This window comes from Amia ocellicauda, chromosome 14, assembly GCF_036373705.1.
Source record: "Amia ocellicauda isolate fAmiCal2 chromosome 14, fAmiCal2.hap1, whole genome shotgun sequence".
NCBI lineage: Eukaryota > Metazoa > Chordata > Actinopteri > Amiiformes > Amiidae > Amia > Amia ocellicauda.
Window position 1 is genome coordinate 13,117,376 of NC_089863.1, and position 143,840 is coordinate 13,261,215.

General features: G+C 41.4%; 8 protein-coding genes across 10 annotated transcripts; 2 read left to right on the forward strand and 6 right to left on the reverse strand.

Moving 5' to 3' along the window:
• Window positions 1–840: 840 nt before the first annotated feature.
• Window positions 841–40,995, reverse strand: LOC136768759 (nectin-4). Its single transcript, XM_066723122.1, has 12 exons — window positions 40,532–40,995; window positions 18,090–18,305; window positions 17,474–17,641; window positions 15,176–15,460; window positions 13,047–13,164; window positions 11,385–11,536; window positions 7,660–7,819; window positions 7,145–7,220; window positions 6,908–6,970; window positions 5,262–5,363; window positions 4,827–5,042; window positions 841–4,422 (listed from the first exon to the last, which is right to left on the reverse strand). The coding sequence occupies exons 1-12, from the start codon at window positions 40,608–40,610 to the stop codon at window positions 4,147–4,149; spliced, it is 1,911 nt and encodes a 636-aa protein (XP_066579219.1). The 5' UTR covers window positions 40,611–40,995; the 3' UTR covers window positions 841–4,146.
• A 6,002-nt stretch (window positions 40,996–46,997) lies between these two features.
• Window positions 46,998–60,090, reverse strand: LOC136768764 (high affinity immunoglobulin epsilon receptor subunit gamma). 2 transcript variants are annotated; one of them, XM_066723127.1, is made up of 5 exons: window positions 59,614–60,090; window positions 53,499–53,590; window positions 52,395–52,439; window positions 48,391–48,414; window positions 46,998–47,823 (listed from the first exon to the last, which is right to left on the reverse strand). In XM_066723127.1, exons 1-5 carry the CDS (start codon window positions 59,678–59,680, stop codon window positions 47,758–47,760), a joined length of 294 nt encoding a protein of 97 aa, XP_066579224.1. In that variant the 5' UTR covers window positions 59,681–60,090; the 3' UTR covers window positions 46,998–47,757. The 2 variants fall into 2 exon arrangements, with proteins under 2 accessions (XP_066579224.1, XP_066579225.1); XM_066723128.1 differs by having other exon boundaries at window positions 53,499–53,587; window positions 59,614–60,063.
• A 1,389-nt stretch (window positions 60,091–61,479) lies between these two features.
• Window positions 61,480–68,287, reverse strand: ndufs2 (NADH:ubiquinone oxidoreductase core subunit S2). Its single transcript, XM_066723125.1, has 14 exons — window positions 68,140–68,287; window positions 67,118–67,221; window positions 66,820–67,010; window positions 66,435–66,555; window positions 65,798–65,910; window positions 65,266–65,340; window positions 64,723–64,800; window positions 64,484–64,569; window positions 64,028–64,147; window positions 63,324–63,453; window positions 63,085–63,180; window positions 62,632–62,715; window positions 62,148–62,205; window positions 61,480–61,689 (listed from the first exon to the last, which is right to left on the reverse strand). The coding sequence occupies exons 1-14, from the start codon at window positions 68,241–68,243 to the stop codon at window positions 61,652–61,654; spliced, it is 1,398 nt and encodes a 465-aa protein (XP_066579222.1). The 5' UTR covers window positions 68,244–68,287; the 3' UTR covers window positions 61,480–61,651.
• Window positions 68,288–68,430: 143 nt separating this feature from the next.
• Window positions 68,431–74,784, forward strand: LOC136768760 (uncharacterized). Of its 2 annotated transcripts, XM_066723124.1 has the most exons (9): window positions 68,431–68,697; window positions 69,125–69,224; window positions 70,697–70,817; window positions 71,559–71,912; window positions 72,158–72,311; window positions 72,439–72,516; window positions 73,127–73,288; window positions 73,758–74,165; window positions 74,521–74,784. In XM_066723124.1, the coding sequence occupies exons 1-9, from the start codon at window positions 68,505–68,507 to the stop codon at window positions 74,655–74,657; spliced, it is 1,707 nt and encodes a 568-aa protein (XP_066579221.1). In that variant the 5' UTR covers window positions 68,431–68,504; the 3' UTR covers window positions 74,658–74,784. The 2 variants fall into 2 exon arrangements, with proteins under 2 accessions (XP_066579221.1, XP_066579220.1); XM_066723123.1 differs by lacking the exons at window positions 68,431–68,697; window positions 69,125–69,224 and adding an exon at window positions 69,360–69,762.
• Window positions 74,785–75,471: 687 nt separating this feature from the next.
• Window positions 75,472–84,108, reverse strand: LOC136768763 (palmitoyltransferase ZDHHC3). Its single transcript, XM_066723126.1, has 9 exons — window positions 83,838–84,108; window positions 82,544–82,632; window positions 81,409–81,482; window positions 81,160–81,275; window positions 80,755–80,816; window positions 80,268–80,388; window positions 80,067–80,139; window positions 79,761–79,890; window positions 75,472–79,623 (listed from the first exon to the last, which is right to left on the reverse strand). Exons 1-9 carry the CDS (start codon window positions 83,960–83,962, stop codon window positions 79,532–79,534), a joined length of 882 nt encoding a protein of 293 aa, XP_066579223.1. The 5' UTR covers window positions 83,963–84,108; the 3' UTR covers window positions 75,472–79,531.
• Window positions 84,109–85,523: 1,415 nt separating this feature from the next.
• On the reverse strand, window positions 85,524–90,016 carry eif3f (eukaryotic translation initiation factor 3, subunit F). The gene is made up of 8 exons (XM_066723129.1): window positions 89,859–90,016; window positions 88,821–88,891; window positions 88,463–88,542; window positions 87,795–87,932; window positions 87,080–87,171; window positions 86,462–86,598; window positions 86,183–86,296; window positions 85,524–85,660 (listed from the first exon to the last, which is right to left on the reverse strand). Exons 1-8 carry the CDS (start codon window positions 89,968–89,970, stop codon window positions 85,583–85,585), a joined length of 822 nt encoding a protein of 273 aa, XP_066579226.1. The 5' UTR covers window positions 89,971–90,016; the 3' UTR covers window positions 85,524–85,582.
• Window positions 90,017–93,065: 3,049 nt separating this feature from the next.
• kcnj9 (potassium inwardly rectifying channel subfamily J member 9) lies at window positions 93,066–106,790 on the forward strand. Its single transcript, XM_066723131.1, has 7 exons — window positions 93,066–93,617; window positions 100,807–101,188; window positions 101,288–101,501; window positions 101,899–102,100; window positions 102,575–102,767; window positions 104,059–104,256; window positions 104,921–106,790. Exons 2-7 carry the CDS (start codon window positions 100,870–100,872, stop codon window positions 105,337–105,339), a joined length of 1,545 nt encoding a protein of 514 aa, XP_066579228.1. The 5' UTR covers window positions 93,066–93,617; window positions 100,807–100,869; the 3' UTR covers window positions 105,340–106,790.
• A 5,892-nt stretch (window positions 106,791–112,682) lies between these two features.
• On the reverse strand, window positions 112,683–132,217 carry LOC136768767 (ATP-sensitive inward rectifier potassium channel 10-like). Its single transcript, XM_066723132.1, has 4 exons — window positions 131,671–132,217; window positions 120,894–121,243; window positions 120,278–120,799; window positions 112,683–116,618 (listed from the first exon to the last, which is right to left on the reverse strand). The coding sequence occupies exons 2-4, from the start codon at window positions 121,240–121,242 to the stop codon at window positions 116,176–116,178; spliced, it is 1,314 nt and encodes a 437-aa protein (XP_066579229.1). The 5' UTR covers window position 121,243; window positions 131,671–132,217; the 3' UTR covers window positions 112,683–116,175.
• Window positions 132,218–143,840: the final 11,623 nt, after the last annotated feature.

Genomic DNA, 143,840 nt, shown 5'->3' on the forward strand with positions numbered 1-143,840 from the left:
AAATTGTCCTCTCTAAATCCATCTGATTTGAAGGTATGAAGGTAGTGGAGATATTACTGGGCAAGCCTGTTCCATGTGAGATGAGCTTTGCTGAGCTGGCAGCCCCAGTGTTTTCAATCTTGTGAATTACTAAGACTGGAAGCTTTTACCCCCCTTGGACTTTTTCACATTTTGCTGAACTTGAAATCTATATGCATTTGAATGTATTTTTTCCCTTTACAAACCCTACTCTACACTTTCAATGTGGAAAAGAAATGTGGGGGTGAAAAAATTAATCAATTAATAATACAAACCCGGAAAGTCTTCACCAGAGAATCATTTACCCCGCTATGATACTTTTAAATAAGCTCAGGCACAACCAATTGCCTTCAGAATTCACACAACAGTTGAATGAGCCATAAAAGTGGGTTCACAGTTGGGTAGTGCATTCAAAGCAAAGATAGCTCCAGGATAAATTTGTGTAAAATCCCGCTTGGAATTTGCAAAAAGATTCAGTTGTCCAATGAAACAGAAATGAAACAAAAATGTAACTAGTTGGCCTGTATGCAAAGCATTATGTCTGGGACTGGGAAGCTTCTCAGGGTAGAGGGTGGGAAATGGATGGAGCTCAATACAGGCAAATCCTTGAGGAAAACCTGCTTCTGTGTGCAAAAGACCTAAGACCTAAGCAGGGCAATGACCCCAAGCACACAGCCAAAACATCATTGAAGTGGCATAAAAACAAGACAGTGAATGTCCTAGAGTGGCTCAGTCAAAACCCTGACTTGAATTTTAACCCATGGCCAACCCATATGACAGCTTTGGCAAAACAATTAGAATAACACATCACCACATGAAATGTTTGTTTGTTTCTTCGTTTTTAACATTTTTATTAAAATCTTGAATACAATTTCATGTGTAGAGATAATGCAAATGTACAAAATATAAAAAGAACCCCCTCCTTTTTACTTAGTTTCCTTAAGTTAAACCCCATAACCATCCAACTTAGAGGAGAAAGTCAAAATATGAATGTGATGTTCTTAGGCCAGCGGTTCCCATCCCAGGGCCGGGGGACCCAATGTCCAGTGAGATTTTGTTGGAACCAAGATCTACAATCCTTAATTGAAGTAACAAGTGTCCAAATCAGAGCTTATTCATACATTTAAACCCTTGGAGACCTCAAAGTAAATATAAAAGTATATAAAGCAGCTGAATTCTCCAACTTTTTGTAAGATGGTCCATTTTAAAAGTCAAATGAAGCCATACTCAGCTCCATAAAGGTTTGAGTACATTGATTGAGAGTTTGGTTGCATTAAAAACCAGCAGGACAGGACAGTGTGTCCCCAGGACCAGGGTTGGACACCACTGTATTAGCTCAAATGCAAAACATCTAGAAGAAAATGTAAAAGTGCATAAGTCTCATCCTGATGTGGCTCGTCTTAACAGTGACACATGCAGAGATGCAGTCATGAAAAAACTAGTAAAGACAGACAAGAGTGAGCCATTTAGCCCTTCAGGCGTGTTGGATTGCCAGTAGTTAATTGGTCCCAGAGGGCCCTTCGTTGGAAAGCCAGTTTGTAATGACATATTGGTAACACTGTGATATATCCACTGTATGCTGTAACTAATGGTGAAGATGCTCAGAGATGCTTGAATTTGTAGTAATTGTAGCTGTACTTTCAAATTTTCCTTGTGATATACAATAATTTCCTGCCACCTTCTAGAGAGGGCAGGTCCACGACTCACAAAATATTTAGAACATAAGAAAGTTTACAAACGAGAGGAGGCAATTCAACCCATTGTGCTCGTTTGGTGTCCATAAATAACTGAGTGATCCAAGGATCCTATCCAGTCTGTATTTAAATGTTCACAAACTTTCAGCTTCTACCAAATCGCTGGGGAGTTTGATCCAGATTGTGACGACTCTCTGTGTGAAGAAGTGTCTCCTGTTTTCTATCTTGAATGCCTTGATGCCCAATTTCCATTTGTGTCCCCAGGTGCATGTGTCCCTGCAGATCTGGAAAATCTACTCTGGAGCAAGTGACAGTTCACAGTTTAATTCTTACACTTTTATAATACATCTGTAATATTGTTTAAGAAGGAGAAATACATTATATTATCCATTATGATTCATAATGCATCTTGACCACAGATCCTTTAAGAAATGTCCCCTCAAGACTTGCAAAACTCATTTTCACCAAGGGAAAAGTAGGTTGAATAAAGGAAAATTAACCTCAGTTTAGTTACTTAAATGAAACCACAAAAGCGCTAGGGTTCCATATTTTAAACTTGCACTAGATAAAGTCTCAATTAAGTGGCCTTGTCAATCCCAACCTGAAAACCTCTCATCTGTGTTGTATACTGCATTAGTATAATAAAATACACATTTTTAAAATCTTTTGGAGGTGCAGTTAAAAAAAAAACATAAGACTTTGTGCATGCTCTTTAAAGATTAACAAAAGTCCTCTTTGGACAAAAGTCCCAGTTGAGGATAATGCACATCGAGCACATTCCTGGAGTCCAAGTGGAAATACATTCAGGAGCTAAGAGGCACTTGCGTTTGCACAGATGTGGGTCAGTGTTTGGGGTAAATTCCCCGTCCTTATTTTAAATAGGTTTCACAACAAAGGGTTTTCATGAAGTCCTGAAGATGAATTGAACAGCTTCCCCTTTGCCTGTAAATTTCCTCTCTTTCACGGGTTCTCTTGTGGTCGCTGCCACACCCTATCCCTGTTCCTGATTCACATCCAAGTGTAAACATGTGCATCGCCTAGTGACAGTATTGAGACGTGGGGGGTACTTGAAGGATTTTGGAAACTGAATAGAGTCTCAGTGCAGGAAGGCCAGTTTCCACAGATCAAAGAGGAGGATAGATGCAGCGTTGGGGTTCTCTCAGTTTTGCGTGGCCACCCATGCATGCTCTCGAGTATCCCTCTGATAGATGCATTAGTTACAAAGTCCCAGAACCCAAATCTTTTAATACATCAGTGGAACAGCAGGTCAGTCGATATGGTGGTCCGTTCTGTAAGGCTTTCCAGAGAGAGGGGAGGTGGGGCAAAATTGCAGAACCACATGATTGCAAATATTATACATTCACAAGTGTGTGTGTGTATATATATATATATATATATATATATATATATATATATATATATGCACATTGTAGTTTTTCAAATAATACCGTTTCCCAGTCACAATATAAAAACATAACAAAAACACTATTAGATGTCATATAATACATGGAGAGGAAATTAAGTTAAATTAGATCAAATGTATATACATACATATAACAACAATTTCTGATTGATTCCCCTCCCGAAGCAAAGACAAAACTTCCTGTTAAAGGCCTAAGCATGACTGGTAAGCTTTTACAATACTCTCCATCTTCATAAACCTATACACCATATATTGTGTGTCAATATATACATATCTCTGCATATAAATACACATGGAACATACAATGCTTTTTCTTACATATGTATAAATACATACACACACCTATGTATTTATATATGTTCATCTACAACATGATGAGGTTGAATGAGTTGGAATGATGAGCATCTGCATTTGGACTCACTAAGCTTCATCTTGTCACATACACCTATATTCTGTACAGACATTTCAGTGCACACAATGTGCAGTTGCACCCAGAGCCTGCTAGATGGAGCTGCTGCACTTTGTACAGCTTTAGAATTTCACTCTTCCCCATTTGAACACCATTTACAGGCACTTTATAAAGAGAACCACAAAAAACTAAAATGCAATCCAATTTTGGCACAGATCATATGAAGTATTTGCATCGAAAGGCAAGTTTCACCCTTGACGATTCACATAACGTCGCATAAATACTTCACATCAGAAAAGGCTCTTTAGTAGGGAAACTGCTTTCCAGGTAAAAAAAAAAAAACAAAGTAGACAAAAATTCACATACTGTCTGTTAAACTGTGAATCCATTTCCCTCTGTACGGGACAGCGTAACTCTGCATGTCACAGTAAAGTTTCTCCATTGGCATCTATAAGTCTTTTTGCTTTTTGGATCATAGCCTTTTCCCTTTGTTTCCCATGCAAAGGTGTGCTGTATTATATACATAGTTTTCTTGTTCCCCCTTCTCCTGGAACTGCAAATCCCACTGCTGGGCCTGAACAAAAGGGCACCGTGGGAGAGACTCACACCATCTGTTCCCTGGGGTGGATGAAGATCCCGTTGCAGCTGGGTTTGGGCTTCAGAGTCCCATTGGCCACGTGGAAGTGATTGGAAAGGGACTCGGAGATCAGGGAGCTGGACGTCTGGACGTCTCCCTCGTCGCTGATGTCATCGGACGGGAGACCCTGGTCGGGGCTGCCCCTGCCCCGCGACATCAGCGTGCCGTTGATGGGTTTCACCAGGTCTCCGCGATCCGTCGCTATCTTGGAGGGATACAGAGGAGGATGGAACCGGGACTCCTGGAGCATGACAACAGAAGAGAGAGCACGGGGGTCAGTCAGCACAGTGCTGATTTGAAAGGCACATGCTTCACGAAGAGGTGACGGCCAGCTCGGCACTGTCAAATATGATGGGGAAATATAATCTCCAAAACCAGGTGGTACAGTGTTTACAACCATAGGGGCGTACTGTGACCTCTAGTGGTGGATTTGGGATATTGCAGCATTTGCTTCATGTGAAAATCTATACTATGTTGTACAGTTAAGTTCGTAAGCGAAGATGACAGACTTGCAGAATGGTAATCTACTAGTAGCATGAAGTTAATACTCTGGGCAGTTTGGTATTACTTGCATTTCCATCACTTAACACAACTGAACACAAGCCCCGCCCCCTCCTCTCCCTCGCTGGACCCAATGTGTCTCACCAGTGACAAGTTGCTGTTCCTCACAAAAGACTCCACTCTGAGGCGGGTGTTCAAAGTGTTCTCCTCCAGCTCCTTCTCCCTGTCCTCCCCCTGGTCTCCACGCGAACGGTCACTCCGCCTGGAGGAGTTCATCAGATGGGGCCGTCCCAGGAAGTCAGTGGCCCCCCGACCCAGCGACGCCGTGGAGCGGCTGTCTCGTGATCGGGCAGGGTGGTCCTAAAGACACACAGGCAGGTTTAATACAGTCTAACAGTCATCAAAGGGGATATTTTTGCCTTACGCTTTTTGTTCCAGCAGAGCTCTGGGACTTTTAACCGATCTAAATTGCTTAATTGGACATTTATAGTTGTTGTCTGCTACTGCACAGTTAAGGATTGATGTGAGTAACTGAGAGCTCAGCCGGGACGTGAGCCAGAAGAGATTGGGCAAACTTACCACTGCTGTCTCAGTCTGGCTGGGGAGAGGTGACGGCAACACACAAGTGTCCTCTGGGATTTGTGTATCGCCCAGCCACCCGCTTCTCTTGGAACTGCGGTCCTGGAACACAAACAGCCGTACCTTTAGTCTCAACTGGAGGACAGACACACAGCTCTTACGAATGACGTTCAGGACCTGACGTTCTCCAGTCACAGGGGGGCGCTGATGCACACTTGTCTAACATTTCAACCTCACACAACTCCAGTCATACACTTACTAATGTAATAATCATATGGAGGAAATGTGGATTGGGATTGAATGAGTTTAGGGTGGTATGTGGTGCTAACCTAATTTCACAATGTGAATCTATATAATCTATATAAGGTTTACATTTGCTTTGTGGTCAGGGATGATGTTAACAGTTGGTGCTATAGTCACTGTCTAATTTTGTTTGCCAATTCTTGTAATATATTTTATTACATGTAAAGGCTGTCCAACATGAATAAGGAATTTAATTTAACATCTAAGCTTTATTAATTATTACAGATAAATTTTTTTGGCATTTAGGTGTCCCTGCTGTCTCTCATTTCAATTAATTTGTATGAAACAGATAATATTATATATATATATATATATATATATATATATATATATATATATATATATATATATATATATATATATATATATATAAATATTTACATAGATGGATATAAGAGTGTATGGGAAAAAGAGGGGGGGGGGGGGGGATGCCATGTTGTAATACAATGTAGACAAGCTCAATTATATGATATTAAAGCAATAATGAGCCTAAATTTAATCCTGTACTCAGTTACACTTAAATTCTCACTCCCAGTAATCTTGTGGTAATGCAACATAATTATCTGTGTTATCAATGAGGTAAAACTGTGTTGTGGGTTACTTCAGAAATGAATCATGTTTGGCCCCGAACCCATGACTTCATTTCCTAAACATACAAATAAGGTTTAAAAAAGTAATCCCCAGATCACCGTCTAATAGGTTTTCTGCATGGACGGAGGTGAATATAACAGTAAACAGTTCAACCATTTTACATATATTTTTCTAATATCATTTTTTTTTGTGTGTGTGAAGAAAACAGACCCTCCTGGACACAATTTAGACGCAATTAGTTTAATATTTCAGAGGTGGGAAAGCTTGAAAAGTGCAGTAAACTGGAAAACACAAAATATCTCTCATGAAGCTTTTAAAAAGAAAATCTTGAAAGTCTTTCTTTATAATTCTCTTTCCTTCATTCCGAATTTATTTCTGACTTTTTCTTTGCCTCTCGTGACTCATTGCGTCTATTTTCACTTTGCTTTCTTTCATTTTCTATTGACTTCCTATCAGATCACTAAGCATACCAGCCTGTGGGATAACACTTTCAATACAACTCAAGAACTAAATTAAATCCTATCTTCTACTTTCAAATCCATTGAAGATAAAGCCCCAAACCCTGCACTTTGCAGTGTCTATACACCTTGTTCCAGAAAGACTGGTACAATAAGGAACTCCTTGTCTCACCCTGTAAATAATTGACATTTCTGAGTGCTGGTGCACCAAAAATGTTCTCCTGGAGCTTCTGTTCAATTAAAGGAATAATGTCTCTCGGTCAAGTGAGGTACAACAGGATATTGTGAACTTACCCCAAGAGAAGACATGCTGTTTCGGATGGTACCTTCCACTCTCAGAGGTATGTTTTCTTCTGTCTGAAAATGGTAAAGGTCAGGCTAGCATTAATATCAAAGATAGCAAAAGGGTGCTGCCAGTATCTAAGCATACTTTGATAGAGATGAGTAACTGAAACAAAGTGTTTGCATATTCCCATTGTCGTGAATGCACTGCATTGCATTGTGTGTTACCATACAGCGCAGATTGCTCACCTGCAGTCTGGGGTCTGTACTCACTGAGTTGAGCCTGCGAAATGACGCCTGTCTGGACAGAGTATCAATCTCTTGGCTGGGAAGGGAAGGGAAGGGGAGAGGAGGAGGAGTGTGAGAGGGAGAAAGAGAAAAATCATTAGTATGATGTTTTAATTGAGAGACAGATGCTTCCTGAGTGAAGACAACACAACTTGGCAGAACAGTAGACATTGCTTTGTACTCCAAAGATGAATTAGTAATTCATATTTGAGTTGAGCAGTGGAAAATGACATGTAATAAATGATTAATAAACAAGTCTGTTAGCGCATAGTAATACAGTTAAAAAGCGTGAACATACGCGAACAATGAAGCATTAGTTAACAACACGGAATCCTAGTGGACATCAGACAGTTTCTGGAAAATGGGATCTAAAGTGTGACCGATAAAACTCAAAGTAAGGGTAATGAGACCTCATAAAATCCCTCTTGTCCCCACCTCATGCATGGGTGAGGGTAAAAGAAGAGTTGGACACTCACGTTTTCTCTCTCAGCACTGTCTTCATGTTCTTGTGCTTGCGTTTGTGGTAGCGGTTCACCATCAGAACAGTGAACACCATGAGAACCAGCACGGCGGCCGCAACTGCCGCCAAGATGATGATCATAACGTTGCTGAAGGGAGTTGAGCGCTGTTCTGTTTCTGGGTAGAGAAACAGAAACAAGATCAAAATCACAGCTGAAAATGTACAGTGTAGGCATGTTTCCAGAAAATAAAACAAATTGTGCTGTTAAGCAACAGATGCAGGGTCCATGTAAGAGTAAGACCTCTTTATAATCAAACTGGAAGAAGAGTGACAGTCATATAAGACTATATAACTGCAGCAAAATGTCCCTCATTTTAACAATGGCAGGTGCAGCTCCTTATGGTGTAATTCAACAGCAGACCACCAGGGGTCGACCAACTCTAACTACTACTTCTCGGCAGAAAGCAACATATTGATACAACTTACAGCCCATGCTAAAAGACTTATTCAGGAGTTTTATTCACCATGTATCAAAGAGAACAGAATATTAATGATCTGTGCAATGGATAGGTCTACTTTATTTTAATCAATGACATTGTTTGGTGCAAGAGTTGCTGATTGTATCCTTTTTATATGTCTGATGTAGGTTGTTTAGTCGTTTTGTTTTTTGCACTTGATTGGCTCTATGAATAAGATTCTCATGTCTGGCAGAGTGCATGGAGAGCAGAATTGTTCTGGGTGATCTTCTTCACAGTTCCAATAAATCTGGTTGCACAAATGTGATTAGGCAAATCCAAATCAATAACCATGTGAACAGATTTATAACTGATTAGTATCTCTGGCAAACCTAATGAAAGTCAAGCTGTGCCAAACTTTGCTTCTTTACACCTGAGAAAGAAAGAGACCGAGAGAGAGAGAGTGAGAGAGAGAGAAAATTGGATTGTTCGCCCCCATCTAGTTTATTTTGATAACAGGGGGGCAATGCGATGGACTAAACTACACACACAATTTACCTGCTACATGGATAAGCTGGGATATTTTCGTGGACATGAAGAAAACAATAACACATTGTTGGCATCACTTAAGAGTTCTACACTGATAAATCATTGGCCTTGATTTTGATTGTTTGCCCGGAGAAATCTGAAGAAGCATATTGTGTGCAGAAACACTACAGGGCTGTACTTGCAACAAGAAAACACAAGCTGGTAAAGATTAAGACAGAATATCATTTTTTTTTTCAGCTACTAATAAAGAACACCCAAATCTTCCATTATCTTCCAAAAAGAGTGATCCCGAGTCATTACTCATGGAACAAGCCAGAGCTTTCATAATTACGCGAGCAAACACATTCACACAATGAAGCCCTTTTCAAGAGGCTTGACACTTCTTTCTGTTGTGTAAAATGGGAAAGAAAAAGCCTTTAAATGCCTGCAAGGCACTGCAGCAAGAAAATACTTATTTGCTACCTTGAATGCTTCCATATTCATCAGAGATCATACTGGTTTTCATCCAGTTGAAGGGTCAATTGGGATAAACAAATATTTTGAATACTGGTTCATTATTAAGCAGGGGGAAAATAGCCAAAAGAACCCCACAAACTGTTTTTTCTCATATAACTCCTCCCTTAATTAGATCTATGTTTACATCTATGTTTACAAACCAAGGGCAAATCAGAACATTTTGAATTGGCACTGAAAGTGAAGTGCCTAATGTTCACTTCTTGCACGAAAGATCTGTATAAAGCTATTTTATTTCACATATATGTGGGATCTTAGAAAAAAACATGACATGTGAATCATATCTTCCTTCACGGCTGGTTCCTACGGCGTTGCGACAGGAACAGCAGAGTCCACTAATTAACCTCAAGTTTCTGTTTTTGTTTTCTAGCAGTTGCCAAACCGAATGTTGACCATTCTTGAAGAGGAACGCACACTGAAAAAATCCAAACACAAGGATTGAATTAACCCCACTGTGAAGAAGTCAACAAAGGAGAAGGGCTATGACAGTTATTCAGTTCATGCATGGTATGAGGAAAACGTTTTTTAGCGTTCCGCGTTGTCCTGCGTTGTTGCCGTCTTAAAAAGCTTTCGAGGCGCTTTTTGCGGTTGTCAGATTTTTCACGGTGGCTGCCAATTCCTAGCAAATCTCTGTATGAAAAACCACAGGAATATCTCTTCCTTGGAGTTCTGATGCCGATCACATGCAAAAATTCGGGTTACAGGCTAAGGTTGGGAGACAGAGGCTTAGAGTATGATTCACCTCAGAAACTCCAAGGAAACACATGAACTGTTCAGGTGTAATCCCATGGTATCCATACGGGAATTCATTAGAAACTGGCAGCCGTTTTTTTAAAGTGTGACCCAAAAGTGGGTTTTGTTCTGTTCCAAGGAGCACAGTGACAAAGCATGCATCACTGAAGACCTGAATTTCGAAGATTGCATTTGCTTCGTACCGAAAGTGCGCATTAATAGGGGAATACTGTTACAACATGATACTATGTTTGGACTGCTGCTATTATAATAGTAGGCTTTATCTTCCTTTCCAGAGACTGCCTCTGAGAAGTGGTTTGGGACATCCACATGAACAGGCTCCAGACAGGTTTTAAACTAGAGCAAATTGCTGGTCTTTTCATTGTGGTAATTGCTGGAAAAGATGCAGAGATAGCATACAATACTTTTTCTTTACCGCCACACCTCGGGTAGAATAACAGTCATGAGGAGTCCGATTATATCAGTTCAACACACGCTAGAGAGATGAGATTTCTCACTGACACCCTAGCCCGACCCTTGCCGCTCTGTCTCACCCTCAGGAGATGTGAACCCTATTCTCATAGAATTGGACGCATCTGCTAAGTTGCTACATGAAGGAAAATTCATCACTTTGCCCTTGACCCCTATGAATTTTGACCCATGGTGTCCACTGTAACTAGATGAGAAGTGAAAAGAATAGAGAAAAAGATAAAATGATAAAAGACAGACATGCACACACACTGCATTCTGATTCACAGCCAAAGAATTGGAAAACACAGAGATAACCAGAAGGAAAATCACTCAAGGGAATCACAGATAACACATTGCTCTTGGGACAGGAATAGCAAGGACAGCGCCAGAGAGAGCTAAAGTACCATATGTTCTGATGCTCTGAGGGTCTTTATTTTAGGCAGTGTCCAATCTAGAATGGATTTTTGCTCTTATCTTAGCCAATCATCCCTATACTCTAATTCAACCATTTCTTAAGGACATCTGTGAGCTACAATACCTCAATTCAGCCCCTCCGGAACGATCTGTGTAAACAAGTGGCATACAGTTTGAGTCCTAATTTCTATTTTCGATACCAGACTGCTGAGCATGGTTTCTCTGCTGAACAGGGAGCAGTTTTTGACTTCAACAACGTGGTTGGCGATTTATCCCCATGTTTGTAAAACAGCTCTAGTTCAAGACTGGAGAGACTGGAACCTGCCTGCATAGGACAAACCCTTGAGATGGGGGCAACCTCCAGTCTCTGACCTCTCTCACCAGAGCTGCAATGTTCTCCTCATCCAAGGCCTTAATATATTTTTATGTATGTGTTTGTATATTTATTTATTACTTTGCCCCCGTAGTTTAGTGTCACCGTTCGAGACAAAATGGAGCCAGCTTACATAAACCGCTACATCAAAGATGCCAAGAAAGTGCCAACAGGCTGAAGGAAGGACAGAAGGCCTCAGTCCCCTTGACCCCACCTCAAGAGGCACTGTCTTACCTGTGATCGTGATGCTTTGCTCTGCTGTAACCTTCCCGACCCTGTTGCGTGCCAAGCACACGTACACCCCCATGTCTGACAACTCCAGAGGTCGTTGGAACACCAGGGAGTTGTCCTCAAAGGCTATGCCCTCTGGGAGAGCGCTGTCCCTCCTGTGCATTGTCACATTCGATGATAGCGAGAAGGAACAAGAGATTATGTGATAATGTATAATGTATGTTGAACCAACGTGTTAAAAAGTAGTATTTTCTTTCTTAAAGGAATCCCTCCCACTTCTTGATATCCCTCATGAGAACATGTGTGTCTGTGTGTGTGTGTGTCTTCAGCCTGGCTAATGTTCAACAAGTTGCAACAAGATACTAATTACTTCACCGCTTGCATTAAAGATGAAAAAAAAAGCATGTCAAGTTTCTCAAGTTGTTAACCCACTTTCAGGGAGTGGCAGTGTCTGTACAAACAACTGCCATTATTCACAAGAAATACTTTTTACAAATCAAAAAGCAAAACATCAAATGAATCACTTCTTAGGCTGATTCTGTAAACTCGTGCATGTGTAGAAGATAATGTTTGCGGGTTCAAAGAAAGACTCTCGCATTTGCAAACTCGGTGACCTAGTCATTCATTAACGTGTCGCAGTCTTGGATTAATTAACTCTGTTCTGCCTTTATACTAAACAGGAGTTTTCTCTTATATTGTATTGTTCTCTCCACTACGGTGAAGTGGCGGAGACGTGTTTTGAATAAAATGTTAAGTTTGGCATCAACAAAAGACACAACGTTTTAGTCTGCTTGAGAGAAACTGACTAATACACAGCAAACACCGACTAAATAAAATGTAAACATGGATATTACATAAGAAAATCTTTTAGATATAGATCTTTTCTATTTGATCACAATCAAAGGCCAAAGACCATCTAGATAACTAGGGAGAGACATGTGGGGGTCCCACAGGGCCTACAGGTTTTTGTTCTATCCAGATCGTTAACTGCTAATTTGAACTAATTAATAATAATTAGGCAAAATGTCCCTGTGTTCAAGGTATATAATGATTGGTGATTTAGACAAAAACTGGAAAACGTGCAGGATTGCGGCTCTCCAGGACCAGGGCTGGCCACCCCAGCCTTATGCAATCTAAAACTGAATTACCATAGAGAAGGCTTTCTGTCCACCCCTGAAAAGGCCTAGGCGTCAGTCATAGTAATGCAAAGATCAAGAATGAACTAAACTAGTGTAAGAGTAAAAAATACAATAATTGACAATAACATTCTTCACAGTCACTCCAATCCCCGTGAACCACAACAATATCCTGTCATAAATTGTAAGGTCTCTATGAAGGATTTCTTTGAATGTATGGAAACTGATTTTTCTTATGGGAGCCCTTCTAAAGAAAATGAATGTTACACAACTATAAAAAAAGATTTAGAGAGAAAGAGTGACAGAAAGACAAATAGACAGATAGGGAGACAAACACAGACACAGACAAACAGATGCTTTTTAGCAGAAACAGTCCATATAGTAATGTCCCTGAGCTATCTGCCTATAAACTACATTGTCCAGTAGAATATGCAGGAGTAGTGTGAAAATGCTGCTGTTGATTAGAAACTGGGCGATAGTTAATTAGAGCCATCACAGTGCCTCGCCTAGACAAGCAAAAGGTATTTACCGGCTCCATGTGAAATTCTGGGGAATGGGGTTGCCCCCAGCGATGCATTTCAAGGTGGCTCTTTCCAGGCCCACAAACCAGTTGTCATCGTAGCCTTTTATGGTCACATCTGGAGGGTCTGAGAAGAGATACAGGAAAACACACTCAATTATTAACATACACGGGAACTTCTGTTTATTAAAATGGGAATTAAGATTTAGGGCTTCTTTTCTGATGTGACTCGTACATGGGAGAAAGCTTAAGATTTATTCTTGTGCCTATTCTCTGGATCTTCCTTGTATTTTCACTCCTTTTTTCTCCAGTACCTTTTCAAATAATTTAGTGTCTAATGGTGGCATCTAAAGACTTCCCATCCGAACATCGAATTAAAACTTCTTTGTTCATTTCACTATCTAAAGGAGGATGCAAAAACAAAAGCTCTGCAAACATGCCAAACTGTATTTACGTCAAGCAAGGTTTACTTGCGTGTATCCAAGACCCGCATGAAGACCTTTTTCCTGAAGATTCAAATCTGATTATATCAGGACCATCTACAACCAAAAGCATTAAGTAAATATATAACTAATCTTGGCTTGCTCTCCTTGTTTACATTTGAACTTTGAATGTTGGATCTTACAGTGTCTCAAATCACGGAATTGTTTTATTTGTACTTCCTGCATTGTGCACAGTTTCATCATCCTACGAGTGTAACTGCATGCCGATAAACAATACACAGACACACAACTTCACTCCTGGAGGGAGGGGGCTACGATGTCTTCGGTGTTTCACTCCACCTGAGCTCTTAACGAGGTAATGCGACCCATTATTGGCTTAACTGGGCCAATTTAACAACTGTTCCCAGTCCTTAAGCTATTTAATGAGGCCTTCAAAATATGCTGGATTTCGGCCCTCCAGGACCAGAGATGTGCACCCATGTATTAAATCATGCATGTTGCACAACTGCTTGTGGATTATAGTGCTGTTTTTTGTTTTGTTTTGAGCCTTAAAAGTCCACGCTGAATTATTTACTTAGTGTTGCGCTTTATGCAAAATTCTAGAATGCCTCCAACCTGTCCTGTGTTGTCTTAAACTGTAAAGATACTGGGAAGCCTTCTGTAAAATTGATACCTTACAGATCAGTCTAAAAAGGTGATGATTTAAGATGTATTATTATTATTATTATTATTGAAATCCAAATCCAATCAATAACTGCCCAGTAAGCCTTTACAGACCACAAAGTACCCCCACAACAACTGCCAAGTCCCGGCAAGACAAGTGTTAATGTATCATGTTTACTTTGACTTTGACTTGTTGTCCTCTGCGCCTGTGAGCCTCTGCAATGGATTGTGTCTGTTTTTTTGCTGTAACACGATAACCAGTCATTTGTCTCACCCCACAAAAGTATCCTATCCCACACACTTTGTCTCTGAGAAAAGCAAACACTCTTCTGTCTAGCCTGTCCTGCACTGGACGTCACTCTGGTTTACTGACAGGTGACACCGTGCCAAAGAAAAAAAGATGTTCTGCAGAAATAGTCAGCATTGGAAATTAAGGTGTGACTGTAACTTTCTTTTGTTTGTCTTCGTTTCTTCCGGAAAGGTGGCCAAATGTCAGACAGCGGGCAACGAGTTGTGTGCGTCTACTTTATAGGCCTCAACAAAGGGAGTTCAGTTTTTTGTTTCGTTTTCTTTCTCTCTGACAGAAAGGGGTTATTATATTTTCACCTGAGGATATGGAAAACAAGACAACTTACACAGGAAAAACTAAAAAAGTCAAGGACCGAATGGTAATGACGGCAGTATCACGGTGTATTGTATCACCTTCAAAGGCCTTTCTAAGGACTGAGGCCTGGATCAAATCACAACATTCACCCATCCCTCTCCACTCACAAACTCCTATTCTTATTACCTGATGGTGTTGGTATATTTGACCAAGCCTTCTTCCATCTCATGCAAGCTGACCTATCGAATAGCAGTATTAGAAGTAGTAGTATTAGTTTGAATTAATCTAAAGAGCCGCATGAATCGCAGTAGTCATTTAGACATGTACAGAAGCAGTTATATAACAGCTGAGCCTTTTCAATACAGTGGAGCCAGGCTATGAGTGTGTCTAGGCTAGATGGACCATCCCTTCTCCACCCTAGTACTTACAATGGACCACCAGCTTGTATTCAAGCCTCTTGGGTTCCTTGAAACTGGCGTGAGAGATCACACAGTCTAGTTTCTTCCCATTCATGGCTCTCAGAGGGTGGAGGGAGTACTTGCTGGACACTTTGCCTTCCTTGCTGGAGCTGCTCTTGTCCGACCCTGGCAGTTCCGTTTCCCAGGTGATGATGGGGGGAGGGTAGCCCCAAGATTTGCAGGTTGCAGCCACATTGAATCCCTGCCCTTCCACCAGGGGGGGTGAAGCAGAATCCAGGCTGGAGATGGGAGATACTAAGGATGAGAAGGAGAAGATGTGTTAGTCTAAAAGAATGATGGAGAATACAAGTGGAAAACTATGCTAAGTGTGTGAAAGTCCTTCAAAGGCCAAAGGTCTGGCTTGGATCTAAAACATCCAACAAAGTATCAACTGCAATCTCCAGACACCATACTTGACCAAAACACTCCCCAGGTGAACTGACAGCTACTTTTTAAAAGTCGTACGCTTTGGAATTCATTTTTGGTTGATCTGGGCTTCAGGGCCTTCAGGAGATTCCAGTGCTTTGGACATGAAACAAAGAGAAAGCGCAGAACTCCTAGCTGGATAGGTGGCAGCATTTTGTACTGGTTGGACCAGATCACTTCGGGAAAAGTAACTCGGATATGACAACAAGGTCATAAAAGCCATGGCACCAGATGCATCGGCCTGAAAACTACTTCAAATGCAATTAGTTTTCCTTGCTAATATGACCAGTCATCGTTTTCGTAATAGTATTGTTGTGTTAATTATATAGTCAAGTCGCCTATTTGAGCCTATTTTTCCAGGATAAGGCAAATGCAGTAATGCCCTAGCTTCAGCCTCAGTCTTTTATCAGAACCATATCAACGCTAATGAAGCCAAATCAAAGAGCACTGCAGGACCTTAAAGGAAATAAATAAATAACATCAATCTGTGTACACTTTTCATACATGCCTGCTTGGCACCCCTCCCTATTGTATCACCTCCAGGCAATGTTTTCTATATTCTACATTGTGTGTGCATTGTACGGGGCACTCTCTGGACAATTTTCAGCGACTTGACATGAGTATGAGGAAATAAACAGTGCTGTATGAGAATCAAGTCTTACTACCAATGCCATGTGAGTGTGCAAAGGGGCTTTTTCCATGGGGAATCCATATTAGTAGGTTAAGCATGGCAAGCAGCAAAAAAAATTGATGCAATCTGATTAGCCTGCTTATTGGAGGAAGACTGCCAGGAACGTTTTTACCTGGCATATGACAGGAAACCGATGGACTACACAGCTGCATATTTTGTTTTATCTTAAAATTACAGGATGGCAGTGTATCGGTTTTGACTCATTTCTTGTAAATCACTCCAGTATTCTTAGCAATTCACATTTTCCAGGGAAATCGGTGAATACAATTTCGCTACATATTCGTGGAAATGAAAGGCAGAAAATCCAGAATCCCAGATCAGGTTGAAAAGAAACTGAATCGACATGTCATGCAGTTGAAGCTGAATAAAAGTTTCCAGAATTGCATTTAATACAAAAGTCACATTAGGAGGAATTCACCCTGAGACGTTCTTCCTGAAAATGGTGACCGTCTATGTGAAATCTTGAGTAGTTTCAGCAGCTAACGAAAACAATCAGAGTGATTATCAGTTGCCTTTCCTCCCCCTTGCTGAGAAGTTCCCAGGATTTTGCTATGGACCTGGCAGTCCCTGGGGGTCTGATGCAGCAACCTGTTGAGTGACGGGACCCTGACTGACTTTCCTTTGTACCTCAGTTGACTTTGCCAGATTCCCACCTGATTGAATAGCAGTGCGAGTCAGTTTTCGTGTTTTGTTTTTGTTTCTTTTCTTCTCCTTTTTCCCTAAACCGAGAAAACCACTGCTTACAATGGTGCTTTCTCACATTACACAGCCCGATGATCCCACCCCTGCTGTGTGAGAGCAGGTCTCTTCACGCTGGGAGTATGTGTGAGCTAACCACAAGGTCAGACTTGCAAGCACACCATAAATGGAGTGAGTATTGGAAACTAGCCATGTGCCTGCCTAGGGCAAGGGGGGGGGGGGGGTGGTTAGTATGTAATGGTGATATAACTGGATGAGAAATAGAGTTTGGCTAACTGTGCATTGCTTCCTGGGAACTCCCCACTGTATACGAATGTAGTGACAGAGATTCGGATTTGAGCCGATATAACGTCCAGGGTTAAAAAGGACAGGGTCGTTCTTTTATAATGTTCTATGGTGGCAGGGCAAATAGAATACAAACCCAGAAAAGGTTTATATGCATATATACTCACTCCACACCACCAGTTCCATATTGACCTCAAAGGTACCCGAGGGGAACACGGTCACATGACACACATACGTCCCTGCGTTGCTCAGCTGCGACGCCTTAATCACGAGGGATGAATCCGACGTTGGGGTCTTGTCTGCAAACTCCACTCTTCCCGTGTAGCTTCCGAACTCTGAAAGAGAGCAAGTCGTGCTTGTGTGAAAACATCCTCTGTCACATGCAAAAAATAAAAGAAAAAGATTCACAAGATCATTGCATAGAAATTCAGATGCAAATAAATAAATACTGCTTTTCAGGGTTTGTTGAATACTGGTTCAGCCCTAGAGATTACCATCAGGATTCCAGTTGAAGTAACTGAGTTGAGACAGTCAGCAGTGATCAAAACTTTGCACACCCTGAGACATTGATTCACTCAACCTTCACAATACAGAATATTTAAAATGCTTGCCTGTCTACACAATAAACCCAAGAGGGACCAACACTGGAAGAGTTGGTAGATAGCAATAAATAAGTAAGTAAATAAATAAATAAATAAAAATCAAAGGAGAAGAAGACTGAACATGATCAAGAAGAACAAGAGAAGTATAAGAAGAAGGACAAAACGTAGATTTGTACCCTACCTGTCTGTCCAAACGTGAGGTGCGCTAAAATGACCTGCTCCCGGCTTGTTTTGCCTTCTTTGTCCACGACCTGTTTGAACCATGTGACCTGCTGGATCACGTCATTATTGGAAGTGTCTGGCTGAAACTTGCAGGGCAGTATGGCCCTCTCCTCCTGCAATGCCCGGATAGTGGTGTAGGAATTTGAAGGCTCCAGGAAAATGCACCACGATGGAGCTGCAGAGAGACAAACATTGATGTGTGAAATGGAAATGCATATTAAGGTCCCCACAATAATCGTCACAAACACCTGATGAATTGATGTATGAATACCAAAAGAAGACCTCCTGCATATCTTATGAACTTCCTCTGAGTTCTGACGCTGATCACTTGTATAAACCTAACCCTAGTCCGTAACTCTAATCCCTAATTTGGACCCTGACCCTATCTTCAGCGGTTACACCTGTGATCGACACCAGAACTCAGACAGAGTGAATGAGACCTTCAAGTGGTTTTCCTGTAATGTGTGTATATTACGCACTTGGGATTTTGTTGCCTTTATGGTACAGTGTGATGGATTTATGTTTATTTATTGTATTCTGTCTGATGAAAGCAGAACCTCACAAATCAAATAAATGCCATATTCCTCTAGGCTAACATGTGTTTGCTACGTGAACAGGAAATTGACAGAAGGTGAAAATTCAGTTAATGGATGGAATTTGTGTCCTCGTGTTCTGCTTGCTAAATGTGGGGTCATTTAATTTGTCCCCAGCTAACAAAAATACTAAAACAAAATAGGCTGGGGAATCCTTTCAGTTATTTAAATTGAACAAACCTTTTCTGCCCTGTAAAAAAAAATATATATACAGTGAGGGAAAAAAGTATTTGATCCCCTGCTGATTTTGTACGTTTGCCCACTGACAAAGAAATTATCAGTCTATCATTTTAATGGTAGGTGTATTTTAACAGTGAGAGACAGAATAACAACAAAAAAATCCAGAAAAACACATTTCAAAAAAGTTATACATTGATTTGCATGTTAATGAGGGAAATAAGTATTTGACCCCTTCGATTTAGTACTTGGTGGCAAAACCCTTGTTGGCAATCACAGAGGTCAGACGTGTCTTGTAGTTGTCCACCAGGTTTGCACACATCTCAGGAGGGATTTTGTTCCACTCCTCTTTGCAGATCCTCTCCAAGTCATTAAGGTTTCGAGGCTGACGTTTGGCAACTCGAACCTTCAGCTCCCTCTACAGATTTTCTATGGGATTAAGGTCTGGAGACTGGCTAGGCCACTCCAGGACCTTAATGTGCTTCTTCTTGAGCCACTCCTTTGTTTCCTTGGCTGTGTGTTTTGGGTCATTGTCATGCTGGAATACCCATCCACGACCCATTTTCAATGCCCTGGCTGAGGGGAGGAGGTTCTCACCCAAGATTTGAGGGTACATGGCCACATCCATCGTCCCTTTGATGCGGTGCAGTTGTCCTGTCCCCTTAGCAGAAAAACACCCCCAAAGCATAAGGTTTCCACCTCCATGTTTGACGATGGGGATGGTGTTCTTGGGGTCATTCCTCCTCCTCCAAACACGGCGAGTTGAGTTGATGCCAAAGAGCTCGATTTTGGTCTCATCTGACCACAACACTTTCACCCAGTTCTCCTCTGAATCATTCAGATGTTCATTGGCAAACTTCAGACGGGCCTGTAACGTGCTTTCTTGAGCAGGGGGACCTTGTGGGTGCTGCAGGATTTCACTCCTTCACGGCGTAGTGTGTTACCTATGTTTTCTTTGTGACTATGGTCCCAGCTGCCTTGAGATCATTAACAAGATCCTCCCGTGTAGTTCTGGGCAGATTCTTCACCGTTCTCATGACCATTGAAACTCCACGAGGTGAGATCTTGCATGGAGCCCCAGACCGAGGGAGACTGACAGTTATCTTGTGTTACTTCCATTAGATATATATATATATATATATATATATATAGATAGATATATATAGATATATATAGATATAGATATATATAGATAGATATATATATATAGATATAGATATATATAGATATAATTACCATGAATCCAATAAACTGGGCATTTGTCATGGAAACTATATGTTTTTCATTTTGTATGAAATAGATAATACACCATTGTTCTATGAGCTTTTAGATCAAAGCTGAGATATATAATATAATTATTGCTGCCGATTCCATAGTTTAGGTTTTGCAATTTAATTTAGTCAAAAACGAATTATTATTTCGATAAATAATTTACATTCATTATATCAAGTAGAAGATGGAATAGAAACTCAGGAAATATTCACAACATTTTCATACTCATCACACCCTTCAGTGACCCCTCGTGTCCTGTGGATGGGGGCATTGTCATCCTGGAAGAGACCACTCCCATCAGCATAGAAATGTGTCACCATAGGATAAAGGTGATCACTCAGAGTAACTTTGTAATGATTTGCAGTGACCCTTCCCTCTAAGGGGACAAATGGACACAAACCATGCCAGGAAAATGCCCCCCACAGCATAACAGAGCCTCCGGACCCCCTTACTGTAGGGGTCCCACAGTCAGGCTTGTACCATTCTCTTGGTGTCGCCACACATGCACTTGCCCACTTGTTGAGAACACTAGCCAGTTGAGTGTCTTTGTGACTGAAGCTCCTGCCATTCGTGCCCCAGTAATGACCCCTCTTTTAAAATCACTTAGATCCTTTCCTCTTGCCACCTTGATCCAAAATCGAGGTCAACTGGGCCTGCTCAGCATTTTTATACATGCCACAGAGCATGATAGGATGTTAATTGCTTAATAACCTGTTCGGAGGCATCTGCATTCGTTATGTTCCTCCACTCATTTATTCAGGTTTTTTTCTTTAATTTGTTACCCGTCTGTACGTATATACAGACACAAAAGGCTTCTAAGCAACTGTCATAGTCTTCTTACTGGTTTCATAGTATCATGTTACACCATCAATCTTCTTATTTTTTTCCAGGTTTCCATTTTTCAATTTTGTAGTTTTGATCTCTCCATTCCTCTCTTCCAGATAATGCATAAACACCAACTGTGTACTTGTCACAGCTGCATTGCTGCATGCATCGTCACTCCCCCACCCCCTCAGGTTTCTGTTTATGTTGCTTTGTCTTCCACTCGGACAGCAACAAACATCCTGTGATCCATTTAAATCACTGCTGTTCTCTAAGGGAGGCTTTGTGCCCGTCTCTAGGTAAATATCTGAGGACCTGGGTATTTGTTAGTGCATTGTAATCAGCTTTGTTGGGACCGTTGTCACCACTACTACAATACACAATCTCATCTGTAACCCTAATCCTGACCCTACCCCCAAGTGTTAGTCCTGAAGCTAAACTTACACTTATCCTTTAATGCACCGGGGTATGATTAAGTAGTGGTTCCTCTGCCTATAAAGAAAGCAAAGCTGCACATTTACAGCCAGACCGCACAATGTTCATCCTGTCAGTTTCTTCAGTCAAGGTGTTGTGTCAACGTTCAGCTTGGTGATGTTCTCTCTCTCTTCTCTATGGAACTAGGTATTCTACTGGCAACAAAAACCCCACACCTAGTTTCACTGGATATATAAAGAGCGACTCAAACATGGTGCCCTGTTCTGACCACTTCTTTAGCAATGACAACAAACCACAGAGGTTGCCTAGCTTACACCAGTACGACACTCTCCATTTAAATAAATTTAGGGGAAAGATTTCCGGATTTGTAGCATGATGAAAATAAAGCTGTAAGAGTAACTATGTGTAAGCATTTTAAAAATATTGGATCTGACATTTACATTGTTTAATGATAAATCTACTTGATGTAAGTCAAATGGTCAGTTTCTTCTGCTTCATCTTAATATTATTATTATGATCAGTAGTAGTAATAAGTAAGGCTTCGATAATGGTTAAAAACATCAGAACCCAAGCCAGACCTTGACAAAAAAAAAAAAACTAATGACAAATGACAACATAACTCGATGACAAACAGAGTACAGGCAGGTGATTCAAAAATAAAGAGAGACAAAAGACAATAGAGAAGTTGAGGAAATGCTTGTTTGTGTCAGGAAAGGTTCACAAACAGAGTTTGTTTGTGAGGCAGAGGGAGTGGCACAAGGAGGCACAGGCAGAGAAAACGCATGGATTAGAGAGAAGAATACAATCCAAGTCACGGAAAATTAATCTAGATGGTGATACTCTCGCTGAGCGATGTGGTTTCAACCGAGAGCGGGTTGCTAATTGGAGGCTAATCTCACACATACAGGGAGTTAAAGCGGGCGTAAAATAGACCTCAAACAAAAAGCCAGGGCAGCCTTTCTCTGAGATGCTTGTGCTTGGCTATTGAGAGAACAATGGACGCCAGTGACCTGATACGCTGGGAGAAAAGGTGTGTTGTTGCACAAAACATTCAGCATGTCAAATTGTGTTGTCCACCCATCCTATTTGAATCAGCACTTTGGAATGCCCAATTCAATGCTGCTCAAGCAAGGTCAGCTCCCTTAGGTCATGGGTCATAGGTCACCTATTTGTCTCCTCAATTTGTGAAGACTTGGAAACATTACATGCTGATCAGTGAAGGTGATCACATGTTAGTCTTTAGTCATAAAGAGACAGGGTTCCCTGAATTTAAGACGGTGGACTGGGTTAATTTATCAATAACTTGTGTGTGTTCCTATGTGTAACAAATCTTTGTATAATTAGTGTGACCAATAAAACTACCTGGAGAGAGACTCTCCTAGGCCAGGATTGGACACCACTGTTCTAGTGGGGGCAGCCTTTGCAGGCTTTGAATCCAGTTGGCTACAAGGACAGATGATTATGATAACCGTATTTCACTGATTCACTTCCCTGCTTCCCACTGAGATAACAGGAAAGAGTACTTTCCCAGACCCAAGGGAAACTCGTATGTCTATGGCTTAGGGCTTCATTGTCCACTACCACCACTACCATCACCTCCCTCATAAAAACAAAAGCCAAATTCTTGTTCCAGTTAATGCCTTTTCTTACTAAACTGTTGATGTTTTATTCTTTTTGTCCTTTAGTACTTTCCTTTCTCCATGAATGTGAGAATGCAGGACAGACATTTTGCCAAAAATACAAAAGAGAGAGATAGTATACAAATGTGCCTCAAGATGGAAATAAATATGTCACTGTGAGAAAACATATAAGACTCCCAGACATCCCATCCCCCCCTCCCCAATCCTTTTGGAAAGGTGCCATCTGTGACAATAAGCAAAACTCAGATGTTCCACCTGATTTGTGTATCACATGGAAATGGCTGAGAAAGGGAGTTTCTCACTGTACTGAAGAAGGCCTTGATAAGGTAATGCGATCGTGTGGTGATAATCACTCGTGGGATTTGATAACATCTGATCAGAGCAAAAAAATAATACATGGAGAGAGATTGCCCAAGGCGTGCAAACCCTCCAGCTCCATCAGATGCAGATTCCTGTCTGACTACAGCTGCTGCAGTTGCTCCGCTTGTAGGAACCTGACTTTATGCAAATCACTACTGCCCTTACCCTGTCGTTCTTAACTGAAAGATGAACGGCGTTTTGCTCACTCTGATTTAATTCCTCACCTTGATGTCAGCTGCTCATACAAAGGGATCGTACTCAGTTAGCACATTTGTAAGGCAACCTGACTATGTTTTTGGATTTTAGGAAAACCAATTTGGGAGGAGAGGCCTATACTGTCACTACACTACATTTCAAAGATGGACTTCTGCATCTGACACTGTATCATGCATTCTCAAAAATATAATTAGAATTTTGTTAATTAGAAATTAAAATTATAAGATTTGAATTGCAAGTTGTGTTTCTTTTTGTCTAGAAGAATCAAAAACTTGATAATGAAGAGACAGACAAGACTTTGTTTAAGCTCAGAAACGTTTTCCCCAGGGGAGTTTATGCAGATGGAAACAGTTAAAAACTGGGCTTTGTGTTCGGACCTTGGACTGAGGTATAGCCATGGCTACAAGAAGATTCACTTTCATGAAGTTCACAAACAATCTTTTTTCGTTTTACATTATCCTTCTTAGAGGCCTCTATCACATCAGTCTTAAGTTTCAACCTAATATTGTCCAGTGACTTAGAATTACAAAAACAAGGACAATCGAGAAACATTAGAGAACAGGATGTTTTTAACAGGAAAGTAATGGAAATTGAACTGCCCAGACAATGTGGATTAGGTTCCCGAGTATGGGATACTATAAAGAATCACTGTTGCAACTGCCTGCCTTGTACCTGCCCTGTGAAAGGCATTAGTGAGACATAGAACAAAACTCCTTAAAATTGTCTCCCCTGGGTAGGGCGCCTGAGTGTTCACTAAGGTTACATAATAAGCCCTAGGGGGTAAACTGGTTAGTTCTGATTCTGTACCTTGCGCAAAGACCCAAAGACAGAATATATATATTTTTTGGAATAGGCCCTCCTAATCGAACACTACTCAATGCTTTATCCCCACTCATCACACTGTAGGAGATTAGGAACACACATACCCCACCACTAACACTTGCAACAAGGCACTGGTGTCAGTAGTGGGATACATAAACCTTCCTGATCATTCTTCTGACTAGACTGGTGCCCTGCCAGAATCTGGTGCAGTTGAGGAATTGGAAAGGTGGTAGCCTAATTAAACCAATCGTAATCACAAGGCTTTATCATCATGAACAATTTTAGGAGACCCCACAATGAAGAGCGCAAGTGTTGTATTGCTACTGGGCTTGATGTGCAAGGAGATAGGCTCCTTCAGGATTGCATTAGGAAAACTGTCACTGGGACAAAATACACAGCAGGGTATCATCGATATGTGAATATCTCAGTTCCAACACTGAACTCTGCTCAAACAACCAAGCAAAAACCATGTCACTGATACATTGTAGAGAGACTGTGCTTGCATGCATTAGAAAAAAAAAGAAGGGTTGCTAAGAGGCTGACAGCTTTCGCCAACTACTGAGGGGATTACTCGCCATTATTGCAGCGAAAAGAACAAATAGATTTTGGTTGTTCACACAATAGCAGCTGCAAAAAAAGCAACGGTGTGATGTTGAAAAGCCACAAATCTCCAGGGCTTTAAACTTGCAGCACATTCAATATGATCCCTTTGTTATAACCTGTGCTGCTGTAAGCTTGATTTTGGAGGGAACTAAATAAATAAATAAAATCCTCTTACGTTTCCCTTAATGGTTTAAAGGATGGTGTTTATGTGCTGATGCACTTAGGAAAAAAAACTGCTGTGCAATACACTGTTTCCCATCAGGTACTCTGGAACAGTACAACTCAATTTTTGAAATACTCTTTCCATGGCTTAGGCTCAACGTAGGCTTTTACGTAACCCAGAAATAAATACATAAACCAAGGGAAGATTACTTGAGAAACTGCTGGGTCAGCTTCTTTTTCTAATAGATCCTTAGCAATCACAGGAAGGAAGAGGAAGCCCACACACCAAACAGGAATCAGTTGTCTCTTCACACAGCCATTAAAAAGGTATTTATCAGGCAATAAAAGGAGACCAAAATAAGAAAGATGTCAAATTGCCGGTAAAATCTACTTTTTGCCAGCAGTTTTTCTATATTGAATTGAAAAAATAACTTAACTAAAACCTGCATTTGTAGTTGGTTAGCTTCAGGGTTTTTTGAGTGTTTTATTTGAACATACATTTAATACTAGTGTCAAGTCTAGTGTTTGACTTTACTTTAAGCATAACCCCTGTGTTAAGCAGATCCATGCCAGCCATGAAAACTGGTGTATTTCTTGAAAGCACTGGTTTAAAAACGCAACTGAATAACCCATCTTATAATTGTGGGTGCGTCTCTTAAGACCGATTTTCAGTCCAATGGCTTTCCGTATTGCCACACCTAACTGAAGTGTGCTCGGAAAATTTGATTAAAAGCAAGGTGTTGCTCAAGAGAACACACCAGCAAAACACTAACAGTGTACGTTTGGCTACTGACAAATAAAAAAATGGAATTAGGCAGAGAATAGCAGCAAAATAAAGAAAATAATGGGAAAGGAGGAGTCAAAGAGAAAGAGATTAAAGTCAATATGAAAATTAAATGTATGGATAAAGAAAGGTTAAACAACAACAAGCAGAAATACAGCGGGGATACCCATCTCTTCCAGTAGTTGTACAATGTCACTGCAGCCCTCAATGACCAGTTCAACCAGCCACTGTGCTGCACAAACACACTGCTAAAGGCATTCCAGCTGGCTTACTGGAATAAAAGCGCACGGAGAGAGGGGGAGGAAGAGCAGGTGTCTCCCATGAAAACAGGTGACACAGTCGAACGAGTGCAAGTAATGCAGTCCTACCCGCTTCTCCACTCCACTATTTGTTTTCTCTCACGCAATTTCTCCTCCGGGTCGGCAGTGCCAGAGCGCAAAGAAAGCAACCAAAACAACAACAACAAAATATTGAAAAGCTAAATGGTTACCAACTGCTCACCCTCCGCTCACCACCCCTCACCCCATTTTCTGTATTTCGTCTATCAGATTCAAGTGGCTATTATGAAATATATGGAATGATACAGAAGAAAAGATATGGCCAATTAAGTGTGAGCATGAACATTACTGGGATGTTTCACCAGCATTTCCTGACTGCCAATTTTTGCACCTCTTTTCAAAGAGGCTTGTGATATGTCAGGGAAAGATATAACTTTGAAAATTCATACTGTCCACAGACCACACAAAGGAACCACAGATATATATTATTCTGCCTAGAGGCGGAATATAGTTAACAGGCAAATAAACAAGAACATGTTATATCAAAAGGTACTTAGTTACTTGGTTATTAATGGACACTGAACGAGCAGATGGGTCGAATGGCCTCCTTTCGTTTGTAAACTTTCTTACGTTCTTATGTACTCTCATGGGACAATGGTAGTAATGTAATGGTGTCACCCATAAGATAATTTTTTTTAATAAACTGTGTATAAAGCAATACATATATAAATGTTTAAAATATAACATATGCATAAATACAAAATCATTAACTACAGTCCAGTGTATAAAAATATTGGTATATATTTATTTAGACAAAACATATGCTGAAATAGATTTATAGTGATATAAAATATATTTTCCAACTATTTTTAATACTGCAATATAGGCATCAAATTCAATTATACCATTTGGAGTTGTAAACTACATTTTAGGAGAAGGGTTAGACCCTAATCATGCCCATGGTATGTATTAATACAGGGCTCAACACTACATTCCCAGCATCCTTTGCTTCAGATCGTCCCATCCTCCCCAAACTCCACTTTTGTAGCAAACTTATTATTTACACTCCATCCATCCAAGTCATATTAGAGTTCAGCCAAAGCTGCCAAAATGTTACTAGATATTTATTTTCACCTTATGAGCGGTAAACAGGTGGAAAAAGGTCAACAACACTTAATGTCATTAGGTATATCCTACGTATGATATATATAAGACAATAGCCCTAATTCTTCCTATGCCGTAGATATCCACGTCACCACTCTGGCTTGAGCTGGGTGCTAATTATAGGTGCTCCTGTGTTGCTGCTCTATTTAGTCAAGTCTGGAACCACCGCTTTGTGATTTCTTTATGATGATTGCTTCTCAGTCTGTAAAAGGCATTATAAGTGCATCTCTGTTCATGTCTTGGCTTCAATTCTGAATTACTCTGCCAGGCAGCCACCAATCTTGCCAACTTCAGCTTCTGAATTAAAGCATGTGAACAGGGCACCATGCAAAGAAAGCCCCAGCACAGAAAGTGTGTGCAACACTAAAATACTCCCCTTTGATAGATCCAGTAAGTAGGTTACAGCCTTTCGTGTCTCGAATATATGGTGATATGCCAATGCAAGGTCTCTCTTAATTTCCAACAAAACATTTAAGCAATTGGAAATAGAGGAAAAAAAATGGAAAATGCAGCTTCTATATTTATATAGTGGACGTGTGAAAGAAGGTTATATTCTTCTTGTTCAATTTCTTAGGGCCTCCCTGGCAAGTGATTACCACTTTAAAAGTGTCTCATGGAATAACTTTACAATCGGGTCGTGTCTAAGTACAAACAACCGCTCACAGAGTTCAACAGTAAGAAGTCAATCATTTGCAAAGGGCAAAAATAGATAAACCCTGAGTGAAGGATATTTATATGTTCTGTGCATTTGAAATATATATACCGGAAATGTGCAAGAAGCATTTGGAAGTAAGAGTCTAGAGTTGGGGGTGCATTACATTAGAGTAAACTATTCCAACAGCAGAGTAGTAAGTGTAGATCTCCAGGTTTAATAGCTGTAGGCTCTGAAACAACTTCACACTTTAAAACTATTTAAAATTCTATTACCTTATTTGGAGTACATTTGAATAGAAAAATGCCCCGAAGTCCAGATCACATTAAATATATGTATTTGTCTGCTTCACCTGTACAATTTGTTCCACAGCCAATAGCTTTTCTTTTTTGATCTCCACTCTTGGAAAAAAGATTTTAAAAAAAAAGTGTCATTTATGAGTTCCCCCAGTCTAGCCTTACCCCATTTCCTAAATGTTTGTTTACATCCTGATCTGGACAGCTGAACTGTTCGGGGGCTCAAATATCTATTGTTCTTTGGATGTTATACAGCTGTCCAGATGGGTTGGGAACATTCGGCAACATCTTGTTTTGAGTAAGAAACAAAAGCCACCATGAATTAAATAATTGTTGTGACTGTTATTTGCTCCATCCCAGTTCCTGTGCAAGATTTGTTTTGTTGTTGTTTTATTTTGTTGGTGGTGGTTTTTGTAGACAGTGTGTCAGGATCATCCTTTTGCCGTACTGTATAAGAAAAAGGAAAATAGAAATCAAAGTGAAATAGATTTTTTGGAAAGCTACACACACACACACACACACACACACATATATATATATATATATATATATATATAATTACTACACAGGATTTTTTTACATTTCAATAAGGTTTTAAAAAAGATCATTGCGCCTATATATTCTCCACAGTCTGGGAGCCACCGCTGCGGTAGAGTAAACCGGTAAGCAAAACTAGTAAAACTAGATTCTTTACCACTCCCCCTCCTTATCCTGACCCTAACGATGTCTGCAGACCTCCTTGAAAAAAATGCTGTCATCTTTTCTCAAAGGCTTGTCTAACTCCCTCTGCCTAAACCTCACAGGCTTTAGCAGAACGAGACACACATCAATTAGTGTCAGAAACTTCAGAGGTGGGGCAAAGAAAAGAGAGAGAGGAAGGGCAGAGAAAGAAAGGGTCTTTCAAGCATCCAATTTTGGGATAAAACACCTTTTTTGGTTGTTGTTGTTCGCGATATAGAAATGGGAAAGCCGTTCTCCTGAAACCCCGCTGTAATTCTGTCATCTTTAGTGTTACCTTTCCCCGTGTGATCAGTTAAAGAGTGAGAGGGGGAAGAATTATAACAAGGCCTGGTTATTTTGAACCACAAGGTTATTCAGTTGTCTTTAACATTACCTTCCCCCCTGTGTGATCAGTTAGTTAAAAAGGGAGGAAAATGAAAACAGACAACAAGGCCTGGTTATTTTGAACCACAAGTATTTACAGTTTCAAAATGGGAGTCAAAAACAAAAGCAAACAAAGGCACTATTGTATGAGAGAAAGTACGTGTGTGGAGGAGCCAAGTCTTTCACTGTGTATCAGAGAGGTTGTCTACTTTTGAAGGCCAGGAATGTATTTTTTAGGACGATGGTTTAACAATAAATACATATATAAATTCAACAAGGCAGGATGAAATGAAAGACGTTGAGGTTAAAGGATCAGGTCTGTAAGGTGCTGTGCACTTAAAACTGGCATACACAGACTTCGTTTACCCAGAGCTTAACTTTACTTAAACAAACTGTGTTGGTGTGATATCTAAAGCAGAGTGTGAAGCATAGACGTGCGGCACACAATCATTCAGATTCGGCGTTTGATAAGGCGGAAGATTTATGCAAGTGTCCATGGCTGATGTACACAAGTAACCCTTATTGCCTGTGCCAAAGTACACCAGCCGCAGCCCTGTCAATAACCAAGAAGTGTATACATACAATTCAAAAGTCAATAATGAAAACAATTACAAAATTGCACCCAGAAGCAAAAAAAATTCACTGCATGTGGGCCCACCATATTTCTTCTGTATACAATGCACTTACCAATCAGGAAATGACAAAATGTATTTAGTGGATAGTGTTTTCTACAGATGTATAAAGACACCGCCATTCCTTACACGGCCTCTATTTAAATTGAGCCGTTTGAAGAAAAACTAAATTGTTTATTTTGAAGTCAAAGAGCTTGACACTAACCAACATTAGTGGTTTTGCACCACAAACCAGACTGGAAATGCATTAACCCTGTATCGTTTTTAAAAAGGCATTTGAAACAGTTCCTTTTAGTGCTAAAAGAGTGAAAATAAACGGGCATATTATAAACAAACCTGGCTGTACCCATACGCAAAGCAATGCTCTGAAAACCAGCCAGTACCTTTGAAACTGGACCAACACCTTGTCATGTTTAAGCTGATATATCCGTCGAAATGAACACTAACAATATTTGTTTTGCAAACATTTTTTTGTTTGTTTCTTGTTTTGTTTTTCCTGGGCCAGAAAATACAATTTATATTGGCAACTGCTGTGTATTATTTGTTCTGGCCTTCTGTTTCATTTTGGGTTTGTACTTTACTTTGCAGATATAGACACCTGCATTGTCAATCTTGGAACTGCAAACCCCCAGCAACAAAAACAAACATATACACACACAAGGAATCTGAACAACATGAATACAATAAAATGGCAGAAAACTGCAGTTTTTACTCTAGTTTTTCCTTTCAATACCCATGGTGGCTTGTAAGTGCAGGGTTACTAACCTGTTCACAAAAAGTATTATCATTCTGATGCTATGTCAGAGGAGAAAAGGTCATTAATCCATTTAAACTAACATTACAGGAAGCAGGTGACATTCCTTCGTATGCATCAGGTGTTCTGGGCTATTCTTGCAGGTCTGCAACAGCCACCATGATTCTTCTCACATTGAAACTGGTAAGACGCCATACAGTGCCTTTCTTTTGCCACGGAAACACAACAGATCAGATAAGCACAGTAAAAGTGCATGCAGCCTAAGACGATTGACAGCCACTGTCAACAGGCCATCGTGTATTGGACAAAGGGATTCATGGGTAAGAATGTGGCCCAGATACATTCCAGGAATTGGTAGTGTTAAGTAATTGTGGAATTTTTGATTAAAAAGAAGAGACATTAAGAGAAGCAGCTGCTCTGGCCGCGGATGACAGCGCTCCATGCAATCAGAGCAGAGGAACGAAGCATGACGGTGAAATCAGTACGTTCACTTCCCCATTCCTCCCCACACAATCTAGTCCACTGAATAAAAAATAAGGACAATGTGATCAGCATTTTCCTGGACCCCCCCTCCCTCACTTCCACTGTACAAAACCCATCTGAATTCAAGAGAAGGAGATAAGAAGGAGAGGGGAAAGGTGTGACTGGAACTAAATGAGCTCATCAGAAGAGATTGATCCACAATCCTTAGACCCCCCCCCCCACACACTTCCATCTACAGAGGATTTATGCCAAGGATCTCTCTCTGTGGGAGATTAAAAGCCTCTTTATTTACACCACCACAAAGTGAAACAAAGCAGGGCTCGTTTTGGGGGATTACGGACGAATCGCTTTAAAAACAGGTTCTGCAGATGGGCCCCGGGTGGAGGGGATTTGCATGATTGAAGATCTACTTAAGGGGTATGTTGCATGGTTTTGTTTATCCCATCCCACCCCCCCAAATTGCAACATGTCATCCTTCTTTTACACGTCTGAGCTTGCCTCCATAGACCCTACATTGGCTTCAGAGCTTGCAAGACACAGGTAAGGTGGTGAGAATATCATAAAAGTGACAAAAAAATATGCATATTTGATCCATTGTACTTCCTTCAGCTGATGGTAGCTACTTGAACAAAAGAGTGTAGGACAATGGACACAAAACCTCCTCTCGATACCCAGGTTCCCTGTCCTGACAGAGCTTTGCCCACTGTGCCCAGCCACCATAAGATCCCATGATCCCTGTTGTGTTGCTGAATCTTTTGTTTAATTAATAATGACCATGCAACCCACTTGGATGATCAATCTCAGTGGGTTGCATGGTCATAACATCTCTCATTTGCAGTTGTAGCCTTTTAGCGATACCTGAAAATATGAACTGAAAACCTCAAAAAACAAATAAAACAGGGTGTGTGTTCTATCCTGCACGGCAAGCAGATGTTCAAGCCCGGAAGATCTATTGCCCTTGTTCCGTTTAATTGATTCAAATAAATCAGCAATCAAAATCCTGTTGTAAACCTCAGACACCCCAAATCAAAACACCTACATCTGCCAGACCAGGTTCCTTTGAGGATTCTGAGTCATGGTGTTCAGTCAGTCGCCTCAGACGTTTAGTCAGTAGCCCTTACCACGCACCTAAACACTCTCTTCCCCTGGTCCCATGGGAATCCCAAGGGTTGATGCGCTACTCCCTGTTAGTCACCAGACAATGCCATCAGTTTTGTGAAAGGGTTTTCTTCCACACTTCTCTTTTTTGCACTCCTCCCTCCAAACAAAGTGCTGGCAGGAAGATGCCCCAGATTGCTCGCACGAAAGCCAAAAATGATAGGAAAGCCTCTGTCAAAGATATGGCACAGGACTGCAGTCAGGAAGCCAAGCCTGCTCTGTAAATTAAAACACACTACTACTACTACTAGTGAGAAGTGAATGGCAGTTCACAATAGTATCAAATGGCTCCAGTGTGCCCAGTGCCTGAATATTTAAATACACATTCAAATATTTTACAATTTTACAACTTTTTTCTGTCTGTATTCTTTTTGAATATTGTAAGATATTTGGGAAAATATGTTTCTTTGAATCCATTTTCCAAAGATCAGGTTTCGCTTTTTCGAGCCACACAATAAAAAAAATTGAAAGTAAGAACCTTTGAAATTAATCTCTTCAGCTCAGGTTCAGTCACTGACACCAAGTACTATGTGCATCACTTCAAGAGAAACTTGGGAACCCCTGTAGGCCAGTTTATACTCTTATGGTAATGTGTATGAATACACAAGACAGACGTCGAGGAGTGCACAAGCCAGCTGCGTGTCACGAGCTGTTGTGAAGATGTCTGTCAATGGCTTGGCAAGGTCTGCACTCGAAAAACAACGCCATTACATTTTCTGGTTAGTCCTGTTCTGTGTGTGTCTCTCTCTCTCTCAGAGTCCATCTACTTCACTGCATTAGACAATGCAGAGATTTCACTAGCACAAGGAAATATAAAGACAGGGAACCCCTCAGGTCTTTAGATTGAAGATTTGCATTTCCAATCTTTAAAGGGGAAAATTCGAGCTGCTCATTTTAATGATCCATTTTGCAAACAATGTATCATTGTGCAAAACTGCAGCTCCTCTCACCTGATTTTGAAATAACTGAGCGCAGGCTTTGAAATATTTCGACACTACAATTGTATGCTTTGATACGTAGGAGCTTCAGTTTGAAGGCCAACCCCTCTAATTCTTAAAGAAACGTCAGAATTGCTCTCTAGCTTTACAGTTTCAATATTTACAGTGTAAATGTCAGGGGCTTTCAGGGGATCAGTGTTGTGCCATACAACAAAAACAGCAATTCTCAACTTCTTCATCCATAACAAAACAACAACAACAATATATAGATGTCGAATCATTTTAAAATCAAGTGTCATGTTCCTTCACATTTTCCAAACAACATTCATCTAAGGTTGTCACCATATGCGGTCTATTAATATGTCAGAAAAACTATTCATGTAATCTAAGACCCCATTGTGAGGGACATATTTAATTTGTATACACATTTCATTTTTTGAAAAAGCAGAAGACTTTGTGGTTGACATCTCACCACAAAACATAATCCACTTTATAGCAGCTGCTTAAGGCTATATTCATAACATTTTTAAAGCATTTTCTTTCTTTCTTTTTTTAACTTAATAATATGACAACAACATGAAGTGGCAAAGTGTCACATCAATCTTTCAAGTTGTTCATTTAAGTGTTCCTACAGGCAGATCTGCCATTTCGGTGTTGACTTTGTTACGTTAGAGTTAGCATTTTCTCTTGTTTGACAAAGGGTTGCAAAACACCAGGGAATCACAAATTAACATTACTCTTAGAAACAGATGGTTTGGAAAATGCACAACCAGCAAACAGTGCAGCACTGGTTTAAGGTCTACGTTGAGAACGTTGTGCCAAGGCAGGTTTTTTATTTTATTTTGAATGTGTCATATGTGCTTCAGGGGTAAGTGATCTGCTGGATTTGAATCACTGCCCAGTTGCTACATCCTGATATGATGAACCCCTGTGTCCTGACCTTTTACTGTAAAAGGTGGAGTATGTTCAGTGAGTCATGGTTTGTAACTCTAGATGTATGAGATATCATGAACATTAATATATATATATATATATATATATATATGAAAAACTGCTACACATCTCCCCCTTTTATTCTCATGAAAAACACCCTCCCTTTCTTGTCTAACTCTTCTACCTAAGCGGACATATTTCAGCTCATATTTCCTTAAAAAAAAAAATGTATCCAGAACAACAGTACTTGTTTTTTGTTTGTATCGTTTGATCGCTATCAATAATCCTGGCAGCGTGTCAGCTTTCATTGTTTAGAATTCATTATTCCATGGAAAGCTTTTTTAGTAAAGGGGGGTCTATGCTTGGGCACCTGCTATCTCACTGGCTTTACTCCTCATCCCCCCTGTAACCCTCCCACCCAGAAATAAAATAGAAGAATATTTTCAACAAAAGCAAATGGATCTCAAATGCAGCACTGAGCTACTGGGACTCTCAAAACACACATTCTCTCTTTGACACACACACACACATGCATTAAAATTCATAAATTCTCCCCAAACAGCGTCTGACAGTGTCTAATACTCATCCCCTTTGTCTGAAACCCTATTCACACAAAAGACACTCTCTTTGGATTTCATGTACAGAATTCAGAAGCCACCTAATATCTGGTAAGGCTTTAATTCTTTTTGATCACCTATTATTTGGGAAATAAGAATGGTGGGTATTAATGTTTTCTTGATTGTGAACTGCCGGAGGGGAGAAGGAGGATACTTAGCACTTCAATTAAAGTACAAAGCCCGGCTTCAATACATTACAGGGTGGCCCCCCCAGGTAGTCGTTCCCAACAGGATGAGCAACAATATCGGGCTTCTCCCCTTCAATTGCAGAACATGGATTTGCAAGCCCAGAGCACTTCTGAGGAAAGTACTTCCTGTTCAGTCCAGTACATATATATACAGTGAGGGAAAAAAGTATTTGACCCCCTGCTGATTTTGTACGTTTGCCCACTGACAAAAAATGATCAGTCTATCATTTTAATGGTAGGTGTATTTTAACAGTGAGAGACAGAATAACAACAAAAAAATCCACAAAAACGCATTTCAAAAAAGTTATAAATTGATTTGCATGTTAATGAGTGAAATAAGTATTTGACCCCTTCGAATTAGTACTTGGTGGCAAAACCCTTGTTGGCAATCACAGAGGTCAGACGTCTTGTAGTTGGCCACCAGGTTTGCACACATCTCAGGAGGGATTTTGTCCCACTCCTCTTTGCAGATCCTTTGCAGTTGTCCTGTCCCCTTAGCAGAAAACAACCCCAAAGCATAATGTTTCCACCTCCATGTTTGACGGTGGGGATGGTGTTCTTGGGGTCATTCCTCCTCCTCCAAACACGGCGAGTTGAGTCGATGCCAAAGAGCTCGATTTTGGTCTCATCTGACCACAACACTTTCACCCAGTTCTCCTCTGAATCATTCAGATGTTCATTGGCAAACTTCAGACGGGCCTGTACATGTGCTTTCTTGAGCAGGGGGACCTTGCGGGCACTGCAGGATTTCAGTCCTTCACGGTGTAGTGTGTTACCAATTGTTTTCTTGGTGACTATGGTCCCAGCTGCCTTGAGATCATTAACAAGATCCTCCCGTGTAGTTCTGGGCTGATTCCTCACCGTTCTCATGATCATTGAAACTCCACGAGGTGAGATCTTGCATGGAGCCCCAGACCGAGGGAGACTGACAGTTATTTTGTGTTTCTTCCAATTGCGAATAATCGCACCAACTGTTGTCACCTTCTCACCAAGCTGCTTGGCGATGGTCTTGTAGCCCATTCCAGCCTTGTGTAGGTCTACAATCTTGTCCCTGACATCCTTGGACAGCTCTTTGGTCTTGGCCATGGTGGAGAGTTTGGAATCTGATTGATTGATTGCTTCTGTGGACAGGTGTCTTTTATACAGGTAACGAGGTGAGATTAGGAGCACTCCCTTTAAGAGAGTGTTCCTAATCTCAGCTCATTACCTGTATAAAAGTACCTGTATCATCCCATATTGATCCACAACTGGATGAAGGCCTCCCCAAGATGTTTCCACTTGCTTCGATCTACTATTCCATGTCACTCCTGCAAAGGTTATGATTTCATCTTCCCATCTTTTCTGTGATCGTCTTCTCATCTCTTGGGATCCATTCAATATCTTCCTTAGTCCAGCTATAATCTGTTCTTCTTGCAAGGTGTCCAGCCCAACGTCATTTTAACATTTGCACTCTTTCGATGATGTCACATGTTGGTTTATTCTCGGATCTATAATTTTATTGTTCTATATGTTCTTGTTATTCCAAGCATACATCTTCCCGTGTATATATTGTGTTTGCTGGTTTTGTATACAAGTAAAAGGAAATAGGAGTGCAATCCACTTAAATAAAACCCCCAGTGATTTCCAGCACCACTGGGATTACTGGGTTTGTCTGTGGCAAGAACTTTTATTTTATTTTATTTTGGGCTAATATGCATAGTTGTGTACAGCAACAAACTGTCTATAAAGATACATGTCACTTGTATTTTATTCCTCTTCTGTTTTCTTTTTCTTTCCTATGTAATTGTTTCCCATAGTTTTATGTCGTGTATTAAATCAATAATCCACACCAATGAAAAATACCCTAATGAGATACCTGCTCTAATCAAGGCACTTACAACACCGTTTGTGAGCAGGACGGATACTTCACCAGCTGAATTTATAATGAAGGAATGATAGATAAATCAGGGAAATAATTCAACTACAAACCTTGGTGGCACCTACCATTTATATCTTTATATCTAAGGAGATACAGGGTTCCCCATTGGCTGGTGCATGCTGTATAATAAAAGATTTCCCTGAGATAGCTGGCACCTGACTAAAGGTTTGCGAAGGACTGTAATCTTTTAAAGAGTTTAAATGTGATTAGTGTGGAGATGTGGGGGGGGGACTACAAAAGTTGTTGCTTCGGCTGCATCAGAAGCACGTCTCTGTTAATGTCTAGTTCAAAGTCGCACTCAGGCAGTTGCTGTTGATGGGATACATTTCTGCACAGGAGTACTGCAACTGCACATAAGCTGCCTTCTCCCTTATTAACTCCTTCCTCTCCTGCACTGGGCAACAGGAATCAGAAAGACTATTGAGTGGGCGAGCAAAATGCTCTACCACAAAACTGCCCATAGCTGCCAGTGTAGCTATGGTATAAGTGTACTGTTCATTAGAGAAAACACCATTTTGTTTGCCTTGGAAGACAACATGCTAGACTCCTCGTCTCCTAAGCTGTTCAAAACCTGAAGTATTCATTCTAATGATGTACCCTTGTGTTGATATTTCAGGGCTGTGGTTTTCTCCGTCAGTTAATTCAAGGCAAATTGTGCAATAATTGAATTTGCAGCAAAGGGGTTGGCACAAGCAAAGAGTAATTGGTTTTATAGTATACACTTGGCACTAACTTCTTTGAACACATAGTCCAAAGGTATGTGACGGCACCATCAAGGAAACTTTTTTTTTTTAAATAAAGTAATCACAGAGATGATTGACACATACAATTATTAAATAATTACCAACCGGACATTAGATAAACCTGGCTTCACTACACAAGCAAATTTACACCAATTTTAGTTTTTTTTGGGGGGGGGCAAAACAAATATAAATCCATTAACATGAAAACTGTAATTTCTCCTTTCTCAATTGGCTGCATGATTGAAGGAACTTGTGAGGGCAAATACCGTTACACATTCTCCCCATACACATACATATATATTACAGCCTAATCGACACCTTTAATTCAGACAGCTCTCCCAAAACTGTCACACAAGCCTTTAATCAACATCTGAGAGCTTAACTGCATGCGCTCATTGTTTCGAACCAAAACTGCTGAGGCCTAAACTGAACACACACCTGTTCCCTGCCATTCGTCTCCTGCTGCGCATTGTTTACTCTCCATTGCTCTTGTGCACAGGGACACAGGGTGACACACAATAAGAGCTCCGTCCTGTTCATTTCAGCCTAGGGCTGAGCTATTCCCAGTTGCTCTTTATTCTCCTGTAGGACTTTGCTGATGCGCTGGCCTATAATAAAATGACTTTCTGATGTGCTCTGGCAGATTATCTTGAGAGTAAGCAGATGAGAATGCTTGTGTAATCTGGGAAGGGCCACACTTTTTGGGTGGGGAGACCCATTGTGTCTCACATTCCCTTCCAGGGTCTGTGGCCTAAAACAGTTTAAATGAAATGGCCCGTCAGTTGTATTCCCATACCTGTTCTATGACTTGACACGACGTTTCAACATGTTTCAGCCTTCATATTATAGCCAACAACAGGCCGGTGCGCTATAGCCTCAGTTTCCCACTAATCAAAGAGTCTCCTTCAGCATAGCCATGGCGTGCTAATATTTACGGAGCCTAACGCTGGTCTACATCTCCGTGTGTGTCCCGTTGCAAACGAAACTAGGGCAATTTACCTGGCTAAAAACAATAATTAAAACCTAATGTTTCTGGCTCAACCGCAGGACTGCGTTTTAGCATAGGAAACATTTAAACGCGCGGATTAGACGCATAATCCTGCAAACATTACGTCACACGCAAGCGGTGCCAGGGAAGAATTAAAGAGAAAAAATCATAATTGCTATAGGTGCGGAACTATATGAATTGTTGGTTAATTGTTCAGGAATGCCTCCGTGTTGGGTGAAATAACCAACGCAGGGCTATCTCTGTCTGTTAGGTTTACAATGTATGAAACAGATGTTCCCTTAATGAGTTCCACACTAGAGCTGGAGGATTGCACTGTCAGGTCCTATCCATATCTAATCTAGGTTATGTTCTTGGTCGGCTGTGATGAAGGTGAGTCTGGAGGGTTATTTCGGGGCAAGTGCATCATTGATCTATCCTACATTAAATGAAAAAGCAACCAATATAGTTAATCAATCACCCAGAACACACAAGCCTATATCATAATCCGTTCATGTTTTACACCTTGTTGGATAGTTCTATGACAGCAAAGATAAAAACTGAAGTGAATACAACTGTTTGAGGAGAAGATGGTGATGATGATGATGATGAAGACTAATAAGAACAAGAAGATGAAGAATATGAAAAACAAGAAACGCTCACGAATGTTTCTCCTGTCACCAGGCCCAGAACTCCTGCTTTACTCATTAACAAACCTGCAAGAACAAGCTGACTTTTCCAGAAAGACAGGAACATGTATTGCGCAGAATCAATACCGGGGAAATGCGATTGTACTTCATTTCAATTGAAAAAGGTGGAGACGCCGGGGACAAACAGTGAGTCACCCTGATTTACTCAATCAGACACTGGGTAAATAATCAAGGCAAAGGCACAACTTCAATCTTACCAAGACCTTGTTTATTGGCACCTCTGAGAATGCCCCTACTAGAACAAGTTTGAGCGTCTCTTCTCAGCTCATACATGAAGGGCAGCTATTGTATCTTCAGGCAGAGCCAGGAAACGGGCACTGCAAAACCAAGTGTCCAAACTGACCCTGTTAAAGTAGCAGATCTCGCAATCATCAACGCTGTCAAACTCAATAAGCTGGTGGGCTGCTATTGAGACCCCCCGCCCAGCACAATGCGCCACCTGAGTGCAGCTGCATGTTTGGTAACTCCTATGTTTATGCAAGCACCCCCGTCCATGCACTATTGAGGTGCTAATTATTTTTGTATAATGTATGTAATTACCTGCATCTTCTCGGGTAGACTAGAGATATGCCAATACTCAAACTGTCACTTTTTCCTTGCTGGCTTAAAATCCTCCAGCGCGTCTATCCCCGAAGCACTAGGGTCAGTTTATGGAATAGTCACAGCAAAAATCCATATTAAGTGGAATTACAAAAGTGAGACACACTCACACAAATCACATTTATAAATACCAGAGCTTTGGTAATTGACCCGACTTTGCACTTGAAATATGTAATAGCCCAATGTATTTATTATTGTTGTTGTTATTCTTAGTAGCAATTTAAGTGCTATACTCAATGATACAGTAATGATCTCTCTCATATAAACTACATATGCAAAATTGTTATTGTAGTAATATTTGTATTAAAGAAGAACTATATTGTAGTTAACCTATTGCGTATATGTGTGAAAAACGCACTTACTTGGTATTCCTAAAGATATCCAGATTAATGTCGTCGCAATCCGGTGGCAGTATGTAAATCCATGTAGTTTAACCCCCATGGTAGATGAGTCCGTATTGCTTGGAAGAATAAAAAAACAAAGAAGGAAACAAAATCCAGCGTCTTCTCAAAAGCTTTAAACGTCTTTTTTCCAGGCACTTAATCTCCCTGCCCAACGGGAGGAAAACTTGAAATTCCTGTTACAAGAAGTTAGCACCCAGTGACTTAAGTTTACTTGGAAAATAAATATGCCAGGAAAAGCGTCCCAGTTAATAAACGATGATACAAATAAATATATCTATATGTACATATGATATTACAATCCACGGGTTTTCTGTGTAAAGTAAATATAATCCAGAACGCCTAAGAAAAAGTTTGAACTTTGCTCGTCATGTTCAGCGCTTGCGTAAAGTGCGTCTGCGTACAAATACACCTGTCAAACTGAGGCTGGAGCTCTCTCTCTCTCTCTCTCTCTCTCTCTCTCTCTCTCTCTCTCTCTCTCTCTCTCTCTCTCTCTCACACACACACACACACGATTTCATGACCGCACACTCTTGACTGGACAGGATAGATGCCTTTTTGGGTTTATGCAAATCAAAGCGCAGGTTGGCGCATTCATTCTGGTTTTGTCTTTAGTTGTCTACAACTGCGGTGCGGTGTATTTTGTTCACCCTTGTTATGTTTTTGTACAGAACTACAAAACTCTTCAAGTGAAAGAAGGAAGTTATGTCTGTAGTTGAAGAGTGATGGAGAAAAGAAGAATATATATATATAGTGTTTCCCTTGAACCTAATAAGATTGCCCAATTATTTTGGTCACCACCCAACAATGTGACAGAAAAGCCATAGGTCGTGTGACGATTCAGACAGATATTCAGCCTTATCTACATCCTCCAACATTAATTAACTAAAAACCTGATAGGACCTTCAACCAAAGCCATCGTTCTTCTGCAGAAGGTCAATACATTGCATATTTGCATTTACTAGAGCTACTTTCCCAGCAATAACTTAAAGCAGCTACATAGTGTATACTGGCACATTGCAACCATTAAGGCATGTAAAGGACATTTATCAAAAGGTTTATTGGAGCACTTTAAAGTACTTTTCAGCATTTCATTTTCAGAAACAGACAGAATTGTGAGAATGGCCTCGGTGCTGGATAACAGGTGTTGGAGCTTCAGGGAACAAAATTGGTGGGAACCTCACATGTTTGTAAATCCCATTCAAAATAACGACACCTTATGGCAAAAGAAAGGTTTCAACAACTGAAATGAGGCAGAATGTAAGACATCAGTATATATTTAATATTAAAATTGCTTGAGTGTAAACACAGACACACACTCACACTCCTAATCACGTTTCTGTTTTGCAAAAAAACAAACATTACAGCCACTCACCAACATGGCTCTCGTATTAGCTCTTATTAATGACTAATTGTTTTCTCTCTCTGTCTCTCTCTCTCGTTGTCATTGTTGTTGATGCACGAATGGGATGGCAGATGAGTTTAAACAAGAATGAAATGAATCGCACAGGGCGTTAAAAAAATCAAGCGACATGCTACCTGGCCATCACGCTTAACCTCTTAACCCATAGCTATTGTTTTGCATTAATAACATGAGCTATTGTTAGTAATATACTGCATTATCTTTACGCTGTATCCACCCTTGTTATATACTGGTATATTATATATGTGTGTAGCAAATGAGACACAATCTATATTGAACCAGAATATGAACCTGATGTTCCACACAAAGGCACACAAAACACATATATAATCAAACTAGAGTGTTTTTAGAAGACTAAAAATGATTCTGAACTGGGCAAGAGTCTACATATTATAGAGAACATGAAACATGTTGCTTATGTTGTAAGTCGCCCTGGATAAGGGCGTCTGCCAAGAAATAAAAATAATAATAATAACAACCAAAATCAAGGAAGCGTGATGGGATGTTTTCGAAGAAACAGAAAGAGAAATTTGAAATCTGCAACTGCCCATGCTTCACTGAGCTGAATGGAAATTCAACACTAACCCTCATATACAGACACACACATATATATGTATAGCCTAAATGTAACTATAAGTCAACCTCAATTAGAGAATGTAAAGTCTGCATACATTAGAAACATAACCCAAACACATGGTTTTTTGTTTCTGAATCTCTTGGCTGCAGTCTGTTAACATCAATTCTGCCAAACCAAAACAGAGTGCCTTATTGTGTTGTTATTGGAAGTGCTTTGGTTATTAACAAGTGGACTGCCCCAGCCTAAGCACCTTTCAAGGCAGATTTAGAAAATGAATGCCAGTGTTGCAATATCAGCCACACATGACATTGCTAAGCGCTTGGACATTCAGGTAGGTTTCAAGTGGGTTTAAATGCTATTAACTATCAGAAAGGTGGATTCCAAGGCAAGAAAGAGAGATTCTGGAGCACCTCTTTAAGGCCCCCAATTCAAATTCAACCCACCCAGTTGTAAATTATAACTCCATAACTTGATAGGAAAGTTAAAGGAGGCAGCTTTGTCCATTTGCAATTGACAGACAAAACTTTAACTTGTCTTTGTCTTTTGATTTGTACATGGTCTTAGTCAGAGCTGGTCACATTTGCCCCAGTATGGACCACAGGGTCTGGTTTGGGTTTTCCAAATTAGTTTTTAGTTATGGTTTATGTCTCTCAGGGCTTATTAGCAGTGTTGTCAAACCTTAGTTTTAGAGTCCCCAAATAACTTTTATCGCTCGCCATTTTCTAAAGACTGAGGGTACATGTTGGTTACCGATCTATTGATGCTATCGATGTGAGTCACTTGTCCAGTTGCGGGAACTCCGGGGAAAGGTATGCAGATGTCTCCACATAATCTTGAAAGTACCACATGGACCAAAACTCCCACTTGATGGATTAGAATGAGGTGTTTCCAGGTCTTTATAAATTCAGGATGAAAGGGTGGCATATAAAACCTGCTGGACTGGGAGCTCTCCAGGACTATGGCTGGAGACCATGGCCGTGAAGAGGGCTACAGAAACCTACAGGGCTCCGATCTTCTAAGACACTGCTTGGACACCCTGGACCTAGGGAGATTTTCTGCATATTTTCAGATGCCCTCACAACCTCTCCTCCACTCGGTCTGCAAAGTGACCTTCCCCAGGAATGAGGATTGGTTTGGGACATTGAGATTGAGACACAAGTAGGAGTGTGAGCCACCTACTGGATATTTAGCAGCATGTACAGCTCCACCCATTTACGAAGTTTGTTTTTTGTGAAACGTGCTGTTGTGTGAAGCTTCAGGAACTCTTTGAACCATGATGGAAACCATGGGAAACAATGGTTAAATGTAACCATAAGTGCAGATCAAAGCCCTGAAAGGTTTTCTGTATGAGGATCAAACTGAGCAGAGTGATTTAAGGATCAACAGAGTTTGGGTGTTGGGGACTAAATATACTGTAGTGCTATGGATGGAAAATTGTGTTGGTTTTGGAATATATAATTTTTATTGTGCATGTTGTACAAAGTGAAGGGGGAGGAGATTTTCATCTTTCATCTAAATTGCAGTAGCACACTTCATTGTAGCTTAGCAGAGGAGGGCTACTTTTCACTTGGAAATGGATCTACAGTAACCTTAACCAAGTGCTTTTGAGGAATAAAAAGGGGTCAAAAAAACATCTCCTCCTCCACACAAACACGTGCTTGTTAAGTTTAATCCCTCACCTTGGAAAGACTGTGTACTGTTAGTGGAGGCTCGGTTAATAAATAATTTGATCACTCAACAGGTGGAATACAAAACAAATATACCACAGTCCCAAAACTCCCGATTGTGGGCATCCCTACTACCAAGTCTACCAAGTCTATCAAGAGTTAAGAATTTTAAATCATAATTTCTACATGATTTTACAGTTCTATACAAAGCCAAAAACTCTAAGTGAACATCCAGTGAACAGAATACCATTTCACAACCTTATCCCTGTGTAACTGAGTCCTGGATGGCTTAGGCTACCTGGTCCAGCTATATAAATACACTAGTAGTGTAGAACCTATAAACAATAACAAGGCCCTGTCACGCCCCTGTCCTTTGTGCAACATTTCATTCGAGCTGTGAGTCTTAAAAGCGGGAGGTAAAAGAAAACGGCTGTTGTTCCCCAAACCTGGCTCAGCTGGTTTTTTCCGAGTGCAATCCACCACTCTCTTAACTAAACAACAAAAGCCCGCCCCCCCACAATTCTGCACACTCCTCCTGCACACACACCCAACCCCCCCACCCCCCAGCCCAAATCGCCCCTTCACGTTCACGGACTCCACTTTCATTCTCTCATGACCTCAGTACCGTGAAGAAACCGGGTGGGGACGCTGGATTACACCTTCTCGTTTACAGTTGTGCCCAGAGGTGGTTTCAGGTTGTTTTTTTTTGGAACGGATGTTCATAACAAACCCCAAGAGACAGGAGACAGGACCCAGGAGGGCAGGGACAGGCAGGCACCCCCACGCAGACTGTGTTGGTCTTTTCGGTGCCATTGTGATGCAGTCTCTCAAATCAAAACAAACAAACAAAAAACGCAGACTAAGCTGTTGGCATCAGGAAACAAATAGGAGGTTCAAAGAATAAGCTGTTTTTAGTCCTGCTCACTCACATTTTGCCCATTTTAAACATGAAAGAGATGGCCTTATAGGGGGGAGCAAGAGAAAATGCTTGTTAGAAAATGTAGAAATGCAGGTTTTATTTAGCTACATTTGCCTGCCACCTAGTGGGGATTTCTGATCCCTGCAACACAAAAACATTTATGTTTTATTCCGTAAAATGTAAGATTCAGGGATCTGCACCATTTTTTTGTTTTGTTTTGTGTTTTCTTTCAATCTCTTTAGTTTGGCTACAGACTGCAAGCCTCTCTTTTGTGGGTTCTTACCAATCATCAAAGCTCAGGTAGGTCAGACTCCAGTCCTGGGGGGCTGCAGTGTCTGCTGGTTTTTGTTCCACCACTATCCGGATTACTTAATTAATGTCATTATTTACTCAAGTTGGCTCATCTAAAATTTTTATATTTTATGTTCATAGCCGATACCTTACAATTTGTTGATTACTCAAAACATTAATCCCACAGAACATTTCAGAGTCTGGAGAGAAGTGTTCAGTTCATCCACTTAATTGTTTAATTAGACCAATTAAGAGTCGGGCAGGAACAAAACCCAGCAGACACTGCACCCCCCCTGGACTTGTGTCATTTTTGGAGACATGGGTCTCACTTGGCTTTTACAAAACAGAACCGTAATGTATGTTCAAATAAAGATAGTCAACACGTTATCTTGTATTTTGTTTACCTGACATTTAACCTAGCAATGTGATTCTAGGTCCGCATAGCTGGAAAGATCACTTTAAGGCTGTGGTTCCCAAACCGGTCCTGGGGGACTGTCTACCCTGCTGTTTTTTGTTCCAACCGAGCTCTCAATTACTTAATTGAACCTTAATTGAAGTAACAATCTGCTTAGATTTTACTTTTTAAATTGTGTAAGAAAATAGTTGTTTCTTCAATACGTTTTTTAATATAATTCTATACTTAAAAAACTTAAAACCCCTACTGTTTAAAATAATTAAAAGTCTCTGATTTAGGAAATTATTAGTTCAATTAAGGGTTCAATTAAGTAATTGAGAGCTCGGTTGGAACAAAAACCAGCAGGGTAGGGGGTCCCCCAGGACCCCAGTAACCACTGCTTTAAGGCTTCATAAAAGGTCAAATAGATTGCTGATCAATGTTTGATAGAGAGATTGATTCATAGATAGATTAGATAGCGTTATTATAAACAGAAATCCCCGTCATCATGTGGTAACTCAAACAGGATATGAGTCGACCAGCTAGTGGCCAGAGAGAAGTGTGGTCCCCATGGTAACAGAACAGGAACCAACCTTCCAAAACGAAACAGTATAAAAAAAAACCACAATGAATGATATCCTCGCTTCAGCATCAAAGAGATTAAAATCGGACTGCACAGCAATTTGTTTTACATTTTCAGGGGGGCCGAGTCAAAATAGAATTTGAAACCAGGACTTTTTTTATTTTTTAGAAATGTATGGAAATTGATAGACACTCTTATGACTTGAATTTAGGTCTCAGTTTCTTGAAAACCCTGGTTACCTTGTTGAAATGGGCAAAACAACAACGACATAATGTGGGTCACTTGTTCGGGTGTCAAAACAGTAAATGGGTTAAGAAAAGGTCTCGAAAAAGCATGCAATTCACAGCCTTTCCAACCGTTTGAAGAGAAGCTTTGGAGTGTACACTGAGACCAAGTGATTCTCTGCTCTTTGAAGGACAAGAGGTCTTGTTTTCATACACAATATGTTTCCCAACATTTTCCACAGCATCTATGTGGTAAGGATATTCAGAGGAAGCCACCCAGACCATTCAAATGTATTCAAGAAAGATGACAGAATTGACATAGGATAGAGAGTGTCGAACACAAAATAGCTCCCTACAAGTCATAATTTTATTTTGTAAAGTTTTACAGTAGACATCTTGGTTACACTGTTGTGAGGTAACCCAGGATGCAGACAATCACAATCAAGTGATACCCTAAAAAAGCCATTAAATATTAGGTGTGAGCTCTAAGGTAGTAAAAGCTTATTAACACATGTGCTTTACTGATTATTCACAAAGAAAATGGCCAGTGCTGCACTGATTGATTCAATTAATACAAATGAAGACAATAATAAGACATACACATAGAAAACATAGACCTACATGTCTTTATACATAACTGGGCGTCTGCAAAGAACAGTGCAACTAAATCTAAAAGGGTCAAACTGTTTTACTCAAAAGCAGAGGGGGGGAGGTCTGTTTTTCTGGGTCCTCTTAACTGAAGCAATATTTTGGTTGTAGTCAAATACAGTTGTAGTTACTTTCGAGAACTTTCTGATAAAAGCTTTTTCAAATTACATATATGTGTGTGTGTAGTTTAAATAAATTATAAATATAGAAGACAATGGGATTTTGATTATGTGTGTATACATCATAAAAACCTAAGAGATGAGGATTATTGAATTGAATTTACAAAACTCATGAATTAAGTGTGCTTAAAACCTTATTGAATCCCTCCCAGGAAAGTAATTCTGAAGTTATGTACATCGTTTTCTGGACAGAATCAGTTCTACAAATTGTCTGCGTTGTAGAAGTGGCTCGTTCCCGCTGAGAGCGGGGTTGATCGATAGTCGAGAACCTAATCCGGTTCTCTAATTGCCCGCCTTCTTCTGTGGGGAGATGGTCTCGTATGTGTCCTGAGCCCGAGGGGTTAATCCCTGAAGGAGAGCGAGAGAGAGTGAGAAAAGGAGAGAGATTGGTGTCGGACTGAAGGAGGAGTGTAACAGGATTTCAAGAGTACTGTCACTGCAATTAGTAAATGATTGTGAATGATTTACAGTGGCTACAGTGAAAGCACATTGCTAAACTGCATTACCTGTTTGTTTGTACAGACAGGATTACAGTAGATTTGTGTCGTAGCTGTAATTGAACCTGTCGTGTGTGTTAATATTTACTATGTTACTGTCATGTGTTATCAGTAAGGCATTTTGTTTGTGAAAATGTTAATGGTAAAACTGAAGCATCTGCAAAAATAAAAACTCATGAACAGGGGGTTGCTGGTTGCATAGATAATATGAGGTTCAAATAGAGAAAATGTAGATTTCCTGCGTGTCTGTATCACTGAGAATTAAATAATTAGCACTGAACAGATTAGCAGAACATCTATGAATTTCCTGTGAATTGACGTCCAGCAACAGTAAAGACAGTATCAACTAAAGTTTGGCTTTAATACCATGGAATATGTCTTGGGAGGAGGAGGAAAAGAACAATGTTACATTTCTTACCGTATAAATGCCTTCCCCTTGTTTCTGCAAGACAGGAAATTAGTTGTGAAAGTGTTAATGTTGTTAAATTGTTAATTGCTGGTCCCATTCCCAATAGGTATTTATAACACGGTAACTAATCCAGTTAAATACATTTAAGAGACAAAATGAACACTCACACAACCAAGTTTTGCTAGTTTGTTGGTTTCTTTTTCCTGTGCACTTTGTAGCCACAAAACCATTTCAGATCAGATTTGTCAAGTTATTTCTTCCTTACTTACAGACATTGTTAAATTTCAGATATTGAACAGCAGTGACCCGCAGTCTGTGATATAGGATATCGCAACCTAAAATCTCTCAGAAGTGGTCACCTATCTTAAGAACAATCACCCTTCACTGGAGGAAACTCAGGGATCTTATCCACCGTGTTAAACACATCTCTGTAAAAAAAGAAAATTTACTGCATCTCATAAAATCCTAAATGGACCCGACGGCTAAACAGAAAGGTAAAACTTTTTTTTTTTTTTTTTTTTTGCAGAAGTGGGGACAGTTGTGCTATTTTCACACTGACACCTAGCATACTAACTAAGTGGCCGAGATAGGGTTTAGCTTGAACTGTGGATTTCCTGTTTTGAAATGACCAATGCCCCCAGCTGATTACGTTTCCGCTTCTCACAACCCAAAATAAAGAGTGAAAAAAAAAATATAATGTTTCATTAGCAAACCAGAACAGAATGAACACGCCAGTTTTGAATAAGAAGGTCCGTCAACTCATTAAATGGTGGTACGTCGTCTTACGTTCTCCAAGGCACCAACATCCTTTCTAATATACTGCATGGTGTTTGAATTGTTCGTCATACTCTATTAGTGTGATTTTAATTTTAATTTTATCACACACACAAAGATGTGCACACACCCTCTTTGACATAAGTTGTTCCTCTTTCTTTGGAGCAAGCTGCTTTCAGATTTAGTCACAACAACAAAAGATAAAATAAGGAAATGCATATCAGAGCTCCTGAGTTCCTTTATCTCTGTGTGGCTTTGTTCCCATAACTCATCTCTGTTGTCTCAGACACATCAAAGGAATGCACTCGACTGTCTGCATCTCTTCCTGGATTTGCTACCATCATGTTTGTTGTCTATCCCCCCCATGCATGTGCTGTCTTTAGTGACTACATTTTGAAGGCATCCACTTAAAGAACAGTCCAACTCAGGATAGCACACAATTTGCTCATGATTTGATCACGTGTTGCTCTCTCCCTCTCGCCTGAAAAGGGGAAGGATCTACTGTTTTGACTCTACTGTTTCCATGGGGAGGGGGGTGCATAAAATCATAAAATAAACTTAAACTCTCAAGGGGACGGGCAAGGGATTGGATTCAGGCCTTGGAAAAGCCTGCATGGGTTCGACAAAGTCAAGACAAAGACAGGCTCAACAATGAAACAAGGAACAGAGGTCTATGTGCATTCAGAATCAAAAGTAGAAGATTAATTCCTTTACAACAAAAGTAGTGGGGGTCTGCAACAAGTTACCCTGCCATGTCCATGAATTTCTGCCTTACTTCAAGAAGTCAACCACTGAAAACAGGAAGTAGGTGGAAGACTTCCATATCTCTTGTATTCATCTTAAAACGACATGGACAAATTATATATTTGGATTCAAATTATATATTTGGATTCATTTGCCAACTGTGTAGATATACTACATGAGCAGTGACAAATGATGTGCTCCACCCCTGAGCTGCACTGAGCTTGTGCAATGTTTGGTTAGTCTTGCATGAGAAGTTAAACTGCTGTTATGAATAAAATCTAAGTGCCAATTCTACGACAAAGGAAAGACAGTGGTGACTAAGAGAGGAACTTCAACGAGTTAAAAAATGTAGAGGACATCCAGTTTCAACACACCTTCGAACTTACAAAGGGCTGGTGCCATCTTCCGTTTCCTGTTCCTCATCCAAGCCCCCCTTTCAACCCCAGCCACTCTCCCAAGCACCACACACACCAAACACAGCACACATATGTTCGGTTTGACTTAATATGGCAGTGTAGAAATGGTGCATTCTCCAGCTCTCTCGCTAAGCCCTGCCCAAACCCGAACCCCCACCACCCTGGACATGTCTGCTTTTTCATTGGTCACTTACAACACGCTGTCCCACCTCATTTCCCCCAAAATAAGAATGCTGCACGATTACACCCAGAAAAGGGAAGTATGCACACAGTCGCACGTAGAAGGGTGCCAACCATATTCTTACTGTTACCAAAATGAAAAGCTTCTGTGTTACCGAAATACATAGAGAGCAAACTCTGCATCTCCAAAATGCATATGGAGCCGTGGCTTTCGACCCGGGTAGCCCCCCTGTCCTGCTTCATTTTGTCCCAGCCCAGCTCTCGATTAGTGGTGTGCTGGGGGATGATTTTAAATAGTCGATTAGAATCCGGTTCATATTTGTATATATTTAATAGTGCCGTTTCCTAGAACCTGCCTTGACTTTCTTCTCATTGGCCTGGTTCCTTTTCTCCCGTTGGTCTGCCATTTTCACGACATTTCGCTACATTACCACAGAAACTTGTGAACACCAAGTTCTCATTAAGAAGTCAAAGCATAAAAGACTCGTGAAGCCATTTGTGTGACCGCAAGTCATAAATACAAGAACTGAAAAATACATTACTGAATATTAAAGAAATGGATTTGATTATTGCATTCATTTTCCCAGCTCTACTCTCAACGGAAGTAATAATCTGGCGGTTACACTTTAGAATGCTTGGCCCAAATTAATAATACATAGATATTACTTGATAGTTAAAATTCAACAGAATATTCAATTAATCTCTATCTATACCAAAAACACCAAGCTAGCAAATGGCTCCACAATCTAAAGTGGAGATATCAAAGTTTCTTGTAATTTGTTATGGGTTTATGGCTTTGATAACTCCACTTTAGATTGCAGAGCCATTTTGTAACTCTATCTACAGATAGTTAGTACAACAACATGCTATTGATCTTTATTTATCAAGTAGAGGAATGTTGATAGCTTATCAAATGAATATGTATTCAATATTAAGTTGGGGGCAGGCAATCTAAAGTGTAACTCAATTTAAAAAATAAAATTAACAAATGATTGATTCACCGAGGGTTTCAGCGTTTTCAAACAGCAAAGCAGTGTACGGATGTGCAAACATCACACGATCACTGGTGCTGGTTTGCACCAGCCCATTCTGTAGCAATCTGCCTGCTTATCTTAAACTAAGACACCGTGCACGAGGAAATAGGTTTCCACAAACATGTGTCTGTAAAACTTAATTTCTTCAAAATACATCTGCATGCATTCTCAGGAAAGAGCCTGAGGCGAAACTTAATTGAACCCTCTTGGCAATGCAAAAAATTTGTGTTGCACGGTCCTGCAGAGGATAACGCATCTGAACTCTGCAGAAGGAGATGAAAATACAGAAACCGAGCCGGAGCTGCCAGGAGTATGGTCTTGCATCTGAGATCTACTCTGCAACTGCCTGTCACTCTTGTGTTCATGTGGTTGTCAACACATGCAGTCTTGCTATGGGTATTTTTACTGCAGGCTGATTTATATATCTATAGTTACCACTAAAGGCCTGCTTGTTGTGTCTTCATAGCTGCGGTCCAAAATAAGCAATTTTCTACAGTTTCTAATTTCAGATGTTCACAAGACCGATGATGGCTGCAAAGAGTGCAACCTTAATATTGGCGCCACGTTCTGAGAATCATTTCTATATCTCTGGAATGAAATCTTCTCTTGCTGTCTAAGACATGCATGTGAACTGGACATTAGGAAATGCATTTGTCACTCAAGGTCTGCTGATTCATTGTGGGTCTCAGTACAATATGAGTCTATGAAAGGACATCAACTTGAACTCAAACACTAACCATGAGTGTATACTTCAGTGCATCTGGGACACATAGTACTAACTCACAGACTTCATTCAACTGGAAGGACTTTTTATACCACATTGTTTAATAAATAGCCTCCTTCTAAATATTATGTCATGTCTTACCTCGGAATAGGCAGCTGCCTTTTTGGCGGAGGTTCCAGGAACCAGCTGAGGAGGGGAAAGCAATTGCAAATTAATAGGAGCCGATAGACCAGAACGGAGAGAATTCATTTTAAGCCCTTTCCATCCTCCGGACAATTCTTAACATTCCTTTACAGAGAAAATAAATACATACCTGCATACATACATGCTAATCTGCAGATGTTATAGGTAACCAGTAAGATATTTTATCTGCCCTAGCCAGGTGGATTAAGTTTCCACATATGTTTTGTCAATTAACACAACTGTCTGCTTTTAGAAGAAAACTGCAACTCAAGAGTTAAGGGCTTAAACAACATACATGTATGAAAATTATAATTGTTTTCGGGACAGGTCAGTGCAGACAACAGCACTGCCCATATATAGCCATGACTAAGGTTCCCAGAAATTAATTTGCTGCAGACAGAATTTTCGATTTAACAGAGAATTTCAAATAATTGTGTTTATTTTTTTGTCTATGGTAATGCTGATAAATGCATTTTAAATAGTTAGATTACCACTTAGTGTAAATTGTGCCCTGCATACAACATCATATTCTTGTGATCAGTGCTTACATATAATTTAATACAGTTTTATTTGCTAAAAACGCAGCACTATTTCAATAGCAACCAATATGTTGATGATGACGACTGAAGGATAAACTATAATTGCATTTTCTCTTGCATTTCTGTTTGTACATAAAACATTGTGCTTATTTCTGTTTCCTATTAAGGACAATAGTGAATATGACAGAAATATTAAAATGATTTAGCCTGTTAATAAATTAATAATAATAATAATAATAATAATAATAATAATAATAATAATAATAATAATAATAGGCTAATGGTTTTCTATGGGATAACCTTGATTAAAATTATTTGAATTAGAACAAGTTTTGTTTAAATCAATATACAGTGTTTGTGTATATTCTGGTTTGGAATACTTAATTTTAACGTCATATATTATTAGCAGAAAAACAAAGTTTATTATTTTTTATCAAGAACTTTAGATTTTTGTTATCACAGAAAACTTGCAGTGTTGTTCATGAGAGTCGGAGACGCAGACACAAATGGGTGGTGGCATTACCTTGAGCCTGCAGTACAGCACGGTGAGCACGATCCCGTAGACAAACAGGATCCCGTCCAAGATGTAACAGATCTGGGGCTCTGTGGCTGCTGCTGAACACAAAGGAGATTGACAGTTAGAATTCCTGCCTGTTGTGAAAGATACATTCCCTTTGTTTAACACCATCCACACCACATTTTGTGCTGCTGTGTAGTGTGTGAACAAGAGACTTCGTAAACAGATTGCTTACAACTGCTGGAGAACGCGATGGACGTTGCCAAACACTACACAATAATGTATATTTTTTCTGATGTATAGATACTACTGTGAAAGCATACAGCATATGTGAAATGCATTAAATGTAACCGTGAAACATATTTTTTTTCATTTTCATTTTTAGAGAAAGTACTAGCTTTAAATGCTGTTGAGGGTGAGGGCTGTTGTTTGAACTAAACATAGGGAATATAATACAATGGTGTAAAATGAAAAGCCTCTAGTTCAACACTTCAGTGCGGTATAACCGTTCAGAATAAAGATAATTCCTATTTTTTAGATATTCATTTATTGCTACATCTGTATCAAGAGAACATTTGCATGTTTCATAAAAATATCCTTTAAAAGAAAGAATGGAAGATCTCAAATTCTCATCATTACTGTGCTTTTTTAAATCCTTATTTGTATTCCTGTATTATTATTATTATTATTATTATTATTATTATTATTATTATTATTATTATTATTTTATTATTTGTATTTCTTGGCAGACGCCCTTATCGACTTACAACATAAGTGCAAAACAAAGTGAAAGTATGAAGTAAAGATTTAGCTGTATATGGTAGTTTTCATGTAATATCTATTATTACTGGTAGGGGAACCATAATCTAACATGTGCATTGAAGAAAAAAATATATAACTATATATTATACACATATATATATATATATACACACACACACACACGTTTGAGATACTCATCAAGAGAGACTCATCACTATCCTGTTTAGACCTCCAGGCAGATAAACTTCACCACATCACTACACTTCTTTTTTTTTCTGATCTTGTGTAAGAACAGATACTCAGTCTGTCAATTTACTGTGGGATTTTCACTCTGAATTTACTACACCTCTCTAGTGATCTGCTCCCTCTCAGTTTTAATGCAAGTGTTATCGTTTGCCGTGCCTTCCTTTTAAATAACTACAAAAGTACACAAAACAGGTGCAAGTCCTGTAAATAAATATGTGTATGTCTGCATGTTGTAGGCTGGGACTGGTAGATACATTTATAAATTATAAAAACAATAAATTGTATGTTTTTAAAATCCATATTGCATACATTGCCTATTCCTAGCTCTCACCCTCAACCTCAACAGCAACATTTGAAGATGGCCCATACAAATGTACACCTGATGCAGTGAACTCAGCAGCTTCGACCAAAATATAACCTTAATGTGATTGTTACATTTAATTATAGTGCTAAATTACTTAAAATAACGGTCTCTCAACAAACCACAAGTAGCCCTTAGACCAACAGTTCTGAAAGCGTGGTCCCAGGACAACCTGTGACCCCCAGCAGTCCTACAGGGGGACGTAAATGCGGGTTGATCTGGAAATAATGACATTGATTATACCATTTGTTTCAGGCATGAATTTATATTTTACGTATGATATTTAATTTTGAAATGAAGTTAAGTAAACTAGCCTGATTAAATAAAAGTAACCTTTTCTGTTTAATGATTTTAACAACATTTAATTTCTTACTAGCTGGAGTGAGCCTTTCCCACTTAGCTGGATGGCAAATGGGAGAGAATGAGGTTCATCGGCAGTTTTAGGGTTACATGTAATGGTGGGATACGATCTAAATGCCACACCCCCCACAAACAAAAAATGCTGCATTTACTCATAGCTGCATTTACTGATATTTCGAGATAAGGGAATATGTTTTGTCACCAGAGGTGGGGGGCTGGGTGCCAAAATAATTTCTGAAACTCTGCATTAGACCGTTCCAATGATCCTCTGTATCCATAAACAGAACTTACCATTAACAAATTAAAAATGTTAGTTTTTTTGTTTTTTGGTTTTTTTATATAGAAAAAAATAGATATGGCAGTTAATTAGTCTAATTCCTTAAAAATATATATATATATTTGTATCAGCTGTGATACTACACCCAAGTAAATGAACTCAGTAGAAACACAAACCTAGCCGTAATAAAAGCTTACGTTTACTGGGAATTCTACCCCTAGCTCAATGTGAACATAACTCGACTACTTAATTACTTGAACGTAATAAAAATCTCAAACATATTAATCAAAAGGAGACACTTTAAAGTATACAGCATTGCATTAAATCACATCAGTAGGTTATCTGCCACTAGTTAAAACAAACCATGGTCCAATTGTTGTAATTTCAGTGGGAAAAGTCACATGAGAAAAATGTAACATTAAATTTAAACCACAATTAGACTACTCTGTGTATCAGGCCAAGCTTAGTGTTCTCACTGAAAGTCAGTCAGGCATGAAAAGTTGGGAAACAAAACAGTAGATTATAAAAATTGGGCAACACTTTGGGCAGCAAAGATCACTGCAATATTCTATTTAAAAAAACATAAACAATAGGACAGAATTATACACTAGAAATGTGTGATGTCAGTTCTGTTGTTTAACAACACTACATTAATACATTTTTTAAATATATGATGAATAATAAAGCATTTAATTTGTGTCCTTGGCCGCAGTGTGATGCTGGTGTTCGAACATGTTTGTTTTGGTCTATAGTCTCCATCATTCAGACTGCTCTTTTATTTTGTTTCCCCTGATAAATCTAGTTAAAGTGGGGTCTTAGAACATGTTCTGTGTATCTCATTTTGAAGGAGGCACCCAAGCCTGCTATGTTCAATTATCGAAGAAGAAGAAAAAAGAAAAAAGGGCACACTTTCCTTTTCTATAATAATAAATGTTGCCAAAGTGTTCGTCAAGATTCACTTCCATTTTCCAAGTTGTCTTTGTTCCACACAGGCAAGCCATAATGAATAATAATGTTGGCTATTATTTTCGTTTCCTCTTCTCCATTTTGTTTAACATTTGTCGATAGTAGACGAAAATTGTATTGTTTTTTTTCACTTGCAAAGCATCTTTGCACTTCACTCGCCAAAAGCTTACTCTGCTAACCAGTGAAATTGTATTTTGAGAACTGAAGCAGAAATGTGTTTCTTCACAAATGGTGCTAAAACCAACAAAAAAACACAATCTACTCCTACCTTCAGACTTACATTGCAGAGAAGTAATAGCATGATATAAAATGTTTGTTTGCTTGTTTTGTGGGTTAAGGCAAAAGCAAATACACAATATATCACATAGTAATGTTAATACATTAATTGATGTTAAAGAAACACTGGAAATTATACAGTTATAAACCATTAATAAGATTGTTATTAATCGGATCTGCCATTGATTCACTGCCTGCTATTGATAAATTATATTTTTCACCACATATATATATATATATATATATATATATATATATATATATATATATATATATATATATATATATATATATATATATATATATATATATACACACACACACACTTTGTATATTTCTCAGATTGGTTTATGAATCTTGAATGGAGTGACCTCTGCAACCCACAGTGTCTAATTTGTGGACTTGGCAGAAGGATGAAATTTGACAGCTCTTAGTTAGCAACTTCCTGTTGGAGAACATCCGGCAGTAATTAAGCGCAAGGTAAGGTAATTAACCTTAGCATATAAGTGGAGGGGGGGAGGACGATAAAACATGTTTCTTAGTGCAAAAGTAGCACTTGTAATCACACTAGAATAACCAGGGGAGATCAAACATTTTCTACAGGTATAATACGACCTCTTGTTGACCTCACTCAGCAGCGGGTAATTATAGTCAGGTTAAATACGTCTAAATACGCATTAGGTGTCTGAAGCATTTCATGAAAAACAGGTGACTGAATCAAAGATTGAAGATATCAAGGGAGGCGATAGAGGGTGGATGGGCGGGCAGCAGCAATTTTGACTTAGCTACAAAGATTATAATCTTTCATCTGCTAGAAATGAGTTAAGTACAGTGCAAAACTCTGTGGTAATACATTAGGTATGAGAAAATGCAAACCGTAAATTGCAATTAAATGCAAAAAAACAGTGAAATAACAGAAACATGCCTATTTATCCACGAGCTCCAGTTCACCAGTCAGAGGATGACAAACCCTGAAAACGGACAAGAATATTTCCCAACCAGTGTGCGATGGGTTGTCATAAGCCATGAACAGCCATAAACTAAACAACTAAATATAAACGAACTAAGTAACTAAATAAATAAACTATACAACCTTCCAGCTCCAATTCCTGTCAACTGAAAAAGTTCCTGAACACAGATCAGGGTGCCACAAAATATTCTAACTTCAGTAGGCGTGCCTTCATGTGTACGGTCACTGGGATCCTACCATTAAACACTGAAATCCTCACTTCATACAGGGATAAACAATAATTCACAATCGTTATTCTAAACTGTGACTCTGGGTATACTCCCAACTTTTGGAAAAGAGACATAATATAAAAGTAATAAAACCAAAACAATTACACACCTTTATAACGGGATTGTTGTGGCACACAAAACCCTGTGCTAAGTAGCCGTGACTTGGAGAGGTTGGGAAAGGCTGAGATTGAGCACACTTATCACACTTGGGACGTTATCGATTTATAAACGTTGTAGATTTCAGCAATGTGTGAAGTTTCTACATCACAGTGGAAGGAACCTTTGAATGCGGTGCGGATTTGGAATAAGTCACCCAGGCATTTCCATGGGTAACCTTAATTATTGTTCACATTACGACCTGTTAGCTAGCCTTTTAAAGAAAAGGAAAAAAGTGTATTCGCACAAACAATTTGAATTACCACACTAGCATCCTGTAACCTATGGTACACACTAACCACACCATCCAATTTAACTATTTGGAGAGTTAAACCCATGTTATAGTTCTACTGTATATAAATCTACACCTCGGCTGCAAAAACTAAAAGGCAAGCCTGTGTCACATCTCATTTTTTGTATATTAAACATTAGATAATTTTTAACATGAGAATTTGAAATGAAAATAGACCATTTCATTAAACCCAAAGCTGCGTTTAAAAATAGCAATTGTGCACTGTGTGGCAACTTTCAGAAAAGTATCTGAAGTTATGTTTGCTATAATAAACGCGACAGATGTAATTAAGGAGAGTTTGGTTGTTTCCCATTGTTATTATGAGACACGGGACTCACTGCGCAGGTGCAGGGTGTAAAACAGCAATTAATTAATTTGTAAAATCGTTGCATATCACATGACTGCAAAATCACATTTAAAAAAACAAACTTACAACATAATATAGCAGCAACATTTTAGCATGAAAATCTATGAATGGAGGTAAAATGTCAAGATGGTTAGACATATATTCTGATCATAAATGAAACCACTTCAAATCAACACCTAATTTTAAAGGGAAAACACATTCTATGGGTCTGTAGAAACCAAATAGGAAATAAACCTCTGCCCTAATAAATACTTTGTAATATTGATTATTATTGTTATTGTTATTATTATTATTATTATTATTATTAATAATAATAATAATAATAATAATAATAATAATAATAATAATAATAATAATACATAATGAAGACGGCACAAAAGTAACATCAAAATAATAATCAGATCGGTGTTAAACAAGAACTCACCGAAAAATATATTTTGAGGGTCAACTAGCCTTTTACGCACATATTACAAAATACAAATAAAAACTATCCTACTAGCACTAAACACATGATGTAAATGTACAGTATAAAGCCTTGGCTAGTACGTTATGGTTACTGCGAAACAAGTCACAGCAAAAGTATATTACCCATCCTTTCAAAGATGATGCGCATAAATTCAGTATTTCTGTGCCGGTATTTGTATTGCGTTTTATCATCCTTTTGCGGGTGTGTGTGCGCTGTAACATGCTACTTAAACACATACAAAATGCAAAACATGCCTTACAAATTAATGTACAACATGTATATAAATGAAAGCGATGTATGAGAGAGACACAACTCTATACAGAGAGCAGAGGTGGGCTGCTGGGGGGTCTTACCGTCAACGCCAACACTACAGAAGAGCCAGAAACAGGCGATTAAATGGGCTTTCCTGAAGGCTGGCATCTTCTCTGGATGTGGTGCCGATTATAGCGCCCGGTCGCTGCAGCAGAGACAAGTGTCCTAATCCGATGAACTGAACACTGTTTCGTTTCAGCCCAGTCCCCTCTGCCCAGCTGAGGGTTGACTGCTAGAGATGAAACCACTCCCCTTTCTGAGAAGATGAAAAATTAAAGGAAAGCAATTGAGAGCGAGTGGCAACTGACCCAGAGGCTGCAAAAAATGTCTACATTTTAGCTGCTGGGAACCCAAGCTTGAAAAAGGAGGTCCCCAAAAAATTAATTTCTCAGTGATGGCTGTGTCTGTTATTGCGAAACACTGAACTTGCATCTGTAACCTAGATTGATGTGTTCAATGAAATAAATAAACAGACAATACATGAAGACTTCAACTCGGCCTACAGGGTCCATCAGTAAAAGAGGGAGAGCGCGCTTCCGTTTTGAAGTCAACTGTTGTGGAAATGTGTCAGAGGCATATTGTGTACAGAGGTCAACCCCCTGTCGCAGTAATGGCCAAACTTCGAGAGGTCAAGAATGTCTGAAGTTCATCTGCCCGTCTAGGAACGGGCAACTGTCAAAGGCAGAACACTTTCAGATGCCCCGTGCTGGGTAGTGTTGTTCAGGCGAGTGAGGCTGTGCTTGCGTGTATGTGGGCAAGTGGGTGTGTGGGGGTGTGTGTGAGCCTGGTGGATGTTGTGGGGAAGGGCTCAACTCGAATGCTCATTTTCCTTTCACCCCTGCCCTGTCATACCGACTTCTACACATTATTTCCATTGCGTCGCTTTCGTCTACTGTCCAGCGTTAACAATAACAAACTGAAAAAACTGTAGGGCCGTAACCTTATTTTTCTGCCCTCGCGTGTCGATCGCAGTGGCTACAGAAAACTCAAGAGCAGCTTTGTTCCGTTACAGGAAGCTCTGGGGTTTTGGCCACAACCTTCGGGTGTTGAGACACTTCCGCTCGCTCAAGAGAACGGACTCACTGCTTCAGACAGAGAGGGATCCTTCTCAGCCTGGCAAAAAGAGGCAAAGGCAATGTCTGGCTTTTTTTTTTTAATCAAATAACTAAGTTGCAGATTAAAACCACATTCCCCAATACACTGGGTGAGGATCCACCCATTCAGTCTTCATTTAGTCTTTTTACAGAAACAGAATATCCCAGCATGCACAATTATTATTACTGAACAGACGTGATGACAAGGTTTAAAGATCAGTAACGTACAATATTCTATAAGGTCAACATATGTTTAAAAAAAAAATCTATACATTAGAGTGAAATTGTAAGGGAGGGTTATAATTGACATGAACACCCAGAACGCCTCTGCAAAAGCTGATAAATGAGTGGACAGGAGCCGTGGCAAAAAGAGGCCTGTGAAAGATCTTGATTCGGGGATTTATACTTTTCATTATGTCTAGTGCAACAGAAATACAAAAAGTTTACAATCAAAGTAAATTGTTTAAGAGAAAGCTTTCCCATTAAGACTCTTGCATCAATCCTGCCTGCCTTAGCAGTACATAACTGAAGTGAATGAAGGCTGAATATAGAATAAATATCATGGCACTATATATATATATATATATATATATATATATATATAAAAACACACACACACGTGTAGTGTTCGAACCGCATCGTCACAGACACACCTCTGAGCGCTGGGATACTACCCACTAGTGCTTATTGTGAACACAAAACAAGTGACCTCATTTAAGATATGTAACCACTCTATGTGGTGAAATGCCAGGATGAACGGGTCAGGCGTCAACCCAGAAAGAAAAGACTTGAGAAAAGAAAATCAAAAATCACTTCTTGAATTGAAAATATTTATTAGGTTTCTTCAATACATATTCAGATTCTATTTGAGTGTAGGTTGAGGTGGGGGGGAGGGAAGAGACCAGGCAAGAAAAAAAAAAAAGAAAAAAAAATTACTGGTCACTCTCATGTGAGCTGAACAGCTGTGAGTGAAGACTGGCTTCCACTAACGGTCAACCTCCCCGAATACAATATCTTGGGTTCCTGAAAAGATAAAAGGAAAAAAGAAACAAACCCAGTTGCCTAATCAGTCAAAATTGCATATCGATTGAAAGATCTGTAAATAGATTAGCGAAGTGGATTCAGTTTCAGTTTGGCAGCGATACAGACAAACCACACACGTATATGAATACACAACTACCTTAATGTATACAACAGCAGGGCGAAGGGAAAGGAAGAGTAAAATGCAGAAGGGGGGACAGGGTGAATAAAGGAAGACTTATTTTAGACAAGGGGAAGTGATCAGAATTACAGAATAAGGAAGTGCAAAGTCAGTATAAGAGACAAATAGGGAACTGTTGGGCCTTCAGCACTTCAAAATATAGATCTGTATTTATAGATCTCTGTAGTCTATTGCTTTGTGTTCTTGTTCCACGAGACACAGTGCAACACCCCTGCGCCAGTGCCGGGGCCACTAGCGGTTTTGGAAGACGGCTACTCACCGATAATAGCTACAACATCGGCAAGCATGTGGCCTTTCGCCATTTTGTCCAGCCCAGCCTGGAAGAGTGGGGAAAAAACACATTATTCATTACAGAGTAAAACAAAATACAAATTAACCACTAGGCAACTTGTTTATTTGATTAAAATACAAAATGGTGATTAGAATTCTGCATATGGATGTAGACATAAGAAATTGGGTTCAGCTAAGGAATATGGAGTAGCGACACAGTAAGATTGACTTGAAAATACTTTTTAAATGACCGATGCAGAGCAGCGTGGGCTCTTTGTGACCTTCTGACTAACCTAAAGCATTGGCGCATGTGTGCTAAAGGTCACTTCCCAGAATGCTTTGAGCACTTCCAGGAAGAGCACGTTTTCCACAGCCTGCGAAATGACAGGTGCACATCCCGAGGTGTCGAATGTTTTACTGAAGGGCTGAGGCGACCCTGTGAACCAGTGACGCTGGTCCCTGGCCGAGCTTACCAGATGGGCGAATCCGGGAGCTTTGATCTTACAGCGGTACGGTCGGCTGGAGCCATCAGACACCAGGTACACGCCAAACTCCCCCTGAGGAGAAAAAGACATTTAATTGATCCCAGAGGAAGGATGCAAAGGATATGAAGTGATTAGGCCAGTCAAGCCCCTCCTGCAGTTGGTTAGAGACGTGTGGAAGGCCAGGTGACAGTGACTGCCTGTCCACTGAACATACTGTGTTTTCTTCAGCCTATCGTTATGGGGGTCGGAGGAGTTTAAAACCATGTCGTATTATTGGTAGACTATTCTCTCCTAGGGGGTGGGTACAATTTTCCATTACAAATTATTTCCATACCCTCTGATCGCTTGATAGACTGTCCACCGCCATCCTCTTGCACCAGTCAATGCATGAATCCAGATCCCAGAGCCTTTCACAGTACATGCTCGGATTCGGTCTCTTACCTTGGGAGCTTCCACGGCAGTGTAGGTGGCCCCGGGAGGCACCTGGTAGCCCTCGGTGTACAGCTTGAAGTGGTGAATCAAAGCCTCCATTGAGGTCTGGAAAGAAATGCACGTCAGTGTCGGCCAAAACGGTGCTACACATTAACCACCACTGCATGCATGCTTAACCGGGGCACAGCGGTCAGCCGCCGGGGGAAAGCGACTGGCGTGCCAATCTGCGTCCCTATGCAGAGACTGACCTTCATCTCTGACCTCTTGGGCGGAGCCACCTTGGCGTCGTCTACTTTGATCTCTCCCTCGGGCATCTTGTTCATACACTGCAGCATGATGCGGAGGGACTGCCTCATCTCCTCCACCCGGCACAGGTACCTGTGAGCAGAGAGAGGAGAGAGTGTGGGGGGAGGACAGAAAGAAAGAGAGAGAGAGAGGGAGGTCTGATCAGAACCTGTTGATTTTAACTACTCCCCCCCTTCATCTTTGTCTGCTGTTCTGAATGTGTGAATAATCACAGGGCAACAAAATACTCCTAACTTTAGATCACACACCAATACAGACATGAAACCAAAATGAGAAATGAGATCGAACTGCTTCCAAATCTCATGTCCACCCCCCACCATCTCTCAGAAACTCAAAATGCTCCCTGGTATGAGTGTACTAGTGTTAGTCCTGACCAGGGTCACACTTCACACAGAAAACAGAGGAACTAGATAGCAGGGCCTGGTGTCGTCGAGAAAAAACAGAACAGATACTTTCATTTTTATTTATTTTACTTATTTTTTCAATTCTGGCCTTGGATGTTGTACCTTTGAGTGAAGTATACTTCCCAGAATGCTCCAGTAAACATCAAAACTGTGTACCCACGTATGTTCCTTTGGTTAACAGTGCTGGCCAAATCGATAATGATAATATGTAATTTGCTGTGATTTTAGCACTGGCAGGATACCTGTCATAGCAGTCTCCCCTGCTGCCGATGGGCACGTCGAACTCCATATGTTCGTAACCGTCGTAGGGCTGGGATTTCCGCAGATCCCACTTGATTCCAGACCCGCGGAGCATCACGCCACTGGAGGAAAGACAGGGAGAGGCAGGGACGGTCAGACAAGCCAGGAAAACAGGATGGCCCTTATGGGGTCGTAACACCTCCCCTTCCGGTTCATCTGCAAACTGTAAACATCAAGATTACCAGTACCTCCCTGACCACCTCTCTTGGATGCTGAACTGCATCACAGAGACCTCTGGTGGTTGAAACACCAGTACTGCAGGCCCCATTCGAATATAGCAGCCACCCCTTAGAGGCCGGTTAGTTGGCTGGGATGCACAAACAGCGGAGACAAACACATAATGGCTTCTGTAGGTTCCATAAAGGCAGGTTTCTCGTCCGAAAGGCAAGCGTCTTTACCTGAAGCCATAGTTCAGTGCTTCTTCTGCAGTGACAACACCGATGTCAACAGTGCGGTTCTTCCAAATCCGGTTGTTGGTCAACATCTGGAATAGAGGGGCAGTTTTCGGTCAGTGACTCGACAGGGATCTTTTACGAGTGTATGAGTGCGCAGAAACTGCCGAGGTATCTCAGCCGTGGAATAGGAAAATAAACCAGAAATAAGCGACTTGAGTGTATTCCCAAACTCTGCCACATACCTCTTCCACCTCATCAATGCGGAGGGAGAAGTTCTTGCAGAATTCGTAAATGTCATCCATCAGGCCAAGTGGCATATCCTATGAGAAAACACAAACCAACACCCATACAGATTTTAAACGCTTACAAATCTGACCAATGAATTTCCGTAATCTGCCTATAACAGCAGGGCGCAGGGTTAATAGTGTACTGTCCACGGAAGAAGACACAAAAGGTTACACTAATGGGGAGGTGTCCAATGTTAATCCTTGGAGACTGTGGTGTCTGATGGTTTCATCCTGGGAAAACCAAGCTCTTAATTACAAAGTTGAACTTACCAGTTGATCACTTGCACTCTTTAGGTGCTGGATTCAAAGAGACCTGCAGGAACTTCTACCAGGCCCAGTCCCATGCAAAGCGGACTTAAAAGCAGTGTTGTTTATTACTGCCAAATCTCAGGGCAGGCTAAGATAGGCCGGGCAAGCACTGGAAAATGTGCAGAAAGTGCCAACAATTCAAATAGCGGAAAGAATAGTTCCTGTGTTTTATTTTCAGGTTTTCTTTACCTGGTGAACTCCCCCAGGTCGGACATACGCCGCGTGCATCCGAGCCCCTGAAACACGCTCGTAGAATTCAAACATCTGCAACAGAAACAGCATTTCAGTGCTCAACCTGCGACAAGGGGGCATTGCAGAGCGTAAAAACAGTTCTGGAAATAAATATAGTGATATATAAACTGTTCTTAGAATGAACACCTCAAATACTAACTAAAAACAAGTTTCACTAAATGAGTTAGACAAACAACTAGGCTCTTTATTTCCCTTTCAACTATTGAAAGAAAACAAAAGTCCTCAGGACATATTCAGTCTCAGAAAACTCCATTGAAGGTAGCAGGAGGGAGACGGGACTCTAAGTTGCTGTATTTTGATCCTGGAATTTAAGCAAAGGTACAAATACTTCCCTCCTATCAATTAAAATTAGGTTAAATTAATCTTCTAAGGGCTCTCCGTTTCTGCAGAGCCTTCCTGATGCAAAATGAAATCGAAAATAAACAAAAGCAAAACCTTGATGACAGACTTCATGAAAGTTTCCACTCACCTTCTCTCTCTCCTCGAACATCCAGAAGAAGGGGGTCATGGCTCCAATGTCCAGCGCGTGGGTGGTGATGGCCATGATGTGATTGAGGATGCGAGTGAGCTCCCCGAACAGCACTGGGCCAGAGAAGGGAAGAAATGATAATGAGAGCCCTTCACCGCAGCGCAGGGAATCTGGGGCACTCTGAACCGCTCCCATATGTTTCTCCAGTCACACGGTTTCTAGAAATCCTGTTCTGTCCGTGTTACCTGGATCACGGGATGGCCTAGTCTCATCCCTGACTGACGCATTGGACGTCTACTCATTTCACCCTAAACCTGAAGTGCACCAGTCTACTCGACAGGGCAGAATTATTCCTTCAAACATCAACACCTTAAAACTGGTCAAAATACACCCATATATAGTCAAAATTAGACTAGACAGGTAGGCAATTTTAGTCCTGCAGGGGCTGGGATCCTGTGGGATTTTTTAGGCAGTTTAACAAGTCAACTGATTGCGACCTCAAGTAAGGAAGTCATTCGACACCTTATCCTAGTCATGAAAAAATTACATTTGGTCACCTTAAAAGTTGAACTGCACTACACCAGTACTCTCCTGGGCAAACTACCGGCTCTCTGCATTCGGGGAACAGGGAGGTTACCTCTGATGCACTGAGCGCGAGGAGGAGGTTGGATGTTGAGCAGCTTCTCCACAGCCAGAGAATAGGCCTGTTCATTACACATCATGGACACGTAGTCCAGACGGTCGAAATAGGGCAGAGCCTGGGGAGACACAAACAAACACAGTGAGTGCTTCAGTAGGTATGCTGTGCTTTGCACAGATTTGTTTGAAAAAATATTATTTTTTCAAATAATTAAAATACAATAGATAACTAAATACCCATCTCCAAATAATTACGTCTTGTATTAGGTAGAGAGGCGTAGAGAGATCACAGAGTTAATAATTAATAATAATTCACAAAACTTGGAAAGGATTGGACTGAAAAACAATGGGAATCTGTCCCTGTGAAGAGCGAACCCAGTTACCTGCAGGTATGTCTTGTACTCGATGAGCTTCTCAGTGCCGCGGTGAAGGAGGCCGATGTGGGGGTCGCACTTCTTCACCGACTCGCCACTGAGCTCCAGGACCAAGCGCAGTACGCCATGGGCGGCCGGGTGCTGGGGCCCAAAGTTTATGGTGAGGTTGGACACCTCCTTCTCCGCCGGGGGGTCCTTGTCTGCAAGGGGAAGGGGAGGCAGAGGAAAAAATTCAGTGAGTAGGACCGCACTGTGCATTTGTACACAACACAAGCAGTTAGGACAGAGATGGGGACAGCTGCTGTACCGTTCCATGGAGGGGGGACCCATTTGTCAGTGATGGCGCTGGGGTACATAACTGCTCCAGCATACTGCTCTGTCCACTCGACATCCGGCTGCCATTGCTTGTGTCTGAGAGAGGGAGGGGAGACAGAAGCGGTCATTAGGATATGAAGGTGACGCAACAGCAACAACACAAAAGTGCCGTGCACTTGTTAGGCACTGTACAAACACATAGGACAGAGTGGTTATAAGATGATGATAAAGATTGTTATGATTATTGGTTGATGACTTAATCCAAGGCATTAACACAGTATAATTACATTAGGCCTCTCTCTGTATACAAGGTAATATAAAAGACTGGTGGAGTGGATTAGTTAAATTTAGAGTTCATTACATTAAATTACCTATACAGTGATGCAAAATATAGAAACTTCTAAAGAGATGAAACATTCTCACATTAATAAAGTGTTACATACTCATACTTGTAGAAGCAAGGTTTTGTGTAATGGTTAATCACTTAATTAAAATCAATACATCAAATATTGTTCGATCTATTTTGCTTGGGTGTTTCGATTTGATAATGCAAAGATGCACAGAATTGGAGATTACACCACGATGGTCACGCCAAGTAAAACACAAACATAGAGGCATGACCTTTTACCTGTCAGAATTTGATTATTGCTACCATTATAAATAATATTAAACCATACATAAATAATGTATAATAATGAATATACCTATTAGCTACAAAGGAGTGAATAATATATAGGTTTAGACTAGCCCAACCGGCGTATCCTGGCTAATGTGCATTAGACATATGCATTCGAAAATATGACTTCCCATTCACTGCAATGCAAATTAATGCAATCATTAATAAATAATATACCTGACATGTATTTGACTTGCTGTATACATGTCACTGCCCGTTATGAGACAAAACCATGTCAATCTCTTTAAGGTGACTCTAATCCCTGTGCTGTATATGCGTGATGTATCGGTCTGATTAATATCAAATCATACAGACCAGGCACTTTACTTTGGACTTACCTATTCTGCAGCACTGTGCTCGTCCGGCACATTAAACTCTTGTTTAATATCACGCTTGAAGGACATTTCAGTTTAGCAAGCGACCTCAGGATAGCCGCCGCCATCTTGAAAGCCACTAAACGCTTCCGGGTCCTCGCTCTATTATGGCACAGTCAAGACAAATCGGGTCAGAATCGGAGTGCCAAATGGCCGCCATCTTGGTGAGGGCAAGGACTCGGGTTTTGACAAACGCTCAGTCGACGTCACGCCCGCGTCATCCTCAGGGAGTGCGCGCGCAATCCAGTTGCAAAGCAAAGTTCTCCCTTCATTATTGACACTTTACCTCTGCAAGTCTGGAAAATAGTAAGACATAAAAACATCAGACAATGGCTTGCTGTGTAGTTGGGTGTCGGAATAGGAAGGGCCGGGAGAAGGATGTTCAATATCACCGCATTCCTTCTACCCGAACCCCCTTTAGTGTAAGAAGAAGGGCTCTTTGGCTGCAAGCTATGAAACGTGCAGATTGCCCAGGGAATTTGATAAAAAATGCCCGACTTTGCAGTGCACATTTTATATCAGGTAAGATGGCTGTGTAACAATTGCTCCTACAGTGTGCTGAATACAACAATTAAGTTTGTAGCAAGACTTGAACTCTTAGCGGTCTGCGCAAGTGCGAAATCCAGGTGATTGCTAGGGGATGCATGATATCCAGGCGGTGCAGGATTCGTCATAACACCTGTTTTAGCTAGTTAGCAAGCCATTGTTAACGTTTGCTAGCTAGTAAAGGTGTCCCAACGTCAATTTAACTCTTGCACACTAGCAACCTGTTGCATAAAGCCCTGCCATATCCTACAATCTTGGGTTTAGAAAACATGAGAGAAGACCATGCATATCTTCCTCTTCCAGAACATGAGCAAATATGTGTTTTTATTATTTATCCCAACTTGGCTAAGCATAGTGGTCCCGCTATCCTTATTTTTATTTTGAGTATTGAATCGCTGTACAGGAAAAGTATCAATGGATGAAAACAGTCCAGACTTTGTCCCTTCTGTGTTCCTGCATCCGAGTCACACTCAGACCAAAAGACCCCAAGCCAACAGTGAAAGGTAAGATCTCAATGTGGAAACAAGGATAGTTGGTGAAATAAGTTTGTCAAAAACAGAGAAAGAGCACATATTGTGTGTGTGATGGTGTGGCTTCTAGTTCAATGGAAGTGAACTAAGACTTGTAGTGGTCAGCAGGTGGTGCACACCCATCCAAAATGCAGCTGAGCGTCGCTGTGCTGTTCAGTTCAAGCACATTCTCCCCAAAAGAAGAATCCGAATGCCGGCGTCTGACGTCACTTCCGCATGTGCCAGCGCACACGCCCCCCTCGTCTGAGCAGCAGGAGCGGACAGCGGCGTCCTCTCGCAAAATGGGCCGCATCTGCTGCGTCCGCGGCTGCCCCAGACCCGCCGGCGTGTCTCTGTTCAGCTTCCCCACGAACGAGGCGATCAGGACGCGCTGGAGGGATTTCGTGCGGGTCCTGAACCCCGACTTCCAGGAGAAGCTGTCCTCGGTTATTTGCGGCAGTCATTTCCAAAGTGAGGACTTTGAGCACGGCAGCTGTCTGCTGGTAAAATGGGGCTTCAGCAAGTTCATACGGTTGGTATCAGTCGGTTTAAGTGGAATCTGTCAGTCGTTGAAGATGCGCTGTGGAGCGGCGCGTGTGTGTGTGTGCGTGCGCAGATTGTTTTGTTGTAGCTGTCAATTCACAGATCAAAGCGAGAACGGCTGTCAGAACGTTTCTGTGTTCCCGTGTTCCATGTTCTCAGGAGACCGCTATATCAGTTCTTTGTCAAGAGAGCCTTTTCTTTCTTCCTCTAGGTTTTGTATTTATGCATGTATGTACTGTGATAATGCATACCCCGCAGATTGTTTTTCATGAGATTTATGAAATATGATTAGGATTTGAACTTTACTAGTTTGTATTAGTTATTACGCTGTCCCTTTCAATATGTTTTTGATCTTGACTAGCTTTCTTAAACTTAAACTTTTGTAGATATATTTTGTATTACATTTTACATTTATCCTCATAACCTGGAACGGTTGACATTGATATTTTATATATCAATATTTCGTACTGAAGTTAATCACGTCTTTTGTTAATCAGTGTGCTCGCTTTACTTGGCAGATTTACTGTGTTGAGTATATTGTATAGGCGGTGAAGAGACACTCAAAACTATAAACGAAAACGTTTTAAGTTTAAGCCATACTGTAAAACAAATGTGCCTTGCTTGACAGTCTAAGCATTTCAGTAAGATCCCGTCCTGGCTCATTGATTAGTAGCTCAGAATTAAGACTTCTTGAACCCTGCATTGAACTTTATTCATTATATCTAAGCTGCTTTCTGACATATTTTGGTTTGAGGTGGGAGTGGTTTGGCTGTATTGTTGCAAAAAACAAAAAAGGTTTGCAAACATCTGTTTTAGTCTGTTCTCCAACAAGCGTAATATAGTCGTGCTCCCCAAAAAGCCCACAGATAGTTTGAGGAATAGCTGCATTGTTAATTAAGCAGACTGTTTTTTTCACACCCAAGGAAGCGCCTGAAATGGTACGCGGTGCCTTCTATACAGCCCGAGATTTCGACACTACCAGAGGAATGGCCCAACAAGAAAAGGAAACGACAGCCTTCATTCCATGACTACTGTTTACCGGGGGTAAGCTGAGAAAACGACCCAGGTACTTGGGTCAGACTTGGGATCAAATGCATCTTATTTGCACTGGCACTTCTGAAAATCATGAACTTGAAGCGTAGAGATGTTTCAATCCACAGGGAAGTGTCGGATAACCTTTCAGATGCACTGTATATGTACCGCACTACTTGTATGTCCACATGGGGGAATAAGCCCCAGGCAAAACTGATTTGTGATTTGTCCATGTCTTCCCTGGATCGTCATGGTTTTGAAAAAGGTGTCCTAGGATTTCAGTGTGCTGTTCCAGGGCAGTAGAATACTTTTCCTTCAGGCTTCCAGAGCCAAGTGATTGTCTATGCAACTTCAGTAGCGACACCCGTAAACCCAAGTTTAATATGTATCCAGATGACATCATGGCAATAGATGTACAATGTAATAGGCTACAATTGTTTATCAGTCGGTAAAGACTGTAGGGATTTTTTCAAACATTGCCCATTCTTTTTTTTTTCCATATGTATGAAATGGCAAGTCTAGTCTTCCATTCAAATCAATGTCTATGCTTTGAAAAGGTATAATGAGTTGCATATATGAGTTTCACTCTGGCCGCCACTTGCTCTTCTGTTAATAATTTAGACAACAGGAAGTCCCTTTAACAGTTGCATTTCCAAAACTCCCTTGCCTCTCAAGCCTTGAGCGTGGTGTGTGTAAAAACTATGGATCTAATTTTCTTTATTCATTCTTCTCCCCTGGATTTGATCCCTGCAGAGCATTCACTGGCAGTTCTGCGAGGCCGTGAGCGAGCCCAGGGAGGGGGAGCCAGAGGACGGAGAGCAAGGGCCAGGCGAGCAAAGCGAGAGATCGGACAACCAGACGCCCAGAACAGCGTGCGGACAGACGCCCAAGCAGGACTGCGTCCAGACGCCCTACTGGACGTTCACCACCGAGAAGCACATCCAGACCGACCCCAAGCAGAAGGGGAAGGGGGGGCAGCGAGAGGAGGCGGCGGAGGATAGCAAGAGACTCACGGCAGAGCCTCGCATCGCCACGCCTCCCCCAAATCGCACCCCCCATCAGAGAAAGGCCTTGTACGAAGCCGCCTTGAGCAACATCGCCAAGCAGGTTATAAGGATGATGATATATTTTATTGAAGGTGACTGTCATGCTTGCACTAACACTAAAATATAATGTTCTTCATATAAAGAACACTACAAAAATGTGTGCGCTTGGTGGCACACTTATTGGGGTGGGGCATCCCATAATTCACTGCATTAACGATGGTCCGATTCACCAACAGGTGCAAAACGGTGATCTATATAATAACGTAGGCATCCCTCAAGATGGATTTGTTTTCTGTCCCGCCACAGGTGTCCATTCTAGAGGAGCTCGGAAGCAAGGGGGTTCTATTCCTCTCGGTGGACTACAACAACAAGCTGTCGTCTCTGGGGACTGAAAACTGCCTGGACGGGCTGAACGACCACCAGATCGAGCTGCAGTACTGCTTCCTGTCCAGCTGCATGAGTAAGTGCACAGCGGGAAATAACACGTGTGCAATATCCTTTGAAAGGAGTAATGGATCCGTATTTTCCATCCTTAAATTGTATAAAGGTGGGTTATTAATGAGCTTGTTCTTTTGTGTTGTATATAGGAAATGAGGGCCAGTTGAAAAATGACCCCTGTGAGAAAGAAAGAAGAGAAGTGGAATACATCTTCAGCAGAAAATACAGTACGTATATTGCCTTTGTTTTGGGTTACTGTTGGGTACCCTTGCCACAAATCTGACCTCAAAATCCATCCTAATTTATGAATTGATGAATATGAAATTAGGATTTAATGGTTGAAGGCAGTTTAAAATCCAATCCTCTATAACTGGGGTTTCCATCCCTATTCCTAGGGAGCCCAACTCCTGTTATATTATGTCCCCCTTAATCCATTTTTTATTTTCAACTGGGAACATATTTTATTAATTGATTCATTAAGTAAGCACGGGTCTCCAGTTCAGCAGCTGAAGGGAATTTGCAGGGAATATCGAAAGTGGTATAATAATGACTACATAAATGCCTGCTTCATTGGTCAAAATGAAGTGTTTCCAAGTCGTTGTGAAATAGATTTTTATATATATTATTTTTAAAGCGCTAGCTAGAAAATCGCATTATTGGCGCCCTCTCCGGGACGAGGGCGAGACAACGCCTGTTCTTGAACTTGGTGTAATTGATGTCTTTCAGAAGATAGGGTGGTCGTGGCCGGAGACGCTTGTACTGCCTGCAACGGGGAGGTTCACAGGGGTGTCTGAGGGTGACTCACCTGTGCCTCCTTGTCATCTTGTTGTCCATCAGGAGAAGCAAGCGGCACCGTGGACCGCTCCTATTACAAGCCCCTGAGCGAGGGGCGGCTGTGGGCCGCGGGGATGCCACGGGGGATGCAGCTGAAGATTCCCGTCCACTACGACAAGCCTGATTTGGAGGCCATCATCAGGCAGCAGGATCGGATTTACTTTGGTGGGTGTTTGGGATAGGGTGTTCATTGTATTCATAGTTCTAATCCGGAATTGGCTTCCTTTGGTGTGTGGTGGGGAGGCTGCAAGTACAGATCTCTTCAAAAGGTGGAAAATTTTACTGGCTGATTGTGTTTGAAGCTGATGCTTTGGCTTTATAAGGATTTAAAAAATATCATCAAATTACTGCCTTGGTTAGTCCAGAGTAACGTCATCTGTTTTCACTGATTTTGAAGACCTCTATAAATCCTCTGGAGTGGTTGCTCTCCAGGACCTGGGATTGTTAATGTAAATGTTCCGTGTGCATATCTTTGGTACTGCTTTACGACATATTTTCAGAGACCAAAAAATCCAGCATGGCTTTATTTATTTATTTTTTGGACATGGTACAGTATACTGACTGATCTAGTTATATTTTTCAACAATTTAAATTAATTACTGCTTCCTTACCCCCCCACCCCCGCCCTCTGCAGTATTGCCAGAAAACGGAGGAGAACTGCTCAATGCAAACACCGAATCCCCCGTCAAAATGGACATGCGGGACATGACTGATTGTTCCAGCGATGAGGAGCACTCCAGCAACGAACAGAGCTCGGACATAGACGACGCTAGTGAGAACAGCATGGCGGGGCCCTCTGGAGTGGAGGTGCCACTGTGCAGAGTAAAAGAGGAGGAAGAATCAAGTTACACAGTCATGTGGGAAAATGCAGGACACCGAAGCTTCCCCGATCGTTACGACACTGAAACCACGCAAAGTAACACGAGGTCTATGCACCGAAGCGTCGTGCCGCTCGCCGCTCCAAAGAGGGGTCCCGTGGAAACGACGTTCCCGAAACATTGCCTGGTAAAAGAGGAAGAGACCAAGCAAGGTGCGCCCGAAGGTGAGTGTGTGGACATAGTTGGACCAAAACCAAGAGGGCAGGATGGGTGACAATTCTGACTTGGATTTTTTTAATAGAAAAGTGTTTATGGTGCTTTATAGATAAACTGTTCAGGTTCAGTACAGTTCAGGTCTTAAACAGTAAAGTGATCACTTGTTAGGTTTGGCCTTCAGGCCGACACTATTACTTGTGAGCCAGAGAGGTCGGTTCAGTTTAAAAGCACAGGGTAGTTGCACTGGAGTTTGAGACCCCAGGGGCACTATGATGTGTGTGTCGGACATATTTTGCCAAATCAAGCTTTGTCTGTCTGCTGGTCATTATATTTAATACATATAATCTCTTTATTTTGTTACAGGAGTCTGTAAGGTGGAGATTAAGGAAGAGGAGCAGGAGTGGGAGAGACAGTACAGTGTAAAGTGGGAAGGATATGAGGAAACTGCTTGGGACCCTGAGTCCAAAGGGACAGAGGCTGCTACTGTGGCTTTCACATGAGATCAAGAGTATTTAAAAATTAATCTTCCCAGGCATAAACTATGCAAGAAAACCGTGTATTAAGAGGGACGTGGCACTCTTATGATACACAGAAGGGAAAATACAGCAATAAAACCTTCCACTCCAATCGATTGCATTGGCTTCCAATTCAATCTCCCAGTCCATCCTATATGAGAAAAAGCAGATGTATGCCTGCTTCTGAATAGATGGGGAGAAAAGAAAAGGGTCATGTAAAGAATTGAAATACCTTCAAACCTGTTTTGTTCTATTGCTACAATGTTTTCCTCTCTTCCACAAGAACGATTTTTGGTTCTCAATGTGATGATGTTGCTTTAGTTTTTTCCCTCTTATGGGTTGACATTTCTAAAAAGAAATTATCCAGATTGTGCTAATTAATTTATGGTGTTTAATTTATTTAAGATAAGTCCTCATTTCATTTTTTACATATAAAGTCATGTTTCATGTGACAGGATTGAGTGTAAGTATCTGCTGGATTTTGTTTGTTTCTTTTAAAGATGTGACCCCATGTAAAACAATATTGGACAAGGTAGAGGCCAATATTTGCTCTGTACCTTTCTCATTTTCTATACTCTTTGGTTTGTCATGTGAAATACTGTAAATAACATTTTTAAAGTACTGTAATTGCCAAAAACAAGCACCTGTTTTTAATTTACATCAGCAACTCTGGTGTGTACGAGCCTTTAAACAATAAACCAGATTGACACTAATTTATGGTGCTTGATTTACATGAAAAAGGTAAATCAGTTCCATTATTATAAACAGACAACATACTCTGAATAAAAGCAATGACATATAGTGTTACAAGATGTTGTATTTACCGACAGAATACTGACGTCATAATCCATGGTTAAATGGTATATAAAATGCACCGTTTTCTTTTTATGAATATACACAGTTGTGGAAAATATGTACGTAGAATATGAAAGTTCAAGTATAACCAAGAGAAAAACAGTTGTAGTACACCATACTTCAAATATACAGGACTTAATAGATATCAGAACATTAAAAGGCATAAAAGATTGTACCATGTCTCATCACACTTACAAATGTGAATGGCATTCCAGTTCTTGCCATCTAAGTAGTTTTAAGTAGTTTAATGTGTTAAACACTGTATTAAGAACACCCCCACCCACCAATCAAATGCACAATTTTAAGAACAAAGTAGTCATGATTCCTAGTTTAAAATTAAGTTGATGCCTTGATTGCACATGAAGCAAAATCTTCCTTGCCCTAATCAGTCAGATCCAATGTTTTTATATAAGTGTGCAGTGCTGACAATTCAAGCCAATACTTCCTTCATTTAAAAATCATTTTCGCCACAGGTCAGAATCTTTAACATAGGATATACAATCACAATTCTGCTTTCAGTTTCAGCAAAACGTAAAACACGAAAAGCACAGTAGTGTAGATGAAAATCACAGTAGGTTTCTGAATGGTATTGGTACTAATGCGTATCATGGTTGTTTTACTTCTAATGTATCCATTTCAAAGGAAACGTCCCCAAATGAAATCCATTCATCGACACAGGTTAAGGAGAAAACTGGGGAGTCCTCATTTTTTTGTACACCCCTTAGAACAGATTAAAATGCATAAAAAGTGAATCTCAGAGGACAGTCTTCACATGTTGGGTGGGAGGGATGGATGGGGACAAAATTACACATGCAGGGAAGATAGAATTTGGGGGACATGAATAATCTTTTCATAAGCAGGTCTCATGTAACATTACTTCTATAGACACACAAAAACCCAATACATTATTCATATTCATATACATAAGAATACAATCATTGAAGATGCCAAAAAATGTGTACAAATCACCTTTGGTACATGCAGTAACTTCCATTAACACTTCAGCCCGGATTTACCGAGCTGTTAGGTTTCAGCACTGTGTCTCTTTCTCCTAAAATAAATATATAACCACCCCCCCAGACAAATTAAGACCAGTAACAGGAAACCATTTTACACTCTTACCAAAAGAGACGCCCTTAGGGGTGAAGATGTAAACGGACCCTTGCAGTTGTGTCAAATTTCACAATGTAGCCTCTTCACTGCAGGTGATGGAGTTGTGTCTTATGTGTTTGCCCACTAGTGAAATAAAGCATGGACTGTAATAGAACTGAACCAGTAAAGAGCTTCTTCCATAATTACAGAAATAGTGTGAACAGAGATGGGTTTATAGTTTTTCACCTTTAGCAGACCTAGGTTTAGATAGGACTTATAATGTCACTCGTAGGATGCCAAGACATTTAAATATGACATCTTTCCTAGCCCAGGAAAACCCCTTTCAAAACACTGCTTAAAGCACACACTCTCCAGTGTAAACAGGCATAACAGGTAACTAGAATCATATTTCTGTTAATAAATGTTCATATTATTATATACAAAAGTATACAAGATAGTACCACAGGGTTACGAAAACATTAATTAGTCAAGGTGCTATTCCCTTCAAAAGAACCAATAAAGTGATTAGAGTAAAAATGCTAGTATCTCCACATTTCTTTTCCACACAGGCTTCGCTGGGGACAGTCCATGGACAATTCTGAGGACCCCCCCCCCCACTTAAACCACCATTCCTCTCTGAGCCAAGGGTCTTAAGGGCAACAGTTTCTGATCCAGCGCAGCTCGCAGTAACTCAATTGCTCCGATTGGCTGACTAACTGAATATTTAGTCTACAGGCTGCAATGTTGTATTGGAATGAGTGTACCTTGACTCACAAGACCTTTGATTACGATTACATGAGTCTCGTTGATCTCAAATAACTGGATTAATCTAGTTGGAAGAAAAACCTGGAGAGACTGTGGGCCTTGAGGAGTTAGAGACCCATCCTCTAAACCAAGGGTCACCAATCCTGCTCCTGGAGAACCCCATCCCCTGCTGGTTTTTGTTCCAACTGAACTCTCCATTACTTAATTGAACCCTTAATTGAACTAACACTCTGCTTAGATTTGACTTTTTAAATTGTGTAATAAAAGTGTTGGTTCTTTAATAAGTTATTTATACAATTCAATACACAAAACCCCTACCGTTTAAAATAATTAAAGGCTCCCATTTAGTAAATTAGTTCAATTAAAGGTTCAATTAAGTAACAGAGCTCTAAACGGTGAATATCTCCCTCCAACCAAAGTTTCTTCTTTGTCTTTTTTCCTCTCTTTTTTGTTTTTTTTAGTATTTCAGTGGCCAAGTCCAAGTAAAAATGTACCAATCCTACAGTATTCTTAAAGCTCAGAGTTAAAATCTCCATCTAAAAATTCAAAAACAGGAAAGTCAGTAACTCTCACAAAGTCAATCGCATAATTCAGACACACAGAACCTACAGCCATTTACAAACCCCAGCTTCTGCGACAGAGCAGACATGACATCTGGTCAGAGTCCCGCCCCCCCCGTCGCCCCTACATAGAAGGGACCGTTCACTCCGATTAAGCAGAGCACTGCTGATGGGAGCAGTTGCTGCTGACAGGCCCTTAGCTCACTTTTGAAGGAGGACTGGGGTTTAAAGGGCCCGTCTGCAACTCGCAGTGCTTGAAATAAGCCTCTTCTGGGAATAAGAGGACTACTGTACAATTCTGATTCTGTACATTTCCAGAGAAGGCTCAGTACCATAGACAGAGAGTCACTTAACTGCAGAACTCACAGCCCTCTCAGAAAAGCAGAAAGACCTACATAGAGAGTAAAAGCTCAGTCTTAACTCATCACAGCCAAACATTCAGTCCTTGCTTGTTTAATTCCCTGCGTTCCTGTTCCTCCACTGCCTGAAATGCCCACTCAGCCCACTCTTTCAGGACCGCAAGAGCAACTTCCCGTCTCGCAAGTCGTCCGCCTGCAATTTTCCCTCACGTGGTGGAGTGCCAATACTGAATAGGGGATTTCAAAGCAGGCAGGAATGAGAAAGGGGACAAACCAAGGGCGAACAGCTCGAGTCAGTCCAGGCTACGGATTAGGGAGCTTTTAAAATAAACAAAACAGGAGCTGCGAGTACGGATCTCTGCAAAAGGTGGAAAATTTGACTGGCTGATCGTGTTTGAAGCTGATGCTTTTTTACAGTTGCCGTTTGTCTGTATGCCTGGCACACAAGTAACACCATCCAGCAATCTGAACATTCAGTGAACAGTAACGCTACAAGGCAAGATACATCACCTGGTCTCTAAGCAGCTTACGATGTGTAACAGAGACCTTGGACGTGGCCTAAAGGCATTGAAGCTGCACCTTCCACCAGTAAATCCCCTTCAGAGGCAGAATGATGCTACGTGTTGTCAGCAATTAGATCAAATGAAATCAATTGTCTCTCGTTCTGGTCAGGTCTTATCATTTATATCTTGGTGCCGGTTCAGTCCAACTCACGGGGAAGGAAGGCAATGGAAAGGTCTTTGTGGTAATGTGTATCGTTTTGTTTCTTCCCATGATCCTCGGCTTCAACAGCACGATTACATGCAGCACTGTTCTCTCTCCAAGCCTGCATGTCAAAAAGTCTCCCTGGTATTCAGTAGCACAATGCGTAACTCGTTTACATATTAAAATGTAAAAGGAAAAAAAAAGGCAGCAACTACCTGTCGTCATGTATCAAAATGAAGAAAGGCTAAAATAAATTAAAGAAAGTTCAGATTAAGGTATTCGCCACAGGAAAAGCCTCGACTAGGAAAGGAAGTGACATCACTCAGCTGTAGGGGCACCCTTTTTTGAAACAGTCAGGATTCCTGCTCCCCAGGAAGTGATGTCAGTCCACTCTAAACCCGGGGCACATAAAAAAAAAAAAAAAAAAAATGGGCGTCGATAGTGCAAAATCCTTTTGTGGACAGGAAGAGAGATCCTGCTGGCCGACAGGAAGTGATGTCGACCGTAGGCAGGCGTGGCGAGGTCATACATCATAGTCGGGCAAGGCGGAGTAGCTGATCCCTCCAGCAGAGGGGGGGCTGGAGTGAAACGGGAAGAGCCAGCACAGAACGGAGCCTGAAATACAAGGGAGGGAGAAAGATGTGGAGTAAACATCCAAATCTGCAACTCATGCAGAGATCGAGATTTACTGGCCTGACAAGTAAACATGTTCTGAATCTTTATGATGGAGAGATGCACAGACAGACACGCACCTCTCCCAAACACCTCTCTGAGCAGGGCCAGCTTGGGCTTCCGGGTGTGGTGCGGATTGGCTGCTTTATCCTTCATCAACCGGTTCCTGATCTGCTCAATCGGCGTTTCGTCCGTGATGATGGAGACCAACTGCAGGGGGCGACAAACGCATCAGACAGCCCTCCAAAACGGTTGTGAACAGCTCAACCTAGATCAGACTCCCTCCCCCCTTAAATCATCAATTCATAAAGATCTCAGGAAGCAGCTCTTGAAGCGTGAAAACCTTGTTTTTTTTTTTTCTTCTGTGGATCCTTGGGACTTTTTACCTGGTCGTAGAAGATGACCATGACAAACACCCCGAAGAGGACGGACTCCACCAGGAGAATAATGTAGTGAGCCCTGAGAATCACAGAGAAAAGAAAACTGAATAATATAGTTTCAAGTGAAGAGGTGAATACTTTCAATCGCAACTGTATGGGTCTAAATGCGCCAGACGCCATCTCTCTCTGGTCCCTCTGTCCACTCACACTATGAGATGCTTGCTGGGGCCTCCATCCCCATCTCTGGTCCCCTCGCTCTCTCTCTCGCTGCGGATTCTCCAGATCCAGGCCGACACCACCAGAGCAATGGAGTACAGGCTGGCTAGACCTACACACCCCCAAAGACACAAAGACAGTAAACAGTATAGCAGCTAAGAGAAGACACTTGGACTTGCAAAAGTGGGTTGAAGATGATGATGATGATGCGATACAAGGCTACTGAACAGTGTTTAATGAGAAATAACCATTCAATCTTCACTAGGCCTAACTAATCTATGGCTTTATGAACATTATGCAAGGTCCGATTGCTGCATTGCCTTCTGGAGCCCAGCGTTTAGGAAATAAGCCATCTGCTACTTAAAACACAGTTCTGATATTTGAGCTTCCCCTGCACTTCTATGGATTAGCTCTATTCTCAGGTGGTATTTAAGGGATTTTTTTTTTTTTAGGCCACATATTGCACATCAGTACTTACCTGTATAAAACAGAAACTGGATGAAATACTTCTGGTTCAGCTCTCCCACACAATTGTTAATCCTGAAATGGAAGAGCCCGACTGTGAGAAACACAAACGCACACTCGTAACCTTTGACCTGTATGTTGTGCCTCCAGTTCATGTTTGGCAAAATGTGTGTGCAAGGATCTTCTGCTATCTATCCCAGTTGTAGTACTCAAATCACTGAATGACTTTAACTACAGATTTCAGATTTGATTATGATTAAAGTGTTGCATTAATCCAGTTAATTATGCGATTACATCACAGTATGTTGCCCAAAATCTAGAAGATATAGCTGCAGCGCCCAGCACCTAGAATAGCGTGACACTCAAGGATCTAGACAGACAAAGGAAGTCACACACTGGCAAACACATGGGCACACACCATGGGCAGTGGTGGTCCATCCTCCTGATGCAGCGCTGGCAGATCCTGCAGTGGTGGGCTCGGGGGGGTCTGTAGGTCTCACAGCGGTTACACAGAGTCCAGCCCTCACAGGAGCCCTGGAGGAGAGATGGAAAGAGGCAGCCGGTGACAACAGGGCTGGGAAATAACTTGGTAATGAGTTAGTCACACATTTTGGCATGAAACACCGATTTGAGTGGCACAGGCCTATACCCCAGAATGTTAACTCACCCTTTCATTTTTCCTTGCGGACTGGGATCTCAAATCCGAGAAATCAATTGCCGTCTCCGGGAGTGGTACCATTCCTGGAGAACAGACATTTTGAGCTCCATTTAACAGCAGAAAACCAGAAGATTGAGTTTAAAAATTAAATATATAAAAGGATTTTCAGGTACTACTTTTAAAAGCATTGATTATTACATCCTAATGAGCTGAAAGAAGAGAATCTCACTGGACACCATAACAAGACCCGAGATAACAGGGAATTTCAGTCAATACACATTAGTCCTTAAATAAACAGTTTGCCATCTAGGAAAATCCTTGACTGAAAAGATCCTTTGTGGGTGTGGCCACACCATGCCACACCTTCATAATACAACCTCAGCATGTGAACGGCATGTATTCACACCACAAACCGCTAAATACTTGACAATGTACTGTAGCAGGGTCAAAGGTCATCAAACCCTACCTCAGCAAGGGGGATGTGTAAAACTGCTTTGTAAACACAGTGGCAGTAGTAGGACGCCAAGTGGTCCCGTTTCAAGGTAAAGGAGCTTGACATGAGCCAAGTGTGGAGGTTTACACTAAAAACAGATTAAAGAAAGGAGGAGCCATGCTTGTTCACGTCACATTGCAAGGCCTTTAGTGAAGAAAGGCCAGCAAATATCCGGTTGTTTGAAAAGTTGTCATTAAACCAAAAAAATTAAATGCAAATAACAAAAGTGATACAAATGCAACCCAGCTGCATCAGGCCCTTCCAAGCCATAACCCAGCATCACAATAGGGCCATTGTTCATTTATGGAAACCAGCAACTGGGTTTCTACAGTCATTTCATGCTTCTCTGCTCATTAGATTACAAACAAACAGGATTTTAAAAAGCCTGGAGTAAAAATATGATTCAGAATAGCTTAAGTATCCCCTGCGCTGTTGAACGGGTTTCCTGCATTTATCAAGTGTAAACTGCATTACAGTGGTATAAATACATATTGGAATATAGTGAACTACATTCTTCTCATCAAGTCTAATGGAATCCTTCGTAACACTGAATTGTGGTTTCATCTTATTATGATCATTTAATAATTAGTCTTGATCTCTTTTGGAGATTTTGGAGACTGAATTTAAGGTTTCACTCTGGGTTTTCCTCACCTGGGTCCGAGAACACGGCTTTCGAGTGGCAAGCCAACAGCAGCAATAAAATTACATTGAAGATCGCCCCGTGGAAAGAACACCAAATGCTGAAGAGAGCGAGTGAGAGAAAGGTAGAAGAAAAGAAAAAAAAAAGGATGAGCACAAATTACAAACCAATGTGTGCTTTCTGTTATACTGTGACAGAAGAACAGGGTTTTACATCTGATGCATACTAATGGCTGCTTTCACAGACCTCAATAAGCACTAGTCTACCTATAATAACTACATTGGGCAGTCTATGGCTAGCGATAATAAATGGGTGTGTAAAACAAGCCCCGACGGTCTTAATCCAGGGTGTCAGACTCCAGTCTTACAAGGCCGCAGTGTCTGCTGGGTTTTGTTCCAGCCCAGCTCTTGGCTCCTTAATTGGTCTAATTAAACAATGAACTGGATGAATGTAACACTTCTCTCCAGACTCCAAAATTTCTGTGGGTTCAATGTTTTGAATAATCAACTGTAATTGTAAGATATTGGCTATAAAAATAACATCTTAAAGTTATAGAGAAGACTACACGAGTAAATAATGACGTTAAGTAATTGGGAGCTCCTGTCGCAACAAAGACCACCAGACAAGGCAGCCCCCCAGGACTGGGGTCTGACACCTCTTGTCTTAATAAAAGCCTACAGTCCACAGAGTGTAACTCCACATATCATCTTTACTGTTTTTAATCAATCATCTCCCGGCCTTGATCGAGGTTTCACAGGTGTACAGACATACCATTGGGACAACCTCAAACAGGCCTCCGTACATTGTACCCGTTGTGTTGTTAGACTGGATCAGACAGGACATTTGCAGACACAATATTGACATTTCATTTAAGGCATGCCTCTCAGTGCGATGGCACCGAAATTACGACTTACTCGCACCTGTGCACCCAAGAAAAAACAGATCTGTATAAACACAATGCATTGCTTTCGCCTCTCACGCTGTCACCCACAACTTGGATTTGTTTATCTGAAATGCACCCCAGCTCTCCAAACGAGCGCCTGGACACGAAATATAGTTATACAGAGATGAGATCTATAGATTTGAAGTTTGAATAGACCTGATCTTGATATACAAGTGATTATGCAATATAAATCAGCCGGTACTGACACTGCCTGGAACTGCCAATAATAAATACAATCGTTATTCCCGTCACTTACAACTTCCGTAATACAGACAGGGCAGCGGCACCTGTTCAGACCCAGCACTTGATGCATTATTGATGAAACGTAAATGGGAAACTGTCTCTTTCGGGTGACGCCTTACCTGTTGGAATACGCCGGTATGAGCACATACTGGATCACCACGTAGTCGGCGTAAAACACGCTGAAATAGGTCAGGATCAGGCAAATAAACCCACACGGATCTTTCCGACACCGAAGCGAAGCCATCTTTAAAAGCCGAGCTCCCGCCCCACTTCCGCGTAGCGTCACCGCGCCAGGCGTTCGTCAGCGCAGCCGCTCGGCCAATCGGATCGCCGGAATGCTAGGTCATTTGCATACGGCGTTCGGGCGGTGAGTTTATATCAAGAGCAGACAGTCATCCAGCATGCACTGATAAAGAATAGGTTAAAAATGCGCAGTTATACAGTGTATTGTATGAAGCAGAAATGGCAGTAATGTAGTTACAATTACGCTTATGCAAAGGTGAAGCATTGCAACACAGCAGGCTATGTCAACACTCTGACAGAACTCCTTCAGTCAATAAGAAAACACAGACAATTGAAAGTGGGTTGTGGTGTAACATCATCATAAAGAAAAGTTCTTAGACCAGGTCTGATCGATCCCTGGTCCTGCCACTCCACTGTGTCTTGTTCTTGCTCTATCCAAATTGAACTGATTCAGTTAATTGGATTAATTAGTCAGGGGTATTTAGCGACTAATGATATAGAGAGGGATACAAACTAAAGCAGTGGTTCCCAACCCTGGTCCCGGAGGACCCCCTACCCTGCTGGTGTTTGCTCCAACTGAGCTCTCAATTACTTAATAAACCCTCTAAACCCTTATTCATTTCCTAAATCAGAGCATTTAAAATAGTTTAAACAGGGTTAAGTATAGGATTGTATAAATAACTTATTAAAGAACCAACTTTTATTACACAATTTAAAAAGTCAAATCTAAGCAGACTGTTACTTCAATTAAGGGTTCAAGTAAGTAATTAAGAGCTGGGATGAAGCAAAAACCAGCAGGGTAGGGGGTCCTCCAGGACCAGGATTAGGAACCCCTGAACTAAAGCATTGAGCTGGGTACCACTGACTTTGACCAATCATCCACCTCCCAACTCTCTAGTTTTTGGCAATTTTCATCTGCAGATTTTCTTTTAATTAGAATATATGTTTAAATTAATCAGCTGTAGTGAATATAGGATAGCAAGAGGTGACATGTACACATAAATCAAACCCATTAGTTTCTGTACCAGGTGCATCTTCATCTTAAATACATCATCCTGCACTTCCAGCACCCTCTAGGAACTAGTTTAGCAAACAGCAACTGCTAAAGTGAGGTGTTGCCCAGAGTCCTTGCATTGTTGTCTACAGGAGTGAATTTAATACGTCATTGCACAACATATAATCGGTTTTAAAGTGTTATTCCAGCCTGAGAAACAACAGGCCAATCAAACAAACATATATGCTTAATGTCTTTATTACTTAATAAAAGCAATTATCTATGAGAAATACATGAATTGACCAACTGTTCCAGATGGACAGGCTAAAACCTGTTCGACCACAGCTGGGAGCACACCTTAGGAAAGCAACGTGGAAGTGTGATCTACAGCTCCCTGCGGCTGAACCACTTCACACCCCAGGGCTATAGGTGACTGGCAGGTAAAACATAGCCAAGGAATTAAAAATATTGTACACATCTTAAGTGGTAGCACTTTGTATAAGGGATACAAACACACACCCACACCACATTATTTAACACAACAAAAACACTACAACTAATACCAAGCTAGAGACAAGATTTTATTTCGGAAGCAGAATGTTATGAGCATTTTTGTTTTAAATTAGTTTACAGGCAGATGAGTTTTTCATTCAGGGCGATTTGGGCTTGAGTCAGATTTGACAGGTAGGTCACCATCAACAGGTCCTGTGAGAGACAAGAACGGGACAGTTAGTGCAGTGGTACAGAGTGGGTCGACCCAATCCATAAAGAAAAATTTAAATCAGAGTTAACCTTCATCTCACATTGGCAAAATACCGAACGCCAAAAAGAGCACTATCTGAAATCGAACTCTGCGGTCATCGAAGTCTTGCCAAAGACACGAGTCTGCAAAGTCACAACTCTCTTCCCTTACCCACTGTCTAAATTGTGTGTGTGTGTGTGTGTGTGTAACCTTGGCAGAATTGGCTTGCTGTATTTTGGCCAGGATATAAACACAGTGTATCTTTAGTTATTGTGCTGTGTTTGTACTGCTAGTAAAGAGCCTCAACACCCAAAAATATATAAATGAAGTCCATAAAACAGTGCTTCAACGTGGCCCTTTTGTAGCTCCGGATCGGCATCAGTTAGTGGCACTGCCTGGATCTGAACTGGCAGCCTCTCAGCAGCAATTCCCACGAAGAAGTCCCCCCGCTTCAGCAAAGGCGCCCGCAGACCGACAGCACTCACGTTAATGTTGCTGTTCAGCATGCTTTCGAAGTCTTCCGCCGAGATCTTGGGAACTTTGTTGACCAGGTCTGTGAGGAAGCGGCCCACCGTGTTGTCAGCAGTTACCTTCCCGGACTAAAAACCCAGAAGAGGAAGAAAAAGAAAACAAAAGCAGAAAGAATTAAGGCTTACTTGTAGACATTTGCATGGAATAAGACCGGAATTATCCAGGCCGTCGGCCCCAGCAATGCGGCCACGTCACTGTTTTTCCCCAACCCCTCATAAGCCCCCGCCGCTCACCAGCACATCCTCGGTGTAAGTCAGCACCGTGGCCAGCATGTCCTGGATGCGGGAAGATGCTGCGCCGACTTGTTCCAGGTCGGTGGTCAAGCCGATGGTCCGGCCGGGGCTCGTGCGCGTGCGCTGGAGGAGGTCGACTGGGGGAAACGAGAGCAGGGCGGGTAGGAGTGAGAGACAGAGCAAGAGAAACTGACCTCAACTGGGCGGGCAACCGAGAGGTTTCCAAAGAAAATATACACACATACACAAATACCAAATAATACATGTCCCTGTAGAGCAGGGGCGGCTAGCCCTGGTCCTGGAGAGCCGCATGGTCTACAGGTTTTTGTTCTATGCAGATCGTTAACTGCTAAATTGAACCAATTGTGGGTCTTAAATAGGCAAAATGTCCCTGTGTTCAAGGCATCCATTGATTGGTGATTTAGAGTGCTGGAAAGCCTGAAGGATTGTGGCTCTCCAGGACCAGGGTTGGCCAGCCCTGCTCTAGAGTATTTTAAAGGTGAATGTATTCTGTATTCAGAGCCTTCATGCCAGTGGTGACCGAAAGGATTGCCGCCTTTGAGAAGTGCCAACCACCATACGGTCTGAACGTCTGTTTAGCAGGCAGTTAATACTCACCCCCGATTCTCTCCGTGTCGTAGGAAATGTATTTCACCGTCAGAGGGGTGAACATTACACCCACGGTCTTCCCTGGCACTCCCATTTGTGCGCTGAAGACAGGAAGGCAAAACGTACAGTCAGGGTGAAACCCAGGGGTTCAGCAGGTGGGAAAGTCAGCTACGTGCTCACTATTCAGAGATATGGGTTGCAGATCCCTCTAGCAAAAGTACAAATAATCTCCCCCTACCCCCCATACACTATTGCTCATGCAAAAATTACTGTTTATAAATACAGATATATATTTTGGGCTGATGAAGTAGTGTAATGATTGCATAATGTTCTCCAAATAACATAACAGGACCCTCTAGCTAATTAATTAATTAATCATTATAATAAGACACTTCTTCACACAAAGAGTTGTCACAAACTGGAACAAACTCCCCAGCGATGTGGTTGAAGCTGAAAGTTTGGGAACATTTAAAAATAGACTGGATGGGATCCTTGGATCACTCAGTTATTAATGGACACCAAACGAGCACAATGGGTCGAATTGCCTCCTCTCGTTTGTACACTTTCTTATGTTCCTAATGCTCTCTAAACAACCTAAATGCAAGCACAAGCCCATTCCTATCTTCATCTGTATCCCTAGGAAACGCAGCTTGGTTTCAGGTTTTCCTCCATTTCCGTATCATTACATTTCTCAACCGCCAGAAGGTTCGGTTAATCGGTTTACCTGACGTAGGCCCGGATGTTCATCCTGCCGCTCTGCAGGGCGGTGTCCACGGTCAGATGGATGGGGTTCTGCGCCTCCCGGCTGTAGTACTCGTGAATCAGCACCGAATGCTCCGTGATGTCAAAGCCGGTGGCGTACCTTGGGAACAAAGCGAGGGATCCCTCAGGATTTGGTGCAGAAGGACTGGTTTAAGCTGCCCTAAAACCGGCCCGGGAGTAGCTTTAAAGTGAAGAGTCTCTTTAAAAATAAAAAACTCAAGCAAAAAATCCTTCTGGCTGCAGAATTGCTTGCGAGTGGTGTCACTTGTGCGTAGGAAATGTGCAGAACATACCTTAGATCTGTGCCCTCCACCGTCCCTGCATTTCCAAAGTCCGTGTTCATATAACAATCTTTCACTGAGCTACTTCGGATAAGACTACATGACAATTCCTACTTTTAAAATCACACCTTCTCGAATGCCATTACTTCTGTGCTTCACCTCAAATCAAATTAATACTTTTATCTCACTTTATTCACAAACAGTCCTTCATTGAGCTGCAGTATCCTCTCCAAAGAGGGGAGGAGAAGGGGGCTTTTTGTAATGGTACAGTACGCTTGTGTTTTGTGCTCATTCTCTCAGCAGAGGAAGGTCTACACCGATGTCCAAGAGAAACAGGATTTCCACTCACCAGCCCACGATCACTTCACTGGGGGACACTTTCTTGTGCAGCTCGTACATGTTCTTTGCGAACTCCATGTCAACAGCCACCTGAGGGGGGGAAAACAAAACGACAACAACAATGTGAGAATGCAGATTTATCAACGTAACACAAAAGCAAGAGGTAACAATCCTCGGTAACTTGATAAACACTAATTTGCACCCACTGTAACACAACATCAGAAACTTCTTATGACTAGCATTAATCACTCTGCAAACAACAACTCAATCAGACGCATTTTCCTCATCTCTCCATTCCAGGACAGTTTTTTTTAATTGAATGGCAGATTCAAGTTTTTTTTTTATTGATTATTTCCATCACGTCTCACCTCATCTTCGGACTCATTGTGCGGCACAGAGAAGCAGTTTGTTACTTCCACAGTGTGCTTCTCAACGGTGCCTGTGGGAAAACAGAAACACAAAAGGCAGAAGAACAGAATTAGATCAAAATATCCTGCATGCACATTGTATTATAGTCGACAATGAACAATTGTATAAAGCAGAGCTTCCCAAAGTGCAGCCCGGGGGCCAAATATGGCCCTCAAGGATGTTTGGTGCGGCCTGCCAAAGCCAACCTTTTCTGAAGCTTTTCTTTATTTTCACACTTTATGACAATTTTCTGTTATAAATTGCATATGTATGTTGGGGGGAAATAATAAAACAACAATTAAAGTTAATAAATGTTCCCTAACAGAAATGTATAGGAAATAAAATCAGTGGTTCATTTTCTACTGCGGCCCCCCATCCCATGCAACCTCTGGAAATTGGCCCTTCATCCCCAGACACTGGGAACCCCTGGTATAAAGTAATCTAACCCCTAGGGTCATCAGTGGAAAAACAGCAGGGAAGCACCCAAGTGTGTCAGTCAATCAACCATATCGATTTAAACATCGAGATGTTGAAATAGAGAAGAGGGTAATTGTATGCATCATTTAAAACAGTTTTACCAATCGTCCATAGACACTGAGACCCACAACTTACACAGCAAGCAGCTACCAACCACGACTTGCATTTGTCATTTATAGTCAACGCAAATCAAATGGCACTTCTGTATTGAAGCATCTGCTCTGCCCGGCTGGATGTTACAACAACCGCCAGCAACATCTGTATTTCTGCAGATCAGCTTTGGCAACATGGCTCTGTGCTGCTTCCACAAAGACAGACAAGCCTGACTGAACAGCAAAGCAGCCAAAACTAACTGATGGTCGATATATATGACAAAATGAAACAGTGGAGCGATCTTTGTTTCCTCGTCGCCGTTCACTGGCGACTACACATGCGCTCCTGACACCGGCGAGCCGCTTCCCACCACGTTGCGGCTAAAAACGCACCGGATCCCGGGCACCGTGCGGCGGCCGCGGCCTTACCGAGCAGAGTGCCGATGACCCGGATCGCCCCCTCGTTGCGCCGCTCGTAGGAGTCGGCGATGGAAGCGAGGACCACCGGGTGGATCTTCACAACAGGCCCGTACACCGACATTTTGGTCCGGAAAGGATGGGAGAGAAGCACCACAGAGCCCAACTGGAGAAGAGCGGAGATCGAAGGGTGGACAACAAAAAACCGGGTCCGCCGCCTGCAGGGGTGGAGGAGTCACTGCACCTCAACACAAGCAGCAGGGTCATGCAAGAATATAGCATGAAGACAAAACCCCTAATGCATTATCTGTCAGCAACAGGAATATCTTTATTTTATATTTTCCAGCCATTTAAATATTATGTATTTAATATTGTACAAATAATAATAATAATAATAATAATACATATTCAACTATCATATACACCAATCAGCCATAACATTATGACCACTTACAGGTGAAGTGAATAACACTGATAATCTCGTTATCATGGCACCTGTCAGTGGGTGGGATATATTAGGCAGCAAGTGAACATTTTGTCCTCAGAGTTGATGTGTTAGAAGCAGGAAAAATGGGCAAGCGTAAGGATCTGAGCGACTTTGACAAGGGCCAAATTGTGATGGCTAGACGACTGGGTCAGAGCATCTCCAAAACTGCAGCTCTTGTGGGGTGTTCCTGGTCTGCAGTGGTCAGTACCTATCAAAAGTGGTCCAAGGAAGGAAAAGCGGTGAACCGGCTACAGGGTCATGGGCGGCCAAGGCTCACTGATGCACGTGGGGAGCGAAGGCTGGCCCGTGTGGTCCGATCCAACAGACGAGCTACTGTAGCTGAATTACTGAATTACTGAATTACTGAAAAAGTGAATGCTGGTCCTGATAGAAAGGTGTCAGAACACACAGTGCATCGCAGTTTGTTGCGTATGGGGCTGCGTAGCTGCAGACCAGTCAGGGTGCCCATGCTGACCCCTGTCCACTGCCGAAAGCGCCTACAATGGGCACGTGAGCATCAGAACTGGACTACAGAGTAGTGGAAGAAGGTGGCCTGGTCTGATGAATCACGAGTTCAAGGTGTTGACTTGGCCTCCAAATTCCCCAGATCTCAATCCAATCAAGCATCTGTGGGATGTGCTGGACAAACAAGTCCGATCCATGGAGGCCCCACCTCGCAACTTACAGGACTTGAAGGATCTGCTGCTAATGTCTTGGTGCCAGATACCACAGCACACCTTCAGAGGTCTAGTGGAGTCCATGCCTCGACGGGTCAGGGCTGTTTTGGGACATACACAATATTAGGCAGGTGGTCATAATGTTATGGCTGATCGGTGTATACCTGCACTAGCTACTTGGTGTTATACTACGGCTACTAACCTTCTATACTTTGACTAATGCATACTACCGCTTAGCCTAAATTAACCTAAAGGCCTACTACTACTACTACAACTACTAGTAGTACTACCGCTACTGCTATTATGTCGATTGCTATTTCTGATATTCAGATGCATACTAAAATATACATATCCAAACATGTATAAAGCAACCAGCTCTTACATGCAGACAAAGTATTTTTACACACTTTGAATTCTAATGAATTTTACCTTGCAGTTTGTTATCCTTTTTTGATGGTTTATTCATCTCAACAGGATTATTATTGCATTATTTCTGAGACACTGACATGGATATTGTATACATTTATGAATTGCATTGCTGAACTCCAAACCTAGACAACAGCACCATTTCAAATTAGGCACATACAATTGTACACCTGATTCAGTTAACTCAAAGCAATCCTCACCTTAACAACATCTTAGGTTTACTGGGGACTCTTACCCTAACCCTAGCCAAAATATAACCCTCACTAGATCATTTAACTTAATTTGAATGCAACATTTAGCTAAAATAATATAAAAATTCTGTTGATCTGTCAACAATCTCAATCAATGAAATCATAAGACTGTTATGCGTACCCCTAATTAAACCTTGGTAATATCCAATTTCATATTTTCCCTTTCTTTATAGTGATGTTTTTTTTTTTAAAAATGCTCTGCTAATACAGATACGGCAATCCATTAGCCTAAACACTCAAATACTGTGCTGAGCTATGATACTTCACATCAGAGCAAATAAGAGACTTTTCACTACAACCCGCTTAGCTTTCCCAAGTTGAAAATCAGTTCTGTTTTAAAGTTTATTATGAGGTGGGTGGACAATGTGTCATGTTAGGTAGATGTAGGCGTGATTGGATTAGGAAACACTAGCTTTCAACATAATGTACCAGGAACACATGCTTCCCTGTCTAACATGAGAGGAACAGCAGTTCAAAAGATTGGTCCAAATTTAGCCTGCTAATTTTACTGCAGATTGTGGAATTTAGAAATAAGGTGAAATACAGCTGATTAGCAGTCATATCTGTGCATGGACCTGGGAGTAGGTATGGTTTAACCTAAGACAATTCCCATCACTACACTCTAAATACAGACGTGTAAACTTAAATGTGTACACTTTTAAACATTCTGTGTATGTTCAAGGACACACAATTTTGTGTGACAATTCACCAAAGCACAACACAATATTGTGTCTTTTTAAGTCTGGGTGGGGAGAACAGAACACATTATTGTGTTTAAAGGACACATTGTTGGGCTGTGCTTTGGTGAATCTGAACAACGTTGTGTTGTCCTTGAACAAACACAGAATGTGTGAAATGTAACACATTCAGTCTAAGACTGTAGGATAGCGAGGGACTGATATAACATTATATGACAACATCCTCATCCATTGTCTTACTGATGGTCTCCAGTTATTAAAAATGGTCACCAATTCAGCGGGAGGGAGTTTGAGTAATAAAGTCAAAAGGGGCAGAAAAAGTATTACACCAAGTAGTAGTAGTAGTAGTAGAAGAGGAAGAACAAGAAGAACAAGAAGGAGGTGGAGGAAGTGGAGATGGAGCAGATGGAGGAGGAGGTCTATCACTGTTGATGTTTCCTTTGACTCCCCACAGCAGATCAGGGACATAAAAGAGAAGAAGACCAAAATAACAAAATGATTCAAAGCAATTCCCCTGAAAGCATGGCCGTGACCCCACGTCTGATGCTCCACAGTGGCGGAGGCAGCTGGTAATTCAAGCCTCGCTGAATCACGGGCAGCGGGGGGAGGAGAAAGGCAGGCAGGCAGGCAGGCAGGCAGGGAGGAGGGAGGGAGGGTGTAGGTGTCTAGAGCGCCGAGCAACCAGATTAGCGCAGATGCGCAAATGAACTGTCTGTGGGTCGCCTACATAGGACTACGCACGTTTGGATGTACATAGCGGTGTCCGTTTCCTTTGCAGAATAATATACGTCTGTATATAGATCATGTGCACTTCTCTCCTTTTTTAAATCTTTCTGATCATCAAAAAAAAGGTCTCTGCGTTTATCAGGATGGAATCGACACCTGCGTAGCGAAGGAAAGGGGTTTTAGATGCGTGATGAAATGCCCCCCTCTCTCTTTCTCTCTCCTTCTTTTGCCTATTTTTTTTTATTTTTGACTATGAATAATTGATGTTTTTTGAGGTATGGACGCGATAGTGTGTTATGTTTTATGTTTCAGCGTGGGAAACCAATTCTAAATATAGATGTGTCCAAAACAAATGGAACGCTGTGTTCTCCCATTGGCACTAACATTCGAATCAACGGGGATTGCTAATCTAAGCGAGCATCTGGGTTCATTAAATAAATAAGAAAGAGGACAATATATCGAGGACAAGACACACGCCAATTACAGATCAAAACCGGAGCCGGCAGGTAAGGGCAGTTTGCGATTCAGTGGCGCTTACAATATGCTGTTGTGTGTGTTGCAATAATACTGGCTTGGTATCATAATTCATTGTATATAATAAAGCTTGTGTATGTGTGAGATTGTTAGTTTAATTAAACCTGACAGAACGCTGAAGGTAGCCTCATAAAGACTGACAAATTGATTACACTTACATAATGAACCATACTCGTATAAATCTACCTTTTTTGTGTGTGTGTGTGTGTGTGTGTTTTAGGTTGTGCTGTTGAGGGGCAGTGGGGTGTGATGTGTCAAGTGGAGACATCAATATTACTTAACATCTGAATAGATTATATAAAAACAAATTAATTGGATCGTGTATAGCATGTTAACGGTTAAAAGTAAACTGTCCAATGGAAAATACACTCTCTTGTATTCATGTCCTCAATTTGTTCTGTATTATTTATTCATAAGGCATCGGAGGAAACACTTCTGCTCACACATATATACATCTGTTGACTTGTCTGTATGTTTATGTAATCCCACACTGGTGTTTATTATTATAATTTTATTTCTGCTACTACCACTACTACTACTACTACTACTACTACTACTATGATCAAAGTAAATGTTAAGAAAGTAAAGGTGGTATGAAGAACTGATGTGTGCAGTCTTAAATTTGTCACATTTTCAAACTTCAGTAGGTCCCTTTCCTTCGAGAGTCCCCACCCCCTGGCTAAAATACCACTTAAAAAGTGTGATGATAATATTAATAACAGGTCTCATGGGGCACTGGCATAATGAACACGTCAGCGGTGCTCCCAAACCGTGAACATATAATTAATGACTGGTTCCTGTCACATCTTTCTGGCGCCCAACACTGAAGAAGGTACAGCACTTTCCAAGATACCATCAGGCAATCACATTTGAGTTTAATTATGAGTTCTGAACTGTGCCTTCCTGCACCTTATGCTCAATGGAAAAATACATTGGCATTCGCTTTAGGTTAAAAAATATTAGATTTACTCGCACATTTTTTTTTTTTTGGGGGGGGGGTGTGGTTTGTTGTGGTTTGGGGGCAGAACTATTAAGGATCATGTTTGTGTTACATTATATGTAAGAGCTAAACATTAACCAGTACCGGTACCAGTATGAATCCCTCACCCACCACTTACAGCAGTTTACCACATTCAAATGGTCTTTTCTACACTGTAACCATATTTGTATTGCCTGCTTAACATGCCACAGAAACTTTCAAAAGAGCTGGTTCACAATTACCTTGCTGTCCTGTGTGTGTCTGCCTGTACGGGGAGGGTTACAGTATGTCAGTCGGCTTTTTTCTCTCCAGTCTGGTTACCCACCGTCCCCTGTGCTAATCTGACACCCTGTGCAACTCTTGATTAAATCTGGTGAGTGAAGTTGTTTGTCAAGAGAGTTCTGTCTGTAGAGCTCCTTATCTCGTCACACAGCGAAGGATGCTGTAATGCTACAAGCATGACTGTGCCTTATTCCACAGTGTTGACATCCACCCCACCCCCCCCCTGGCCTGCTCCTTTCGGCGGAAGGTGTTAGAGGAGCTTTGCCTGTGCTTGTTTGCATCCCAGCGCTGTTGTCCCTCGAAATAGACCTGTTTGATTTTGCATTTTTTGGCAGCAAAGCTGTGAGCAGTGTGGCGTATTTGTGCAGTACATATGTATATAGGTATTTTAAGACATCTTCCTCCAGGTCTTTCCTAGTTTAATGGGCACTGCATGACATATTTCTCCCTGTTGTTTTAAATAGTTTAGTATCCTTTGCATTATCCCCCTTTCCCCTCTGCCCTCCCCTCCCCTCCACCCTCTCAATTTGGAATTGCCTGTTGTTATTCAACGCTGTGTACCACTGCAGTTATCTCACCTGCCTCGGAGAGATGAAGATGGAACTGCAAGCTCACACAAATTGTCTGGTGGTTAGCAAAACTCAGTGCCGTAGGTTTGGATTCAGAATCGCGGGAGAGGTGTCCCCTACGACGATGGAGCCGGGCATACATTATCTGGGGGGACAATGTAACATTCTCTCAACATTGTGGGGGACGGGTCCCCCCAGTCCTCCCCCCTAAAATCTACACAGGTGGCACAAATGCTGAAAACAGTGGTAATGCAAGAGATTAAGACGACACAACTGAATGTTATTCATGGTTTGTTTGTTTGTTTCTGTAGATGGGGGACGAGATAAGAGTCCCATCGCACAGACGTGTGATCCATCGTAGGCTGTATGAGCTGTAGGCTCAGCTTGTACTGGTGAACTACGTATCTGTCTTTTTATCCATCTATGGGGCTAGGGAAGAGCTTACAGAAAAGAAACACAAAATGGTTCTGAGGTTTTAAATGGTAAAATAATCACGTTACAGTAACATACATACACGTACAATTATAACTTAATGTGTCTATAGACATTAACATCAATGGTAATATATATATATAGGTATACAGTATTTATACAATTATTATAAAAGGATGAGTTTAATTGTGTGTAACTGTAGTAGTGTTACTACTTGGGGATACCCCCAATGCACAAAAATCATGATCTGCCAGCTTCAAGTCAATGTTAAAGACAATGCAAAAACCCCACTAGGGAATGAGGGTCTTAACGAAGAGGCCACTCTTGATGGCAAACTAGCCTGGGCTTTTCTGCGGGGATAAAACTGAGCTATTGAACTCCCCTGCTGAGTGCAAGGAAATCCTGAAGGGCCTTCTCATCCACCACACTGCCATTCAATGGAACTCTCCCAATTGGCATTTTCCTTGCTTTTCTCACAGCCACACTATATCCAGCTATTTAACAAGCGATTAGCACTAATTACGGGTCATTTGCAAATGTTAGCTGTCAGAGGTGGGGGGTGGGGGGGACTGGCAGGGTTGTAGACCTGTCAGAGGAATGCTGACACAGGATCGATGGGAAAGCCAATAGGCCATTTATGAAGTGAGTGCTGGCTCCTACCAGTTATACAAGTGACAGTGCCTGAGTTCTGTAGCTTTTAATTGTAGGGATTTTCTCTGCATGATATGAGTGGGAGTTTTTTAATGGTACTGGTGCAGGAGATACACTCTATAGAACATGTGATGCAGTTTTTGGATTGCTGCTATACACTTCAATATATATTGTGGTGAATTTGAAAGCTGGTCCTGGCCTTCGATGCGACAGTACTTATCTATTATTCATACAGGACTCGCAATTCAAAAGATGGACGAAGAGATTACTCAGCACATATGACGTGCGATTCTCCCCTCCTCCAAATATGGCAGTGATTTAAAAAAAAAAAAAATCTCTACAGAGAGGATTCAAGAGACTCTCTCCATCCTGTTCTGGTGTGAATGGATGAACTTGGAGAGGCAAAAGCTGTAGAAAAAAAAGGACGGCTCTCTTTGGCCTAGCTGGGTCCATGTTTCATTTCGATGTACAGTTTCATTGAGTTTCACCACAAAGAGATTCTGCTTCCTTTAACTCTGAGTATGTCAGACTAACCTGAGAGACACTGACCTCTACCAAGTGCATATGATTAAGTCAAGGCTGGTCTCATATACAGTATTAACCCTTAGTAAATGCATAATCCAATACTTATAGCTGGGTTATTAAACATTTTCAAACTGGTAGTAGTTTACTTTTAACTACATTGAAATTGGTGTGTATGTGTGTGTGTCTATGGAAGAATCATGATTAAAGACATTTCACTGACATGTATTAAATGTCCCTCTTTCAAACATAATGATGGTAACATTGTTTCTCCAGATCTGTAGACATTCCCTAGCATCTCTACATCACTTATACACTCACCTAAAGCATTATTAGGAACACCATACTAATACTGTGTTTGACCCCCTTTCGCCTTCAGAACTGCCTTAATTCTACGTGGCATTGATTCAACAAGGTGCTGAAAGCATTCTTTAGAAATGTTGGCCCATATTGATAGGATAGCATCTTGCAGTTGATGGAGATTTGTGGGATGCACATCCAGGGCACGAAGCTCCCGTTCCACCACATCCCAAAGATGCTCTATTGGGTTGAGATCTGGTGACTGTGGGGGCCAGTTTAGTACAGTGAACTCATTGTCATGTTCAAGAAACCAATTTGAAATGATTCGACCTTTGTGACATGGTGCATTATCCTGCTGGAAGTAGCCATCAGAGGATGGGTACATGGTGGTCATAAAGGGATGGACATGGTCAGAAACAATGCTCAGGTAGGCCGTGGCATTTAAACGATGCCCAATTGGCACTAAGGGGCCTAAAGTGTGCCAAGAAAACATCCCCCACACCATTACACCACCACCACCAGTGGTAACAAGGCATGATGGATCCATGTTCTCATTCTGTTTACGCCAAATTCTGACTCTACCATCTGAATGTCTCAACAGAAATCGAGACTCATCAGACCAGGCAACATTTTTCCAGTCTTCAACTGTCCAATTTTGGTGAGCTTGTTCAAATTGTAGCCTCTTTTTCCAATTTGTAGTGGAGATGAGTGGTACCCGGTGGGGTCTTCTGCTGTTGTAGCCCATCCGCCTCAAGGTTGTACGTGTTGTGGCTTCACAAATGCTTTGCTGCATACCTCGGTTGTAACGAGTGGTTATTTCAGTCAAAGTTGCTCTTCTATCAGCTTGAATCAGTCGGCCCATTCTCCTCTGACCTCTAGCATCAACAAGGCATTTTCGCCCACAGGACTGCCGCATACTGGATGTTTTTCCCTTTTCACACCATTCTTTGTAAACCCTAGAAATGGTTGTGCGTGAAAATCCCAGTAACTGAGCAGATTGTGAAATACTCAGACCAGCCCGTCTGGCACCAACAACCATGCCACGCTCAAAATTGCTTAAATCACCTTTCTTTCCCATTCAGACATCAGTTTGGAGTTCAGGAGATTGTCTTGACCAGGACCACACCCCTAAATGCATTGAAGCAACTGCCATGTGATTGGTTGGTTAGATAATTGCATTAATGAGAAATTGAACAGGTGTTCCTAATAATCCTTTAGGTGAGTGTATATACTGTATTTTCTTTTACCACCATGTTAATAGCCATGGTAGGCTGTGGGTAAACAGCAATATCAAGGTTGCAAGGTGGAGAGTCGCCAAATCTCTGGCACTCTCCTGCAGTATATTCTGGCTTGAATGATTGGATCACTACTCCCCAAGATGTAGCTCTCACTCTGCCTGGAGCTGCTGAGCTAGACTGTCTTCATGGTGGGTGGCCAGCTGTTGGGGCAAGATGTCATCCATCAGCCTGTCTTGTGTGCTCTTCCTCGAGTGATACAACAATCTAATTCGTCAGTCATTATAAAATGCAACAGTCAAACAATATGCCTTCGCCAGGGCCGTCCCACTGTTGTGGACAATGGTGACTTGTGCAGGCATGGGCAGACGTTGGTGCCAACCTCGCTTGAAACTGGGAGGTTTAATCACTGATTGTGTTTTCTCCCCCAGAAACGACCTCGGCTGAATTAAGTGGAGATGCTTAGAATCCTCATGTAATTAGCCAACGACTAAACCGGCAGCTGTTCCCTAACAGCATTATGAAATGAAAAAAAAAAAAGCTAGATCCTATTTAGAATCACAAATAAAAAAGCACATAATACAGGCTTAGACAAAGGGGGTGCTGAAACCATGACAATGAGACGCTGAAATATTCTTAATTTGGAAAGGGCTGTTTTAACATAGCTGATTGTTTTCATTATCTAGTGCCACTTTACAAATTAAATCCTGGAAAATGAGAGACACTTTATAAGGACTTGGTCCCTTCGGAGGGTGGTGTTAATTCTTCTATACATGGGATACGGAGAAGTGGATACCTTCCAATGTGGCTTTTAAAAATTGGGGGCCTATATCAGTCAGGTTTTCAGTCTCTCTCATAGCCAATACATATATAGGAGAGGTGGCATGACAGAAATGGAGGGATCCCTCTGTTGGCAGTTACATCATTTATTTTGCAGGCAGTCCACCTCTTGTGGAATATGTTTCCAACGCACCTAAATACTGGTTTAAGCATTTGGGTATCTTAAGAAATCTTGACTATTACAATATATTTTTATATTATAGAACCATAGTAGGTATACATCATGATCCTTAGTCATCCCAACAGTCCCATCCACTTCATGATTGTTGCATTTCGTTTGATATTACTTTTTGTTCAGCTTTTCCATAACATCTTTGCCACATGACCCAGATTACATTGTAGGTAGGCTTTGTGTTCAGCCAGGCATACTTTCCATATGGTTTCTATTGCCTGAGGGGGAATCTGCAGTATAAATAGCAGTACTGGTGCCCATAGGCCTCAAAACAGAGCATCATCTGCGGCTGAAATTCTCAATCTGTCATTATGAGTCCTTATTTCTCCAACCCTAATCCAGTGTGCCCTGGTATTCTCCTGAAAAACACCTTGATCACCGCACTTTGGCACAGTGAGGGGAGTTCAGTGTCTGCGCCTCCAGAGATGCGGAAAAGGTGGTCAGAATTTAGCAGATTAGCGATCCGCTCTTCCTTTGAATGCAAGAGAGGAAAGAGGCATCCTTGCATAAGAGATGCATGGAACCCCCTCCCCTAAAAAAGAAGAATGAAAACAAAACAAGAAAAAGAGATCAGCTGCAGGGCTAAAGATTGAGGAGATGTGTCTTTCAAGTGTAAGAAATGAGTCACACCGCGTGATGCAGAGAAAAGGGCAACTTTTGGTGTAGTTTTCTCTGGGTTGTCCTAAGGAGCCCCAGGGCTTTCCCATGTCAAGCTCTTAACAAAGCAACAATGGTTATTTCTAGTTAAATGCACAGCACGCATTCCAGTTACTTCAAATATCATCCACCCTAGATCTTCCACACACTGAGGAGATGCCTACTGAACCATACAGCCTCGCAGAGCTGATTTTATCTCTGGAAAGTGTATCTATTTGGCGTCACCAGGCAGCCAGCTCAACGGGGTCTCAGATTTCAATCCCAGAAGACCGAGCACAGGAATTTGATTCAGCCTTTAGCTGCAGATCTGCACATTGCGAAGAATTTGAAGCATTATTTATTCCATTTGGCTGAGAGGGTATAGGTATTGAATGAGGTATGAGGAATGATGTCGAATGCGAGATTCTTGTTTGGAAATGTGTGAGACACATGAATCACTGATACAAAAAATGAATGGGCCTATCTTGAGTTCGCTTCATATGCTACGAGATGCTAGCTTTTATATATTTTTTTTCTCCTCAGATGTCCACAAACAGTAAGCACTAACATCAGCGCAAAGAAACTCGGCACAAGTGCACAAGGGAAATGGCCCTAGAAAATTCTGCATTCACCTCTCTCCCAGAATCCCTCTCCATGCCGGTGTCTGAAAAAGTGGAGGCAGTGGAGAAGAAGGAGGAGGAGGCGGTGGTGGCGGCGGAGGAGGAACCAATGGGGGTGCTCACTCAGCCTGGTGACCTGGGAGATGTGTTCACCGAAGACACCCCCCCAAATCCCTCCACCAACAACAGGTCATTCCAGTCCAAACTGGCAGCCCGGGAGGCGGAGGCAGAGGCTATTGCTAGACAGAGGAGGAAGAAGATTCCAGGGGGTGGTTCAGGATGGGAGAGAGGGCGTTGTGGATGGGGTGAGTATTTAATTATTTAACAGATAGCTTGTACTCTGAGATTCACGCCACGCTTTTTTGGATTGTCAATGATTTTTGGACTTCATTGCTCACTCGCAGGGCGCAGCAAAAGACGGAGGCAGCGTTACGTGGAGAAGAACGGGCGTTGCAATGTGCAGCACGGCAATGTCAGAGAGACCTATCGCTACCTGACGGACATCTTCACCACGCTGGTCGACCTCAACTGGCGCTGCTCCCTATTCGTCTTTGTCATGGCCTACGCTGTCACCTGGCTGTTCTTTGGTGCCATCTGGTACCTCATTGCCTACTGCAGGTGGGCAAACGATCTGTCCTGGCTCACACAAGGTGGGCTGTGAGTTGGGATAAAACCATGCCTCACAATTTAACTCTTTATCTAAATTTAACAGGTGTCTGTGCTGCTGTTTATTGTAAAGGACGTTTTTGAGCATCTCTGAACAATTCCACAGTTATTCCCAATGTGGTGCCTCCTTTAAACATGTAACTGACCTTTACTCTCAATGGTGAAGTTTATCTTCTTGGCATTGGTGGAAGGTCTTTGCTAGGGGAACCTCCTTAAGTGGTGAATGAGATGCGTAAAGTTGGCAACCTGTTCCAAAAATAGAAAAAGTCAGGATAAGGTAGGATGGAAATGGACTACCCTGTGTGTACATTTCATTAGTCTTTTCATTCTTTTTCCACCCCTTCTTCAGAGGGGATCTAGACCACCTGGAAGACAATTCCTGGATCCCTTGTGTGAACAACGTCAATGGCTTCATTTCAGCTTTCCTCTTCTCCATTGAGACCGAGACCACCATTGGCTATGGCCACCGAGTCATCACTGACCAGTGTCCTGTGGGCACAATCCTCCTGCTGCTGCAAGCTATTCTAGGATCCATGGTTAACGCCTTCATGGTGAGGTTTTCTATCTGTAGCCTAATTTACTACGTAGCGTAGACGTCTGTGCGTAACCTCAGGGAGGAAGCCGACCTGCAAGTAGAAGATCAATACGTTCAGGTTCATGCGCTTCCAGAGGAATTTATGAGCAATGGTGGGGCAGCCTGATGGTACTATGACTTACTCTTAGGACTGGCATGATCTTCCCTTTGAAAGCTCTTTGGCTTGTCTTTTTCATTGGGTGGCTAGTAGTGGGTTCTCTTCCAGAATTTTTTTTGTAGAGTTTAGCATTAGTTTAGAGTCAGTCCTTCAAGACTCGTTTATCTCTTGTTTAAACAGTCCTAAACAGTCCTAAAACAGTCCTCAACTCACTGATGTTTTATTTATGTTTTTGCTCCGTCCTGCCCCAAGGTTACAATAAACCACATTTCCCATCTTGTTTCTTCTTCCTGTGATTGGCCTACCTGTCCACCATGTGTTGTCTCTGAGCAGGTGGGCTGCATGTTTGTGAAGATCTCTCAGCCCAACAAGCGAGCTGAGACCCTGGTGTTTTCCAAAAACGCTGTCATCTCCCTGCGCGACGACAAGCTGTGTCTGATGTTCCGCGTGGGCGACCTGCGCAGCTCGCACATCGTGGGCGCCAACATCCGCGCCAAGCTTATCAAATCCAAACAGACACAGGAGGGTGAGTTCACCTAGCCGGGGAGTGAACAGGGAGTTGCACTGCAAAATCTGTGTTGTTCACAGTCACGGTGTGAATTGATTAAGCAAGTCCACTAACTTGATGAAAGCTTATTTGCTCCAGAAATTAAAGCATTGAGTGCAAATGATTTTGAAATTACCGAACATGCCGAAACACTCCTTGCTTCACTGGTCAGAACTAAGAAGTTGATTCATTAAAGGTGAACAATAAAAAGTGCTTTGTGCAATAAGCATCATCTCCGGGGCATCCGTGAGAAAGGAAGGGAGAATGAAATAGACCGTACTGGGCAATCAAGTAACCAAACCAATCTAATGTGGTGTGATCTGATCTACGTCAACATTGCTTAGCATGTGTAGGATCTCTGTCCCAGGTGCACCACTAAGGGAAATCGATCAGGCACGGGAGATAACAAACAAACTACAAACTAACAAGGGCAAACATTTCATAATTCAGTTTTCTTAATAAAACTGTTTCCTTTTTATGTTTAGGGTTATTAAGTAAATGTAGCCAGCTTGATTGTTAGCTTGTATTTATTACTTTGTGGTGCCTTAGAGACAACTTACAAAATGTGTTTCATCTCCCAAGTGCCTCCGGGGCATCTGTCATTTGCATGCTTAATGTTTTGTTAAGAAAGTAATAAAATGAAATGGGGTATGAAAAGATGCCAGATTATTTTTGCCGTTTATAAAATAAATTCCTGTAGCTACACAATCTCCTTTTTTTGGCTGGGATTATTCCAGGACAATGACAAGTACACTTCACAACCAAAACAAACAATGGACTGCCCATTTCCAGGCTCTTACATGAATAAATATCATGTAACTTCTTGTTTGGTTGTTTGTGCCCCCCCCACCTCCTTTCAGTATTACACTTTTTTTTTATCTCCTTCTTGGCAAAACAGCTGGAATTAGCAGTACAAGCCGGTTCTGATTTATATTTGAACGAATTATTTGAAATATGAAATTGTGCTCCTGGGGCGCTGCTCTGTGTGTTTATCGCTCACCACAGGCAGTTGTGGTTGTACAGACTCTGCTGCCCCAGGGTGATGCCTTATGCATGTGTAGAATGCTGCACATAACAGAAGCAGGAAACACATTTTGCATTATATTCATCACCGTAGTTTGAAGAATGAAATGGATTGAAACCGAGCTGCTTTGGGCCGTGTTTCATAAGTTGGGGTATCGAATACCTGCCGCTCTGATAGGCCCTTGACAGAGGTTCCCAAAACCAATCGGCCTCTCATGTGTCCTCCTCATGTATGCTGTTTCCCCAGGAGAGTTCATCCCCCTGGACCAGACGGACATCAGTGTGGGCTTCGAGACGGGTGATGACAGGCTCTTCCTGGTGTCCCCGCTGGTAATCTCGCACGAGATTGACCCCTGCTCTCCCTTCTGGGACATGTCCCACGCCCACCTGGACAAGGATGACTTTGAGATTGTTGTCATTCTGGAGGGCATGGTGGAGGCCACGGGTGAGTGAGTGTCCGAAGACCCCCGGGAGTTTCGACTGTCAGTATAGGGGGAAAGGGGGGTTCAGCTATGACCTGATGGAAATGTCTGGTTGCACGGTGATGGAGATCAGAGCAGGTAGATGAAAGGCAGGTGTTTAGGGGTGCAACCAGAACAGGGTCATTTTCCATTCTTCTCAATATCATAATTTTAGCCTTGCCAGTTTGTCATGTGCGTGGTTGAAGCCCATGCATAACAATGACTAAGCAGGATGAAGCAGGAATTAGGATGAGCTTGACCCACTTCTGCTCTCCAAGGTCCCGCGTCTGGTGGGAGAAAGACCAGAACTGGGCGTGGGAGGTGAGTGGCTGCGAAGGGACAGAGATAGATGAGGGAGAAGTTGTAGGAGAAAGCTAGGGATTGAAGGAAAAGGAAGCAGTAGAACAGAGAACTGAACACCCCCAATATAAACTGACCTGATTCATGTCTTGCAAAGCCACTGTATGCGATAAAGTTTAAAGGAGAAATTGACAAAATCTGCATGTGCCTGTTGTTTAATGTCTTCCTAACCTTTTAGGTAGGTGCTTTGTGCTGTAGCTCTGATGTGGTTTCTCCTGGTCTGGATGATGGTTAAGGGTAATGCTCAGTAGTAGCAGACTGGGTGACCTGTGTCTCCTTCTTACTCAGGAATGACTTGTCAGGCGCGCAGTTCTTACCTGGCTGAAGAGGTCCTCTGGGGCCACCGTTTCAGTCCTATGATGTCCCTGGCAGAGGGCTTCTTCGATGTTGACTATGGAGCTTTCCACCACACCTTTGAGGTGGACACGCCCTCCTGCTCCGCCCGGGACCTCTCCTTGGCCACAGCCCGCCTGGAAGCCCACCTCTATTGGTCCATTTCCAGCCGACTGGATGAGCATAAGTGGGAGGGGCCCCACTTGATGGGCAGCCTAGCCAAAAACTTGGACAGTTCGTCGGCCAATGGCAATAAAGGGATGGAGACCTTGACGGGGATTCCCAGGGGTGGGACGGTGGAGAAGGAGGACCAGTTGGGCCAAGGGGAACGCAATGGTAGCGTGGCCACTGACCAATCGGAATCGGAGGCCTAAGAAGAGGGAATTGTGGTGAGGCGTGGGTAAAGGAGGGGTTTCTGTTTTGCCCAACTGGAGGGGTAGGGAATAGAAGAAACTGACCTTGCAGTCAGTATTTTTTGAATGAAGACTATGCAGGAGCAGGAGCCAAAATGGTGGAAGATTGTGGTTTAATTACTTGTTGTGTAAAATGTACTACAAAATCGATGCCATCTGGGCACCAGCTTAGCCAGTATACTGTAGAGCTCTTTACCATATAAGTGAGGTCAACCAAAATGGCGGCAGTCAGTTAAAAGTAGCTGGAAAGAAAGTGGTTAAAGGGACACACTCTTGGGGCTTCAGTTGGTCTCTTGAATCACTTGTTCACTTGAGCTGAAGAGCTCTTGTTTGTAACTGAGAATGCTGGTGAAAACTACAAATTTCACTTTTAAGAGGACACAATATCTGTTTGTTTATTATCTGTTGAAGGGTGGCTTTCAAAAGCATTTTCGATTGCCAAATAAGTTCTGATTCGGGGGAACCTTAAAGTTAATAAACCTGAGCTTGTTTTGATCTTGTTCAGTTCAGAAGCCCGAAATTCCCCTTTGGGAATGGAGTTAGCATTAGAGTCCACTTGACCTTGGACAGTCTTTCAGTGCACGTATAAAGTAATACGGCCTAGAAGTGATGAATATCCAAAGTGAGAGTGATGCGAGATGTTGAAGCAGGCAGAAAAGTACCTTTTGTTCCGTATTTGACCTGTGTAGGTAGATAGGTCGGCCATATTTGAATGCAGTGCGGGTGATTATAAAGTGACGTATCCACTTTGCGCCGCTGCCTATCCTAAACCTCATAAGGCGAGACAGTAGAGAGTCCTTTAAACTGAAAGCACAGAAGAGGCCACTAAAAACTCTCCGAGTGGGCTGTCAAAGACTAAACGTCAATGCATTTTTCACAAATGGTTTGCGGTATATATGTATCACACAGTGAAAAAGCCATCTTGCTGTAGCGCTGAGAATCCATACCGCGTGTATTTTGGGGTTTTGTGCCATTTAGAGTCAATTCAAGCATTTTGCACAAAACTAGCACAGAAATAAATTAATCATTGTACATGAGTATAACCTGACGCTGCAGATTGGTAGCATGTTCATTTAGGCAGCATCCATTTCTATGGCTACTGGAGCCGTGCAGAGTGGCTAAGTTTTTGCCATGTAGATAGAAAAGCAAGTCATTCTATATTTTAGCACATAGATTTGCTGACCATAGATACCCTTGAGAGATACTAGGTGCTGATGGAGTCACTTCCTTATTATTAGGTATGTTTGATTCTTGGGTAGAGAGACAAAGGACTGACTTTATGCCTAATGAGTATGCTAGATGGGTAGATAGATATAGATAGATATTCTGTAAAATGCTTCATTTTAGCTGGGCTAAAACAAAACTGTTTTTAATGTATTAAAACTGTATCCACTTGTATTTATTCTTCATGGTAAAACTACATATATATATATATATATATATATATATATATATATACATATATATGTGTATATAAATATGTACATATATATATATGTGTGTGTGTGTATATATATATACACACACACATATGTGTGTGTATGTATGTATACAGATATGTATTTATTTATATATTTTTATATATACTGTTTATACATATAAGATCATTTTGAACAATTGGTGTTTCTTCCATGGAAAATCCAGTGCTTCAAAATTTTGAATGCCTTCATACATCTTAGGCAAGACAACAATGTAGTCATTTTGTAGTCATGTATTTTTTCCCCCACTGTTAGTAGTTTCCAATATATATGAAAACAGGAAAGATTTTAGCCCATTTTGAATAATACACTTTTCTTAGCTGAAACCTCTCGTCTCATCTACTGTTTAGAAATGAAAGAAAGATATTTACATATGTTTTTTTATTTAATATTTCTTCAATGTATAAGACATAATAAAAGATATAATAAACTATATTTAACTTCTTACTGAATTGGTCCCTTTTAATTTACAGAACAAGTTTTAGTAGAAATGGCCTCATTGAAGCCTAGAAATCGGTTCCGTTCTTCTGTATTTCTCGGGTACGTTTAACATGCAATCAAAACATGACACATCGTTAGTCACACACATTGGATTGTGGAAAGAAAATTAGAAATTGCTGCTAATTAGTAGGATAACTGTATGGCACAGTAGCAAAACAAATCCATTCATATCTGTTCTGACTGACGTGAATTCCTCAGGGAAGTGTGCAATCAGAAGAGGCGCGTCAGACATGCTCATGCATACAAAGGGTATATTTCGATTGCTTGAAAAATTGCTTGTTAAATTAAGGCATCATTTTCAAGTTTGCACTGGAGTGATGCTGACATCAGGCTATGAAGAAGCTTTTTACAGTTCAGTTCTTCTTAGGTAACCATTCTCCTGCTGGGAGATCAATGGCTGTACCCATAAACCTCTTGCCTGTTGTGTTAAACATGAACACCTGTTTTTCCTAATTAAAAGTGTGGTGATCAGTGTATCAGAGTGATAATGGAAGTTACTGTTGACATTGAAATCAAGCCTTATAGGTCTACAGTGACACTGCACACATGTAAGTATTCAGTATATAAAAGCAATGAAAAATGGTCAGGTCCTAATGGTTTAGTGTCCTGATTTTGTTTCCTCTCTTCTTTGACATGAAATTCCAGGAAAGACACGGGGGAGCGAACAGAAAAAAGGAACAACCTCATTCTGTCAAAATTGGCAGCGAACTCTGTCTTTTCATGGAAGCTAATTGGCTGTATGATCTCCCAAACAGGAATCATTTTGTTCCTATTGCGTGTCAGGCCCGAGTCAATTAGATTTCAGTCACTCTGAGGAGCACGGAGTTACAAGTTTAAGCCTTCCACTGTGAACGAGGCCTAACTCCAAGTAGGGTTCACTTGATATCTGAGGGAGATCTCAAAGTTCATGGCCCATGGTACCTAGGATTGGTGGCTAACAGACATGGATCTAATCAAATTAATAATAATAATAATAATAATAATAATAATAATAATAATAATAATAATAATAATAAGAATAAGCTTTTCTTATTTATCAGGATCGAATGGCGATATTATAATACTGTGGTCATGATGATATCATAATCACTCATGATATTGTCTGTTGTAACTGGGCTATAAACAAGACAAACCCCTATTCAGTAATGGGGCCAGCATTTTTTATGCATTGCTCCTTGTGATCATTGGATGACATTTTTTTCATTCTGTAACTTGTTCACTCGAGGATCAGTGCTGTACGTGCAGATGTCAGATTGGAGAAAGTCGAGGTATTGATCTGTACTGCTGTTTACCTGGGATGTAGGCAAGATTCCCCTCTGTGGATGTCTCACTTGAATATGAATGCACATCGATCCCATGAATTCCCATGAATTACAAAGCAATGAATAGATATAAAATATGAAAAATCTGAGAAAAGCAGATGTAAAGATGATACCTGGCTTCTAACAGCTGTCACTTGTAAACCTACTATGTAGAAACATCAGCTATTTCTACACTCCAGAGAAATGACGTCACAAGCACAGGCTGAGTTACATTAACTCCTGTCAAAAAGAGGGTCACCTGTTGAAGCTTGGAAAGCTGTAACGTTTGTCTGCAATGATGTATGCAGTTTTAGTGGCATTCAAGACTTGATACTAATAATGCATTGTGAATAATTGTAAAGAAATCTAAAATAAACAAATACATAAATGCATAACGATATAGAAATTCCCTTGTGAACGAAAGGAACAAAAGCTGAAAGCTCTCAGAAGTCACCGAAATACTGTACAAACGTAAATCTTCGGTTTTGGAATGACAGAAATCCTGTTGGGCCTGTGGCTTTGCTTGTGAAGTGCAATCTGGATAAACACAGAAACAAGACCCAGAATAAACGGAAAGAAAGACAAAAGAGAGAAAAAAGAGAAAAAGAAACAGTAAGCCGTCATCTTTTTGTTTAATCATTAAACACCAGGCCCACTCGCTTCTGGAATCAGCTGTCTGTTACCCTGGCAACGGCCCAGCCAATCAGCGCCCAGCTGTGGCGATTGCCGTGGAAACAGAAGCGGCAGGTCAAGCAGCCACCTGCCAGGTTGCCATAGCAATATTAAAACAGGTCTGATTTTTGTATTTGTTCTGCTCTAGATTCCTCCTCCAGCGACAACGAAAGCGGGCACAGAAGCTGTACATCATCCGAGCATCAGGACAGCCTCACCCTAAAAGCCGCATTTAAATGTCCTTGCAGCACACTTTGGCTCCATACAAGGGATGTGATACTAATCAGGCCGATCCCACAAGCAGCACAGCTGGCCACATCAAACACGTCCCTTTTGCCTTTCTGTTACGGTAGACACTGCCACCTGTCACCAAATTAAAGTCCTCTTGGTTTAATTGGATCATTAAAGTTATGTTTGGATGTTACTAATTTCTGCAGCGGAGACTTCAAATCAGTCTGTGCTCTCTGGGGACCTGACACCGTTTCTGTAGTGATCTACGTCAGGCCTTTGACAGAACATTTCCAATCCCGTTTGACTGAGATTAGTAAATTTCTCGGATGGATTTGTGCTCATGTCCCACTGTTGCTACCCGGGCTTTGTGAAGGAAGAACAAGTCTAGTCAGTAGCAAGGAAAGTGTCTGATTACCCTGGGATTTATACTTGGGCCTAAATAAACAGAAGGCTAGACCTCTCATTAGGGAAAAACCTTAGTTAAACCCTTTAGCTCTTGATTTTAACAAGTACCTGTGGAAACACTTCTGAGTATTTAATTCATCCTGCCACAATTGATTTCCAGAATGTTAGAACAAGTGACATAAAATGTGAATGTTTAGGCACATAAAGGAATGACATTTTAGTTTGTACTGGTGGTTAATGACCAGAAACAAAATGCTGGCTTTTGTGCACATTGTATGTGAATCGTTTTTTTAGGAAGGTATGGTTAAGTGGAAACATGTACCGTTTCAGCCTCTTGTCGTATGGCACAGACACACACAGACATAGAAACAGACAGACACACAGACGGACAATCAATGAGATCCATTTAAAAGAAGGCAGTACTTTAAAAGTGGATGTTTATTGAAAATAATTATTTTAAAAAATATATCATTAAAAAGTTAGAGTGCCACATTTCCAGTTTCAAACTACAAACTTCTAAGTGCCCCCCCGCACCATCAAAAAAACATAACTCAATTTATTAAACAAAATAAGAATGTCTAGGCTATCAACAAATTCAAAGTGATACATTTGCACTGTACCTGTTAACATTTTGTTTTAATCCAGTCATGTATACTATTTATGTGTATGTATATACACACACACACACACACACACACACACACATATTTACAAGTACACATACACATATGCATTTAATTAGTTAAACAAAAGTAACTTGTCAAATATGTCTCTGAATTTCAGATTTGAAATTTATTTCCCCCCTCGTTGTTTTGTCAGCTGAGTCGTTCAGCTCCGCACATACCAAGCACTAGATACAGGAAGACAAAAAATTGTATTTGGTCATGTTTACATTTTTCATACAGGAACACAAAACTCAGCCAGTTGCTCAGTGCATCGATGGACACTGCACCTTGGTATTATTTAACCAAAGATCCAGTATAATTTAAATTATCACAAAATACAAATGCCAAATGAGTTAAATAGTTGGTGTGTCTGTAGAAAGACTGTCCCCTGTATTATAATATTGGTAGTTTAGTTCTCTATTTACATAACTTCTCTACAGGAGGGTGAAACAAGGGAATTGACGGGATTTGAAAAAACATGATTATATTGGTACAGTTCCCACCTTTGTTGAAATGTCCAGTAAAATGATTTATTTGAATTTTGTGTTTGAATCCTGTGTTTATATATCAGTCAACTGCAGTTATAGATACACATCCGACTGAAAGCACACAAGAGGATTCTGACTAATTTGCTAAAGGGAGACCCTGTTTAAGTTGAAGTAAGATATTTGAAAATAATCATCATTATGACATCAGGCGTGAGATTTTGGGAATAAGTACAGCAGCACAGACAGCAATGGAAGGACAGTAGAGTGTTTTGTTACCCTTTAAATAGTAGGCTCACCTCCATATGCACCTCATATAAAAATGTACCACGGTACTGTTCAAAAACAACAACAACAAACAAAAGTCAGCTGATTGAACAAAAACAGGAGCACCACTTGATACTGCAGCAGCACTTTGGAACATATTTACCAGGTCTTGTGTGATGTTTATTGAAATGGGTGTAACTTTTGTGAATCCTTCATCCGGCCGTATGCAGAGGAATGACTATGGCAGTTGCCTTTTATAGACAACACACCGCGCCTTCCTGTGCGTTACACACATTCGCTGGGATAAAGCTGGCATTTATTTCTAATTCTGCTGACTGTTGGGGTGGCTGTCTGCTTTTTTTCTATTTTTGCTGCAGTGCTGCATTGACTTTGCTTTCCTGCACAGTGAATGCAAGCTCGTACGGACTGCGACATACAATATATCCAGGCTTTTAACTCGCTATGCCTGGTTAAGAGGAAAATGAAACGAAACAGGGCTCAAATGAATGGAGTGTGGTAGACTCCATCTTTGCTCCACCACCAGTGCAAGGCCCAAAACAATGCCAACTTCAGAAGTCAAAGGAAAAGATGCCAAGGACTGATGTAGTGTGGGATTCAGGCCTACCCACCCACACTAATTTCCCAGGATGCATTTCAGGTGCACTACAATATAATAATAGTAATGTGTTAATTATAAAGCGCCTTGCATTGGAATCAAGGATCTCAAAGGCCAGAGGGAAAGGGAAGGAAAATGACTGTAACCCCAACTGTAGGAGTACAGGGGACTTAATGCAGGTGAGAATTTATGACCTCTTTTGGGCCCCTGCTTTGGAAAAATAAAAGTGCTAAAAGATCTTTAACGTCCACTCTATCGACAGGAGTTCAGTTTAACGTCTCATCCAAAAAGACGGCATCTCATACGTCCCCAGCTGCGCCCTGTCACTGTGCTTGGGCATCAAGTTGACGTGTCTGGTCCATAGGAAAGTCATTCAGCATGTACAGTGTTATCTAGGTTGTTCCACAATCACATTCACAAAAATGACAAATTTAAGACAATTAGCAAAACAAAGTGACAATCAAAATACAACCAAATCCATCTGAAGCCAACAGTGTAAAAGAACACAAACAAAAAACAACAAAAAAGTCACATTTTGTTGCTAAAACGTAATGACATCTTAAATTGTAAACTATATAGGTTTATAATATATATATATATATATATATATATATATATATATATATATATATATATATATATATTACTTATATATATATATATATATATATATATATGTTTTTCACAAACAACTACAAATATAACATGATAGTATTTTTATTAAAGTGCTTTTAGTATTGTTAAAAATATAGACTTCAGTGAGAAGGTAAAAATACAACACACATGTCAGTTATGCTGGCAATGTTAATTCCAATTGCCACAGGCATCTCATTTCAAGGGTTTATGCAGATTTAAATTCCCTGATATATGAGCTTCTCTAGTATGGGGAACGAGGGGAGTTAGTATAATATGGATGATTTGGGGGTATTTATATTTGATAAAAGTCCACTTTGGATGTTAAAAGTATTTCTTATTAAAGAAAAGCCAAGAGCTTCGGGGTACATCTTAGAAATTCATTACGAGATGTGAACACTTCAAAGACTGCAGAAAGGAAAAAAATGAAAACTCAGAAGAACGAGACTGGCACTTATTTAGTCTGCTGAGTTGTGTTGAATGTTATTATTCATCAGTACCTCCAAAACTGTGTACAGATATTAAAGGTGTGCCATGAAGATAAAAAACTTAATAATGCAATATATCTATCTATATATATCTATTTATCTATCTATATCTATATATATATATATATATATATATGTCATATTTATGAGCAGAAGAAAAAGTATTTTCTTATTTCTGATTGGATCGTGCCACTGACAGCTTCAACATCCAAAGTGTACGTATACACCCCCTCCCCTCCCCCAACAACAACAGAAACAATTTATTTTCCAATACAGTAGCCAATTTAACTGGATCCTACATGGATCTACCTCCCCCTAGTGGTAGAGAAACTCACATACATAGTCCAGCCGAGCAAGAACCACACAAGTCTCTAAAACAGACCCTGCACACTCTCACAGACTGTGTTATATGAACTATCCAGGTCTTTCAATCGGGAAACCATTGGCTCCATCCTCTGAAATGTGCATATAACAATGAGGAGTGCATAAACATACACAGTCCTCTCTCATTATACCACAAAGTCTTGAACAGGCATTGGAATTGGCAGTGGGCTGGGCTGGCATTATAAGGACGGGTGGTATAGAGAGAGAGAGAGACGCATGTATACACTGATGCAAGAGCAATCAAGATGGACAGGTGGTGGTATAAGAGCATAGCATTATAAAGGGGATCAGTATAGGTCCATTTTCATATGGGCTAGACCATATTGTTGTGCGCAGTCTTCAGTCCTATATTGTAGCAAAACAAAATTGAAATGAAATCCCAAAAGAGAGTTCATAATGACAAGAATCCACACGGTGATCAATGGGCATTGAAAGGCCCATGGAGTACTGCAGTCTACCACCAGAGGGAGCTCGTGTATGTAAAACAATTCTCGGTGTCCATCACCGTTCTTCCCCAGTGCAAGAACTTGAATCCATGAAAAGTCTCCCTTTTGCAATTTGAATACATTTAAACACACACAGTCCAGTTTATTTTGTTTAACCAGTATCATTCCTTTGAAATCCAGTTTTGCCGACACTGAAATTCACTGGACACCACATTGGGACACCGTTGCCTATTTACAATATAATGCAAAGTTAGCCATGGCGACCAAGAATGTTAATGCACTGACTCGTATTTAATGATCTATCTATCAATGTATCTATCTATATATCTATCTGGCAGTTAAGTGCTGGTATTCTTTTTCTCCCCTTTCATTTACAGGGTATGTACAGTGCATGTGTATTTATTTTCCCTTATTCTTCCATATTTCCTAATTCATGTCATTGAATCGCTCTAAATGATGTCCTTGTTACTTTAAATCACTTTCCTCCTCTCTTTCTCTTTTTGTTGTTGCCCTTTTCTGAATTCGACAGTATAAACAGTCAGTCAAAATGGAAAAATGAACAAACACAGAGGTCCTTTTGTCAACTACCGATCCCCCCCACCCTCTCTCCGGACACACAAACACGTTGGACGGCTTCCAAACAATGAGACCGGCATCACGGACACACTGTCACAGTGCTGTGCAGAATATCGATCATCTAACGGGCCTCCTAGGTACTGGGCCAAGCGTTTCGGCACTTTTCAGAGGAAAACCTAGAAAAGCTGCAAAATGTTTGAAACAATCATTTTAAACAAGACTCTGATTTGTTATCTTTCACACTCCTTAAAAAACAACCTTAAACCAACATGCCATTGACATCTTGCCTGTGATTGTTCCTGAACATCCTGAAACTGATATTGACCCTTTTCCAAAATAAGGAATCAACTTTTTCCAATACTGGCTACCTGCATATAAAATTATTTCATATTTCATGTTATGTTTTTTATAGAAGGTTTACAAAATAGTTACAAGTTTGTGAGCACTTCACTGAAAATTAAGACAGAAACATGTAATTGATTAACCTGCAATGTGCGCATTCCTCTGGTAAATGGAGAGATAAATCAATTTTTTAATACACATCATACACTTAAGGTAGGGACTCAGTGCTTTGACACTATGGCTGATGATAATAACAATCACAAAGATGACGATGATGATAATAATAATCAAATACAGTACACATAGCTTAGCGTCACTTTAACGTTACCACAGTGAACTAAATCGTATGTCGAATGCTACTAGTTTGTAAGGATCTATGCAATTTGACAAGGCACTGGGGATATCAGTGTGGGTCAGTTAGCTACAATCCAGACAACAATAAATCCTGAGAACCTACACAATCATTTCTGCATGATTCCTGAAAAAACAAAGTACCAGGATTCGTTAATTATTCCTGTGAGAAAAGGGGTGACTCCCTGTAGGGTATTTGCAAAAATGTTACGTTATCAAACTGAAAGCTTCTTCAGCAACTAAACAAAAATACAACGCCACCTTTATAGCATGCCCTTACAAAGTTTCATCTCCTCACACAAGTTGTCACTTGTAACTGTGTTATTCTTCTCTGTGCATTTTCTGTGTGTTATGGCTACAACATTCGTTGCACTGACTGACAATCCCAATAAAATTCCTCTCTTAAACTCGTTTTCTTTTCTTTTTTTTGTTTTGCTATTGGATTGTATAATCGACTGATGTATTTCTGTGATTAAATCCCTTCTATCTTTCTGTCAAATGGAAAAAAACAACTAATGAACAGATTAAATCATCACAGCTCCTTCCAAGGAAGTGTAGAGGGGGACATTATTAAATGCAACACAAAACAGGAAGCCCATCTCACACTAAATGTCTCCACTCCAGCTCCTTGTGCTTGCTTAGATTTCCACATTCTCCTGGCAAACTTTTGTTTCCTCAGTGCCACCTCACCCAAGCTTCTCCACAATCTGGGTGCCAAGGTGGGCAGAAAGGGTACCTTGACTGATGTTTTTCTCCTCCCAGTCAGGTATAGTTAGTCATTCTGGAATTCTGTAAAGTCATGGCCAATTCTAATCTATAACAAAGCAAACGAACGAACAGCAGAGAATCACAGAAGTGACACGTAGAATGGGATCCATCGACGTCTATATCAGTAAGTCCATGAGAATTGAAGCAGGTGCTCCTCGGTCAGGGAGACAGGGGGGATGGTGGCGGGGTTAAACGTTACTGATGCGCACGCTCAGGGGGCTGCTGTCCCTCACCCTGCCCCTGTCTCTATCCATGCTGGAGGAGCGCTCCCGATAACTCTGCTCCAATCGCATCTTCTCTGAGTCGGTGACCTCGCCACTCAGGGGCGGGGCGTAGCGAGGGGCGTGGCCGATGTGCAATTGGGAGGGTGGTGGGGGCGGGGTGGTGGGCGGCGCCGACTTCAAGAGGGGCGGGGTCTGGGCTTTGGCCACTTTGTCGAAGAAGGAGAAATCGGCTACGTACTTCCCTGTGGGGGACAGGGATACCACTGGGGGGAACTCATAGCCCCACAGGATCTCGTCCGGCAGGTAAGAGGTGCGCACTTGGCAGGTGGCGCTGGTGGGCTCCACAGTGGCGCTCAGGATGACCAGTAGCTCGAAATCGGCCAGATCTGGGTCCGTCCAGCCGCTCCCTGAACAGAAACGACAAGAAGAGCATGCAGAGTTATTATCAAATGGTGATGATGATGATGATTATTACTGTTGATTTTGTTGTTGTATAAACCATTGTAACATAGCAGAGTATAAATCTGCTCTTCAATGGTTAAATTATATCTCCTTCCTTTAATTACAACAATTATTTTTCAAGCTTAAAATATATTATCTTAACTACTCAGCACTGCTAAATGCAATAATGTGGGCTTGATTTAATACAAAGGTAAAGTAATTAATGGATTTAAACTGTCAACATTATACCTTTAAGATCATTTTTTTATGCAATGAAGCTCAGAGTGAATGATTAAAAATGCTGTAAATGCACTTTCAAAACCATTTTTCTACCACATTATATCCAAATTCACATTTTATCAGGGTGGAGGTGTATGTATATTCAATTAGAGAAAGAGAAAGAGAGAGAAACAACTGTATCACTTATGGTGTAAATTATATTTGCATGTTTAACCTACTGGGAGACAGGATAAATTAATAGTTTCCCTACCTCTCATCCTGCAACAAGCTGGGTTCCAACGCAATTCTGCAATTCCTGAAAATGCTGAGTAACCTTTTCACTTTCTGGTAGACTGCCTTTTACTGAGATACATACAGTGAGGGGAAAAAGTATTTGCTCCCCTGCTGATTTTGTACGTTTGCCCACTGACAAAGAAATGATCAGTCTATAATTTGAATGGTAGGTGTATTTTAACAGTGAGAGACAGAATAACAACAAAAAAATCCAGAAAAATGCATATAAAAAAAGTTATAAATTGATTTGCATGTTAATGAGGGAAATAAGTATTTGATCCCCTATCAATCAGCAAGATTTCTGGCTCCCAGGTGTCTTTTATACAGGTAACGAGCTGAGATTAGGAGCACTCTCTTAAAGGGACTGCTCCTAATCTCACCTCGTTACCTGTATAAAAGACACCTGTCCACAGAAGCAGTCAATCAATCAGATTCCAAACTCTCCACCATGGCCAAGACCAAAGAGCTGTCCAAGGATGTCAGGGACAACAGTTGGTGCGATTATTCGCAAATGGAAGAAACACAAAATAACTGTCAGTCTCCCTCGGTCTGGGGCTCCATGCAAGATCTCACCTCGTGGAGTTTCAATGATCATGAGAATGGTGAGGAATCAGCCCAGAACTACACAGGAGGATCTTGTTAATGATCTCAAGGCAGCTGGGACCATAGTCACAAAGAAAAAACATAGGTAACACACTACGCCGTGAAGGACTGAAATCCTGCAGCGCCCGCAAGGTCCCCCTGCTCAAGAAAGCACATGTACAGGCCCGTCTGAAGTTTGCCAATGAACATCTGAATGATTCAGAGGAGAACTGGTTGAAAGTGTTGTGGTCAGATGAGACCAAAATCGAGCTCTTTGGCATCAACTCAACTTGCCGTGTTTGGAGGAGGAGGAATGACTCCAAGAACACCATCCCCACCGTCAAACATAGAGGTGGAAACATTATGCTTTGGGGGTGTTTTTCTGCTAAGGGGACAGGACAACTGCACTGCATCAAAGGGACGATGGACGGGGCCATGTACCGTCAAATCTTGGGTGAGAACCTCCTTCCATCAGCCAGGGCATTGAAAATGGGTCGTGGATGGGTATTCCAGCATGACAATGACCCAAAACACACAGCCAAGGCAACAAAGGAGTGGCTCAAGAAGAAGCACATTAAGGTCCTGGAGTGGCCTAGCCAGTCTCTAGACCTTAATCCCATAGAATATTTGTGGACGGAGCTGAAGGTTCGAGTTGCCAAACGTCAGCCTCGAAACCTTAATGACTTGGAGAGGATCTGCAAAGAGGAGTGGGACAAAATCCATCCTGAGATGTGTGCAAACCTGGTGGACAACTACAAGAAACGTCTGACCTCTGTGATTGCCAACAAGGGTTTTGCCACCAAGTACTAAGTCGAAGGGATCAAATACTTATTTCCCTCATTAACATGCAAATCAATTTATAACTTTTTTGAAATGCGTTTTTTTGGATTTTTTTGTTGTTATACTGTCTCTCACTGTTAAAATACACATACCATTAAAATTATAGACTGATCATTTCTTTGTCAGTGGGCAAACTTACAAAATCAGCAGGGGATCAAATACTTTTTTCCCTTACTGTACATACAAACAGAAGTCATACTGCCACAGAGCTCTGCTATTCAAATGAACTGATCATCAAACTGATGACTGCAGTTTCACATAATGCTGTGAGGAGTTCTACTGTGTGGTGTCCAGGGACAGGAGGTGCTCTCTGTGGAGCATGACCAGTATGCTCATAATCGCCCTCTGCTGGAGAGAAGTGCTGGTGCATGAAGATGGAACAAAAGGAGAGCTACAAATCACTCTTTTCTGATCTTTTCTTCTTTCCCTCCTCCTCTTCGCCCACTTCGATCTCACTATTAGCATTTCCCTGGCATCTACCACACTCTCTGCCCTACTCACAGCACATCACCACGCTGACATGCACCTGCTGATTCTTCCTGAGCAACATACGCAGAATCTGACCGTTCCTCACCAGCTCCTTGACTCAGTTGATCGTCTACCTACCCTGGTTCTCTCATGCCAATACTACTGCAACTCCCTCCTGGCTGGCCTGCCTGCCTCTGCTACATCCAAAACTCGGCTACTCATCTGGTCTTCTCCCTGCCGTGATTTGCACAGGCTACTCCACTGCTCCGCTCCCTTCACTGGCTCCTAATCTCAGCTTGCATTCAGTTCAAGACTTTGACTCTTACCTACCGTTGTCTTGACCAGATTACTCTCCTTCCAGACCACTCTGCTCTACCTGTGCCAGAAAACTCCCTGAACCCCCTCTCTGCTCCCCTCCCTCCAGACTCCACTCCTTTTCCATCCTCAATCCTAAGAGGTGGAACGACCTTCCCACTGAGGTCTGGACTGCAGTCCCTGGCCACCTTCTGCTTGAGTGCCTGCTCAAGACACAGCAGTTCAGACTGTACATTTGATACCACAGCCTAATCTCCTGGATGTCTCATCGCTCTTGCTGAAATGCACTTTCCAAAGACAACAACACCACAAAGAGGTTTGTCTGCACCCGGCCAAGTAGCTTCTCTTAGGCCATGCTTGCCACATTCGTTTGAATGTTTGAACTCTTGAGTAATACTCTTGAGTCAAGTGTAATCCAGCACAGTCTGGGGGGTGGGGGGGAGAAGGGTCATCTTAGAGACCTGGCAGAAGAACATGGGCTTTAATGGGCCTTCATTCATAATTGCTATAATTCATTCACATCAAGAGAGCAGCTGCACATTTGATACACTAGTTTCAAATAACAAACTAAAGAAACATTTCCAGACAAATTCCAGTACAGTTTATGGAAGGGAGTCTCAAAAAAAGAGACCTAAAACAGCAGCAGATTTAACCTAAATAAAACACAGGTAAAAATACGCAGAAGGGATGCTGGATATTCAAACGTACATGCAGACTACATATTAGCATGTAAATAAATACCCTTTGATGAGGTTGAGTATTACAAAGACATTCTTCAAGAAGTGGCCGAAAGATATTATGATCCTAAACTGTGAGAAATCAGGCAAGATGGGCCGAGAGACCTCTGTTTTAATCTGGAGGGATCTGGGTTTGGGAATCAGAGGGGATACGGAGGAGGAAGGCCCACCTTTGGAAGCCCAGGCTCGGAAAGGACTGGTGTCGTCGATGATGTGGTAGAAGGTCAGTGGCAGGATGAGGAAGGGGCTGTCGGTGGAGGTGTCCACCTGGAAAGGCACGTTCCTCTGGTCCAGCCGCACCGTCTCCCCTTCCTTAGTGAGGGAGGTCTGCAGGAGCTTGCCGGTCACCTGGCAGCCAATCAGCAGGCTCTTCCTCATGTTGGCCACGCGGATCATGAGGCAGGGCTGCCCGTCATGGTTGGAGACGACGGCGTGTTGGCTGAACTTGACCGTCTCGCCCCTCTTCTTGGGGCGTGCCACCTTGGCCAAGAAAGTGCCGGTGATGAAGATCTCCAGGACCATGGTGAGCACTAGCTGGAAGATGAGCAAGATGATGGCAATGGGGCACTCCTCAGTGATGCAGCGGAAGCCATAGCCGATGGTGGTCTGCGACTCCAGGGAGAAGAGGAAGGCCCCTGTCAGGGTCTGCACCTGCATGACGCATGGGGTGTGGTTGGATGGAGGGTCAAATTCTGCAAAAGGGAGAGCCACAGAGAAGATGGGCATCAGCACAAATCAATCTCAGCCAGACACATGTACAAAGAAAGAGGGGAAAAGGCTTCCTACCAAGTAAGTCTCCATGGATAAGGGCCACCAAGTACCACAGCACACCGAAGAAGAACCAGGTCCCTGCGAAGGTGGCCGAAAACAGGAAGAGCTTGTAGCGCCACTGCATGTCCAGGAAGGTCGTCCAGAGGTCTCGGAGGTAGAGCGCCCCCCGTCCTGTCACGTGGTCGATCTTCACGTTGCTGCGGCCATCCTTGGAGAGGACGCGGCGCCGTCTCCGCAGGGCGCTCTGGGCCTGATTCCCTGGGTTGCCCAACAGCGGCTTCAGGATGTCTGTCTGGGTGGTCTGGCTGTAGCACACCTTCTGCGGGGAGGGGGGGCGGGAGCTGGGGGGAGTGGCTGAGGTCATTCTGAAAGAGAGGAAGGGGGCTATCACCCACTGAACAACAACATTTTCATCGTGAGCAGTTAACATATCTAGCAGTCTGCCCTTAGCGGAGATGAGATTCTGTCTGTCTGTGTTGAGAACCTTATAAGCCACACTGATCTAGCTATTTGGTACACATTCACCTGATGCCTGTCATCTCACACTAGCTAGGTGTCTATGTCTACGTCTCTGCTGTTATAAAATCCACCTGGTTTGGGTGATTAGTTTCACAAGTTAAGTGTTACTGTCATCAGGTATTTTTCTGATGAATCAGTTCAGTAATTAGAAGCTTGTCTCCTGTGTGATGGGACTCATTATGTAGTGTTACTGTAATGTGCTGTATTATCTCGTAAACATTCGGGAGAATCTATTTCTAGGCTTCGTGGTTTTTGTTATGAGACGACTGGGGTTTATTTTCTCCCTACAATTTAGCAATTTTCTTTGTGGTGGAAGAAAAGTGCAGGTTATCTATGGAAGAATGGAGTTTTATTCTTTTGCTCATGCGTTGGCAGACCACAATCAGAAAGAGCAAGGACACATCTTTTCTTGCCAGCGTCTGAGAAAAGGGAGGTCTATCACTTCAAAGCTGGAGCAAAAAGAGGAAGATTACAATCCTGTCACAGAATTGTTCTGTTAATGTCATTAAGTTCATGTTCTCAAGCCTCTGTTTGTCCCAATCGAAAAACAAGATAATTGCTTTTCCTGCAAACTTCAAAACAAGAGCTCTATGGACCAAAGTGCATTTTTTCTGGAGCACGATGATAGCCATCTTGCTCCCAAATAAAGGGGATTTTTAATTTAATCAGACTACATTTGACATGCCGTGGCTTATCACGATGAGTGCGATCTCATTCATTCTCTGAATCCTGTCTCTCTGTGCCTGTATCTCTCACTGGCCCCTCCCTCCTCTACTGTAGCACTGTAACACAAAAACTCCCTTTCTGTACCCTAAGCCTCTTTCTCCCTCTGGATCCATGCTGTCATTCCACAATGTAGCCAACTGATTGAAAGCCCAGTTTTGTGTGGGAAGTAATTAGATAATTTGTGTTCCCCAGCCCCCCCCCCACAAACACACCGCCACCTTTTGTCGAAGAAGGAACCTCCTCTTGTCATTGCGAAACCGGGCAGATTTCTATCACGGAAATCTTGGCTTTATACATTTTTTGAACATTGCCCGGCCCCTTTCAATAGCGCCCATTGTGTGGCAACTACTCTATGTCCGATAATGCTTAAAACCCTACTGATTTCTGACACACATAAAAGCTTGTGAAACCTAACACAATCTGATACTGTATCACTTTCCACCTGACCTTTGGAAAGCGCTCTTTTTCTCATCCATTCTGTGCTAAGATGCTTCATTCTCAGATGCTCTGGCACCACTTCCCAAACTCTGCTCTCAGGCACGAAGGGTACAGGTGGCAGTTCGACAGCTCCACGGGACTTCATTTGCCGACACATATTTTCCATCGCCAAATTTCGCATGATTAATTTCTTTCCCCCATTGTTGTCCTACATTCCGTGCGTGCTAACGCTTTTTGGCCGACGTGTGCTCAGAAAAAAACAGCCAGGTCTGGTTTACATTGGATTGCTGGCGGGTTTGCGTCACCATCGGATGTTGGAACCGGAAACCGTGATAGGCAAGTGACGGCTAAGGTTTGGGTGTGGTCTTGACCTGATGAACTAGAGTTGCCCACTTTCTCATTTTGAGAGTTCACATTGGTCTGTAATACTCTATATACAGCTGTTTCCCTTGTACTAGGATGCTAGTCGATGTAGACAACCTTCATGCATCCTCCAAAACATGCACTGACAGGCCATCTACTTCTCTACCAATTACAAAGTCCACTAATGTTCTCAAAAGCAGGACTAATGCAGCTCCCACTGATGACACCACCAGGTAAACAATTGGCCACAGGGGTCACTGTTGTGCTGCAAGCCAAAGAAAGCCTAGCTGCCTTTAAACCTTGAGGCACTTCCTCATAGCCCCTTAGTGAATCCCCATCTCAAAGGTGCTCTCAGGACCCTGGGGCACAATCTGTTCTCTGAATGGAGGGTCTTGAGTGACCGAGGTACTTGGGAGCCTAGACCAGAGTCTCCCCCCTACAGTTGGGCAGGCATTCTAAACAACTCTTTCTCTCCGTGTCTCCTAATGGAAGGCACAACTCGCCCAAAGAATGGAACTCCCTTGGACCGCAGCCAGGTCGAACCAGCATAATTGATTGTCAATTTAAACCTGGATGCATATCGGGTACATAGCCAAGGAGTTTAGTTTCTGAAAGGAGTCCCGAACTTCTCTGTCTCTCTCTTTTTCACTCTCCCTCTCGGTCTCCCTCTTGGTCACACAGTGCATTAAAGTGCTTGGCTGGATTTGGGCCACTGAGTCCCATTTACTTTGTTTGTCTGGCCTATGCCTACTAAAGAGCCTGGGTAGGGGGGCACTGATCTGTTTTGTGCCACTGTTTCTTTGTGCCTCAAAAGTACGAACGTCCTCTGCCTCTGGAAGCACCCTCACCGCCCTGCAGCACAGGAGGCGGAAAATGAATGCACAACATGCAGCCCACGCGTTGTTCTTTCTTTCTGTTTTTTTTCTTTCTGTCGTTTGTTTCGACATTCTCTCCCAATGCCCACGAGATGTTTTTGAAGTGGCCTAGTGTGCCGTCGTCCCCTCCCCGCGTTAATCTTTAACCCAGGGAAAGCGGCATCCGTACAACTAGCAGGGGGGTCACGAGTCCTAGCAGAAAAGAGACACTTTGTATGCAGGTGTGTTGTTCTCTGCAAACAACTCTTTAATTAGGTTCTGAAACATGGGCAGGCCAAGGTCCACTGCCCGAACAAGGCCACGCTTCGAAACCCGGGCAATGGCCGAAGAGAGGGAGGGCTGCGCGAACCAGTCAATGAGCAAGTGGTGGATTCTGGGAGAGGTAGAGAGTGACGCAGACAGAAGTGGATGGAGCTGCTGTTGGGGGGAGGAAATGAGCAAAAAAACCCTATGTGACTTTTGCTCAGTGCAACTTTGTACAGTGAGTGCATGCTGCTATTGATGCTGAATGCACATCCCCTTGTAGGCCGAACTAACTCACTAACTATCTTACCAACTAACTCATGTTTCTGTATCACTGAGCTGTACAAGAAGGGGGAGAAGAAATCTGAAATCCTTTTCCACAAAACCATCTGGAGCACCATTCTTGCTTTCTTTGTGGGGGGTATAGCTAAATATTGCAGAAAACAAATTCTGTAGTTATCCGGTAATAATAATGTTATTTTTAGACATACTGAGGGAGAAACAGTAGCACATTTCAATGTAAAGCATAGTTCAATGGGTGGGCCAGAGAGGAATTTGCCCCCTTGGAATGGAATCTGGTTGTACTATAGAGAGCAGGAGCACGCGGTCCAACATGAATGCTGGCTGTATAGTAGCCAACCCTATACAGTGTGCCTTCCTCTATCTCAGCATTCATGGAAGGGGGTGTGTGTTACAAACCTCTTATTCATGAACGGGCACAAGGAAAAGGCAACAGAATAATTCCAACAAATGCACTGAGACAGTCTTTTTTTATATTTATTTGTTTTCATATAGGGTTGGCTGCATTAATGTCCTTTTCAAAGGCTTTAATGTGTCATATTTGCCAATGATGGTGAATTGCATTATTATTATTATTATTATTATTATTATTATTATTATTATTATTATTATTACATTCAGACAATCACTTACTTCTCCCACAGCTTTTGCATTAGACATACAAGATTTCACACAGTGATTCTACCTCATTCACAATATTTTTCTTTTTCTTTTTTTGGCCTGATATCATCCAAAACTATTGATTTATAAGCACTTAAAATTGTAAATAATGACACACTAAACTACTAACCCACCACCACATAGTAACTGAAAATGACAAGGATATTTTTTTTAAGGTTTAATATATCAATGAATCATTAGCCCAAGAGCCATATTTCTAAGTTTGACATTTGCACGACCATTTGGCATTGCAAGTTTACGTGTTATTAGCGACGAAAAGCATTCCGTTTCTCTGGGATCTTTTGCTTGGAAACAAGAGAAAGAAAAGAAAGGAAAACAAAGAAATAGAATTCAGTTTGGACATCTTAATACAAGCGTAAAGACAAAGCATAAAGTTTAATTAAGATGTAACCCCGTCACGTACAGACCGTAGTTTCCGTGCCATGTTATTACATAATGTGCACAAAAGGCTTCAGAACAATCACACTGCAGTTATGCAATAAATCGTGCAAAGCTATTACAGGCAAAGTGAAGTAAACAGCTTCCAATTACTGGAATTATGAAGCAATAAATAGTACTGGTCTGAGGTGCTGGTGCTGGTTGCATGCACTGCTGAAGTCCTAAAGGCTTTTTTGGTTTTAGTAGCACCCTGGACGCTAATTGTGTGGTTAATTAAACCCACAAATAAATTAAGTTATAGCATGATGTTGCAACTACCCTCATGATCATTGAGGTTTCTGCCATCAAATCTACAAGTTTGTGTAGAAACTATTGGTGTTGTTTGTGTAGAAACAAAAATACAATATATCATAATATAATATATCATTTTATATTATTATTAGAAGTAGTATTGTTATTATTTTGCAGATGGGCAACTTACAAGATTGATAATATAATGCATTTTTAATGCATAATTACATAAATCTGAAATTCAAACTAAAAAGAAATACACATTTATACCACACATGAATACGTTTAGTATAGCTTTTTGGAATACTCGGCCTTCCTAAAGTATACTTGTGAAAACTATAGTGTTAATTACATGATTTTTTCCCCTCCTAGGTAGCTCAGGGTTCCCTGGATTTGGACCTGTAGTTCATTGAAAGAGAGTTGTGTAGTGTTGTTAGGAGAGATACCCAACCTGATTTTTCCTATCCTGTGTGAACGAAGCCTAATGCCCGCTTATGGAGCTTTCAAAAGCGTGAATGTAGTCAAACAAGCCATTTGCTGTTTCCAATTTAAATATTTAACGTTGGACCTGATCTCCCCATCCTCACTGGATATCATCCACCTCTCTCTCTACCTTTCCCCCCTCTCTCCTCCTATCTCTATTGCCCTCTTCCTTTTCCTCTCTCTCTCTCTCTCTCTCTCTCTCTCGCTCTCTCTCTCTCTCTCCTGTGAGGACAAGAAGCTTAAAAGCCTCCTTTGTTTGCCCTCAGATAAAAGAGACAAAAGCAACCATTCATCAGGCAGCCTGTGTGTGTGTGTGTGTGTGGAAGAGAGAGGCAGGGAGAGAGGGAGAGAGAGAGAAACGCGCGCGCACTCTCTCTCTCTCTCTCTCTCCTTCTCTCTCTATCTCACACACACACACACATACAGATCACTAACAAAGAGTCTTCATTTGTATTCTGGTGGGCCACACAGTCCTCAGGAGCGAACTGAAGCCAGAGCTTAACTCTTTACATCACAGCAGGGGGCCACCTAAGAACGCTAGGTCTTGAGCAGAGTCTGATTGATTTACTTATTTAATTATGAACAGAGAAAATTAGGTATTGGCTTCCCTTCACCCTGACTCCTCTATCGCGTGCAGTTGCAGTGGGGCTCAGACACAGAATTACTTTAGTGGTTCTGAGACAGAGAGAGAGAGAGAGAGAAGGGAGATGAGTGGGCATCATCTTAAAAGTTTTTTTCTGAGAGCAGGCCTGTGGTCGGGAGAGGTCTTAGAGTGAACTGCACACAGAGTGGGGTGAGAAGCGACACAAGACCGGTCCCATCATGCATAGGTTGGGATTGAACTCAGTACCAAGTCAAGATGAAGTGACATCACTGTAACAGCCCGTGTTGCACACTTTGAGCACTGCTACACTTGCCATGAACCACATTCCTGCTCCCTTGCCAGTTTTTGAGATGTTTGTGTGGTTGCCTTAAACTGTTCCTCCCATCCCGGCCTGCAGACAGAAGATTTGCCTCAGACATCTCCCACTCTGGTGCTTGGCTGTCCTAGTCCTCATCTGCTCGTGGACGTGGTGTGCGTGGCGGTCCAGGTCTTTGGCCAAGCCAACCCCAGTGGTGATTGGTGATGCAATCATCAGGTCAGCTATGGCTCAAAATCAGGCCCTTGAGAGGATCAGCCCACATGAATAATCGCAGAGCATTGAAGAAGCCTGTGACTAGTTAATGTGGACTGCCAAGTAAGCAGAAAGCAGAGGTGGAGGGGGGAGGTGAGGGGAGCAGGGAGGGTTTGTGCAATGGCATCAAGTTGGTTGCCAAGGGGGAAGAATATTGTTTCCTCGGGGTAGTACAAACAGACCGGACTGCCAACAGAACTGTCCCTTTCTGGGGGGAGTGCTGCTGAAATCTCAATGAGCTGAGCCCACAGTTACATGAATACAAATGGGGGTGAATTTCCAATAACTCGGCAGGGGGAGGCTCGTGTTTTCTGTGCACCAGCGATTTTCGAATAGCACCCCATACTCCCCAACTCCCCCTCTCCCTCAGTCACCCACCACAACTCTTGCAAACGTACTTGAAGAAATTGATGCTTGTGTTGACCAGTTTCCATAACACGGGCCTCTGTGATGTGGGATGGAGCAGACACTAACACAAGGCTTTTCAGACCCGATCCACAGCCTCCATAAACTGAGGTCGCACAGTAAGATCCGTTGAAGAGAATCGCATGTTTTATTTTTTGGCAGAATGGAATTGGCAAAGGATTTCCCATAAAAAATAAGTGTTCTATCTACATTCTACAGAGTGTTAAATTAAGAAAGCACTTTGGTTAAAGGAGAGAAAAAGTGCCCACAGTAGGACAGATCATTAATTCTCCCTGGTCGTGCTTGCAGTGAGACCAGTTTTGTACAATAAATCCAGCAAGCACAAGCTGTTATACTTCTCCGGCAGGGCTGGACAGCTAAGGTCTCCTGGGGCAAACACAGAAAGCAAGACCAAGCCAAGTTTACTTCTGCTTCTACATCTGTGGTCACAAAACCACACAAGAGAAGCTGTACGCTTTTGAGTCAACGTTGTGGCTGCAAGGGAAAAATGTTTTGTTGTGCGTTTTTCTTTGTAATGGGTTTGTTTGCTGCATTTTTAATCCAGCGTCTCTTCTGCGCACACTTAGGAGACTAAAAAGTTGTAAAACCGAATTCCAGCCCTAACCAAAGAGGGGTCAAAGAGATGCAAGCCTTCCCTGGGTTGGGACATAAGTTTATCATCCTAAAGGAGACTAGCTCAGTCATATACGTGACACACCCACACACATACACAAATTTCAACATAACGCAATATGTGAAAAGTAGAAAACATCGCCTGAAAATCCAATAAAGTGGCAGAGTCTTGAAATTAGCATTGTGAACATTCGGTATTAACATAAAGTAACTCTTTATAGGAATCTGTAATCTATCAACAGCTCACTGCAGTTAGTGATGCGTCCAAACGTGTATTATGAATTAACAGATAGCTGATAGCAGAAATAACCAGGGAAATTCTTTAACATATCCCATGGTTGGTTTTATTGTCAATCGCTCAGCCAATCCATCAAGCGACCGACTCTTAAATGAAAGGCAGGGGGAGAAAGAAAAAGACTTAATGTAACCGATGCCTGCTAAACCCTCTCTCTCTAGAACAAGCTGCCTATTGAGAGCCATGCAGATAGGACTACTGTAAAGCTTCACATAACCTCTGCACTGTGTCAGTGCGGAAGGAAAAACAAAAAAAGAAAAGAAAAAAATCGCTTCAATGTACTCAGTGAGCTGTAAAACTGGATATCTTCTGTTTGTTGTCTGGGTTATGTAAGGAGCCACTCTCGCTATTTTTGGGGGGCCAAATAATCTTTTAAACTGTAGATTCCACAGTGTCTTATTGAGAGAGAAGCTCAGAACAATTAGCAACAGTGTAAGCACCATGGGTATAGTATACCTACTGGTACTGCAGCAGGAGTAGAAATAGGGATCCCTTGCAGACTCACATTATACACATAAGCAACCAACAGGTGTAAGATTTTTGAAGATAATTTCCCAGAATCCTTTGCAATCTACTTTATTGACTTACCTTTTTGTGTGTGTGTGATCTTATGCATTTTTTATTTCTGTTGTGATGCTAATTTGGATTGAAAGACAATGGCAATCATGAATTACTTCACACAGTTCAGTCACTTGCAAAGAAAAGTAGACTAAGAGTAAAATGTAAAACAGACCAGAGTTCATGGGGCCCTAATAATCTTATCGGCCTACAAAAATATCTTATTTGTGATTTAATCAGAACAGAAAGACACACAGACTAAAAAAATTAAATAACCCACCATAGCAAATTGCCAAATGTGAAACGAATCACATCGGTTTATGCCAGAACTAAGACAAACACACACATATGCTTCAAAGTGGCCCTTTTCTGCCACATCAGTGGGATTCTTATTTGAAATGGATGAAATTGGAGGGTTTCAGTTGCATCCTGGCTACTCTATCCACTACCCGGGTCCAGAGGGAGGTCCGAGTCCAGAGAGAGACATGGTCACACAGAGTTCAACATTCAAGAACGGCAGGGGCAGTCGGCCCAAATTTCCTTTTGAAATTCTCTGGAATGGTGTTGGAATTTTGTGATCTTTCAAATGTCTTGACAGGCTAGTAGACCAGAGAAAATGCATGTTTATTTCATTATTGCATTATTATTTAGATTTGCCATCCCTTCAATACATTTTTATCCATCTTGTTTATCAATAGAAATTTAAACGGTAAAAGATAATCTCACAATAATTTAAGCATGGCCCTATGTGTATATCTTTATCTATCTATATCTATATTATCCCTAGGCTAGATGTACTGTAGTTTGATGCAGTTTTCAGTGCAGGATAGACAGTATCAAAATGTTCATTGATTCAGGAGTTCAGTTCACACATAATTGTGTGTTTCACACACAACATTAATCCAACCGGCGAATCATACAGTTCTAGGCCAAAATAAAAACATACATATAACAACAACAATGACAGCAATAAGCTGCATTAATATAGTGCCTTTCACCCACAAATATCCCAAAGTGCTTTAAAAGCAGTAGGGAAGGCTGTTTATCCATTACAGAAGAGCAGGCAGTTAAAGGTATTCAACACCACATCACAGACTCATCTTTGTTTAACCCTGGGTACTGATTCACGAACTGGAAATATGAACTTAATACCAGTAATTTCCATCTCCCATCAACAGCTGTCGGTTTGGACAGCGCAGTGATGAGATGGGATTAAGAAACACCAAAAATTGAGGTTACAGAATCATGTAACATTAGTGGTCAAAGTATTTAAGCAAGCAAACCTGTGCAGCTTTTGCTCAGAACTGTTGTAAAATTAAATATATACGTGAATTGCCTTTTTATAACTGCAGTCTTCCTACGTTTATATTTGATGTAGTTTCCATGGGAAATAATGTGTAGCAACTACTCCATTTTCTTTTCTGATTGCATTGTGAACATCTCGTTTCCAATATCTGCATCCTTTATGCGACATCTTATTCCCGGTCAAAAAAACGAATTAGCAATTGTTACAGTGAGGCTCAGAAAAACAAAAATCTGATAGTTGCAGTTATGAAACTCGCTCGGGGAAAATACCTTCGTTTATTTAATAAATACAAAGAGATCACCCCAATCGTTTGATTAAAGGCTATGGGCCTAAATATTATCTCGGAAAGACATTACCAATTAATGAGTGCATTTGTAAACAAATACGTCTATCATTTAACAAACAGAAAATGTGGACGGTGCATACCAGCTAACGAAATGGTGTGTTCTTGAAATGTAAATAACAAACGATACATATTTCACCCTGAAATCGATTAAATCGTTCATTTTAATTTTACATTGATACAAGTTCACTTAATGTCAGAATCTGCTATGCAATTCCAAAGCATAGCATTGCATTTGATTTGCTTTCCTAGATTCATTTTGCAATTGACAGATTCCCAATTTAATTCAAAATTACTTAATTACCGGTATACTAAATGTAGTGTTTTTGTAAAACAAACAAACAAAACAAAAAGTGTTGTTTTTTATTTGCTGTGTGTCTGGACGGCTTGTTTCAACTGCTGCTCCTGTTGCAGGATCATCCACACACCTGTGGCTTCATCCCGGCCGACACACCTGTTCTGCGATAAAGCCAATGGAAGCGCAATGCGGGCTGTAGCTGCTTACGTTCGTACAAAGGTCGCATTCGTGTCGCGCAGATGTCCGCAGTTCTGCGCGGGTCTGCGCAGCTCCGCCAATGGCATCGCTGGGATTCTGCAAATCTGCGCAACACGAACGCGACCAAAACATTCAATAATAATCACCCAATTGTCATCTTCACGGCCTGCTTTTTAATGTAGCTGTAACTGTAGTGAATTTAATTGATTGTGTTCCGCCTCTTATTCGCCTTTACGCTGCGTTTAAGAAACATATCGATTCAAATGTAATAAAGTTTGACTTACCTGCAATCTTTTGCGCCAGGGGTTGACTTCTAGATTTTAAACTGTATGCCCAAAAAAACAAAAAAAAAACAACAACACTACTAATAAAACGAACTACACTTTACAACTTTAAAATGCATATACTATTACAGACAACTTGAACAGTTGCTCAGCAGTAATGCTATACAGTATGCATTCGTTGACAGTGCAATCCTCACCGAGGCTGAGCTTACATTTCTGTCAAATATTTGCAGGTGCGCCGTTTTGGAATTATTTTAAAATTGATAAAGACATCCGGACGTTTCAAGGCGATGGTTTACATTCACAAACAAAGCAAACGGATTCAAGTCAATTGGGATAGATTACTGTTATTGATAAAAAAAGAATAATAAAATAAATAGGCTAATAATAATAACAGTCAAATCGACCCGTCTCTGTACCGTCCAGCCATGACTTAAAACTTGAGTTATTTCTAGGCAGCAGCAGATTGATCTTGCTAGTCAACTTTGTGCAGAAATCTGTTGCGTCGCTCTCCCTCGCTTGCTGTGAAGCACTGTGCAAACTTGCCAGTGACTTTCTCTCGGGACCTTTTTAATTCATTAATTCAACTCGTCTCTCTCTCTCTCTCTCTCTCTCTCTCTCTCTCTCTCTCTCTCTCTCTCTCTCTCTCTCTCTCTCTCTCTCTCTCCACAGACCCAACAAATACGTTTACACCAGAGACATAGATATATTGCATAATTATCTCCTTATTCTTTATGGGTTTTTTTTTTAGCTGTCTTTTACAGTCTTTGCCGTTTCTTGGCTTTGCACGACCAGGGTTCCGTTATCTGTCACCAACCTACAGAGCGTTTTGCTTGGAATCCCATTAAGCTTTGTGCTATGGTATATTGCAGCGTAGCAATATAATAAAAAGCCAAACAAAGGGATTTAGAAAGCAACAGAGCTAAATAACTCCACTGGATGCTAATGAATGGGTTGGCACAATCAAAGTCCTGAACTTGTGTGCCTGTGTATGTGTGTGTATGCTTGGAAGGGAGAACATTATGGCATGGGTTCGGTTTTATTCACAGTAGTCTCAAACAGTTGCAGTTTGTTGGATTGTGGAAGTGAGGCCGATGGATTCCTAGGGGGACCCCAGACGTTGCCCACCAGCTGTGGGCAACATCTTGTTAAGGCCAGAGCATAGCCTCTAGTCTGGGGACAGTGAGAATCATTCACGATTAGCACCAGAGTGGCGCTAAAATTTGGTTTCATGACACACAAGGACTCAGCAGCTTATCCATTCGCTATTTATCCTTTTGACTTAAGAACCCTTACAAGACATTTTCTGACATCTCTACACCACTACACCGGGCAACACAACTGCCCCTGTACATTGTGGGACCCCTTGCTCTTCCTATCAACTTTCCTCTGTGAGATGTTGTTTATGACAAGCAGTTTTGTAGGCCAAGGTGGAATTCATTTACCTTGCCCTTACACTGACAATGCCTCTCCCGATATCAGGTTCTCTCACAGGCCTCCACCAGCAAAACTGTTTCCTGAGGGAAGATTCCTGTGATTCGGTGTGAAAAAAAGCACTCCACAGTTGTTGGGGACACACAAATCTCTCTGTTGACGATGCGTACAATGGTCCGTGTCTATGATCTTTGCCGGGGAGACATAAATCAAGTCAGTTTAAATCAAATCCAACATCCTTAGACTTCTGGGAACAAATCAGGGATAGCGAACAAGGTTTTCGGTGCCCCATCTTCCCGCTGTTTATAATTCTTCGTCTTTCCAGTGTGAACTACAGCCTCTGTGGAGTTTTATTTATTCAATTATGTTGGTCCTGGAGTCGAAGAACATTACACAATTGGGTGTTGTAATTTAAAGGGGACTTTTGTGCGTTCAACAAATCATTCCCATTAAACTCTTGTGTGTGTGTGTAAATGCGTTGCTGTTTCTCTAACTGTTTTCTGAGCGCTCACATTTCTCTGTGTAGTCAGTCGTACCACACAATTGTCAGTGTTGTCTCCATGAATCTACTCCTACTTTGTTATCAGACCAAGACCTTTTCCCTTCACGTAACTAAGGGTGGAGTTTTTGGGTTATTCATTTCCATATGCATTTCATGGGATCATTGTCGTGCAGTGCATTGTAATGCTCTGTAGGACCAGCAATGTGTAAACCATCAACTGAGGTTCTGCAATCAATCAAATCTTGGTCCTAATGGCAAAACACAGTTGATAGCAGCATTCTGGCATCTTGTGGCTACCTGATAGAAATCCACTCCATGCTCATGACTCAGTTTTTAATGGGAACAGGAATGACTTTCTTAAGGGGACAGGATGACAGGTTGATTAGGTTAGGCTTTGGTGTTTTTGCCCCCCAGATAAAGATAACGAAAACCCACTGGAGTTATGGATCTTTTAACACAGCATTGACCACCAGTTCTGTAAAGGCCTTTGCTTATTTAATTTCCTATTGTATTCAATGTAATGTCTGGCTCCCAAGACAAGCACAGAACATCCTAATTAATTCCCTCCTCGCCAATGCAAAATAAACCGTTTTTGGTGCGAAGCCCTTTGAAAACATATATTTTTTTAATGTTTAAGACAAATAAAACATAATTAAACTACGTTTCAGCCCCTCATGTTCACTTGGCACAGGTACCTCACGCCATTCTCTGCAAGAAGGGCAAAGGGGGCAGGCACAAGAAAGGGGGCTGAGGAGGAACCGAAAAAATATGAAAAGAAAAGAAAGAGTCCAACGTGAAAGAAACACGACCATGGCCAGGCCAATTGGCGTTCCATCGGTCTCTCTCAGCTGTTTTTGTTTGTTCTTCCTCCATTGCCGCCGCTTCCTTCCTGGGGTCCCGTTCTCTCTTCTTTTCATCCCTCCTTCCCCCCCTCTGTTCTGTTCCCATTCTGTCGCTTTACTGGCTCATTACCTCCACCCCCCCTCCCCTTCCCTGCTTAATTTTTTCTTTCATCCAGATGCACTGTCACATTGCCATTCCACTTGACCACCCCATCTCCGCTCCCTCTCTCTCTCCCTGTCCTGCCTCTCACATGCCGAATCACACACTCCCTCTTTCTTCCCCACTATCCTGTCTTAAGCAAAGACCTATTTGTGTGTTGTGTTTGGACTGCCCACGATTCCTTGCACCCCTCTCTGGCTTGCTCAGCTCATTCACTTTCTCCGCCAGGAGGAACTCAGAAGTAATTTAACTTAAATCTTGCACCTCACATTTCTCTAGGGTCTTTCTCTTTCTTCCTTTTTCTTCTTATGAGATCCGTTCGGCACACACAACAGAGCAGGGAAAGCCATTCACTTCTCTGTCAGCAAACATGATGATGGGCCAGACTGCCTCGAAATAACAAATCAGACGGTATTATGTGTTGCGTAACTTTTGTTCTTTGAAATCAAGGCAGAATGCTCAATTACTTCCTGCCTTTTTCTCTTCTCTCTTGCCCAACGTTTGGTGCTCCACTTCTTGCATCCACTCAGCTCCACTCACTGTGTGCACTGGCCTGGAGTGAGAGAAAGACCCAGTCCAACTCAAGTGAACTGCAGTCATCTGCTTGAATGCATTGCCATGCCAGGTTGCAACCCAGGCAGCTCTACTGCTAATGCTCAGGGTTTACCTGATTGTCATCTGTTTCCTTTGCATGTTCTTTCTTTAGGTCTTTGAGCCACGCTGCTGAGAAAGAGAAGAGCACACCACCTCTCCCTCAGAGATGAACTGGATGAATATTCGAACAGGGTACCTATTTTTGTTGTTTATTAGTTCTGTATGTATCTAGGAATCAAGTTATTGTTATTATTATTATTATTATTATTATTATTATTATTATTATTATTATTATTAGTTTCCTCTGTGCTGCAAAGTCGTTTCAATGAGTGTTCCCAGTAGAGAGCTCTGATCTTCTCTATATATCTGCTTTAGGGCAAAGAAACATCCAGAATTGATGATGATATGATTATTATTATATGTTTGAATGGAAAAGTGTATGAAAGGAGACAGGGAAGGAGCTTAGAATTATTATCAATACTTGTGGGGACATCTTGTGGACAACTTTAATACAACACACAAACACACTCTTGTTAGATCAAGTCAAGTGAGCACCAGCTGTGATACCGTGATCCGAACAACACAATCATGGTTGAAATGCACATTTGCTTTGAACAGGTAGCCACCTTAGATCAGCGTTGTGTTTGGAAAATAATATCAGAGACTTTAATCAGTGTGGGCTGGGACTGAGCTTTAGATTTGAGCTGGTTACGAGGCCTACAATTTCGTAGGTTTGGGCTGGTGAATAGTTGTTCTAAGAAATGTTTGGGTTCCGGGTTTACGGCGGTGACTAGACTGAGTAGGATTCCTCCAGTAGTTCTCTGTTGTAATGGGTTGAGTCAAGATCAGGGTAAAGGTTTCTTCTTCATTATAAACCCTATACCAACTCCCAGACCCCAACCCTAGCCAGACTAGTCTTAATCACCTCTTTAACCTCGTCTCCAGCTCTCACTCATTACCCCAAACACCCCCCATCAGCAAAGCAGATATTGATCTGTTGTTTTCATAAGTCGCACGCTGATTATTATTATTAACACCCTGTCAATATATATTTGTGGCCTGTGTAACACTTTTTTGACAACACCCTGTATATTTAATGACTAGGTCCATAGCCTACAGTGAAGTTGATTATAGCTGTTCTGACTCAAGCAGGATCTCACTGGTTCCAGCGAGCGGTGTGTGGAATGAATGTCTCCCAGGTGTATGACTGCCATCGTCATAGGAACAGCAGTTGAAACTGGAAAGGGGTGTGAGGGAGTAATTAAAGTGCGGCATCAATCTCACCAGCAGTCAAACTCACATTCCTTCTGGAACAGCAGTGCGGAGAATCTTGCCCAATAATGACATGGAATAAAAATAGAACAAAGGAAAGACAAGCAGATTTCATGATGTTTCACAAAAATAAAATAAAATATAAGTGTTTCAATTATTCAATTTCTACTTCTATTCTTTAACCTTACTTGGCAGCTGCCTTTATCCACAAGAATTACAAACTAACTGTATGGAATGAGCAACATATATTTACAGTATTATGCTGTATTATACTGAGAAGAAAAAGATTTGCCTTAATAAAAGATGATCCTTATTATTGTCCTTGCTTATGGCCCTGAAATTCCTTGAATCTAAAGTCAAGAAAATAGAGAACGTAGTATTTTCCCAGGATAATCACATGACTGATTTGCAATTGGAAACTTGCCATCTGGCATTAATATGCAGGTCAGTCAGTCAGCTGATTAACCTTCAGAATTTGGACAAAAATACAAAAGGAACATTGACATGACATCGCTTGTGGACTTTTGATATGTCCAAATGTATCCTCAGACAAAGGGTATATACTGGGAAATAGTACTTTACTTATTTTATTTGTCTTAATGTTCAATTTTTCCCCCTTTCAGTGTTGCAGTATATCAAGAACTTGTGTGATCTGAGGTAGCTCCATATAAAGCTCTGTACAGAGTACAGTACTGTGGCACAGTACAGCGAAAATGTGGTAAAACAATAGTAAAGCATAGTCAATAAAGTACATATTGGGTAAAACAGGATACAATACATGCAAAATAAAGTCACAGTACAGTATTGGCATGAGAGAAGCCTGGAACATTGGAAACTTGGGATTTACATTTACCACATTGTATTCCCTGGTTGAAACACTGTGACTGGTCTCTCTCAGGGCACCATTCACCCACTGAAAGTTGCTAGGGCACCTCGACTGTGTGCCAAACCCATCTGGGGCGCCATCCTAATCCTTCTAGGTCCGGTACACTCTGATCCAACCATCTCCTCTTCAGGATGATGATTTTAAGTTGCCTTCTCGGTCATGGGGAATGAAGGTCTCACCTCTTTCCCACACTGTCCCTTAATGTCACAGTTTTGCACATGTAAGAATCCCACCAGTGAACCTGTGGTTGCAGCAAATTCACAACTCAGTTAAACCCTGGGGAGACTGGGCCGGGTAAATGCCTGAGCAGTTACACTTCAGATGTTGGTGACTTGGTATCTATTCTTGTGCAGCTGAGATGCTACCTCTTTCCAACAGAGGACGCTATACTCACTCTTCCTCAATGTCTGAGCAGCGGATCAGTGCAATACAAATAAGTGTGTCGCACTTCAAAGTGTAAATAAGGTCACAGCAGCTCTAACCCTTAGAGGAGAGAGAGGGAAGGGGGTGGAGGGGTTGGTTTGTAGTGAGAAAATGTGGTTACCAACAGGAATGCAGTAAAGCCAACAGGAATGCAGCCTTTCCACATAAAATGATCACATGGTATTTTATTATAATGGTGAGCTCGGGTGAATCACCTTAAATGTAGTGTGAGAGGGGGATGCCATCTGTTTCTCACAAGCCCACTTCCTGTGCCAACTCAAAAGAAGACCTTAGAGAAACCTTTTTGTTTCTCCATTTTTAAAACAGCAAACCAAAAAACTGGTTTGAGTGTGTTTTTTTTTATTGTCACTCAGTCCTTTCATTTTTATTTGTAAAGTTGCAGAAGATGCCTAAGTGATCTACCTGATTTAAATCTTTGAGATTAGTTTAGTCAGCCACTTGAATGTTTTTGAAACATGGCTCTGTAACCTTGTGTTGCCCCTTAAGAAAATCACAATGTTGTTAATCTTACTGAAATCAAGATCCCTTCAATGTCAAGCACTTTGCTGGGATAACCTTCTTTTCTTCCCTCTGTGCTTCTATAAATTAATGGCTAACAAAAAGTTATGACCTCAATATGCCTGTTCCTTATGAGAAAGACAAGTAAAGTCCACTTTAAATATATTTCCCACTGCCTTTGAAATACACTCCCAAGTCTATTGCAGTGCATTTATGGCATACTTAAATTTCTTTATTTCATTTTCATAATGGATGGGCTGTCCATAATTATTCAGTTTCTTAAGAATTGCATCGTTTAGAGAAGCACAGCCTTGCTCATTCAATAATAAAAACAGCAAGTCGGCTGTCTCCATTTTTTGTTAGAAACTTTGGCCCTGACCATCCAATTCTGTCTGTACATGTGTAATATAAACACTTGTTCCCCAGAGCGCCTATGATGTTCGCTTGCTTGTTTAGGTTGTTCACACAGATAAGATAAGAGCAGGTTCAATATGTTTGTCTTCTTTCACCTCCCACCCAGTATGCTTCTGTCCTATTGGCTGCTTGATATTCAGCCTCATTTGCTCCGCATGTCAAGCTTGTTTGATCTGTTATGTCATAGAAACATCTAGAACACGGGCAAGAGTTCCATCAGTGTCCTTTTTCATGAGGCAGTTCAGAGTGTGATTTGTGGATCAAAGCTTTTTATGACGGCGTTTCAAATATCGGTATTAAAGCAAGACACAATAATGTATGCAATCACAATCAAGTTGGCTGTCACTTACGAACAAGTGTTGAATCCAGGTGTCGATCCAAGCCAACCAATGCCCGATGTCTGCTGGTGATCTGGGGTGAAAACAAACAATCCTGAGTCACAATCATAGAGAGAAATTAAAACTCAATAAACCCAGATGCCCAGTTATTGTACGTTCCCTTTAAAAGAGGTTCTCATTTCACACCCTGGGGCACACCCATGTCTTCTGTTTTCTTATTATCTAATGGTCTAAATCAAATACCTAACTAAAGCCTTGAAGTCATACACTTAGTGAGTCATCTGTCCCTGAGTACACTTACCTGAGAGCTCCGCAGGAGCATAAATAAAATAATAGCAACCACAGGAGCAAGGCTTGAGAACCAATTATTTAAACCAAAACAAACAGGTTTAGAGTTATACTGATACTGTACATTAAAACAAACAGAAACATTTGCAGTTATCACGCCTTCTTAACTCCATGCAAACAGACACTGCAGAGAATGCTTGGGAATTATTATTATTTAAATTGTTAAATTGAAAATGTCCCCAACAAAAACAATCTTCTGTCTTTGATCAGTGTGCCCACTGCAATATCACAGATCTGTATTATGTAGGCCAAGGTGTCCAAGTTATTTGTGTAGGTTGAAGGTACACTAGCAAATGTTGCCAAAGCTCTGGAAAGTTGGCAGCTGCAAGAGCTTGTTATGAAGTCGGAGGGGTATTTGAGTACAGTGGCAGGTGGGGGGGTGGAATGTTCAATTCACATGGGACGTGGAGCAAAAACAGAGAGATGCTGTGCAGTGGGAGAGTCTGGGTGCCCTTTGCCCCTTTCTGTGAAACAACAAGTGCAAAGTATCGCAGTGTTTTCGGAACAAAAAACTAAACAAAACAAGAATACCAGGGACTAATAAACTCTCATAGCGATGCTGGCGCCAGGGCCCAGATCCTGTGATAATTCACATTTTCGCCTACTGATTATCGGTGCCCGCAAGACGTGAGAATGTTAAAGAGAAGATGGCGGGTGATGAGAGACAAGGTGCTGCTACAAGGCTTCAGAGGTTCAGAAACAAGGAGAGCTGGGGATAAATAGTACGACAGTGGAATTCTATGTCATAATTTCTGGCCATTTCGTCATTTTCAGAACACATTCTTTTGCCTCTAGATTTGATCCCCTCTCCCAGTTTGGTAAAAACCTTTTTTGTGCTTCTGACTCTGCTAAATCCAGAGGCTGTCATCATGTCTTGTTCCTCCCAGAGTTTAGACTACAGTCTCCATCTTTATATCAATACCAGATAGTAGGCTTAACTGTCCTTGCGGGGAATTGAGTCTGAATGTGAACAGATGGCTTTTTTCTGTACAGGCAAATATCCGGTGAGAGAAGCTTAAAGTCATTTGGATAGCTTTGTTTCACTGGCCCTTTAGTTGCATTCCTTTCCAGCACGGTTTACTTTATTTTTTCCCCGAACAAGCAGCTTCACTGTTTCCCTGAATTGGAACTGTAAAATGGATTTATGTTATCTCTATTTTTATGTTTTTAATTGTTTTTACTTTGTCTTGCCTGAGCAGCCAACAGCTTTCAAACAAATTCCCATCAGAAGCAATGCATTATCAGGTCAAATTCATTTAAGCTATTTGAATTAAACACTGATGTGGATGTTTAAATGAAAGCTAGGTTAGCATGCTGAATTTATGGTACAGAAACGTTGCCACAAGTTGCGATTTTCTAAACTAAACCGCAACCTTACCACAACATTGTGTATCAGTTGACATTTAACATTGCTATAACATTATCACATGTGGTTTCGACAATGTTGCCTCTAGGTTAATTCTGGACAAAGTAACATCTAACATTGTCACAAAGGTTGACGCAACATTTCTTTGTCATCAGTCATCCTACAACCTTTCTGCATCGTTGTTAAATGTTGCAAAAAAACGTTGTATGTTACTAGGGAAGTGTTTGAGCCTGCAATCTCCTCTCTCTCTTTTTTCTCTCTCTAAATGGTTAAAACACAGTGTGAACCACACCTAAGATGTCCTAAATACAATATGTTAAAGGTGTGGGTAATCCACAAAACCTGTCTCAAGTCGAGAATACTATTCAAAGGGGCAAGGGGATGCAGGGATGCAGAATATTTTACAACACTGGGGCCAGTAGGCCTACTTTTCGGTAATGCTCTTTTCATGATCATTTGCTGTAATCAAATGGGTGTTTTCACATTATTATTATTATTATTATTATTATTATTATTATTATTATTATTATTAGTAGTAGTAGTAGTAGTAGTAGTAGTATTAGTATTAGTATTAGTATTAGTATTATTATTTATAACATGAAACACTCATAAATTAACCCAATAACCTGTACTGGTAATAGCAGTGACTTCATCAAAACAAACAAACCCACAAAGATATTGCCACATTGGTTATTATCAAAGCAAATGGTTGTTGGGAAATTTAGAAGAAGTTTTCTCTTCTTGGCTCAAAGTGAAAAAAACGTATTACATTAAAAATGATAATTTGTTACCTCTGGCCAAGACCTAAAAGACTGTAAATGAATGTCTTTTTACATTATTATTAATTATTTGTACATTATTCTTACTATTTATTTATTTAAAGTAATAAAAAACATGTTTCCCCCTAAGACTAAATAACTTTCCTCTTATATTTTCTTTTCCATTTTCTTCCCACACTAGGATAATTTGCCTGTGAAAGGTGGTATGTTAATACAAATCACCTGCATCTCGTTACAGTGCTGTCTGAGACTAGCATGAGGAACTGATTTCGACAGTATCTCATTAATGCCTAATTGAGCAGCATCAGCTAACACAATCAAAAAGCGTTACCCTCATGCCAAGGACTCTGGTCATATAGGCTGTCAAAATCTTTCCACACTCTTCTCTTTTACATTGCATTTACATTAACAACCAAATCCCCTGACCATTCCAGTTTTATTGCAGAAAGAATATGCTATATATATATATATATATACACTCACCTAAAGGATTATTAGGAACACCTGTTCAATTTCTCATTAATGCAATTATCTAACCAACCAATCACATGGCAGTTGCTTCAATGCATTTAGGGGTGTGGTCCTGGTCAAGACAATCTCCTGAACTCCAAACTGAATGTCTGAATGGGAAAGAAAGGTGATTTAAGCAATTTTGAGCGTGGCATGGTTGTTGGTGCCAGACGGGCCGGTCTGAGTATTTCACAATCTGCTCAGTTACTGGGATTTTCACGCACAACCATTTCTAGGGTTTACAAAGAATGGTGTGAAAAGGGAAAAACATCCAGTATGCGGCAGTCCTGTGGGGGCGAAAATGCCTTGTTGATGCTAGAGGTCAGAGGAGAATGGGCCGACTGATTCAAGCTGATAGAACAGCAACTTTGACTGAAATAACCACTCGTTACTACCGAAGTATGCAGCAAAGCATTTGTGAAGCCACAACACGTACAACCTTGAGGCGGATGGGCTACAACAGCAGAAGACCCCACCGGGTACCACTCATCTCCACTACAAATAGGAAAAAGAGGCTACAATTTGCACAAGCTCACCAAAATTGGACAGTTGAAGACTGGAAAAACGTTGCCTGGTCTGATGAGTCTCGATTTCTCTTGAGACATTCAGATGGTAGAGTCTGAATTTGGCGTAAACAGAATGAGAACATGGATCCATCATGCCTTGTTACCACTGTGCAGGCTGGTGGTGGTGGTGTAATGGTGTGGGGGATGTTTTCTTGGCACACTTTAGGCCCCTTAGTGCCAATTGGGCATCGTTTAAATGCCACGGCCTACCTGAGCATTGTTTCTGACCATGTCCATCCCTTTATGACCACCATGTACCCATCCTCTGATGGCTACTTCCAGCAGGATAATGCACCATGTCACAAAGGTCGAATCATTTCAAATTGGTTTCTTGAACATGACAATGAGTTCACTGTACTAAACTGGCCCCCACAGTCACCAGATCTCAACCCAATAGAGCATCTTTGGGATGTGGTGGAACGGGAGCTTCGTGCCCTGGATGTGCATCCCACAAATCTCCATCAACTGCAAGATGCTATCCTATCAATATGGGCCAACATTTCTAAAGAATGCTTTCAGCACCTTGTTGAATCAATGCCACGTAGAATTAAGGCAGTTCTGAAGGCGAAAGGGGGTCAAACACAGTATTAGTATGGTGTTCCTAATAATCCTTTAGGTGAGTGTATATATATATATATCAGGATGGAAAAGGTGGAATTGACCCCAACTGTGTTGTTAGTCAAGGACGGCTGGATTAGTTATTACCTTTAGATGAGTTGATTGACTATTTATACTGTCTGGAGTTCAAGGATGAGTTTTTAGTTGTTTTGTTTTTTTCCACAAATTGTGATCTAGAGAAATTACAGCATTTAAATCATGTGTTTTGGAACAGTGCTGTCACTAACAATCTCCCATCCTGGGGCGAGGGAGCTCCAGTAATTCAGGTTTTAGAGCCTAAAAATATCATGATCTCCACTAGGCCAGTTATATAATATGATTCTTTACTTCTGGGTAGTTTTTTCTAAGTAAACTGGGCTGAATTCCAGGCGCTTGTTTCCCCAGCCATATTCCAGTGGGTTATATAATCGCTGGGACATTTGTAGCAGATGGTGGAATTGTACAGGGACTACCACAATACCCTATCACAATACAGACAGTTTCACCCCCCACACAAAAAACAGCTTAAAGGTCTGTATGTAATGTGGGCAAAGTTTTGGAAAACTGCCCTGTTCCTACAAAAAAAAAATGTAGATTGACATTTTGCAGAGTTTGTCAAA

Bases quoted from the DNA above. Each gene is read 5' to 3' on its own strand.
- LOC136768759 (XM_066723122.1), bottom strand. From the start codon at position 40,610: ATGGGGGTTAAACTACATGGATTTACATACTGCCACCGGATTGCGACG. The intron at 13,165-15,175 runs GTAAGTACTAGG...ATCTCTTCTCAG, and splicing joins ATACAAGCTGGTGGTCCATT to ACCCTCCAGATGTGACCATA. The intron at 4,423-4,826 runs GTGAGACACATT...GTCATGCTCCAG, and splicing joins GGAACAGCAACTTGTCACTG to GAGTCCCGGTTCCATCCTCC.
- LOC136768764 (XM_066723127.1), bottom strand. From the start codon at position 59,680: ATGCCAGCCTTCAGGAAAGCCCATTTAATCGCCTGTTTCTGGCTCTTC. The intron at 48,415-52,394 runs GTAAGACATGAC...CCTGTCTTGCAG, and splicing joins AGGCAGCTGCCTATTCCGAG to AAACAAGGGGAAGGCATTTA. The intron at 47,824-48,390 runs GTAAGAAATGTA...GCTCTCCTTCAG, and splicing joins AAGGGGAAGGCATTTATACG to GGATTAACCCCTCGGGCTCA.
- ndufs2 (XM_066723125.1), bottom strand. From the start codon at position 68,243: ATGGCGGCGGCTATCCTGAGGTCGCTTGCTAAACTGAAATGTCCTTCA. The intron at 67,011-67,117 runs GTACAGCAGCTG...TTCCCCTTGCAG, and splicing joins GGTCCCCCCTCCATGGAACG to ACAAGGACCCCCCGGCGGAG. The intron at 62,716-63,084 runs GTAAGAGACCGA...TTTTCTCCTCAG, and splicing joins CTGCCGTGGAAGCTCCCAAG to GGGGAGTTTGGCGTGTACCT.
- LOC136768760 (XM_066723123.1), top strand. From the start codon at position 69,380: ATGCAGCTGAGCGTCGCTGTGCTGTTCAGTTCAAGCACATTCTCCCCA. The intron at 70,818-71,558 runs GTAAGCTGAGAA...TGATCCCTGCAG, and splicing joins ATGACTACTGTTTACCGGGG to AGCATTCACTGGCAGTTCTG. The intron at 71,913-72,157 runs GTTATAAGGATG...GTCCCGCCACAG, and splicing joins TGAGCAACATCGCCAAGCAG to GTGTCCATTCTAGAGGAGCT.
- LOC136768763 (XM_066723126.1), bottom strand. From the start codon at position 83,962: ATGGCTTCGCTTCGGTGTCGGAAAGATCCGTGTGGGTTTATTTGCCTG. The intron at 82,633-83,837 runs GTAAGGCGTCAC...CGCTCTCTTCAG, and splicing joins ATACCGGCGTATTCCAACAG to CATTTGGTGTTCTTTCCACG. The intron at 79,624-79,760 runs GTGCGTGTCTGT...CTTGTATTTCAG, and splicing joins CAGAGAGGTGTTTGGGAGAG to GCTCCGTTCTGTGCTGGCTC.
- eif3f (XM_066723129.1), bottom strand. From the start codon at position 89,970: ATGTCGGTGTACGGGCCTGTTGTGAAGATCCACCCGGTGGTCCTCGCT. The intron at 88,892-89,858 runs GTAAGGCCGCGG...GTTTTCCCACAG, and splicing joins GGTCATCGGCACTCTGCTCG to GCACCGTTGAGAAGCACACT. The intron at 87,172-87,794 runs GTAAACCGATTA...TCCTGTCTTCAG, and splicing joins AACATCCGGGCCTACGTCAG to CGCACAAATGGGAGTGCCAG.
- kcnj9 (XM_066723131.1), top strand. From the start codon at position 100,870: ATGGCCCTAGAAAATTCTGCATTCACCTCTCTCCCAGAATCCCTCTCC. The intron at 101,189-101,287 runs GTGAGTATTTAA...GCTCACTCGCAG, and splicing joins GAGAGGGCGTTGTGGATGGG to GGCGCAGCAAAAGACGGAGG. The intron at 101,502-101,898 runs GTGGGCAAACGA...CCCCTTCTTCAG, and splicing joins TACCTCATTGCCTACTGCAG to AGGGGATCTAGACCACCTGG.
- LOC136768767 (XM_066723132.1), bottom strand. From the start codon at position 121,242: ATGACCTCAGCCACTCCCCCCAGCTCCCGCCCCCCCTCCCCGCAGAAG. The intron at 120,800-120,893 runs GTAGGAAGCCTT...TCCCTTTTGCAG, and splicing joins TATCCATGGAGACTTACTTG to AATTTGACCCTCCATCCAAC. The intron at 116,619-120,277 runs GTGGGCCTTCCT...GTTTCTGTTCAG, and splicing joins CCGAGCCTGGGCTTCCAAAG to GGAGCGGCTGGACGGACCCA.